The sequence below is a fragment of the Micropterus salmoides genome, unplaced genomic scaffold (assembly GCF_014851395.1).
Source record: "Micropterus salmoides isolate LMB-PRFRI ecotype aquatic unplaced genomic scaffold, ASM1485139v1 Ms_hic_scaffold_1, whole genome shotgun sequence".
NCBI lineage: Eukaryota > Metazoa > Chordata > Actinopteri > Centrarchiformes > Centrarchidae > Micropterus > Micropterus salmoides.
Window position 1 is genome coordinate 42,232,035 of NW_024040040.1, and position 144,179 is coordinate 42,376,213.

The 144,179-nt window shown below is 40.9% G+C and overlaps 6 protein-coding genes across 12 annotated transcripts; 2 read left to right on the forward strand and 4 right to left on the reverse strand.

Annotated features, from left to right (window-relative positions):
* Positions 1–13,786: 13,786 nt before the first annotated feature.
* On the forward strand, positions 13,787–18,889 carry slc35g2b (solute carrier family 35 member G2b). The gene is made up of 2 exons (XM_038728952.1): positions 13,787–14,014; positions 15,294–18,889. Exon 2 carries the CDS (start codon positions 15,321–15,323, stop codon positions 16,569–16,571), a length of 1,251 nt encoding a protein of 416 aa, XP_038584880.1. The 5' UTR covers positions 13,787–14,014; positions 15,294–15,320; the 3' UTR covers positions 16,572–18,889.
* A 245-nt stretch (positions 18,890–19,134) lies between these two features.
* Positions 19,135–49,676, forward strand: nck1b (NCK adaptor protein 1b). Of its 2 annotated transcripts, XM_038728962.1 has the most exons (5): positions 19,135–19,362; positions 32,205–32,257; positions 32,706–32,946; positions 44,511–45,262; positions 45,470–49,676. In XM_038728962.1, exons 3-5 carry the CDS (start codon positions 32,721–32,723, stop codon positions 45,668–45,670), a joined length of 1,179 nt encoding a protein of 392 aa, XP_038584890.1. In that variant the 5' UTR covers positions 19,135–19,362; positions 32,205–32,257; positions 32,706–32,720; the 3' UTR covers positions 45,671–49,676. The 2 variants fall into 2 exon arrangements, with proteins under 2 accessions (XP_038584890.1, XP_038584901.1); XM_038728973.1 differs by lacking the exons at positions 19,135–19,362; positions 32,205–32,257; positions 32,706–32,946 and adding an exon at positions 36,328–36,632.
* Positions 49,677–49,991: 315 nt separating this feature from the next.
* Positions 49,992–54,252, reverse strand: bdh1 (3-hydroxybutyrate dehydrogenase, type 1). The gene is made up of 6 exons (XM_038728986.1): positions 54,061–54,252; positions 53,638–53,947; positions 53,095–53,205; positions 52,597–52,738; positions 52,331–52,483; positions 49,992–51,295 (listed from the first exon to the last, which is right to left on the reverse strand). Exons 2-6 carry the CDS (start codon positions 53,848–53,850, stop codon positions 50,829–50,831), a joined length of 1,086 nt encoding a protein of 361 aa, XP_038584914.1. The 5' UTR covers positions 53,851–53,947; positions 54,061–54,252; the 3' UTR covers positions 49,992–50,828.
* A 752-nt stretch (positions 54,253–55,004) lies between these two features.
* gyg1b (glycogenin 1b) lies at positions 55,005–66,993 on the reverse strand. 3 transcript variants are annotated; one of them, XM_038728997.1, is made up of 9 exons: positions 66,851–66,993; positions 64,931–65,066; positions 64,629–64,803; positions 64,370–64,532; positions 58,452–58,578; positions 56,691–56,907; positions 56,289–56,360; positions 56,110–56,148; positions 55,005–55,840 (listed from the first exon to the last, which is right to left on the reverse strand). In XM_038728997.1, the coding sequence occupies exons 1-9, from the start codon at positions 66,855–66,857 to the stop codon at positions 55,691–55,693; spliced, it is 1,086 nt and encodes a 361-aa protein (XP_038584925.1). In that variant the 5' UTR covers positions 66,858–66,993; the 3' UTR covers positions 55,005–55,690. The 3 variants fall into 3 exon arrangements, with proteins under 3 accessions (XP_038584925.1, XP_038584934.1, XP_038584944.1); XM_038729006.1 differs by lacking the exon at positions 56,110–56,148 and having other exon boundaries at positions 66,851–66,992; XM_038729016.1 differs by lacking the exons at positions 56,110–56,148; positions 56,289–56,360 and having other exon boundaries at positions 66,851–66,992.
* Positions 66,994–68,386: 1,393 nt separating this feature from the next.
* cpb1 (carboxypeptidase B1 (tissue)) lies at positions 68,387–73,533 on the reverse strand. The gene is made up of 11 exons (XM_038729028.1): positions 73,387–73,533; positions 72,603–72,678; positions 72,153–72,277; positions 71,920–72,019; positions 71,731–71,832; positions 71,519–71,623; positions 71,318–71,428; positions 71,094–71,184; positions 70,387–70,589; positions 69,027–69,111; positions 68,387–68,755 (listed from the first exon to the last, which is right to left on the reverse strand). The coding sequence occupies exons 1-11, from the start codon at positions 73,458–73,460 to the stop codon at positions 68,568–68,570; spliced, it is 1,260 nt and encodes a 419-aa protein (XP_038584956.1). The 5' UTR covers positions 73,461–73,533; the 3' UTR covers positions 68,387–68,567.
* A 265-nt stretch (positions 73,534–73,798) lies between these two features.
* Positions 73,799–81,040, reverse strand: agtr1b (angiotensin II receptor, type 1b). 4 transcript variants are annotated; one of them, XM_038729048.1, is made up of 3 exons: positions 80,926–81,040; positions 79,650–79,788; positions 73,799–75,977 (listed from the first exon to the last, which is right to left on the reverse strand). In XM_038729048.1, the coding sequence occupies exon 3, from the start codon at positions 75,869–75,871 to the stop codon at positions 74,780–74,782; it is 1,092 nt and encodes a 363-aa protein (XP_038584976.1). In that variant the 5' UTR covers positions 75,872–75,977; positions 79,650–79,788; positions 80,926–81,040; the 3' UTR covers positions 73,799–74,779. The 4 variants fall into 4 exon arrangements, with proteins under 4 accessions (XP_038584976.1, XP_038584968.1, XP_038584992.1 ...); XM_038729040.1 differs by lacking the exon at positions 80,926–81,040 and adding an exon at positions 80,322–80,655; XM_038729064.1 differs by lacking the exon at positions 79,650–79,788 and having other exon boundaries at positions 80,926–81,027.
* Between the last annotated feature and the right edge of the window lie 63,139 nt (positions 81,041–144,179).

Genomic DNA, 144,179 nt, shown 5'->3' on the forward strand with positions numbered 1-144,179 from the left:
GTAATGATGGCTATCAATTGGATAGAGTCTGCAGCCGTGCCAGCAGCTCTGTAAGACTCTGTGTTAGGCAGAGTGCTGCTAAGTGCTAACTGCTAACATCAGCCTTCTACATGCCAATTAGTTGTAAACAAAGTACAGGCTGATGGAAATGTCTTTGTTTTAGAGGTATTTGGCCTGATGATGGCGCTAGATTATGAAAGTTGTTTTCTTTAGTATCTGTATCTTTGATTGACAAAAAGTTATTCTGTATGGCTGTGTTCATTGACCTTACAAAGGCATTTAATACAGGAGACCATTTTATGTCAAAATCCTGTTGAATATTGGTTTTGGGCACAGAGCTGCAAATTGTCTCACAGCAATCTCTCTGAACGGACGCAATTTGCAAGGTATGGGAATGTAACATCTGACCCTGTTGTTCTAAAAAAGGGTGTCTCACAAGGATCAGTTCTGGGTCCTTTGCTTTTTATCATCTATATAAACAAGGTCTGCAGTAAGATTAAACACTCACAGTATCATTTGTATGCTGATGATAAAATTATGTATTCTTTTGCCCCTACCCCTGAGATTGCCTGTGCAAATTTGCAGTCAGACTTTGCCTCATTACAATCTGCCCTGTTTGATTTGAAGCTACTTTTAAATGCACAAAAGACAAAGGCATGCATGTCCATCAACACTGTCAAAGCTTGATCCACTTTATCTCTGGTTCTCAGGATTATTAAGAATGCATCTTATACATGGTAAATTGGCCATCACTCAAACTGTCCAGGATGCTACACTGGTACATTTTTATTTATATAGCTATTTTAGGTCGTTTGCCTTCATATATCTGTTTAAAGTTTGCTCATATGCAAAGAACATATAATTTAAGATCTAGTGACGGACTTCTTTGTAAGGTACCAAGAATGAGGACAGAAGCAGGAAAGAGGAGTCTGTCTTACTATGGCCCATCGTGCTGGAATCAACTCCAGACTAAGATTAAGATTGGCGCGCCAATTTCCTTAGCTGCTTTAAAAAAAAGAATATCAGACATTCTGATGGACAAATGCACTTGTTTTTAATTAACGATAGATAGATCTCTACATATAGTCTTTCTAATTTCGTTTGTTTTACATATTTAAACTCATTGCATTTTTGTCTATGTAAATATCTTCTATCTGTATATTTACGTAATCTATTGTTATTCAACTCATGGTTGAAAAATTGTGAGGTTTTTGTGCTATACAGGACTCTCTTGTAAAAGAGACTGTGTCTCAATGGGACTTTTCCTGTTTAAATAAAGGTTTATTTATTTATCTGTCTTGTTTCTGTATTTTACCAATATTTATTATTATCATATTTCTTTAAATGTGGAGCTATAGTGTAGGGGAGTGTGGGATGGGTTGAGAGGGCTAGTGGGTGTTCAAAATGTACAATGTTCTAAGAAATGTTGATTTTTCTGTTTCCACAAACTCTTAAAAATAAGCAGAAAGTGGTTTCCACCACTAGAGTCAGGTTGATGTCAGTCCAGCAGGCAAGCGTTTCCTGTTATTTTGGTTGTGCCTATACAGTCTCTGGGTTGTGCGCCTTCTCAGGATGTGGCCTAATCTCATCAGTCTTCTTCTGAACACATCATTGCCCAATGTCCATCCTCTCCTTTTGTCATTTTGCTGCCCAGTTGCACACGGTCAGCGAGCCCTCCTCCGTTATCTGTGAATCCTCACTCCATGTGATATCGCCCATCTCCTCACGGTCCATCTGTTCACACAAAAGAGAAGTATGAGGCTGTTTCGTGTGTCAATGCTGACCGGCTCCATCTGGTAACAAGACATTAAAGATAATGGCCACCGGGAGAGATATTCAGTCAATAAGGGCTATGGCTTGTTCTGCGGGTCGATGAGGTTTGCTGGTGGCTCTGATGTAGGCGTGGGAACAATGATAAACTATAGTGTGCTATGGTGGCCCTTCACTGACTGGTTGTAAGCCCAAAGGGAAAAGAATGCACTACTGGAGGGCTCCAGATCACATTTACTCAGACTCATAATGTGCATACTGATAAAGTCTTTCCTGTGACACCTTTTTCTTCCAAAATGCAGCTTGAAATTATCTAGTTCTTAAATGGCCCGCTAACATTTACTGTATGATTTATGTCTTTCCTCTCATGACATTACTCACTGATTAAAATTTCTCAGTACACAGGGTTATTATAATCTGTTAATTAATCTGTTTCGGCTTGACATAGTGATGACATTTGTGGCTGTACTTTATTACAGTATGTTATGCTATCAGCACCCCTGAAAGAAAAAGATGTTACAAGTTCCTACCATGCCTGATTGAAACGTTGCTGTTTACACTGGTTCTGTCATCTCACATCCTTTACCTCCTCTCCTCCTTGTCATTATCTGATTCTTGTCAACCTTTTCAGCACAAATGCAAAATTAGCTTAGCAACGGGTTTTCATGTCATGGCAACTGTGTTTGTGGAGAAAAATGTAATGGGGTGACCTGACTGCTCAAAATCAATATTCTGTGGCATCTGGCGACAAGGAGTGTTTGTAGAAAATGTTCCCTTCAAACAAAATAAAAACAAACTGTCCCGCCTCGTGGCCTAATACACTGAGGGAACATGTTGATTGGCATTTCAAGAAGGCACTCTGAGGGCGTAATGGAAAATGCAAGCAGTTGTGCTGAGTTTAAGAGCTGAATCAAAAATATGTGTAGTCAGAAGTGATGAAGAAATGGCATGCTACAGCTCCTGAAAGACAAATTGTCTGGGAAATGGAAGCTAACAGAGAAAGATGTGGAATTGTTCTGAGTGATACATTTAAAGGATATGTTTGGTGCAATTCTTTTCTTTTCCTATTGTCTGCAAATCCCATGAGAAGATCAAAAGCAACAAGGAGTGAGTTTTCTTCACAGTACTTAATTCCCTCAGTCCCGAGCCCATTTATTTCACAAATCTTCAAAAACATGGCACAAATATATAATTTCATTTCCAATTGCCCTTGATTTTAAACTTCCTTGGATAATTTTGTTTCATTAAATTTTTTTAAATGCTCAGTAATTTCTTAAAACTGCTAAGCTCTGTAGTTTTAACAAACAGACTCAAGCTCAAACAGGGGTAAAGAGAGCATTTATTGGAAACTATTTTAAGCCATGGATTAATACACATTTTTTGCACTAAGGATTGTTTACAGCACAAGGCCTGTGTGTGTGGGAAATAAATTACAGTGCCCATGTTCATGGTAATGAAAGAACAGATCACTCTCTGCAACTGCGTGGCTCAACTATGTATTTTCAGCCATGCTCGAGGCGCGGCCCTAGGTATGGCAATGCTGTCCCCAGAGGATGAAACGTACTCAAGTTAATTATCTCCTGTCTTTTCCTCCTCCAGAACGCATTGGATGTTCACATTGGTGGTTTTAGGTGAAATGTGTCAAAAGCTGCTGGATGGATTGCCATGAAAATTTGCACAGACAGCTATGTTCTCCGCAGGATAACTTTGGTGATCCCCTGACTTTTCATCTAGTGTCATCATCATGTCAAAAGTTTAGTTCCTCCATAACTTTGTGTGCATGACTGAAAACTGACATTCCCATCAGCTTTGTGTTAAAGTGAGATGGTGAACAGCACGTTAGCATGGTTAGTGTGAGCTTGTTACAATGCTAATGTTAGCATTTTTCTCAAAGCTCCACTGTGCCTTCATGCAGTCTCAAAGAGCTGCTAGCATGGTTGTAGAATTTTAGTCTTGTTAATAGTTTCTGGACAGCCATGGAGCTCTCTGACAGAGATAATAATTAACAAGGCTATATAAGGCTAAGGTTACACAGGCAATACTTCAGTTCGTTGTTGGTTTTGGTCTTTTAATGGGATTTGTTGACAGTGAGAAAAACAGAATATAATTTCACAAGACCTACAGTCTCCTTTAAATCACACAATTACAAAAAATCAAACTTCTGTACTGACAACAAGCTTCATTGGCAGACCAAGTCTGGCTTTTCCCTCCCCGTGAAACAGCTTGTCTTTAAAGCCAGAGCTACATATATTCTCATTTCACGGAATGGCAATATCAGTGAGGGTACACAATGATGAATAGGAGGATTTTGATTTAAGTCTCTGTGAATCCATAATCCCCACTAATAAATCACATATCTCACTGACCTTCATCACTCCCACTACTCCATCTTTAGACAAAACTGCTATGATGCAGATGATGATTGATTCTCTATCAAATAATGGGCATTTGATAATCTAGCTGTAATTACTGGTGTGTATCACAATGGTGTCACAGCAGTGATAGGCCGGTGTGAGAAAGGAGTCATGCCACATGTCATAACAGCCTACATCTCTTCTTCCTTCTCTCTGAAGTTCAATTAAATCATCAAATCAGGTATTGAATGTGAAAAATATGTCCCATAATGGACAGCTTGTTTTGTAGCAGACTGGTGGTCCACAAAGGATTTTGAAGGATACTGTTGAGAATATTTCTTAAGGGGCTAACAGGGAAAGGTAAGACAGGTCTAGCTTAGAGTAATTTAGTTGACCCCATAAGTGTTTTTTGACATTCTAGCTTTAGGTATTTCTCACATGTACTTTTCCATGTCAGGCAGACAACAATAGACTGATTAGTTAGAGACAGTAGCTCAGGCGTCAGGCTAGCAGACATCAGTGTTCACTGGGAATCTTTCAAGGTTGAGTCCTACAAGAATGTTTACAAGAACTCACTGGCTCCACAGATTAGAGAACAACTAATGGATAGTAATAGATTCCAATATGATGAAGCACTGGTGTCTAAACATCAGATCAGATAGATTTGCTGTTATAGGTTAAGGCCAGCTAATGATTACCTAATAGAGAAACCTTCAGGCACTAGGGGGAAGACAGAAACAAAAGATGTTATCCTTCAGATTGGGTGTTGGCATTTGATGTGTTCACATGTTGCATGTATGCTGGCACTGTATTTCCCCGGCCGGGCTCAATAAACCATGCTATGTTAAGTCTTCATCAGTCTCCGAAACTTCTTCAGACCTGAAGCTGGCACATAATATAATTTCAACAGATACATTTATTCTTGGGTGCATTTTCTGTTTTTGAGATTGATTTTATTCTGTCACTTGGTGGGGGTGGCGGCGGTGTATGCCTCAGTGGACTTTCCGTGGAACAGCTGAGGTGTAAAACACAATATCCTATTGATCCATTTTCCTTTTTCATGGCTTTGTACAAGGACTATAGGATAGTGATACAGTTTCACTTTCGATACCAAATAAATTTGGTAGGTTGTAAGGATTCTCATAGCTTATCTGAGTTTCCCCTGAATTTAAATGAATTCAGACAAAACACAATGACACACATGACTTTATGCTAGGAAGTACACATTTGACTTCAACTCCTCCTCATCCAGAAAAGTGAGACATAATCAGCTTCTAGTGTTCCTCTATCATCCTCCTGTAATTCTCCCCACTAGGCATTTATAGCAGGAATAATATCCCTTAGGTGTCTGTGACCTTTGTAACTGTCTCTTGACATCTGAACAAAACATTTGTAATATCTACATAATCTAATGAAGTGCTAAATGTCAGGCCTGGGTCAGAATGGTTTACAAGATCGTCAAATTGAAAAAATCTAATGTTAAAGGATAGTGTCAGGCACGTTGCCTCATCATCCCTCACTTTAAGATAAAGCAGTCAGACTAAAGAACTGGACTAGAAATAAGTGTTCCTTTCAAATGTGTTTGCATATCATTCACATTGATTTTACATGCTGTTGTTTTGTCTAGAAATTTAATGAATGTGAGTGCATCTTTCTAACGGAAGAACATTTAGAGTTAGAGAGCAACGGCAAAATGGACTAACAGTTCATTGGTGAATGTGCTAATAATTGCTTGTCAGAAAATAGTGAAAAACATCCCAGAGCCCAATTTAAAGAGGTCATATTATTCTTTTATGGCCTTTTCCTTTTCCTTTTTTGTGTAATATATGTTTTTTATGCATGTACTTCTTTGTGCAAACAGCTCAATTGTAGTCCAACCTTTACTTCCGCGAGCATTATAACATGCGTCATAATCATCGCCTAGCGGCTAGTGTGGCATGCCCTCAAAAACACTGGTGGAGAAACACACTGAGCTGCAAGACGTCTGCCCAGTGCCTCCCCCACCCTCACCCTCCCTACTGAACATTAGATACACACTAAAATAGTTTTAGCAACAAATTAATAACTTACCACTCGGAAACATCTTGCTTCAGTCTAGGTTGTGAAGCTGGTTTGTGTTGTTCTGTCTGTGTGTCATGATCAGACTCGGGCTCAAACAAATACCACTGAACTGTACTCAGCTTCTGTTTGGTTAGTAGTCCTTAACTAGGTACTGCACATATGCAACTCCCAACAAAGATCTTGTAGAAGTGAGATGCTTCACTCGGTGGCTAAAACGGAGCGTTCAACACACAGGGTGAAAAGAGGTGCTGTAGCATTGTGCAGTATGACAAAAAATATGGTGTTTTTTGAAAATGACACCATGTAAACCTATTTTGATCAACCCCTAAATACAATTAGGAACCTGAAAATGTCAATAATATGACCCCTTTAATGTGTTGCTTTTTTCGTTGACCTCCTGAAAAACCCCAAAGAATTTTGATGGTGCAGCTTGAAAAGTTACTTAAGCAATTAATTGATCAATTGGATTCCTGGGTTAGTGTGTAAAAAGAAGAGTAACAATTTATGTATAAAGCTATAAATTAATTTAAATATTGCATTGTATAGTTGCAATTAATATTTGGCTTCATTTGCATGCAGTTCAGAGGATGAGCAAAAGATGGAAGGCGCACATGCACCAATGAGGCCCAGTGGAATTACATTTTAAGGCTCAGATCTCAAAATTGATTTTAGACAGTTTATATGTTTCTAATGGCATCAGATTTGTGTGTTGGATGCAGACACTTCTTGAGCCAAATTCTGACCTCATAATCAATACTACTACTGATGTAGATGCATGTAGTTTGAACCGCAGGTGTAAGCTGCTGACTTACACCATCACACTACAGCCTTAGCAGCACCTACTGTCATAAAACACTTTGCTCAGTGCTGTTGTTATGTGTTTCTACAGCAACTACAGCCTGCAGTGCTCTCTTACACAGTGAGAGTGTGATTTATTCAGTCACAGTTCATTTTGCACCTCATAATTTGAATGACGCATCCTTGGTGCTCCATAACAGCATGATAGATGCATCCAGACTTTAAAAAATGCTTTTGTGGCCGCTTCATTGTGATGACAAGAAACACAACACAGCTACCTCTTGAGCTTGCATGTGAACAGTCTTTATCTCTCTCTATCTCTTTAAACCACCCAGAAGAACAGACAGGACATTCAATAAAACAGCATCCATGGCAGCATAATGATCCATTAAAACATTTGCCTAATTGAAAATCTAATAAATTGAGCAGAACATTTATTTGCTAATCGGGATCAGAGGAGATGTAACATTTTAATGGGCAGACAGAAATAAAGAAAAGGGTATTCTCATGAAAGGAGGCATCTTGTCAAAAGCAACACATGCATTATGTATCAGCAAACACAAAGTCACACCCACAAAGGCTGCTGGATCGGGCCTTGTGGGCCGGTCTGTAGCAGTAGTCTAAAGGGTTAGAGGCATAGGCTAATGAAAACCAGAAATGGCCATGTCTTAATCACAGACTCTGACGTGAGGTTGACCCACCTGGGGAAAAACTGAATGTTTCTGTTCCAGATGGTCTTTCCGATGTTATTTTAAGATACAGTAGTAGGTTTTTCTTTTTCTAGTAGAGTATGTGTAAGTAAACATTTTCTTTCAGATGTGGTAGTTTAACCATGGCCTGGATGACCGAGCATGGAAGAAAAACATGCAGAATGTGACAGAAAGAGAGAGGAGAGGGACGAGAAAATACAAAACTATGGGAGAATGAAGAAGTTAAGTTAGTAACATGCATGAATGGGATAAGAATGCATACATATGGAGAGGGAGGAGAGGAGAGAGGAGCTCAGTGCATCATGGGAAGTCTCCCAGCAGTCTAGAACTATAGCAGCAGAGATGACTTAACTATAAGCTTTCAAACAGGAAAGTCCAGTCACAACAGCAAATAACACAGCTCGCTGTAATTCCAGGCCTCTCTACCTCAACTCAAAATGTCTCTGAGCCCGACATTTCGGCAGACCCCTTCAAATTCAAATCTCTCAAAGGTGTTGAAGGCCGTGTGCTGCACCTGCTCATACAAAGTGTCACCTGTCAGACTCATTTCCACACGGTGATGGGAGAGTAACACATTCATCTCCTGTCCGCATGTCGAAGCATGCCCTCTGATCTGCTTTCCTTGTTTTCAGCCTGCTTGTCAGAGGTTCCTGTGTTTAACTGTTTAACTGCAACTTTGGATCCTGAAGCTTCATTTCAAGGCTAACAGAAACAAAACAGTCCTTAACTTACTTGGATAACCTTTCTCAGTTACCAGTGATTAAATATCACTGTTTGTGCTACGCTAAGCTAACCGACTCCTGTGTTATAACACGAGAGGGGTATGAATCTTCTGGTCTAACTCTCAGCAAGCAAGCAAATAAGCATATTTCCCATGTTGAATTATTCCTTTAATTTAAAGTCGACTGACATATCTAAAAATACATAATGTAATATTTTCATGTTCATAAATTGCCTAATAAGAATGTCAGTTATTTTGTGCACTGGTTCTTCATGAAGCATAGCAGCATCATATTTATGTCATACATACAAAAATACATGCACTCACTTAATATGCACATCAGAAGTATTTGTGTTTATGCAATCAAACACACAAACATTAAATCCTGCACACATATAGAAACAAACATGCCCATTAATTGGCCACAGAAAATAAATGAGGCAAATTTTGAAGTAACCCATCTGCTGCTTAAACTCAATCATGCTAATCAAAGTCTCAAGGTACAGCCACAGGCTAGCTGTGAGACATCTGAAAGTAATGGCAGACCACAAAGCAATTCTTCCAAATGGTGCTCTGATTCAAAATTGCCTCAGAAAGAAATGATAAGCTTTACTGACTACTGAGTTATGAAGAGTTCTCACAGGCACAGCAAAGTCTAACAGAGAACCAGCTAAAAAAAATAAGAGAGAGAGAAAGACAATTAACAGCTGCCGGAGCTTCAGGATCCAATTATGTCTGGCCTCAGCTGCTCTGAGGAGTTGATAATATCACAGTAAGCGCAAAAAAAGTGTAACAGGCATCATCTGCTACAGTGAGTACAAGTTTGATCAGGAGTGTGGAGAGGATGTTGAAAAGGTCTGAACTGCTTTCTCCTTACAATCTTGTCACGTCTAATTTAACTGATATTTGAGGGTAGTGTTTGATAAATAATTGCTCAGATATTTGAGCATGATGATATTTAAAAGTACATATTTTGATCTTTCACTTGATTTTCCTGTGTTTTGACTGCACAAATGTTCATTGAATTGCCAGAATTCAGAGCAATGATACAGTTTGTGCTCAAATTCAACTCAACCAGAAAGGAATCTCCTCTTTACGAAAGTAGGAGTGCTCTTTTGCTCATACATAAATAAAAAGACTGATTTAGAATAAATTGCTGATTCATGGAAGTGCGAGGAGCTATTTGGTTCTTGGTTAATCAAACAGACACAAAACAAAAACTGACGATAGCTTGTGAACAGGGATGAGCTACTCTCAGAGCAATGTTTGCAGTGGTGTTCTCTCAGACAGAGTGAAAGTAAGCCTTTAGCTTATCTGAAGGATCTTTTATTAATACAATGGCAATCCTCAGGATTTACATTTGTATGCAAAGTGAAAAACATACATTTCAACAACAGAAACACAAGCTAAGATTATTGTTAATGTGTTTAAATTGTTAAATATTGTTCAAAATATGCATACACTGGTTTGTTGGTTAATGAAAAAATTGTCAGGCATGCTTGATCATATTCACTGTGGTACGTGGTTTCTTCTAAACTGAAGGTGAACAATACAAGAACCACATCTATTGTCTCACCCCCCAGCACACAAATTGCCTGTTCGAGCCACCATCTTCCATTTATTCCACTTTATTTGCTCAGTGACAGACCTGCTCTCACTTTCCCTATTCTCCAAATCCTTAAATTGCTGTATAAACCTGTCAGTCAGTGTAGTAATAGAAGGGACTGTAGTTTGTCATTTTCTGCTCTCCAGCCAATAAAACCTGAGCCCCCGACCGAAGATGTGATGTCCTTTGTGAAAGCCTTTTAGAGGGACCAACAAGCAGGTGGAAAAAAAACACAGGTGATCAATATAAAATCCAACTGAAGACTCTGATTTTTCTCCAATATGCTCACCAAAAAGCCAAAAGGCGTAATACAAAAGTTAATTTACAACTCATTAAAAGAAAATGAAGAAAGGAGTAAGAGAAATATGAGCTGATGGTTGCAGAGACAGGTGAGGATTTATGTAGCGTGTGCTCCTTTAAGTATCTAGACTGCAATGGTTTTGCCACCACTAAAATATGTGTAAGCAAGAAAACAGCTTGCAGATATGGAAACTGAAATGCTTGAAATGTCAACCCACAGTATTAGTGGGGTTTTTTGCAACATCAGATCTGTGTAAAAAACATAAAACCCTGTAAATCTTGGTGTAGCTTTGTACCGATCAGTGCACAATTTCTTTGAGTGTGATTCGCAAAAAAACTCCTACATTTTGCACATAACTTGAGATTTTTCCACTGATTAACCACATGTAGCACAAGTGGAGTGTTGTGCGTACCCATCTACAAATTCTCAAATGATCAGTTATGTATGCTTGAGTTTTTATTGTCTTGAAATTTGTTGTGATGCAAAGATGTTGCACTGGAACTTATTGCGTCACAGGGTGTAATAACAAACTTGATGTTATGTCGGGTGTGGTTTGGACTCAAGAGCAGACAGAGACAGCGAGTTGAGGTTCAAAAGAGGGTTTTAATGATAATATGGTGTTTATTATCTGGAGCAGGTCTGCTGGATCGAAGATAGCGTGGTTGAATTGAGGTCCAGTTGTAGTGGCCTTGGTGTGGCAAACAGAAATCCCAGGCACACTGGAGTGAGAACAACAATCTGGCGCTGACAGTCAGGTGTATTTAAGCCAAGGCTTGATTGGCAGATTGGCAGCGGCTGTGCCAGGAACCTGGGAGGACCACACACACACACCACACACACACAGAGACCACAACACACTCACAAGACTGGTCATGGATAGACCGTGACACTTGACCTGCCATCGCCAGTAATTAGTCTTCATTTTGTGTTCACATCTGTTTTAAACTGTCCTTGTCCACCCCTGATGCTGATGAGCTCAGGCAATATGAGTTATACAACTTAAGTATATGGACAAAAAGAATCCATATTAGCTGATACAATAAAATTCAATATACCTTTATGTTAAGGAAAGCATCTACCAGTGGAGCCTCTGCTAAAGCTGCCTGCCATAAAAATTGTGTAGTTAGGCTTAGGGAAGCTTAACATGTTGCTGTCTCCCTAGAATAGCAAATTCATCCCCCTGTTAATTAAGATAATAAAAATAAAATAATTTCTAATGGCGAGATAATGCACCCTGGATGGTAAAAAGAAAAGACACGGTGCTATTGCTTCTGAGTTACATTGTGGTTCAGTGAGCTTTGAGATGGTTTAGAGTTTATAGTTTTGTTTTCATCCCTCAACTTGTTCGTGTGGCACAGGCACTGGATGCTAAAGCAGTTTCATACATATCTCAGAAGACATTTTGAAAGTCATGTTCTGGAAAGTTGAGGTGTTCCTTTAACACCTTAGAAAGGACTACTGAAGCTCACAACCTATATACCAATGAAATGATTTTAAAGGAATAGTTTGACATTTTGAGAAATATGTGGTCTCTCTCTCACACCACTCTGTCTAGGTAATAGATATGAAGGTTAGCTTAGCTTAGCATAAAGGCCGGAAGCTCAGGGAAGCAACTAGCCTGGCTCTGCCCATAGGTTAAAAAAATGGTGACTTTTACTTTTGAACAGAGTCAGGCTAGCTGTTGCCCTCTGTTTCCAGTCTTTATGCTAAGCTATAGATATACTATTGCTTTTAATCAAGAAAATTCAAGCAATGTTCTTTGTTTTAATTATTTTGAATATCAAATAAATATGTCATGCCAAGCTAGTTATATGCCAATACTCCTGAAATATCCATGGTCCATCACAGTCAAATGTACTAAGCATTCACTTAACTATGTAATGTGACACTTCCTTATTCTGATGTGTGTCAGACAACCAGTGTGTCCTCAAAACCACATTATATTGCTTATCCTAAAGACCTATTGTCTCTTTGATTTGATTTGATTTTGGTTTTATTATTGGACAGTAACACAAATAAATGCATTAAAAAAATCCACAGTGACAATATACATTCATCAGAACTGTCGAGGATAACACAAGAAAGCTACAAACTAATTTCCATTGTGGTTCTCGTTGTAGTCTGAAAAAAATGACAAGGCAAGCTACGGATGGCCGAAGGTACTCTGTACAATCAACCCTTACAATATACAAATAAAAAAAGACCTAACACATCCTCATACAAATAACAAAATACATACCTAAACACAAATACATACACTTAGAATAAAAAATACTCCTTCATACTGAATAAAAAACTCCATCTAATTAGCATTTAACAGCCATTCACCACATGTTCGATTAAAACATCGATCGATCTTTATATTATATTTATATATAGTTGACTTGCTTACTATTCATTTGTCTATAAGATAATGTAATAGTCATGTACTACAATTACTGCACCCATATTAGGTCCGTTTTATCCATTAAAGTTCATATCCCCTGCCTGATTTATGGTGATTGTGACACAGAGTTAATTGCCACAGCATCACTAATCACCTTCTGTTCTGGATTAAAATCAGTCATGTTACAGAGGCAGTGGCAGGTAGCGGCAGTATGCTCTGTACCAGCTGAGATTACTGTTACATTTACTGGAGAGATGAACAAGTTTTAGTCGTTCTTTCAGCCTCCCCTATATTAAAGTGACTATAAATGTATGCTTGGCTTTTGTCAACCTGAAGTCAACATGTGCCACAACCTCTCTAATTTCATTAGTTTTACCTCAGTAATCAGTACATCATTGGATCATTTATCATATGAAAGTGATGGTTAACGTGATATTCCTGAGGACAGACAGACATGTATTGTTCTTGGGCTGTTTGGAACAAGTAGTGAAATGAGTACTGCACACAAGAGAGCACCCCCAGTCTCAGGAGAGTCTTCTTGGAGCTAATAAGAGGATCCCAGAGGGGGTCTATGGCAATCCCAATCACTTCAAGCTGCAACCCAGAATAAACGAAGTAGCCTATGTTCATCTAGATGTGGGCCAAACACAGATGTTTCAAATATGCACATTAGCCAGCAGTGTAGCAGGGGGTAAATCCCACCCCTACACCATAATAACACAATGTATGTCATATAAAGTGCAATTAAATCGATGCATGTTAAAGATGGGAAACAAAGAGCAGAGCATGGGTGCAGTCTTCTGTTGCCTTCATCACATTATAATTAATTCAGATAGGAAAATCAAATCCTCCGCTTAAAGTGGATGGATTTTAATCTTATGAACATGATGATGATGATTATGATGATGAGTGATCACTGCACATCCCTTTTCTCCGCCTGAGAGATGACGAATAATTTGAGCGGATCTAGGTGGGGAGTAGTCTTGCAGAAGAGGAGGAGGAGGAGAAACTAATTGTGACAGGGACAGTTGCTCCCCCCCCCCCCCCCCAGCTTCAGCTTCATCATCATCATCATCACCCTCAGCAACAACAGCTTCAGCAGCAGCAGAAGCAAAAGCAGCGTCCGTCGACAGCGTGGAGAGCAAATAAGCTGCACGTATCTTCAATAGGCGCTCTACTCGACGGCGAAGATGGGGAAATGGCAGATTCAGCTGACCGAATGTAAGGACCAGGAAATCGGAGGAGATCTTCATTTATGATACAACCCCGGGTTTATGCAGCAATAGGAACAATTCAAATAACCATAGGTAAGATGTTGGCCCATACTGTGTTTTTTCTTGCTGCACCCAGTTAGGCTAATATTAGCCCACAAGGCAAAAAAATAACATTAATCCATTGATAACATTTGTAGTATACTGACTGTAGATTGGAAAGACCACCGAAAATTCACGCTCTTTGTACCAGTTTTAACCTGCATTAAACTAGATTTTAGTATCTTGCATTCATCAACCTAAAAGCTTATCTAAAAGAAAAAATTACGATCATTGTTCGCCTATTTCTGACTCAAATATTAAGAAAATTAGGTTTTTGAGCGGCTAAATATAAGAAGCCTTCCTTAAATTGTCTTTAAGTGCTCACAGCATAGATTTGCGGTGTCTTTTCAGACTCAGAAAGATTAAATGTTCCTTTTATAATGTCGTCCCACAACCCAACATCGTTTTGCCATCTTTTATTTTTAAGGATCAATTATAGGCTAATAATGTATATTTCCAAAAAGGAGGAGCATCCGCATGTTAGAGGAGAGAAGGCAAATAAGAGTAGGATCTGCCCCCTTGTGGTTTTGATTCATGCTGTCTGAAGTAACTACAGAATGACTGTAGTAGTAATAGAAAGCATGAAAAAAAACTAGTATTAACAACAGTATTTGTTCCTGATGTGTTTTTTTTTTACGGAATTTGTTTATTTTATAACACCATTTGTTCATCTGCTTTTAACTAAATCCCATCCAATGGCATCAAAAATCTCTCCTTACTGACGGGACCATTCAAACTCTTCAGCACCATTTAACCCTTTCGTGCAGTCCCTTTTCCCAGGGTTTGTTAATTTATGGTGTGCAACTCCATTCATCTCATAAGTGGCCCACATTCATGTATTGTCCCCTGCGTGGTTTCCTGTTATGTAATTTCATCCCCATCAGCCTGCATCAGCCTCACAATGTTTGCTGCCTGGCTCATATGAGCTCGCATGGGATATATATAGAAGTAACACAATGCAGGCGTAAGGCTAGGCAGAGTAAAGAGCTAAAAGAGATGGGGGTGATAAGTGTGTACTTTATCTGTGTGCATGTATGTGGGTACTTTGTATGTGTGTGTGTGTGTGTGTGTGTGTGTGTGTGTTTGAGAGAGAGAGGGGTGGATACTGGGAAAACAAGTGATGAATTATGCAAACATTTCGCTCTGTTTAAGAAAAGCTCTGTTTCAGAAAAGCTCTGTTTTGACTAGGGAATGAAATCAGACCACAGGGCGACAATGTTTGAATATTATTTTAGCACAACAACACTGCGATGATCTTTATTTCATTTTTCAGATTGCCCCTTCCGACCTGTAAAGAAACATGGATGTATCTTCATCCTCGCTGCAGTACGGATCAAAAAAGCGGGTTAAGATTCACCCAGATACAGTGACAGTGAAATATGCCACTCACTTCCCCCAGCCTGGAGATGAAGGGTACGATGACGCGCCCTCTTTTGAAGACTTTGGCGCCTTCGCAGATCCTAATGTGGGAAAGAGGCTGGTGTCAGACAGCAAAGGTGGCAGGACTTTCTTTGGAACCATGGAGACCCAGCCTAAGCTGCCAAATGTGCAGAAAGACAAGGGGGTTGGGGGCCAGCTGGCCAGCTTCGGCGAGGCGAATGTGTTGGCCTCCAGGGTGACCTGGATGGCCTTGTTCGGGGCAGCTGTGGCTCATGGTTGCGTGGCACTTATTACTCGTTTAGCAGCCGACCGCTCTAAAGTGCCCTCCCTTGAGCTGCTCTTCATCCGCTCTGTGATCCAAGTGCTGTCCATCCTGGTGGTCTTCTACTACCACGAGGCCCCCTTTGGCCCTAAGGGCTTCCGGCTGCGTCTCTTCTTCTATGGCGTGTGCAACGTAATCTCAATCACCTGCGCCTACACCTCTTTTGCCATAGTACCACCCAGTAATGGCACCATCATGTGGCGCGCCTCTACCACGGTCTTCAGTGCAATACTGGCCTTCCTGTTGCTGGATGAGAAGATGGGCTACACAGATGTGGTCACAGTGGTGGGAAGCGTGTTCGGTCTGTGCCTGGTCATGGTGCCAAATGTGGCGGACGAGGAGAAGTCCAGGCTGGGGTTTTGGAAGGAGGCATTTGGCTACACAATGACAGTGATGGCCGGCTTGACAGCTGCCCTCTCCATGATCATCTACAGAGCCATTAAAGAGCGCGTCAGCATGTGGACGGCACTCTTTACCTTTGGCTGGACGGGCACAGTGTGGGGTGCCTCCACCATGTTTATCATGCAGGAGCCCATCATTCCTCTGGATGGGGAGACCTGGGGCTATTTAATTGGGATCTGCATCTGCTCCACCGTGGCATTCCTCGGAGTCTACTATGCTCTTAACAAGTTTCATCCAGCCTTAGTTAGCACCGTGCAGCACCTAGAGATCGTGGTTGCCATGTTCCTCCAGCTCATTGTTCTGAGAATGATCCCGTCTGTCTACGATGTCATTGGAGGCCTGGTCATCATGGTCAGTGTGTTCGCGCTGACAGGGCTTAAGCTGTACAGGGTGAGCAGGGCCATTCGGCAGGATTATCAAGAGATCTTAGACTCTCCTATCAAATGAGTTTGGATATATCAGTCTATTTGTTTACAGTGTTGCTTGGTTGTGCAAAAAAAAAGAATGTCTGGATCTTCGTCTGATGATTTTGTATTGTTGTGTTGTTGGAAGGGTGCCAGTTGTGTAAGTAATGTCTTAATATTTGTGTGTGAAATAAAAGACAAATGTAATATGGTGACCATTTCCCCCTGATAGTACTGCTTTAATGTCAAATTGTGTCATATACCAAAATGTCAGCAAAAAAAAGAGTCAGTTTAACTTTTGTGATTTATTTTGCTCCAACATTTGAAACCACATTGAATCTGGTCTTGTGAGTAGAAGTGTAAGATAATCGTTTTAATAATATGGACCTTAACATCGAGGAGGTGTGGGGTATCCCTCTGTTGTCACACTGCCACACTTGTCACACTGTGTATGTGTCAGCCCAGAAATCGTTCATACTACATACAAGGAATGAAAGAATAAAAATAAATACCACCCATGTTTCATAAAATAACTGGTATTGCTTTTGTTAGCCTTAATCTGTCGATCTAATTTCTTCAAATAAAACACCTTTATAGAGGAGCCAGTGTATGAACAGGGGTGGATAAAGTGACTTTATGCGCTGGGGTAGAAACCCTGTCATACACAAAATAAGTGCTTTTATTTTATACAAAGGAAAACAATCTGCAATCTGTATTATTCCATATAATATTTTCTCCCAGAAATATTTTGTGCACAAACTACACCTTTCAGTGCTTTCTTTCTGCCTGTCACGTATGTTCTGGCCCCAGCAGCTGCTTAATATTTAACACTAGTGATTATATCCCAGGTTTGGCTTCTGTTTACTTTCAGACGCATATCAAACTAATATCAAGAGGCAGGTGCACTGGATTGAATTAGACCATCCGCTGTTTCTGCAGTGGACAATTCAGTGGCTTACCTCTGAGTAGAAAACCATGCTGAGGCAGTCAGTCTCTGCGGTTTCCCCGGGGCAAACCAACAGCGATGGAATGAAATAAAGACCTAATGATGATTCAGAGGGGATGAAAGAGGACATATCGCATGCTGCGGTTCAAAATTGACACAACATGAATGTTTCACTAAGAGCCCAGCAGGTGGCATTCACAATCCACGTCATTATTCAAGACTCAGCTGAAGTACTTGAGTAAATTATGAAGGCAATTAGTGGTATATCCAGTGGTTAACAGTTATTAGCAAAGGACAATGATTGCATCAGAAATATCTTAGCACATGACATAAAACACTTCATCCAAGCCCTTTTCATTTAGAGTGCAGAAGAAGGGTTATTTGACAATTTTATGGCTGATTGTAGACACAGTATTTCACCTGATAATATTATACATTTATAACACTCTGTTGAATGTTTAACATATTTCTATTGAAACTGGAAAATTGTGGTTATAATCACACACCTAGCAGAAGTGTTTCTGAAATCAAGTCATGCTGTGTGATGACAATACTATGTCATGTCACAGTAAATAAAATCTTGAATAAACATACAACGTCCTTTCATTTATAGCTAGAAGATGAACAACCACCATCATAAATGCATTATAATTAAAAATTGCCTGTTACTGTGAAAACCCATTCTGTCTGTTATGCAATGTTTTCTTCTTAAACACTATGGTCAGCAGCAAGTTTATTTTAAACTTGAAAGGTGAATAAACAGGGAAAAATGGGTTTAGTCTGTGTAATATGTGAATATGAGTTGTATTATAATCTTGTTTTGAGATGGGGTTTTGGGTGCAGAACGCAGAATACATGTAGAGGAGGCCCATCTGTTTGAGCAGGAAACAGATTGCATCCTGCAGCGAGCTGCGCAACCTTCCAAATTACTCTGCAACCCTCTTCACCACCACAGACATGTTCATTAGAAGTACCATCATTTCCCAGGAGGTGCCTGAATGGCATTTGATGATGAGTTATTGCATGTAGCCTTTGTGTGCTGCACAGTACAGATGACAGCCTTCCATTTTTTTAATGGAAGGCTCAAAAACACCCGACTTTTACAACTAGTAAATATATCTTTCTCTTCATCATTCAAGGCCATACCTGTTGTACAGACAACTTGCTGCCAACATTTAGTAAAAATAATTTAGGGTTTAAGGTGCGATTCACTTTTTATGTGAGCGGATTGTCCACAATGTTATCCTTTGTCCTTCTTTTTATCTAATTGTGGATTAAAAATAAAGTTGCAAAAGTGCAAAGTATAATTTTCACTCAATTATACAGCATGGCGACCAAGCTCCACTGGGTGCTGCTGTACATGCCTGCAACTTTTCTTCTGGACAGATGATTCTGGGTAAACATAATAAAACAAATAAAACACAAGTATAAAATAAAAACATGTATCTGTCTATCTCTCTCTTCATACACACGTTTCTTTATAGTAGTTGACTCAAGGCGACAAACGTGATGGATGGTCTAGGGAACGCCAAACATCAGCAGCTGCAGTGTGATTGACTGACAAGTCGTTGTCCAATCGAGAGAGAGTCGATTCCTCTGCAGCCAATTGGATTCAAGTGGGCGGGGCCTGGAGTCAGAACAGCTTGTGAAGCTGCTGCTAGCTAGCCTAGCTGTGCTGCTGGGCAATGACATGCTTTGATATAGAAATGCTATTCCAACGGGGCACAGCGTCTCATCAGCGAGGCTAGCTTGTTGGAGTGGGAAAAAATAACTGCTAGCTAGGATTTTGGATATAATCTGTGTGTTTCCATTTGTGGTTTGTGTGACGCCTCTATACGCTGATCCCCCCCCCTAAAGGACATAAGAAGAGGTGGCCATCAGCAATCGGGTAAGACGTGGTATGACTGAGCAGGGCATGAATCTTAGCTGCCGCTGACGGTGAAGCTATCTGATCCAGGCTACCGCACTAACGTTTCTCATCAGAGCTACAGGCTAGCTCCTGCTATCCTTGAATAACTCAAGTCGGCTAACAGTTAACCCAGACAAAAACAGTCTGTCTGCTTGCCAACATGGCCAACACACTGTTAACGTTACCCGTCGGGCTAACTGTTAGTTTGGCTGTAACCCGAGATATTTTTATCCATTTGTGGCATTTTTTTCTGGAGAATTTTCTTTAGCTGGGTTAACGTTAGCCAAGTTCGATAGCGTGACACGCTGTCAAGCTTAAGTTATAAGATAAAAGCTGCTGCGCGAGCTATAAATTTAGCTACACAGTGCACTGCACCACGTTAACGCTTTTATTTTCTGAGACTGAAAAATGGAGAAGACGCCTTCACGGTAGCCACAGTAACGTTAAACGCTTTAAAATGAAGTCTTATACAGTCTTCTGATTTACTGCACTCACAGCTTCTTGTTATTTTCTGATGCTTGCGTTATTTATGACACGTTAACTAATGCTGAAGTTGCTGGGTATTGTGCACTGATGGACCCAGCTTTGTCATGGTCACGATGGAGGCATTCCCTGACATTAACTTTTGATTCCCCTGTACTTGTGTTAAACAAGCCATTTAGCTCTGATTGTACACATTCATGGTTATTGTAGTCAAGTCTGTCACCTGTTGTTTGCCTCCTAATATGGCCTTTTGTTGGTGGAATTGGGGAGCATTTTCATTGTTCATTTATCTCCAGGGAGTCCAAAGTGATTGCTTCAGATATCTTGTTTTGGCTGAACAGCAGTCCTAAACCCAAAGATAATCTGTTAATGATATACAACAAAAGAAAGCTTAACATTGGAGAAGTTGACACCAAAGAATCACTTGTGTGTTTTTACTAAATGAGTTACATCAATTATCATAATTGTTGCTGATTCATTTTCTATCAACTAATCATTTCAGCTCTAAAAGGGAAACTAACATCTGCATACTCGTTGGAAATTGTTTCTTTTCATCTGCCTAGGGAGACCATTAATAGTTAGGCAAATGTACTGTGTAAGTGAAACCATTTCTGTTTTGGAGCAAGATTTTAGATAATTGCTCCCCTTGTTTATCTCCTAACATGGTTTCTACCTTACACAGCCAAAGTCATGCTTCAGTAGCACAATGGCCGATAAGGCTGTGTAATTGTTGGCAAGCCCTTGTGGCGTATGTTTGTGTGCCCTTTTTACTAAAACCTGTTCAACGGTACTGTGAAACAGTCAGCAGATTAATGCGGCTCGAGTATGTTATCTCACAGATATTCATTTGGAGCTGTGCGGTTGGTTAGATGTCAGTGATTTAAGGGGATAGCATGTGTGTCTTTCCGAACGCTGGGGGGGTAGTGGTCTTTTGCAGCTGCTGAATAGTATAGTTTCTGTAATTATTGTCACACTGACAGACCTCTTCACAGTCTCTCATTAAGGTTGCAGGGAGGTGAGAGGAGGGGGGGGGAAACATTTGGTCTGCTGTAGCTCTGTTCTCAGTTGGATTCAGAGGGAGGATGGCCACAGTTTGCAGGGAGAGAAAGATGGTGGAGAGCTGCTTACCAGCATGATTTGCTTGAAGGCTGATATTATATTTCTCTTGGGCGTTGAGGCCAATTCATAAGACATGTGGAAACTGCTATTAGGAGAACTGTGGAGAACATTTGCGCCTATCAGCTGCCAGGTCATGAGCTCAGGATAGAGGACTCCCCCTGAACGAAAACTTTCCCTGTTCAGCTATGCATGTTGATATTGCAGTGATGTGCCTCTGTTTTGTCCTATTTATAGTACTGTTGACTCAGATACCCCTTAACAGTGAACTTGTTTGCGTGTGATGACAGTATAATCTTATGCTTGTGCAGTGATGAGCCCTTTCTTTGTATAAGATCCTGCTCTTGCCTCTTTTTCAGCGCCTGCTATGCGCTACCAGTGGCCTCAAGCAGCCAAATCTGTCCCTACAGCCTAGGGGGAAAATACCAACTGTGCATTTTCGTGATGGCCAAAAAATGAATGTGGCTGAATGTTTCCCAGGAATCTATTAAGTTCTGTTGAAGTTGAGAAACAGGAAGGGGTTTTTCCACAGTTATGTCTATCTTGTCTCTTTTTGTCTCCCTAATCTCAGTTATTGCATATGCTCTCTTCCATTTCCTCTTTTTTTTAATTGTTTTTTCTGTCTGACACTTTTTCTTTTGACTGCCCATGCGTGCAACAGTTGATAACAAAGTCACTTTCTATATGTTAACCAAGGTTACCTGCTGAAAGAGGAATTTAGCCCTTTGTCAGGGCACAAAGAGCAGGAGCAGTAACGGGAAGACTGACAAGTCCACTTTTTCTTTTATTTTACCGTTATCAGAATCGACCTGTGACTCGAACAGTTGATTGTGTTTTGGTGTGATGAAATTTCTTCCCACTTCTGTAAAGCTTTTCGTTCTAGGCTTTGTGTGGTCAAGATATATGCTCTCATTTCTCATTTGGAGTAAGTGATTTGACTTCCTCATGTAGGAGAAAAGACGTGCAGTTTCAGTGGTGTTTTTCTCTATTAGTTCATTATGGTTCGGGGTTTTCTTCAGTTGGTTTGGCAGTGTGAAAATGAGGATGTGTGAAATTGCATCTGCGACTGTGATGACAAGTTGTTGTAGCCATGACAAATGAAAGCAGTGTTGTCAAATGGGTTCTGAAGTTTTGAGGCACAGCTGCATTTTCACTGACACACTCCTTCCTAGGTATTTTGTGGGAATTTATGGAACCAACTGTAGGGGTAGCTTACAGGTCTACTGCCTCAATTTTGGAAACATCAGAGGACCTTTTGATAGGGATGCACCGAATGTTCGGCCACCAAAATTTATCGGCCGAAAATAGTAAAAATAGCACTTTCGGTGTTCGGCCTAATAAGTCTAAAGACCGATTCAATTTTACCAAACAATTATGCTGACATGTCAGCAGTGTGGAAGCATTTTAAAGTGTCAGAGAAAGACGCAAAAATCGCCGTTTGCAGAAACTGTTCTGCTGAATTGTCTCCTAGCACATCCACACCATCTGTGTCTGACTTCTTAGAAAAGGCAACAAACGATCTGAACTGCTTTGAGTGTTTTTGCCACTTGTTTCTGAGAAGACGATTAAGCTAGCAGCACCTAAATTTGGAGTGCACACGTATTCAAGCCTTTAAGGTAACTGAAACAGACCTGTGCGAGCTGACAGGCAGGTTAGCGACTTTATCCTGTCAGTTTCTCTCTTTACAAAGACAAGTATGAGAGTCCTACCTGAAGAGAGGCTATTAAGTCTTCATGTTACGCAATATGAGAACCACATACAACATTATTTATCAAATTGGGTCGTACTTGATGAATTTAGCGCGAGGATAGACATGTGACAATGTCCGGTTTTCAAAATAAGGTGTCTATACAGTATGGAAATAAGATCAATTGGATTATATTCACAGAAAGTATAAAACACATTACATGTGTACATTAAAAGTAAATAGATACATGTAATTTACTTTACCGGACTTTACCTCTTGGGCCTCGGACCCATCCACCATAGTCTCTCCAAATGCTGTGGGAAACACTGAGTAAAAAGCACATTTTGACTATTTAATTTATTCAGTGATTAAAAAAATGGCAAAAATGTGAATGTACTTGTTCTGTATTCTTCAAATTTTATCATTCTATTCCTTTCGGCCTCGGCCAAGAAGTTTCATTTTGGTGCATCCCTACCTTTCGAGGACTTTGAATTAATGGTCAACTTGCTGTTCCATGCGAAGAACCGTTTAAAGGGCTCCTCGTATAGCTATATTATAAGGCAATATTCTAATCAAAACTTCTTTTTGGTAAATAATTTGGAGAGTACACGCCACCGCCAAAGTATCTGCACGGCCAGAACCTGCAACTTTAATGCTTACGCCATACCGATCAATTGTTCGACCGCGCCGTGGCTGCTCAAACTTAACGTAAACATTAAAGCCGTGGCCTGTTTTGTTCAGTGACATTTCCAATAAAGCTGATACAACAGCACCCTCAACACCTATCCATCCATCGTCAACCGCTTATCCTGCGTACAGGGTCACGGGGGGCTGGAGCCAGTCCCAGCTGCCATCGGGCGAAAGGCAGGGTACACCCTGGACAGGTCGCCAATCGATCACAGGGCGCACCGCCAACATTGCTGACAAAAAGACAAAAGGCGGTTTGCCAACATTTACAACTAACAATTGTGCCTTACCTTTGCTAGTCTTTATCTCAACTAGCAATCATGATTTAAGTTAAACGCTAACGTTGGCGTTACCATGTTTCGGGTGTGCTCCCAGGACACGATGCGAAAAGCGGGAGCTTTCTGCTCAGATGCTAAACCATTGAAATAATTACAGTCACTACCCAGAGAAGTTGAAAGGAGAAGTACGATTTATTCTCTTTCCAAAACCTAAATCCATAAAAATGTCGGCTGTGGATTGTTCCTAATATAATGTTAGCAAACGCTAGCTAATTTCCTACTAAATGTAACGTAATAAAGCCCTACTGTTCTGCTTTTTAATGATTGTAATAATGAATAGAGGCCTACCCAGCTTTACAAGAACAGTGTTGATCGTTCATATCGTTGTCTTTTGTCTCAGTCGTCGGGGGATGTGGCGGTTCACTTACTGTGTGATCGGTAACGTTAGGCTTTAGCTTCTATCTTTTATTTTTTCCCCCGTCCATTTGAGTCAGTTTGACAGCCTGAATACAACCTTCATATGTATAATGCAACTGCAAAACTGAGATCGCTTTTTCCAACAAATTAGACAATATTTCTCCAGGGAGTGCAGTAATAGACAGCGGCAGTGCCAACAGTTTGTCGGACTTAGCAACAGTAACTAAGGGGGGCGGGGCTTAGCGAAGGGTCAGTTCAGGGCTAAAACTGTATTAATCACTGCACTGTCTGCCCAGCTTTTAAAACTACTATGTGTAAGATTTATTAAAATGTGATGACATCATGTTTCATCTATTTTTAGTGTTTGCTTGTCGAAAAAAGTGACCATCACAGTAAAATTAGGTTTAGTCATGTTGTTTCCCTTATCACTGGATCCTTTGAGGGGTTAATAACATGCATTGTCGTCTGCCTGTGTCTTGTTTGGCACCGACCACATTTTCTGACTGTACAAATGGTGGCTTTATGTAAAAATACATGAGACAATATTCCCAGTTTCATCAATCTCCCAGTGTTAAAAATGTGTGCAGGCTGTCCGGTAACACAGAGGGTTTTTTGTGGAAATGTTGTCTCGTCTCCTATCAAACATCTTGTTGATGTTGCTGATTTGTGCAGATCCTAGCTTTTTCGTGGCATCGCCATGCAATCTGGAATGCTTCCTCCTCCTCTCAAAACGCTCATACACAAGTTCCAACACGTGGCTATCGCCGACTTGTGTCCCAAGTGGCTTGTTTAGTCCTATTGTGACAGCACCCTGGGGCTCATATTTGCCAGGACGTAGGAAGACTTAAGAGGAAGCCAGTGTATCCATTTCATCTCTCTGACACATGCTGTCTGGGATTATTATCTTGTGGTTTACAAATGATCTGCTATTTTGACTGCAACAGTAGCTTTCCCCCAGAAGGCTGCAGTTGCAAAGAGGTACACAGCTATAGTACATTGCAGGGCCAGATTTAGACTTGATGTGGATCATCCTTTAATGCTACTAGTAGTTTCAAGTAGCCTGACACCACACAAAACCAAACCACTAACAGATTTATTGTACTGTACTACTTGATGTTAGGAATCCTTCTGCTTTGTAAACTTGGATTAGTCATTGGGGAAATCCCCTGGCTCTCTCAAGAGTTGGTGAGGTAACCTGGAGTTTTTATTTATTTATTTGTCGCTATTGCCTTGATCTCACATTGCTTGGATGTGGCCATTATTGGACCTGGAAGCTCTTAGCAAGTAGGACACCCAGAACAACAACTGGCAACTCCAGCAACCAGCAAGGCATGGATGCGGATGTGTAGGCTCTGCAGATGTAGGTGGGGTCCGAGGTGTTAATGGAGGTATTATGTTCCGGTGGGTATTTGCTTACAGAGAGGATGTAAGTGTATTCATGCTGTGAGACCAGCTGCAGACTTTGTTAAGCTAATTTAGTCCAAATACTAAAAGGTAATAATAAATAGTCTTTATATTCAATTTATTTCTTCAAATACTAATGCAGTGGTCTTATTTCTAAATTTAGTCTGTTCTACAACATTGTCGGGTACAAGCCCTTATTGTTGTGGTGTATGCTAAGGATGCTTTGATCAGGGCTTTGATCAGGCTTTTCAGGGCTGATACTGATCACTGATTTACTTTTATTCTGACAATCTTTTTGTCTCTCATGTAAGTCATTCTTTTTTTATGTTGAGCTGATCTCACCTTGCCAAAATAAGGAAGGACACAGAAAAGGACTTTTTGATGACCAGATTAAAAGTTTGTAAGTCTACAAACAAAGATGTTAACCGCCGCTTGGTGCTATGTGACATCTGTGTGTTTTCCAGCCACAAAAAACGGCAAGCCAGTTCACTGAGGCCTTATCTCTGTGGGCTAGACAGAAGCATCCAGCCTAAAGTTTGTGAAGTGGAGAATATGCGGCCTTAATGAAATGGGAAGTGAAAACAGGGAAGTGAAACAAATACTTTGTTTGCCTTATCTAAATTATAATCAGTTTTTCTGATTGTCAAATGTAGTAATGGATATTATCTGTTATGATGGCTGTTCAGTCTACCAGAATATGCATGCCTGATACAAGATTGATACCACAGATTTGAATGAGGAATAGTCTATGATTAAAGTTCAGTACTCCGTAGCTCTAGAGCAATAAAAGAGGTGTTTGGTTATATGTTATCATCCAGAGAAGATTCCCCGAAGCTTTATAAATCCTGCTCTTGTCTTTTTAAGTAACCTGTCTGTACAGTAGGTCAGTGTGGCCGGGACCAGTTTTTGCGTGAGACTCTTGGGGCTAAATTGCTGAACATATTTCAAACAGTGGCGTTTGTGTACGCTTCTCACAGATTTGTTTTGAGCACAGACTGAACCCTTTTGATGTGAAGTTGGCCCAAAAGAAAGCTTGAAACTTCTGGTGTCGGTCGTTGCTATGAGAGTAAATCTCTGGCAATTCTCAAAGGACGTGAACCCCGGTTTATTTTAGGCCATTCTCAACTGCAGAGGGTGATCCCGAGGGGTGGACAGCCAACTGCTTTCACACAGTCATGGGCCTATTAGCTCAAGACACTAGAGGCCCTCTGCCCTTAATTAAGTTTCAATATGATACTGGAAAAATACACTTTTCTATTGGGGAACATCATATTTTTTTCCCCATTGGTCCGGAATTTGAGCTCTCATCTCTTAATTGAGATACATTACATGCATCGGTGCAAAGCAAAGATAAGTTATCTGAACTCAGAGGTCAAGCCTGCACTCTGTCAGATTGCATCACTTTCCCATCATCCGGTCACCCTTGTGTCCACACTTCCTGTCTCACAGCTGGCCTGCCAAGTCTCCCATGACCCTTTGCTGCTGTGCTGCTGTTTTGTTTTGAGAGAATCTAGGACAGCTGGGACGAGATGCAGTCTCATGGGTCTTAGTTGCCGTAGTTCGATGTGAAAAAGAGCACAGGCATGTATTCATCGGCCGCTGCCGGCGGCCCTACACTGTCCAGTTGGGAAGCGGGCCGGCCCCCGTGGCCAAAATGAGAGGGTTTTTTTGTGTGTGTGTGTGTGTGTGTGTGTGTGTGTGTGTGTGTGTAAGTTGGAGGAAGTGCAGCAGTGCCAGAGGGGCCGAGCGAGCAGCGAGCACATAGAGCACATTCCAGAAGGCAGCGGAGGCTGTGATTTTAGCAGGCTGTCACAGGGATTAGGTTACCCTGTCTGCCTCTGTGAGCTCATGCTGTTGCTGTCTCAGTGCCTCAGCAATCCTGTCGAGCAGTGGGACACTATTTGCTCCCGCAGTGAAGAGACACAAGGATCCATAATTGTTCTCTTAGGCTTGTTTTACATTATACAGTTTTTGTGACTTTTTTTTTCACAACGGACGTCTGATGTCAGTCTGGTAAACAACATCAGAGCCATTCATTGGAGTCCTCGCTGAATTCTAATGCTAATCCAGTCCTTTCCTCCTTATGCATATCTCTAGTATTGTATCCCTATATCATGCATTACCACATAAGCCACTAGGTGTGCTCTCTGACTAGATCTCCACTTGTGGTGTTTCGCCCTACAGAGACTGAAGGGGTTGTGGCAGCAGCTGTAGACTGCAGGATGTGGTGAAACTCATGTCACTGTTGTTTGATAGTAACTCGCAAAGTTGCACCCTGCATCTCTATTACAAGAATGGAGTGCAGTTGTTTGTGGTTACGCTGCTGCTTATAAGCCTCTTTTAATTTTATTGACTAGCAAAGATGTATTTGCGTATGTAGAGGCTTTTGCTGATGGGAAAAGTTGTGACCAGTGTGTTGGCACTCTTGAGAACATGAGTGGATTACTGATAATAACACTGGTTGACCAGTCACTGGCCTACAACTGCTGAGATAAGATGGGCCCACTATATCAGCTTGGTATTTGATAGTTAACTGTACTGTATATTTGCTTACCTCAAGTAGGCTCACCTCTAATTTGTAAATTATGTCTTATATTGTTGCCAGTGATTTGAAGGTTTTGCAGTTAAAACATCAAATAAGACTCAAATGATGTCTATTTGATTAACAGAAAATGAACTGTTTATAAATTTTTGATTGTTTAAGTCATTTTTTTAAAAGCATGTTTTGGTTCCAGCTTCCCAAATGTGAGGATTTTTTTATAATTATAAATAAATATGCTTTTTGGTTTTGGGCTATAAATCGGACAAAGCGAGCAACCCGAAGAGGTCACTTTGGGATTTTTTGTGATGAGGTGTTTTCAGAATATTGGTGTCTAAACAATTGATTTATTTAACAAAAGTAGAATCCATAGTTTCATGGATAACGGAAATGATAATTAGTCGCAGCCCTAATCAAATATACTGCAATTAAGTCGCCCAATTTTGTGCTCCCCTACCATAATCATAATCAGTAGGTGGGCCACTCAATTGCTGTGTTATGGGAGCTGGAATGAAGTCAGATGCTGCTAAGTGTTAATGCAAATGGTTTACCGTTTGCTGCTTCAAACTGCTGGCGAACCACTGGAAAGCTCTTATTGTGAAGCAGCTACAGGAAGTGCTATCTTTTTAAGTTTTTGTATTGTTTTGTGCAGTTAAAAACCACAACATCACGACAGTTGTTGTGCTTCTGGTGCTCGTCTGTCAGCACGTCAGTGTGATTACTGCGAAGGAGGACTAGTACTACAAGAAGTAGCCACAGTTGGCTGGGAAAACCCTGCCACTGGCCACCAGATTTGACCACCTGTCTGCCGTTCCATGTGGTCTGGTCGCCCTTGTTGATGACCACAAAGCTCGTGCATACACATTCTGTTTTTTTCTTTATGTCTGCCAACCAAGTTATTTTCAGAGTTGGAGTCTTCAAAACATCTATACAAGTAGTTACTCATTACAAAGGTCATATGCTATTTGATGGGGATCAGTGAATCATTATGTATTTTCCTGATTTCCAAATCAGCAGCTTTGTGCTCCTTTTAGCTCCAAATCCTGGATATTTCTCCCTCTCCTGCATGGCTCTCTGCATAATCAGAGCACAGCTTTTGTTTTACATCTTTCAGTGTTAAAAGTGTCAAATAATAGACAACACAGCAGATGCTGTTGTTACTAATCAAACTGACATAATGACAGGAAGACAGTCCCACACTTGTTGCATCTTAGGGCCCACCATGGTCTGTTTTTGTGATCACAAAACTAGAGAAAAGATGCTGTGAACTCACAATCAGATTTTAGCATGTAAATATTAAACATATGAAACTCCGGTGCAATTTCTTAATAACATGTTTGATTTAAGAGAAGTACCGTAAAACTTTGAATAATAGCCCAGGCTTTTTTTTGCTAAAATCACTGAATTGACCCTGCCTTTATTTGGGACAGGTGTCCATATGGGACAGGCCTTTAATTCTTTTTGCACAAAACTGAAACTACTATCAAACAGTTTATTTATTTCAAACAGAATAATACTTATGTAATAATATCAAATACACATCATTCATTTGATCTAGCGTCGACAGATGGCTTATGCGCTTTTATTTTGAAGGCAGCAACCTATCGAAAACAACAACAGGGTGCAGGATGAGAAAAGTTAGCAGAAAGACAGGATTCACAACTTGGATTACTTTTTATGAAAAGCTGTTTTTGATTATTTTGATCAGAGGACCCTTACAGACTAAAGGAATATAAATAATCAAGGAACGGACACATTCGGGCTTAACAAGCGGACTTAACAAGCGCTTCAAAGTTGACGTGAGTCAGCACTTTTTTCCCCCCTTTTCCTCTCTTGTAGCCATGCAGGTTACACCGGTAAATGTAGAAGTATTAGATTTTGGGTCTTGTTTCCGTTAAATGAACTTAACAGTGGTATTGTGGAGAAAACGGATCTAAGGATGTTCAGCATGTCCATACTGACATATTGATCATAGGTTTAAACATTAATATTTGTATTAACAATCTAAGCAGAGATGTTTTATACATCCAAAGATTGAGGCAGGCGTTTATTCATCAAAATGTGTTCCCACACCGTGGGATTATTTGGGACTCTGCTATTAATTGAAGTTTTACGGTATATTTACTATGTATGGGAAAGAAATTTAAACAACTTTGTGTTGTAACCTGTTAACTCTGCCCGGCAGCAGGGTAAACGGAGAGCCACTGTGGATATGACACCATTTGAGCAGTTTGACCCTGCTGACCTCACATTTAGTGCTTCACAGTGGCGTGTGGCCATGGCTCAGTCTGGAGCTGCACGATTAGCTCAGAGCATCTGTCGCCCCAACTTTTTGATCCTCCCTCACATCTGCACTATCGTAAGTCACTGCGGTGTTAATGTGCACTTAGTGCTCAGCCACCCAAGGCGTGGGGGGGCAGTTTAAAAAGAGTGAGGCCAGGATGCAGTATGGTTTCTGAAAATGGGAGATAGCTGGGAAAGGGAAAGTCCTTCATTGATGATTATTTCATGCACCGGTAAGGAGAGTTTAAGAGGAAATAAAAAAATCCCAACATAGTAAAGGAGAGATGTTGTAAAAGGAGAAGGAGCACATACACACACACATGTCAGCCTCTTTGGCAGACAGTTATCCAGCCCAGCCCAGGGAGTGGAGAGATTATTGCCTTTTGCCTTTTTGAAAGAGGCAACACTCGAGGAGAGTAAATCAGCTCTTTTGTTTTTATGTGCCGCTCCCTAACAGTGTTCATTAATTTAATCAGGCATGGAAAAGGAACAGGCAATAACATGCAACGAGATAAAACCACAGTATACACCCTAATCTTTTTAGGTAAACTAAGTCAACACCCCCCACATGGGGAAAGATAGCTCAGACCACGTGTCCCCCTTTTAAAACTTGTTAAATTAAAAAAAAAAGGCAGAGCCATTACATGTAAGCTTTATGCACATTTCATGTTCTCCACCCTTCTTCCTATGAACAGGGGGACAAGAGATGTGGCACCTTCTCCACTGTTTTGTTTTCTGAAATGATGAACCATCTCATCAACATCTTGACTTTGTCTCCAGAAAAGCACGAGTACAGGTCTTCTCAACTCTTTTATTTAGTATTTACTTAACTCCTCTTGGCTAATCATGCCAAGCGTTAGCTTGGCTCCTTATGTTAGCCTAAGATCAGGTTCTGGGCCTATCTCAAGGCCAGCTGCAGCTGAAACCTAGACACTACTGCTTCAAATAAAAGCCGAGAGCTCTCGATCAATGAGGTCAGTGTCTGGTCCCTGAAGTCATTCGGGGGGGAAAGGTGAAACTCCATCCACTCCCATGATATCAGAGCAGCTAAGCAGCCGCTTCAATAGTGCCTCCCTCCTTCAGTGCTGCAGTAATAACCTAAGCATAGCTGTACTGATGGCTACATGGGTCATAAGACCGGTGTTGTGAATGTGCTCATTGTTGAGCACAAACGAGTTTTGATTGTGGATCACAGTACTCCCAAATCATACTTTTAAAATGCCTGGGGACCTCGAAAGTTCTTGTGATAAGCAACATTGCAAACAATGGAGCCTTGCTTGTAATGCAGATCACATAATCACAGCATTTGCATAGGCTGCACACTTAGGAATATTTATAAGCCTGTGCTAAATTTAAAGCAATATCCTACAACATTAGTGCTCAGCAAGAGCTTCACTCCCTGACATAGCCCCAGTGCTGACGCACAGCATCCCTCTTCTTTAGTTCCCTGTTGCTCGAATCTTTGCCATCTTCCTGCCTCAGGTTCATGTTTGTTGCCCAAGACAATAGACAATCGTTGGACTGCTTCTGAGAGGAAATCATCCCTTCTGTAAATTTATGAAGAATGTGAATACTGAGAGATCTGTACTCTCTGGCTGCCATTTGTGTTGAAGACTGAAAAGAATAGTCATTTATATCTGTTATTTCAAGAGTACAATTGATGGGTGGGAAGTGATGTCTGAGGAGACTAAACTGTGGAAATGTTAGCTGGCATTTCTTCAGGATTCTGTCTAGCTGAACTGTATCTGGATAACACTTCACATACATTTGCATGAATATACAATAGTGCAGTTCCACATGGACAGTGGCTTTGATGTTACAAAAACAAAAATGCAGATACAAGTTTGAGTATTATTCAGAAATATTTGGGCAATTCTGATAAGAGTCGATTTACAATTCTCTTGTGTTGTCTCTGTTCTTCTCCCAGGTCAACAGAGAAGTATCAGAGCCCTTGAAGTTCTCAGCTTTGATGCAGTACAGGTACAGCTATTTATTTCCAAGCACAGTTTCTAATTTTACTTCTTGTGTGTCTCTTACCTAATCAGTGTGTCTTGAGCAAGTGGCACAGTTAGAGAACAAAATGTGTATTAAGGCTGAGCAGATAGAGAACAAACAATTCTCTTGGTCCATAGATAGCTGAGATATGTCAGTTCAAAGGGAGGTACTGTGAAAATTGTGTTCCAGATGAAGTGTCTTATAATTATTATTAGTGATGATTATGTAATTAAATGCATATTGTCATTATTGCAAATTTCTTGGGGGATTGTATTGTAATACTCAGAATCTGCACCATCATGTTGTCCTCATCGTTCTAGTTGGTAGAAGTTAAGGCTAAGGCTAATCAATTAGCTGCCGTTTTTTCTAATGTAGAATATTCATTGTAACCACTCTGATGTCGGCTCTTCATCCTCTCCCCTCTCTCTTCCAGTGCACCTGGTGCAAGATGACGGAAGAGGTGATTGTCATCGCCAAGTTCGACTACATGGCCCAGCAGGACCAGGAGTTGGACATCAAGAAAAATGAGCGTCTCTGGCTCCTCGACGACTCAAAGTCCTGGTGGAGGGTTCGGAATGCCACCAACAAAACAGGCTTTGTGCCGTCTAACTACGTGGAGAGGAAAAACAGCGCCAGAAAAGCGTCTATTGTCAAGAATCTCAAAGACACACTGGGTAAAAAAGTTATGGTTTCTTCAGACTGCAAGTGTTGAACTCAACTTGATAGTTTCATCAAGTTTGGCCAGAAATCGTGTTTTAAGTTTACACTTTCCAAAGTCTGTTTATTTCTATTTTAGGAGCTAACAAGAGTTAACCTACGTGGCTAGTTGCACATTAAACATTTATATATCATCAGTCACATCTATTAGATTGAGACTGACTGACTGACAGTTTTTGTTATTTAACCTAATACAGAACATCCTTTATCTAGGTCAGCTACTACTTTACCTCAGTTTGGTTTTGACCACATTGCTGTGGTATGTAATGTACTACACAGCCTCCACAGGAAGATGGTCGGTCTATGTCTGATTGGTTGAAATGCTGAGAGCTACTTTCTTCTCACATCACACTTGACTGAAGCATTAGTATCTGCTTGGAGTGTTTGTAGTGTAATGTCTCTTTCACCTTGAAGCATTTGCACAGGTAAGACAGATGTGTTTCTTTGAATTCAGGTGTTTTTTGGAGGTTAAATACAGATACTAGTTTAGATAACTAGGCAGTCTGTTTATAGACTAGTTTTTAGTCTGCCTGTATTTCTGGGCACTGCCATTCATCAAGTGCCTTGTACAGCTGGAGCAGGCCAAACGTAACTGCGTATGTAAGCCAAGGTTACCATTTGTCTTAGCTTAATTCTTCTTGGTGACAGACATTTATGATAATTGGAGCTCTACACTCTTGACCACAGGCATCCAGTCTGGAACGCAGCCAAAATCATTGTTTTTTGACACTTATTTCACTTTTTGTTCATTTCTCTTATGTGTTTTTCTAAAATGTGAAGAAATCTGCAACTCGTTCTGCCCTGCATGGCATCATTGTCTCAATTAAGAGCATGATGGGATAACCGTATATGCTGGTATACTTGTTTGGATCTCATTAGATTATGTTGAAGGTTGTACTCTAGCATTTGTTACAGAGCCTTAAAGGCACACTAAAACTGACCTGCTTGATATTGACATTGAACCGTGTTGACCGTTTTTCATAAATGCTACAGGTTGTGATATTAATGCACTACTTCTTAGTCGTGGTCAGTGTTTTGTTTTTGTGAAACTGATCGACCAGCACCTGCCATTTATGGGCCCATTTGACAAAAAACATAAAATCTCACCACACGTGTGAGACTGACAAAAGAGGTAGCCCTTATCATCTTTGCTCATCTTTGATGTGGTGACGATGACTTACTGCTGTAGAAGGCAACCTCTGTGAGGAAGCCCTCTGCCCCAAAGTGGCGTTTCCTTGTACAAATGATCGAAAGGGTGAGGGCGTTTTCAGGAGTGCTAACCAGAAGTGTGTGCAATCAAGTTGTAGCTGTATTACACACTGCAGTATTTGCAAAACACTTATCTTCAAGACACGCAAACTGTGTCTTCCTGTTAGCGGGTGTGTGTGTGTGTGTGTGTGTGTGTGTGTTTGTATGTGTCTTCTGTTGAGAAGTGACTTTCGGACAGCACTGTGTGCTGAAATGCTCTGATGAAAAATTATATTAAAACAGGAAAAGGCCTCCTTTTTTATACAGCTCATTCATTTTTTCCACTTTTAGGCATGTTCCTAACACTGACTTTAATTTACAAGTCATTCTAATTTATTATTGCTTCACAAGGTTTTAAATTGTCACAATTGGATTACAATTCAGAGGGCTGTGATGCGATTATAAAATAATTGGTGATGCGTCCTGATGCAACCTTTTTTTTTTTTTTTCTATACAGGAATTTCTGCATTTCATTTGCACATTAAAATCCAAAAGAAAAATCTCCTCATTCACTTAAAAGGACTAGTTTGCATCCCTAGTTTACTTTAACATCAGCTCCTCCTTGGTCACAAGTTTTCAGACTCCTCTGAAAACTGAAAATGTAATTTAACTATCAGGATGTACACTATGTGTACAGGACAGAGCTGTACACCAGTTTAGCTTTTACCTGATGTTCTCAGCCCTGGACAAGTGGGTAGTAATGACATGCCGCTAATTAACATTACGTAGTTACTAATTTAGCTAACGTTTCATAGCAGCCAAAAAACATGCTGTACAGGGGAGATGTTTGCCAGCGCTAACCGCAGTTAGGGAAATGACAGACTTTTATTAACGGACACACTGTGACCTACACTACACATTTACTGCCAGACTACTGCTAATATTTTCCGCTGCAAATTTTCATCGTCACTTTCTGCCGTTCGCTCTCTTTGCTTACTACGCGCACACACAGAGAATACACAGGGAGCTAGCCAAGTATTGACTGTTACCGTGCTTGCACAGTGTGCGAGTGAAAATAGTTAATTTTTTAGTAGGGTGGTAATTCCTACAGCAGCGGCAGTGCACCGAATACTGGGGTAATGGTCTCGGTTATGTGCACGCCACAGACTGACCGGGTGCTGCACTTCCGTACTTCCAAGAGCTCTGCCTTTTGCGTTCCGTCAACATTACATTAACAGAAAATCGATTCAGAATCGTCCACATCTGCATCGCGATGCATCAAAGAATCGATCCCCCACCCCTAAAGTCCACTCTGTTTTGTCCTAGGGTCTGTAGGCTTATTTGTCTATAATGTGTAGTGTGTATGCGTGCGCGTATGTGTGTGGGGCGTTTGGCCATGAGCCTCCCAACAACTTCCCACCTGTCACTACATCGATTGATCAAATAACCTCAGGTGAACAGCTGCATGCATCAGACAGACACACACACACATACACGTACAGGCCTCATACATAAACCCAATAAAACGCAGACTAATGTAAAACATGGGGTAAAGCAAAACTGAGCCTCGTTAAACACTAATACAATCACAGAAAGCTTGTAAATACTTCACCTTAGTTTGTCCTGTTTTATGATCTATAAGTAGATGGAAGACATTTTAACTGGCTGATTGTGGGTGGGTGTGTTTTTCTTGTAAGCGTGTGTGTGTGTGGGGGGGGGGATAACAATAAGATAAGCAGCCTGATGACCACTCTTCTTTTTTCTTTTTTAATTTTATGTGGGAGGAGAAGATTTCTTCATGTAATTTTTTTTTTTTTTAAAACAAGCCTGTTGCTGGGTGCGGAGTGGTGTCATCATTTGGAAGAATGTGCGCGGGTGTGATCTGCCTGCAGATGGCCGTGTTTTGGTGTGTGGTTCTGTGCTTGAGGACTTGTGTTTCCTGGGTTTGTTGTGAAGTTATGAGTGCGTCTCTACAAACAGCTGCAGTCATGTGACACTCTGCACTCACTGAGTCACTCAGCAGTTACAGCGTCCCCACAGATCCCTACTTGAGTGTATATTTTCTTTCTTCTTTTAGATCCCTATCCTCTCACAAATACCACTCCACTGCTAAATGTTGATGGAATCGCCTCACTTTCCCTATATCTCTCTTCTTTCATCTTTTTCTTTCTCTGAGTCTGAGCTTTAGCCCCCTCCCCCTCCCCTTTCCATGAGGCCTCTATACTCTGCCATCCAGAGCTGAACCGGAGGCCTTGCTATCCCGCGCTCCCATTGGTTAAGCCTGACCACATGGTCACGGAGTGGCCCGCCCTGCTCTGCTATCCGCCCAGCTCTCTGGGTGTTCACATGGAATAACTCTACAGCTGCAGTGGGAAGAGAGCAGGGGCCGGGAAAGAGAGAGGGAGAGACGGCGATCCCAAAATGGACATGGCTAACCTATTCAAACATTTCTTTCGTGAGTTTTCAACTTTCCTCATCCTCTGTAGCTCCTTTTTTTTAATATTTTTTTTTTTAAGTTGTTGCAGACTTGTTTGTGGTTTTGCTAGTGGTGTAGAGAGCTTTTGTCTGAAGTTTGAGCGATTCTTTCTTTTCTCTCACTGACTGTGCAGGAGCGGCTGTCAGGGGATTTTTTTTTTTCTCCGTCTTCCCTTTTCTGATTTTTCACTTTGGTTGTAAGTCAGTCTCAGCTTTAGGTTAACCGAATAAATGTGTCATAATTAGAGCGGACGGAAGCTGAGTTTTGTGCTAACATGTTGTGCTGGTGGGGGGAGAGAGAGAAGGTGTCTTAACAGCTTTTTTTGAGACTGTGTCTGTGTGAGTGGCTGCAAAGACTGGGTGGATATGCTTTTGAAAAGCCTTCTTCTGAGCTGAAGCCTGTAATTGCCCCGGCAATCCTTCTCTGTCTCTTCCTTTTCAACACACAGTAATCCTGCTTCATTTTTTCCCCCTACCGTTTGTCTTAGTGAGTGGGTTGCAACTCGATGGATTACATTATCATGCTTGAAGACCCCATCTCCACCCTGTGTAGGAATATCTCAAGACCTAGCCAAAATCTGTTTTCTTTTATGTTGCCCTCAGGGCGAGCTCGCTCATTCTGGGAGGGACCCCGTTGCCCCCCTCCGTCCCACCACCAGTCATGCGCTACAGTTGAAGGGACGCGGGGTGCTCATGTAGAACACTGTAGTCATTGTGCGGAGAGGAGGAAGGGGTCTCTGCTGATTGATGGGACCCGGGATCCCATCTACTGCACCTCGCTCGGTTATCAGAGGAATGTCATTACCTCTGTGAGGCTGTGGATACTTTACAGCCGCACTTACACACTTTTTCAAAAGGGCCTGACGCAGACCCATGCTGTAATCTCACCTTGTAACTGTTGAGTGGTATCTCCTGTCTCTGCCTGGCTTCCCTGCACGTGTGTGTGTGTGTGTGTGTGTGTGCTAACTCCATTGCTTGTCATCTAAAGAAACCAGAGTTTGTGAAGCGGCTGAGGAGATCATAGGGATGAGCTAACAAACCTTTTTGCTATGTAAACTCAGAGCTGTGAGTCTCTCTCTCCTTCCCCTCCCTCTGTTTTCCTGTTTCTCAGCCTCCCCAGTGAGCGGAAACTCTAATTTGAGCCACATTTCTCCCCAAGTTTTGGAGGAGTGCAGGCCAAAGAGGAAGTCAGAAGTTACAAGGAAGTTGAATCATTGTGCTGAGTCTGTCTGTTGGATTTTCTGGCAGTCTCTGTCCCTTCGCAGCTTCTCTTTCTCCAAACCACTGTTTGCTATTGCCCAACCAGAAAATCAAAAGACGCAATGATAATCAAGAGATTGGCGGGAGAGTCGTCAGCGTCACTTTAGGCCTGAGATGTTTTTCTCTTGCAAGGTTGTCCACTCATTTTTGTTTCCCTGTGTCTTCTGTCATTACGAATGACTTAACAGGAAGTGAGCAGTGGTCTGGGCTTGTTGAAGGCTACTCAGCGTTGTAAACAAGTTGGAAGAGATCAGCTCACTGTGTCTATTGAACCTAATGGACTATTGGACCGCTGATGTACAGATTATTTTCTCAATTAATTGTTTGGTTAGTTCGACAGCTACAACAACTACTACAACTTTCTGAAGAAACCAGACCGTTAATTGTGGTTTTAAACTATTCTTTATGATCGGAACAATGATCAAAAACATACCAAACAGTGGATCACTTAACAAATCTGAGAAAGAACATTCGAATAAAAATTAAGATTTTTATATATGTGTGTGTGTGTGTGTGTAAAATCTTTTTTCAATCCCTTTTCCTCAACAAAATGAATATCTTAATAGTAAACAAATAGCTAATTTGTTCATGATTCAAATTAATTGAATCAAACTTTTTAGTGACGATATATTGAACATTTGATTCATTCTATTGTTATTGAGAAAAATTATTTTGCGATAATTATTATTGATTTATTGCCTATCCCTATTTCAGATGTGACAATTTAATTAATGTCTTGAGTTTTGGTTGGCCTTAACAAGACGAGCACCACCTTGGGCTGTGGGAAATCCTAACAGGCATTTTATAGACAAAATGATTAATCAAGAAAATAATGGATAGGTTAATATCCAGGTCAATAATGAAAATGATGGTTAGATGCAACTCTTAACAACAGAATGTTAGCAGCAAATTAGCAAAACAAAATGTCCTCAGATGTTCCCATAGCCCATGGACATGTCTTTTCATGTCTGTCCAAGGAACAGCCCAAATACTTACTACAATATTCTGTTTACTATTACACATTTTACAAGAAAACCATTAATGGATATTCCCATATCAAGATGGAACCAGAGAATGTCTGGTTTAAAAACAATTATCAAATGGTTGCAGATAAATTTTCACCCAAGTAAATGAATGCTCAGTTTGAATGGTTTGGGTGCTTCTCTGAGTAACATATTTGTGTTATAACTGAATTAGTTTGTGTGTCTAGCAATATGTATCCTATAACGTCTTTTTGTCATGTCGTGAGTAGAGCTGCTGGCTTCTGAACCTAAATACATTATTGTTACTGACTGAAATGTAGCACTGAGTATCAATATTGGTCAGGTGATGAAAGCTGGCATGTCTGCTCAGTATTGTAATCTTGTTGACTTAGTTGTTCATCGGCCAGTTTCTGATTTTAGTCAGTTTTGCACTGTGGCTTGTCTTTAGACAACATTTAAAGCTTCAATAGTTAAAAGGGGAGGAAGAATTTGTTTTGCAGAAAAGCATATTTATGTGCCTTTAAAGTATCCTCAAAACCCAATCCTACTCATGTGACAGGTTTCTGAAGGGGCCACAAAAGCTAATTATTGTCTTTGTTTAGCTTCCTTATAGTTGCCCCTGCTGCAAGCAAATAAATGTTAACTTTTAAAGTCACATTTCATTATTCAAAACCATAGAACAATCAGTGTCATGATGTTTGTTGCTATACTGGTGTAGCAAAGTAATACCATCATATAAAAGGTGATGAAGTGTAAATGTACTTTCAGTTTGGGTCAGTAGAAAGTTTTGAAAATGACTGTCCGTACAGACAGAAGTGCTTGAGAATGTGATAATATTCCTGTGTTGCTCCAGTGGTGCATAGGTACACAGATCAATATAAAATATCTAATTTGAATCACAACAAGTCAATAATTGCTGGAATTAATACAACCAGCTGTTTGTTTTAGTGTCAGGAGGGATTGTTCTGGCGTAGCCCCTGACAGTAATGCTGTAAAGACCAAACGGAGCACCGTGCCGCTACCCCTCCGTCTGCTCCATCACAGAGACTGCCGGCTTTTGATCTCTCAGACGGCTGAAGTTGAAAGAGCTCTGCACGTTTCCTGTGCAGCCATCAGTCAGCCATGTTAGCAGCTTGATTGAAGCTGTCGTCTTTAAAGGGCAGCCCAAACCATCCCCACTGAAGAATACACCAACTTCCTCTTACATACGTTCCCTTTAGTTTGTTTGACTCACTTTTTCTGACTGCATGTGGTGTCATTATATTTAATGTGTCTCATACTAAAACATATGGGTGAGGGTGGCTGCGTTGCGTCACATGTCTGGTGAATGCGGGTGACACGTTGTTGTTGAATTGGCATGGACACACACAGAGCGTTTTCTGAGAGTCTACGGTCTCGCCACTGAAGGCATGACTGTATATAACAATAATAATAATAATTAGGATATGCTAGGGCTTGTGTTGAACTTGAAAAAACACACGTGGCTATGAAATTTTTGAGATTTCCTTTTGTGAGCAAACAAGCCATTACACTTTGCTTCAGTTCAAGTACGGGGATGTTCAGCCACTGTCAGACAGCCTGACGCGGGGTGTTGTCGTCCACAGAGGAAGAGCCCTGGAATGGAGGGAAGCCGAGGGGTCGAAAGGGCCCTGGCAGACAATGGACAGCCAGCCAGCGTAGGGAGGCCAGAGTCAAAAACTAAACTAGTTCCTGTTTTCACTGGTAGCCAAACAAACTCCCTCTTGGACTTTCTTGTCCTCTTCTGGTGTGCTTCATCTGTAAACAAAAAGTGAAGTTTTCCGAGGGGTTTAACACATGCGCTTTAAGGTCTTTTGTCATTGTTTGCGGTGATTTACTGCCATCTGACGCTACACGATTTCCTTCCTCTGTATCCTTCGCTCAGAAATACACAGGAAAAAGCATCTGACGTCGAAACTGAAAAGTTTCCAGGGCTTGGTGCATTTTCATTTCTTTTCTGTCTTATAGACCTTTCCCAGGTAGTAGCAGTAGTAGTAGCAGCGGCATGGTTTGTGGGTTTCAGGGGAAGCGCGCAGCTACCACATCTGTGCATATATCCACAAGCAAAAGTTGATCTGGTGGCAAGATCAAGTATGGGCAGTGAGAGGAGGACTGTGCTTCCCTCAGCTAATTCTTTCTATAAATGATAAGCTGATCTGAAATAGCTTCTGGTAAGAACTAGGGCTGGGCAATAAAACAATAATGGTTTATTATATATGGTCTTCCAGCAATTATTAACTTTGAAGTTGAAAGAAATAATAATTCATTAATTATTATTATTAATTAATTGTGATGATTATAGATATGGAATGATATGACATTTTTTATTGTGATAACATTTTTGGCTGCATCGCCAAGTCCTGGTAAGAACATTTATTTCTCTACTTTTTTAGACATATGGTTTGGCATTTTACACTTTTACTCTTACCCCCCCCCCCCCCCAGTACGCCAGGTAACTCTTCCTGTCTTCTTGTTTGCAGTCAAATGTGTTTCCTACAAACTTTATGCCTTTTGTCAATACCAGAATGCCACTGGACCTACTTTGTAGAGGCATAGTTAAAGGTGCAATAATTGTCCCTTGTGTTCAGTTTCATTAAACTCCCAAACCTGGCAGAATATCAAGTAAGTGCCCGCCAAAATAAGCCACCGTCAGTTGAGCAGCATGCAGCTGTGTCCACCGTTGAGGACAGTGGCCTTGCTCAAAGCTGCGCCATGCTGTGTGTTTGGTGTGAACGCCTGGTAAGATAAGAGCCTCTATGAAATTGTAAAAGGAAGCACAAACTCACAGGTGTTGTTCGCTGGAAATGACGCGAACCTACACACAAAACAGCTGTTGTTAAAGATCCCAATTATAAAGACAAAAAATCTGGGTGAAAGAACGGATTAGCACACTCGGGTACCAGGGATTGTCTGAGCTACAGAGAGTTGGAGGTGAGTAAAGTGTTTTGAGGTGAAAAAGTAGCTGCCAGCTGCCTTCTCTCATTGGCTGGATGTGGATGTCGAGTCGGCCGACTCTTCCAGATATTTGGCATGCTAGATATCTAGCAGACGTCGGCAATGTGTCAGAAATGTCGGGGAGCCGTTCTGATGCGTCGTCGTGTAGTTCATACATAACGACTGGCGAGCTCGCCGAGCAGCAAATCGAGCTAAAAATCGTGTAGTGTGAACTAGGCTTTAGAGAAAAAGATGCCCTCAAATAGCAACCCCTTATCTTCTCCTATTATCATCTACCGATAGGTCTGCAGGCAAATCCCCGCTTAGATTGCATCTAGACCACTGCATCTAGTCAAATGCAGTGATCCTGGGCTCTGTGCTTTTTTTAAAATGCAAAGTGTTTAGTGTGACTGTAGCAGGAAGTGGCCCCCAGGACGGGGACACTAATAAGGGCTGTGTTACCTGGCCAGAGAGATAAAAAATTTAAGCTCTCAGTCATCTCCGCTCTCAGCTGGAGCTAAAAGATGCTTTATTTATGCAGGGTTGACCCCTAACCTTTTGTTTGGCGCTAACTAGGTCATTTCCAACTGTGCACAAAATACATCCTGGGGCTTGCACCTGCATGAACATGTAGTATTCCTTAACATTTGATAATTTAGCTGTACATTCTGTCAGTGTCATTTTAAACATTTAAGGAGTGAGCTGTTAGTGTGTGTGCTTTCTAATATCTATATTTCATCTGTATGTAAAACATTTATATGTATGTGTATAGATATAGATGCTTTGATCTGGTCTTTTTTGCAGCTGTCCTCTTGAGTTATTAGACTGCACAGACGCATAACTAGACCTAACCTCCACGTTCAGACATCATCTCTTAACACCCTGTCTGGAGTCTGTAGTTTTGTACAGTGGTGTGACTAATAACAGGGCCTACCTGGAAGCAATTTGATGTTGGACTCCCAGCACTACCATGAAATTTGTCTGCGCTCCTTGAGTCACGGGCTCTTCTCAATTCATCTGTGGTGACACAGATTCAGTATGGCGTTGTGACAAATAAGCTCAGAAAACACACACACACACACACACACACACACACACACACACACACACACACACACCCCCCAGCACAGTCCCTGAGACTACACCCTGCCTTCCTGTATAATTTAACCTCGCTGACTTTGGATTATGCAAGCAATAGCCTTGCAAACGTAATCAGAAATAGTCCCTACTTTGGTCTGCTCCCTGTGTCTGGCATCAACGTCTGTCTCAGCTTTAGTCTGGTTTACTTGCATCATCAGTTAGGCAATAGATCTGTCATAATTATAGTAATGTTGAGTTAGCTTAGCAAGAACGAGCAAAAAAAAAAGACAAGAGGACTGTTGCTGCATTTGTTTCTACTAGTAATGTACAGAGAGATCAAGCTGTGAGTATTAGAGCTGCTTTCTGTTCTCTTGGAAAGTTGGAAGAAGGTGCGATCTCACCACTGCGTCCACTGATCGCCACCCATGTGTTTCATACAACTGTTAGCATGCCAGGCTGCCAAGTGGAAATTCTTGTCCAGTAAGACGATGACCTCAGGCCTGCCAAAGCTCAACCTCCGGGCTCCATAACCCAGGAACGAGCTACAGGGCCTGGTAATCCCCCTTCTGTTAGCTTTGGGCTGTAGGTCTTATGCCAAGAGGTTGACTGCATGTATGATAAAATTCTCCCTGCGGTCATTCGACGTTTGACTGGCTGACATTTAGCATGCAAAGCGGCAGGAAAAGCTAGTCCTCTGCTAGACCACAGTCGATAAAGTCTTGATAAATATGCCCTTTTAATCATCCCCCGCCCTACGCTGAAGTCAAATGGTCATCTCAGTGGCGTGCTAGGAGTGTTTGGGGGGGTTGTGTGGACAGAGGGGGGAGGAAGGAGAGCCAGAAATGGGATGGGGTTTGGTATCCAGCTGCTGTGCAAGCAAGGCCGCAGGTGTCGGGGCAGCCGAGGTGATTAGCGCAATGTGATTAGCAACAATGAAATGTGACTGAGCCCCTTTGCCTACAGAGTTTAAGGCAAGTGTACTTTGTAATTAATCTCTGTGTAAGGTAGTACTACTTTGATAAACTGGTGTACATTCTTTTGTTTCCAAAGGATTTATAGGCCCGTGCCAAAACAAGTTTTCATCCCACTCAGATTTTTTTTTTTCTGACCACACCATTGCTTTTTTGTTTCCTCAGCACCTAGGCCTAATTCCCAAGAATGGATTTGGAGTGGAGGGGGTTTAAGGCACTGTAATGTGGAAAAGGAATGATTTTTAGCCCTACTTACCCACCCTCCCTGTATTTCAGCACACCCCCCTAATGCTTATTATCGCTGCCTGGTATTTGTCTGGGACTTTTTCTCCTCCCTTAAATTTTCAGAGGTGCTTTTTAAATGGCACGTGTGTGGTTTTTGTTTTTCTGTTGAAACTTGTTCCGCATCAGTGGAAGGGTGTGAAAATTGTAGTTCCAGGGACTTTTTTTATTGTGACTTTTAACTTTTAATTCATGCAAAAAGATGTAAAGGCCTCCCTGTCTAAGTCAGGATGCCTTGTAATTTAAGTTTGACCTAATCCACTGCATTTTATTGTAGATGATGTTGATGTTTTCTTTGTAAACTCTTACACCTTTCCTTATTTTCTCTAGGGATAGGGAAGGTGAAGGGTAGAAAGGGGCCGAGAGACACCGCCTCCAACGCAGACACAGACATGTATGCAGATAATGGCGAGCGGCTGTACGACCTCAACCTGCCCGCCCTGGTCAAGTTCAGCTACGCAGCAGAGCGCGAGGACGAGCTGTCTCTGGTGAAAGGCACGCGGGTGGTGGTGATGGAGAAGTGCAGCGACGGCTGGTGGCGCGGCAGCTACAACGGACGCTCTGGCTGGTTTCCGTCCAACTACGTGACGGAGGACATGGACGGGACGGCGGGGGGAGGGGGCATGGGCGGGCTCGGAGACCCAGCCGGCTCGCTAACGGAGAAGCTGGCGGCCGTGGTGAACAGCACTGCGAATGGGAACCGAGTGCTGCACACGGTTCAGGCGCTCTACCCTTTCAGCTCGGGCAACGACGAGGAACTAAACTTTGAGAAGGGTGACGTGATGGAGGTCGTGGAGAAGCCCGAGAACGACCCGGAGTGGTGGAAGTGTCGCAAAGCCGACGGACAGCTGGGCTTGGTGCCTAAAAACTACGTCACTGTGCTGGACTCCATCTCCCATAAACCCGGGGTGGGGCCTGCTGGGCCGCCCACGCCGGACTGTGACTACATCTCGCCCTCAGGCAGCGGTCGCTTCGCAGGGAAGGAGTGGTACTACGGCAAGGTGACGCGCCACCAGGCGGAGGTGGCCCTCAACCAGAGAGGCATAGAGGGAGACTTCCTCATCCGGGACAGCGAGTCATCGGTCAGTAGCCCACACCTGCTTACCCAACCACCACTGATTTGTTGTTCACAGTGTACACCATTAAGGCCTGTTTACACTGTGCGTTGTGGTAAAATGACCGTCAGGAAATGTAGGACCAAATTCTCACAATATGACAAAAAAAAGCCTCTTTCTAGGCACTTTCTAAACACTGATAGTAAAAGCTTGTGTTTCCTCTTTTTTTCACAGCCAAACGACTTCTCCATCTCCCTCAAGGCGCAGAGCAAGAACAAGCATTTCAAAGTGCAGCTGAAGGAGAACCTTTACTGCATTGGACAGCGCAAGTTCAACTCTATGGAAGAGCTTGTTGAACACTACAAAAAGGCCCCCATCTTCACCAGTGAGCAGGGAGACAAACTGTACCTGATCAAGGCCCTGGCTGCCTCCTGATCCATCTGTTACACACACACACGCACTTACATGCACTTACACACACACACACACACACACACACACACACACACACACACACACACACACACACACACACACACACACACACACACACACACACACACACACACACACGTTGCTAACTGCATCCATTTATATATAAATATGTATACATACAGATACTTATGCCAGAACACACACTAACATTTAAACTTCCAGCCTGAGGACTTAACACATCATCAGGACTTAAATGCCTAATTTGTGAGCATTCCAAGAGGAGCTAATGAAAAAGCATGGGAGAGACACGGAGGAACGGAAAAGGGGAGACAAAAAAGACTATGGACTCCTGAGAGATGACTACAGACCTCTTGGTCGCCTATTTTAAATTATCCAGATGTGTTAGGTCATAGGCAATGCCATGTATTTCCACCCTGATATCTATTAGAGTTGCATTTAGTTTCATTTTTTTGTTTGTTTTTGTTGATAATATATAATCTTTTTAACAGTTTCTTTTAAAAATGTGATGGTTTTTAAACTATATCCAGTACACAACAGCAACCACCCGTATAAGGCAGTTTTCCAGATGTCAGCAAATTCAGAGTCTAGAGCCTATAGAGGTCTACACTGCAACTCATGTTTGTGTTTGTCTGTCTCATTAATTCCTTCTTTACGGTTGTGGACTCTAATCCACTATCTCTGCTAACTGCTAATCATGAATAAAAATTAAGTGACCAAAATATATTTATTGATAGAATTCTGTTAGGATCATGGTTGTAGAGACTGGAATATCATATCACACTCGCACACATCTGTTTTTTTTGGTTTTGTTTGTTTTTTAGAGAATTGTGGAGGATTTCTGTTCTTGTGCAAGGTCAAACTAGTTGTTTCTTTTTGTACAACGGAACTGCTTGTCTCATATTGCTGTATCCGTATCATGTGAATGTTATCAAAGCCCAGGCATCACAGACAGTTAGGGGATGGGGGGCTCAAAAAATACCATGACTTTGCATGCATGCGTGCAGACAGAAAAAGTGTCCTCACACCTTTTTACTGTATCTCCCAAACAAGAGCTGGATAGTCCGCATGAGTCATGGCGGAGTTTATCCCTGTGTCTAGAGGTGAACCGAAGGATATGTTTCTTTAGAGAGGGCGGTGAACGTTGACAGCGGTGCGGATTCCAAACAGCCGCCGGTTCTGTTGAGCTGTGAGGGAAAATGGAGGACCAGTCCAGGCAGACCAGAGGATGACGTCACTGCTCCTGAATTAGTGATCACTGGAGGGAATGGAGGCGTTCAGGGTCACCCAGGGTTCATGTTGTGCGGATGCATCAAGCTAGGAGACACCCTCTTCCTCAAGGATTTTTAGAAAACAGTTCCTTATGGCTACGTGTGAAAATCAAACTGATTTAAATGCTTGGTATTTTCTTTGATATCTGGGCATTTATTTCCATATGTCTAAGAAGTTTGGGGGAATCCCGCTTTTTTTTTTCAAATGTGCAGTCAGTGTCAAGTTAGAATGCAAATGTTTTCAGCAGAGCACATGGTTTATATTTACAGTATCGGTCTGTCGTGAATGGGTGTTTTTTGTTGAGTGAAAATGGACCAAGTAGTGTTTTTGAATGTAGAAAGGGCAGTTAGTGCCAGCGCCTGCAATCAAAGCTGCAGCAGCGCAGACGGGGAGCCGCTCTAGCAGTGGGCTCAGGGAGATGATGATGATCACGATGCTTGTAATAATGAGTTCTCCAGCTGTGGCCAGTTGGACCCGAGCACAGAGAGAGGGAGGGGGGGGGGGATTTCACAGAGGAGGAATGGAAAAATGGACCCGTAAAAAGTAGGATCTAGGGAGGAGACTTGGAGAATCTGTTCCACTGGATAGAGTATCTGGATTACCACTCCCAGTCAGACACGGGTGGGGAAATGGAACGGAGGCCAACGCTGATGTATCATAGCAGGGAAGACAGGATTTTGGATGGCAGTATTTCGGGAGGGCTTTCAAGATCTAGTCAATTCGAGCATGAAAAAGAGTCGGAGTCAGCAAAGAGAACAAAACATGGGTGTGAACCTCCTTTTCTTTCTTTTTTTTTTCTTTCTCCCCCCTTCCCTCCATCTCGCAGGTGATTGACAGCTAGAGCTGTGTGACGACTCCTCTATTTTGGAGCTTTAAAAGATGAATTATAAAAAGTGAAATGATTACAACCATTTGATTTTATGAAGGGTTAAAATGGAGCATTGTAATTATACACCTACAGGCGCGGGCGGGATCTTACTTTTAACTGAGATTGCATTTTCTTAAACAGTACAACATTCCAGGATTGAAAAGCTTCTGTCAGGGCTCGAAAGGTCTTGTGTATGACTACATGGTTCAAAATGTAAATCACAGGACTGCTCATCAGTGTGAGTGATTTTTTTATTTTTTTTTGGGTCCTAAGATTTATTTGAATTTAACCTGTAGCCATTTTTTCAAGTCGTGTAAGACGTGTGCCTGTATTCCCTTTATTTTTAGTAATCTCCTCTTTTTGGTTTCTGCGTTATCATTCACCAGATGAGCATCTGAGTTACAGGAATCCTGTTACATGTCATTTATTACACCTTAATCCCTGGCTGATATATCTGTGCCATTTTCTTCACACTTATGTGAGTCAGTGTTCGCCTAACAGTGGTGATCAACCGCTATCAGCAAACCCAATTTTAGTTGAGAAATTTCCTCCCCGACTTCCAATTCCACAGCATCTGCTACATTTCGCAGCATTAAAGTGACAAACGCCAATGCAACGTGCCCCAGTTTGAAGGATTTAGGAGGAGATTTTAATGTGCCTTCACAGCTTTCTGTCAACCAAAGGTTTATCCCCCCCCCACCCCCCCTTCCTTAATTCTTGTATCTTGTTCTTCCTACTTGTCTTGTCACCGCCACGTGCTATTTGGTTAAAGCTTTGCATGTGCGTCAGTTGAGTGTTATGAGTGAGTGGTGGGTGTCTGAAAACATCCTCATAGAGAAGGGTATTTCCTCATTTAGCGCTCGCTTTGTGGACACGGGCTGAAAATGTCATTGTCTAATGTTTTGATTTGTTGGAGGCATTTTTTTTGTCATGCATAACATGCCCGTTAGGTGATACTTGTGTGTAGTTTTCAAGTGACCTTAACTTTGCTGATATCATCAACTTCTTAATTGAACAGTGAATGCTTACATGTACAGAATAAAATGTGCGCTGATGTTTATTCAGAAACTTAGCCCCAGGTGTGATGTAATCATGACCTGAATCTCATGTATGAGCACCTCAAGTAACGGTATCGCATATTGTTGGTTGTGAAGAAAGTGTCATGGTTTCTGAGGAAATAGTTTTTTTTTCATGTCTGTATGTATTTCATATAAGACTAGTGTAAGACATTCACTTTTGCAGTTTAGCCACTTAAATATGTAAAAACGGAAAAAAAAAATCCTCAACACTTAAATGTTTTACTTGATATTCAAATACAGAACTACAGTATCTCTCTGCTTAGATATTGGTATGAACTGGGATATGTTTCATTTTTCACCAACGGAGGCCGCATGAGCAGAGCCTTGTAGCTGTACAGAAATTATTTTAAATCGGCTTAAAAAGACACGGAGGTCAGTTGTGACGGATATTTCCAAGAGATTTGTTTGTTACGAGCAAGAACTACAGTGCAGATGGAAGTCTTTGCTTCTTCACTGCTAAACAAGCCTGAGATAATCTTGAATCTTACATTTTCTTGATCATATTCGGAACAAATGACCCTGTTAAACTTTGGTGCTTTTGTGCTGCTTACATTTTTATGGTGTTCTTTGTCTCACAAAGCTTTTTTTCTTGTCTATATGAGAGTGTGAAGAAAACAGATCCATGCTGTGGAATGATAAAGGCAGTGCTGTGAATCTTAATGTCATGCTCTTAATACTGTTTTTATGGAGGGGAGATTGTCTTCAGGTGTAATAATTTAGAAGAGTTTATTAGAGTGTTCAAAAGACGTAATAAACAACATAAAAATGATAATGTCTTTGTTTTTCTGTCACAAAATTTATTGTTAAATGTTTGTACATCCACATTACAAAATACAGCAATTGACAAGATGTTTTGTTTTGCCCACAACTCTTAAACATATGAAATATGGGTAGATCGTCTCTATACTGTGATTATAATGCAGCTTAAATTAGGACATTGAAGTGATCTGATGCACAGCAGATGATTCATGCATGAGGAAAGCAGTTTGGTATGGTCCATGGTTGCCACCTGGTGGCCATTTGCATCATTACATTTACTGGTACCACCCAGGTCCATCTTACACAAGATGCTCAACAACACATGTTCACATTTTGGTCACTTTATTTCAATTTATCCTTGAAAAATGATACTGTGATTGTAATACTTTCAAAATAAAATGCTCTATTTATTGATATAATTCCATATATAACATACACTTTCACCAAGAGGGTGAAGGTCTGAGGGTGAGGGAGGGGAACCTTTTTGTTCAAGCATGCCCATCAATCACACAACCTCACTGTTTAAAGTGAGGCTGAATGATGTCCACGTGAGACAAAGTGGTCTTGTGTTGTTGTTACGTAACTTTGTGGGGGGGGAGTCAAGCCAAAATCTCACCATGGTCCTTACAATTGCTGACCTTGGTTTGTTCCGGTGTCAGCCATAACAGAGCAGCAGGAGCCATCTCTTGAGCTCTACCAAGCTTTGGTCCTCGTGCCAGTGGGGCTCCAGAGGATTCCCATGAGGCAAAACATTGCAAGCATTGAGGGGGAAAAATAGATACAAGGAGATAAACAATCTTTTTTTGTCTTTTTTCTTTTAAATAATACCACAGCAAGCAATAAGGACGCAGTATTTATAGTAACGATTAAGTCATAGCCCTGCTGAAATCCAACACAAAGTAGTTGCTACTTATCACGGAATATATCTGTATAGATAAATGTATGTTTCTTGTCAGACATAGAAAAAGCGCAAAGTGCAATAATTAACTTAGTTTAAAAAAAACATGAAATTTTAAGGCTTGATCAGTGAATGAATTCAAGTGCTGAGGATACATAGCGGAGAGCCCTCTTCAGGGTAAGTCTGTATATCTACGGAGCGCTATTTTGAAAAGTATGCTGTCTGAGGGCTGAAACAGAGGGAGCTAGGACAGGAACAGCTCTTTCAGAAGTAAAGGAGGTCAGCTATGGCAGCGGGCAGATGCGTCATCAGCTGCACTCTGATCCACCAGTGTGGCTCCATGGGGTTGTATCGCGTGTAAGGACGCTTCGACGTGATGGCATCAGTGATGTCATCCAGAACGGGGGCCACATCCTTCTGCCCGCTGTTGCAGTAAGAGCGCATCAGAGCCATCTGCTGCTCGAAGTGAGCTTTCTTGTAATCCTCCTTCACATTCGAGGGCGCCTCATTCCACAGCTTATTGGCCGTGGTGGCCACAATGTCGCGGGTCAGGATGCCCGTGGCCACGATGAAGTTCCCCGGTTCGATTATGGACACTTTTACTCCCCAGGCCTTCATCTCATAGCGGAGGCAATCGGAAAAAGCTTCCACGCCGTATTTAGATACACAGTAAGGTGACCGCATGACGTTAGCCATCCTTCCGTACATGCTGGCCAGGTTGACAACACGGCCTGCATACAGAGATACAGGCAACAGAAATGCAGTCAGGCTCCTGCAACCGAACATCTGAGAACATTTCTCTGAATGAGCAGTATGATGCCATGACAATTTAATGCAGCACGGCCAGTAATAACATAATGTGAAATTAAATTAAAGCTTCAAACTCAAAGCCTGTTAGGCCTCCAGGTCCAAAGTTCAACTGCCTTTAAAGACTTTCTTAACAAGAAAGCCTGGAGCTGCGCTTAGATTAGCAAATAATTTAACTACATCACACTCTTGGTGAGGGGTCACTCATTGCAAAAGTATTAAAAAGCAGTGCTCCACACTGCTGTTCTGCTCATAGTCTTTGTCAAAGACAACTGGCTTTGACATTTGCATATTCCGAATAGTGAGCAATTAAGTTTTCTATTTGCTTTTTTTCTCCACTTTAAAACATTATTACGAAGTTGTTACTGCACCAGCTGTGGAAGGAACAAACAGTCAAAGTCCACACTGCTACTCTGCTTTTAAATGTCAGCTAAAAACACACATTTCTAAAGTGACTTTTAGATGACTTGCATGAATTTATAACTGGAATGTATTATAGAATTTCTTTTTATTTATTTGTTTGCCATTTTATCCTGTTTTACTTTTCATTGTATATTTTATCACCATGTTTCTTGATTAGGCAATTTGTAACTATGTTAAGAAAAGTGCTATAGAAAATAAAGTCATTTTTAATGTTAAAAGCTTAATCTTACATTATGGAGAAAGGCTTTAAAAGCGTCCTTAAATGTCAGGCTTGTTTGCATTGTTAGCTTTCCTCACAGAAATCATGGGGCTCAACTTCTAATGGCTGCACCATATTCTTTCGAATAGTAACTCTAACAATGCTTATAATCCTCCATAAAAAATGTCTGGTAACAAAATGAACCAAGTGAAATCTAAGGTGCTTGTCTCTTTAAGATTTCTGCAGTTTGGCACATTTAACTTAGTCGTGTTTATATGTCACCAAATGATAATGTAAGTAAGTAAGTAAGTGTAAGTGTTATTTTCCAGCTGCTGACCTTTGGCTCTGCGGATTAACGGCAAAACAGCTTTGGTGACCCTGATGGTGCCCCAGAGGTTGACCTCTGACACCTGCTTATAGGTGTCCATCGAAGTAAACTCCACCTCTCCGAACGTTGACACACCAGCGTTGTTCACCACAGCCCACAGACCTGGTTCATGACCAGTGACAGATGTCATAGAGGGGGGAAAACAGTCTGTGAATGATCACACACACACTGACCTTCTATCCAAGTTAGTGAATACAGGTGAGATATTGCAGTACCTCTCTCTGAGTCTTCCAGGTTGTCTCTGATATACTCCACAGCCTGGTTCACCTGCTCTTCGCTGCAGACATCCAGCTGGACTACCTTCATACGATCTGAATGAAATTCCTCCAGTTCCTTTGCACCATCTCCACCTTTATCCTGCAAGGACAACGTGTCTCCTCACTTACAACAACTCCTGACATTAACATGAAATTCATCCGATTTAATTGTGCAAAGGAATGAAAGTAATTTAATAGGTTTTTTCAAGCCCAGAGACTTCTCTTTCCAAATCAGAAGTCAAGGTGAGCTACAGAAATAAGAAAGCTGGTGTAGTCTAGGTCATCCCTGTTGAAATGTTCTGCATCTAACGGGACATGTCACAGTCACACATTTCAACTCAAAATGAGAGGTCCGTTTGAAAATGAGTCGAGCCAGCACCTTTTGCAAAAATGTCAAGGTGGGGTTTATAGTTCTGTTGTGTTAAATGAGTACTCACTGCATATTTGATCTCCTACCTTCAGGAGACATCCAGCGAAAACGGTGAAGCCAAGCGTGTGCAAATGTTTGGCAAGAGCGTGACCAAATCCACTGTCACAACCTGTAATAAACACAGCCTTCCCCTTCACCTGCAGTGAGGGACAGAATATAGTAAAGGCGTTTGTAGTTTTTTTCCCAAGAGAAATATAAACCTATAAAGATAACATAAAAAAAGCTAACATACTTTAACAATATCTAATGTAATACAATTTAAATATGCCAAAATAATTTAAAAGGGTTGCCTATATATGTCACGTGTATAAAATTAACAGGACGTCTGTTAGGTTGTAATGTACAAAACAAACCATTTGACTATTTACAAGCATTTCTATTATCCCGTGTTACTGTATTTCCTCTAAGTTACGAGGGGTTCATTAATCTGTGGGAGCTACATGCCATATTCAACTGATGCTGTGATGTTTGCATCCTCCTAAAGTGTGTTTTATGATAATATACTGTAGCCTATAAAGAACATTTGTTCACTTTCGAGTTGGAAACAACAGTCCATATTGCGAAATTACCTCCACCAATCCTCTAGGAATTCGTGGCGTCGCAACATACAGCACAAAAAGTAAATACACGGCAATTATGCACTCGGAAACGCTCGTCTCGGGTAATCCCAACATCCTCATCGCTGCGTTCAGCAGAGCAGGCAGTCCAAAACCCAACGCAACGGTCAGAAACACTGAAAACGACACAAGAAGTGTCACTCGGAACACGGAGAGAGAGGCCATCTTGACGGAATGGTGTGTTTACTTTCCTGGCGGGGAAGTCCACATCGCCCACCGCTGGGTCACGGCACGCCCCCTGAATCACACAAGATCCCCTGGGCTGCATTCAGGTTAACGGAGAGTTCGGGAAATATAGTATTATAAAACAATAGTTAGGAAAAACGTGTACGCTTTCGGTTGCTATCATGTTAAGCCTTTCGTCAGTCAACTTACCCCGTTATTAATGTTTTTGTTTAGTAAAACTAAAGTTTGTAACAGTTAAGATGTAACGTTATTGTAACGTTAACTTCCCACAAAATAATGTACATACATTGAGCTAGCGTTTGCAGTGTCCATACATTACGTCTAAGGAGTTAGTCTAGTGCAAAATAAGAGGTGTGGATTGCTGAATTTCTCAGAAGTTGATAGACTTTATTAAAGTCCGGTCCGGCCGTCAACGGGATTTAAGGCGAAAACGGAAGTGACCAATAGCGAAACCTCTTGCATCAAACCCCCCAAAAATTCCACAATTACATTGAGCTGCTCTCAGTTAACTGTCTGTGTACCACGGATTATTAGGGCCACATTAATGGGGGGAAAATGAGGATTAAGATTTTTTTTTAATTTGCATTGCATTTCGAGAATAAAGTGGAAATGATACATTTCGAAATTAAATTACTGCTGGGTAACTTCGAAATTTCAATAGCCTTATCTTATAATAAATCAAAGTTTATTTGTTGATTATATTTTGTATTATTAATCGGAATCCAGAAAGTAACTTGTAACAAAATTTATATAGGCTACATGTTGTGAAGTAAACCTAAACTGTACTTGAGTAAATGTACTTCGTTACTTTTATGTGTCTGTTTGTACATAATGAGTTAGCTCATGTACAATTCCGTGTTCGCAATCTCACCTACAGTATGCACAATTATTCTCCTGTAGCTCCGAGTAGTTCAAGAGTCCAAACTAGTTTTTAAAAAAAAAAAAAAAAAAAACACAAAAACCAACTGTAGCCAGAAGGAGTTGGCTGCGTTGAGTGTGCACACCCAGTGGGTTGAATGTCTCTAAATAATTATAACCTCATTTTACACACAAATCTAAATGAACATACTCCAGTGGTATAAGTTATTAACTTATGTTGAAAAAAAAAAAAGAACACACACCTGAGCAATGTCAAAACTTTGAAAGATGATTTTTAATATCTCCAGATGAAAGATTTTGTAGTACAGCCCACATCCTGGTCAAGTAAAATGCTAGTGACAGAGATAGGATGACAGCAACAGAGAGAGCAAGACACTAAGGCACGAAGGATCAATATGCATAGCTAAATGACCATACCATGGCCTTTATAAGTGCTGTAAACATGTTTTCATATCTATGTTAAATGTTGTGATCACTCAATTCAAAAGCATGAGAAATAGATTTGAGAAAAGAAAAATGGTAAGACTGCAAAAAAAAAAAAAAAAAATGAATAAAATGGAAAAATGAAGAATGTACATGTGTAGTTTTTCTTGTTGCCTTCTTTTCAAAAACAAGCAATGTGGAGGGAAAAAAAGGAATATTGCAATTTTTTTTATGCTTCAATAAAAAGTGAATTTATGTTTTGATAAATCTTTCCTGATTTTCTTCACAGTGTAGCAGAAGAGATACCTGTGGTGGGGTAAAGTGAATAATGACAGGCTTGCATAATCTTGCCCTGTCTTTGGAGTATAGATTGGGTGGTGCTAGTAGAGGGAGAGACTGAACTCATTTCTACTTGAGAAACAGGCAAAATGGAAAACTGACCTGTTTTACAGTATTTTCTTGAGACCTGTGGTGATAGTTTTTTAAACTGCAAGTGCTCTTTTGATATCCCGCTTCTTTATTTGAGGAAAGTATCAAGCTTCCTCTTGATATTGTCAAATGAGTCCATTCCAAGGTAGTCTGCCTGACCTTGCTCCCACTTCTGCTTCCGTTCTTCGGAGGACAGCTGGGGTTCGAGTGCTTCTGCATATGAAGAAGGGCTCTCACCCTGAGCAGAAATATAAAATCATTAGTGAAACAAAGAGCTAGAAAACAGAAAAACAAATCAATGACGAGACAGACAGCACAGAACACTTCCTTTGTTGCTTATTGCTTTTTAAAAAGCACTGAAGTTGCCATACGTAGCCTTTTTAAATTAATGGCCACAGGCAAACACACACAAAAGCTCTGATTTTAGAGAAAGAGTAGTAATAGCATTAAACCAGGTGCCAACAAACTGTTATTGACTGCTAAGCTATAACAAAACCAAACCCATACCTGTCCACTCTCAAAAGTGACCATGTCACTGTACTGGAACTTTATGAGATGAAACGGAAGACAGAAAAGGAGGTGTATCATCCACAATCAGATCAATATAACATGGATGAAAAATAAATTAAAGGGTGATTCAAACATACAGTATTTTCATGCATTGCAAGTACCACAAATCAACACACCCTTTTATTTTTCATAGAGCTGGACAACCAGGAGACCTTGTTCAGTGTGTCCACGGTGAACAAAGTTGTCAGCTGTGAAATATTGGAAACGTCAAAGTTGGAAAGCGGTTTGATTGGCAGCAAGTTTCATTGGCTTGCAGACTTGACAATGAATGTGAGAACATGTCAAGCTACAGCTCTGAAATAATTTCTTGCAAGCTAGCCATATCATTGCAATGCCATACAGTGACATTGTAAAAAATAAATAAATAACAAATAAGGACAAACCAAACGGCATTTGACAGTTTAAAAAGGGTTTAAGTCTCCAACTCTGCCCATTATCTGATGAAATAGACTAATATACCAAGTTGCTTGCACTGTAAATGCAGAGCTGCAGGTCTCAAAACAAATGTGTTGATTCACCTCCACACATCCAGAGTGGAAAGGCTGGTCTCCATATTGCTCCTGCAGCATTGGCACCACAGTGCTGGAGTACAGGGTCCACCAGTCCAGTAAGAAGGTGGGATGTGTGGTGGCCTCATGCACACTCCCTGTGATCCGTTTGGCTTTGGTGTCAAATGTGTAACTCCATGGCTTGGTCTTCCCCAGGAAATGGACCACCTTGGCGTTGCCTCCATATCTGAGATGAGTGGTATAGTAAATGAGAATTAGCTTTTTGGTTAGATTTAATGAATTACATTTCTTTTTTGTTTTTTTAATCATTTGTCTCCTTCAGCCCTTATGGAGCTACATAATGGACTTGTTCAAACAATATTTCTTAGGAAACATAGCATAATTGGAGTTTATCATCATAAAATGGTCCCACATTAAACACAACATTACATAACAAGACTGGGTCTACAACTATGAACTGACGCTAAAGGGTAATCTGCTATTTAGCTAAAATGCTAAACTACTGTAACAGTAACAAGTGAAAAAAAAAAAAAGTCAAATTCAGTAAACGAACTTAGTTATACAAACATTTAACTAAAGTTAGCTAACATTAGCCACCTAAGGCTAAGCTACTAAGCTTGTGGCCATACCAGATAAACCTACGCTATAAGAGCAAAACCACTAAGAGCACTGAATTGAGAAATGGTGCGTTTCAGTGCCTATAAATTAAACTTTTCTGTTTGTAAGAGGAACAATGTTTTATCAATCTAAATGGTCTGGCTTTAAAAAATAAATAAATATTTTTTATATATAATATTTGTGTATTCAAATTTCTTTCAGTTTTTCAGATTAATGTAGGAAAAGAAAATGAAGAGTCAAAAATGCTACCTGCTAACTTAAAAACAGCATATGTCTGACACAGCCAGTGTGGTCTGTAAAATGATCAATTTCAGTCTGCAGTAAGTTTCATTTTACAGGTTGCCAAGCAAGCAGATGAACACATTTTTATAATGTGAATAGAACAACGTTTATATGGAGTTTTGGAAAAGCTCTGTTGTCCGCCATTTATTATTCTAGTGGTAATGGCCTACATTATATTAAATTGTGACTAGTGTTTTGGCATATACGAATAAATATGAATCTGGCCATGTGGGCTTTGTTTTGTTGCGTTTGCCAGACCTCTTAAGCGCTACCATTGCTGACAAATACCAACAAGTAAATACACATTTATCCCCCCTTGTCATCCCGTTTTGGATGCCAGGAAATGCCAAACAAGAGCTTGTTGATGAGGGTTGTTTCTATGGGAGGAGAGAGGTTTAGACGCAGAGAGGGAGTGAGAATGGGAAGGGGAGCTTAAGATTGAGTGCACAATGATCAGTCCTGGAGGCGAAACATAAAAAAGGTCTTTAAATAACCCCCTCTATTTTAGGATTTAGTTTCAGCTGTTGGGAGCTCAGTGGTGGATATTCAACCCAGAGTTGAGGCCTGGTGGGGGATGCTCCGGCAGAGCCGCTGGAATCTCACTCGTAACCTGGTGTCATATCACGATGTGACTACACACTCATGTGATCGAGTATCTGCTTACACCTTGGCTTTGTATCTAGATTTAAGTCACATTGACAGACTCTCTGTAGTAGTATAATAAAACTTCTTGTGGAAGCATACTGTAGTAGAACAAACCTAAATGAAATGTTCAATTCTTGAATTGAACATTGATTTCTTGAGTAGTTTGAAAAACTACCTTGTGAATGCTATTCCAAAACATGACCTCCTTAGTAGACGGGCACTTACTGCTTGAAGGCTGGAAGGTAAGTGTAGATGGCTATGCTGCTGAGGTTGTAAATGAAGGGGAGGTGTTTTGATATGTCAGCTGTAGCCCAGTTGCTGAAGAAGTCATTCAAAACACCTTGGTCTCCTCCTGCAACAAGGGGGAGAATCAATACAAGTATATTAACAGCATACTGTACTTAATCTGTATGTATCTGCAGTTTCAGGCATGGTTAATACTGAAACCAATGAGAGGGGGATGAACTGTAACACTTCTGGAGGTTTAGAATTTAACGAAGACTACAACTTTTAACTTGCACTTCTGCATAAGTAAGCAGTAACAAGATGTTTTAAATTCACTTTGAAGGGCATTTTCAAAAAATGTTTTTCATTGCTGGAAAACTTTAGGTAACTTCAGGTGTCAATGTGAGGTCTAAAGAGACAGGAGTACTTTTTTGATTAATGTATTTGCATTAGTACATTGGACACGATGTGAGAAACTCTGTTATGGGGGCGTTAACAGCCAACTTGGTTTACAAAATGTGAGTGAGTTTCATGATTTTATATTTCAGTGGAGACTTTAACACGAGTACACAACGATGGGGACTTGTGTATCTGTGGGGACAATTATTGAGGTCTCCATGGGTAGAGACTGCTTTTTTGGTGGGTGTGTGTGTGTCTTATATGAAGGGTTATTTTAGCTTATCCACCACAGCAGTGAGGATTTACTCACTCAAATTTGACAAAGATTGATTTCCTGCTGTTTCCTCGCCGACCTCCAATACTCAGTTCAAAGTCAAAATCTGCTCGGCAAAAAACAAGAAGCCTTTCAGTAGGCTGCATCATCATGCTTGCTAACAGATGGCAATGCTGGTGTGATTGCTCCATTTTGCACTTACATCCCTCATTGTTGTCAGTCAGTGGAGCTAAATGATTCAATTCCTCACTTGAACATTGAGTGGTCTGGGTGTGAGAGACACTGGATTTGTACATTAAATGCAAGACTGTACACCATGTCTTGTAACGTCTACACCAGTCAATATTAAAACCTCTAAACAAATAAGTTGCTGCATAAGCTGCACCACCTACTTTAATGTAAAGGGGTAGAAGAGCGTGAAAGTTAGCAACCATATTTGTATTCCATATGAATATTTAAAATTTTGAGAGAACTTGCAGTTGTCACAGTCATCACAGTCCTTGTGACGCCAACTGAGAAGGTATTCAACATTTGGGTGTGGTGATCACCTGCCATGAGGTTTGTTTATTCATCCAGTAAAATGGAGCAACATTAGTATTCACCTGGAGTCTTATTTTCAGTTTATTTATACAATTTTCTTTGATGCACTGTGTTCACCTGCAAACTGTCTGTCATGTGGTGCTGGGCAGGTAGCATACAACAGGTTTATTGGAGCTGAAGTCATCCCTTTTCACATGGTGCAGTGGATAAGACATGATGTGCCTTTGGTGTGGAAGACCTGGGTTTGATTCCCATCGCGACACATCCACGAACTTAACCCCTAGCTGCTCCAGTGGCGTGCGATCTCTGATCAGCAGTTGTATGTCGCTTTGGATATAAGAGTCAGCTAAATGAGTTAATGTAATGTGACATTTGTTGTTAAACAAAGTAATTTGATTCAATGCTGAAATAGACAGTGATTTGGGAAGCAAATATTTTATTTTAACTTTACATATCAAGCATTTAATATCAACCGATATGCTCCAGCCCTACGGTGCAACAGAAGAGAGTTAATCACTTTAAGGTGTGGTTGCACCCTGGACATGTAGAAGCTCCTTTTATTGTTTATACTGTACATTTGGCATACTTTAAATTGTCTTGAGCAATTGAATCACGGCGTAACCAGTTTGAGAAAATAAGACATCGTGGGCTAAAATCTAAGAGTGAATAAGAATATATTTGAACGTACTGCCCATTTACATGATTTAGAGTTGGTTAATTAGTCTAACAACGCCTTAAATTAGCTCTGTGTCAAAGGGGTGCATCATATTGCACAAGTATACAGTATGTCATGCAATATATTTGCACTTGTGGTGCATCGTTGCTTAGACTCCAATGCGCAGTTTGATATGTTCACGATAAAGCCTGGGCCTAAATACCATTTTGGTACCATTCAAAATGTGTCCAGTTACTAAAAACTGTACCCAGAGCTGGCATGGAATCTCTGGTCAGATTCGTACTTGTCATTTCTTATTCTTTGAATCACAATTTCAGACTCCTATTTTACATAGTTCTTGTACAATGTCTTGTCTTTAGACAATATTAACCATTTTAGAAGTTTGGTTTATTTTATTACATGAATAAAGGGTTTTGTAGAAAATGTGTATGCAAGACTAAAAAAACCAAAAAGTATAAATTTTTGCATTGGCATTGAAACCCAGTTATTGTATCTGCACTTTTTCTAAAGATCCCCAGCCCTATTCATGACTACTCAACTTTAAATAATACAACTAGACACAAGTATTTAAAATGTTTTGTCTCCCTTTCTGTGCTGGTGACTTGAATTAACATTGCCCTCTGGGTCAACACTCATTTTAAAAGTTTGCACTTGAGTTGCCTCAGGTTCTAGGGGCCCCGCTGGAGGGCTAGACAGCCACTCGCTCAATTTGGCTAATTTAGAACTGGGGCATTGTCATGGCTTTGCCTTACGTAAACACAACTCAGAGGACAATTTCGGGCGCAGGGATACATTGGACGTTAAGTAGGTCAGTTAAACTTCAAGGATAAAACCAAAATCGGAATTGAGTCTTATTCCGTTTTCTGTTACATCAAATCTGCAACTGAGCAGCCTAAACACTGAATTTTGAAGCCAAGCAAAAAAAAAAAAAAAAAAAAAAAAAAAAAAAAAAAAAAAAAAAAAAAATGACACAAGCTCATTGACTATTCATGCCGAAATGCTTCACCCAGTAGCCATATAGTAAGTCATTTGACCAATTCTGGCACAAGATGAGATGTTGGCCTTTAATAGAACTTTCACATGCAGCTCCTAAAAAGAACAGGACTGTACAGTCTATGAAACCGCAGACTGCTGCAGTTTAAAATAACACACATAGCTGCCGTTTGTCCGGACCCATAACCTCCACCGGGGATTTCAAAACTTAATATGGGGCCGAGGATCTTCATTTTGAGGGGATGAGCAGAGCTCAGCAAGAATGTGCATCCAACTCTGCCAGTTTGTCTTGGCAGCAGACAACACTGGCGCTACAGATTGAGAGATAGAGCCTCGGGGTTCAACCACAGAAATCATTTTCTTGTTCTCTTTCCTCAGCTATTTTTCAATATCATCCATGAGGTGCAGCGCGACAGAGCTGCACGTGTACATCAGGTCTTCCTTACAGTAGAGTGGAAGTGAAATGCTAAAAATGTCAAAGAGATTTCAACTCATGCCCCAGTGCACATGAAAAGACCATCCATGGCTATAAATAAGAGCTTTAAAAATCAGGCATACAGACTCTGGAATCACACTGAAATAATGGATATAAAAATAAATAAAATGATGCAGGCTTTCATGGAAAAACTAAGACAATAGAGTCTTTTGTCCAGTTGTGATTGTGATGGAAGAATTCTTGCCAACAAACACTTGTGGCAGCCAGAATGAGTCGGCACTTGAAAGTGTTGGCCACTATTAAGCAAACTAATTGGTTTTTCCAATGAACTCTCCCTGATGGAATCTCTTTCGCAGTATCACAAGGAAAACAGCTTGTTGTTTAAGGTTAAAAAAAAAGAAAAAAAAAAAAAAGAAAAAAAAAGGGTCTCACTGCTGCTAACAAGGACAAGCACTACTATGGTTTGCATCCCGTTTTGTTTATTCCACAACCGTTTCCTTTGTTCAGTAGCATTTTTGAGGTCACAGCATCGTGAGGACACAATTAGTTCAATGAGAGCCCAACTGGTATATAGGCAGGGGTGATTTTAGCTAAATCACAGACATCATGAGCATGACAGGTCTTATCGTATTTTTAGTTTCATTTTAATACTGATGCTTCTATGACCTACAAAAGCAAACGAGATGCGAGTTGGGTCCGATTCCCCTCAAAATCGGACATCTCAAGGCAGTCAACATTGAATGGTATCGAGGACCACAAGGAAAATAAGTTTGTAGCTTTCTTGTGTTATCCTCAACAGTCCTGATAAATTTGTATTGTCACTGTGTTGGCATCTTTTTATGTATTTATTTGCGTCACTGTACAATAAAAAAAAAAAAACAATGGTGTTTTCTCAGGTGCTATCGTCACCCAACAAGAGAATGAAACTTTGGTCACGTGATTAATAAGACCTTGATATGTAGTTGAAAGCTCTGGGGGGAAAAAAGCAAGTATGTGAACCTTGAGTTAAGGAGAGTTTGTCAAAAAACTGTATGGTATTTTGTATTGGCTCATCATTGTCTGATAAACAAGATGTAACAGTAAAGATGTGTTTGAGGTCAATTTGAAGCAACATTGCCATTACATAATTTGTCCAGCAGAGAGCACTGATTGAGCGTTTATATAATCAACTGTACAATGTCTTTGTTAGTCACAATTTGTTACAAATTTAGGCTATTTATTGATATCTGTCTCAGTCATCTAACATGACAAGTTCATAGTGTCAAGATAGAAAAGTATAGTAGTCTATTAATCCATGTACGATATGAAATTTATTATGAGTTATCAAGTCCCAGGTTCTGCATTTATATTTGTCAAGTTGAATTCTAAGCTAGTATATTTAAAAAAAAATGAAAAAGTATGCAAAGCTCGACTGACCTGCTAAAGTATACAATTACGTTACCCCAAAGTGTTTAAAAAGGATATTTATAAACATTACCATGAATTAATGTTCTGGCATGCTAAGTCTTTACTGGATACTTAGGAGTGTTTTGTTTAAATTGGAAAGCAAAAGGTGGTAAAGGTGAAGTACAGAGATCCACAGCACCCTACAAATTGGCCAATGAGCTTTCCAGCCGCTGATTCGCGCCGTTCAGTAAAGGTGATAAGTTACAGTACACCTCAAGGAGAAGAGTTGTTGAATGTCAACCGGTGCTCTGTGCAAAACAGGGCCTCTCAAATTTAGCCTCCACCCCACCCCGACAAGCCCCTGAGAATAACTCAGCAGAACTAGACGGTCTGTGACAGGAGGAGGCCTTGTGTCCAGGCACCGGGCTCGATAAAGGCCTTACTTAGAGCAAAAGATAAACAAGCTCAGTTTAACATCATGTTACCAAGAACGCAGTGTTACACAAAGCTGGTCAAAGCCTAGATGTTTGAGTAGGACTCAAAAAAGATCGCCAACATCAAAACCAGAAATACTTGCAATTCTAGAAATATTGAATCTTTGCATTTGGCAATGAAATGTGAAGTGTCTATTAAGGGAAACCTATAAATGACACATATTTTATCTGATACCAACATGTAGAAAAATCTTCAAAGGATAACTGACAACAACATTTATTGAGTTCAAGGAATAGTAACATTTATTCACTTTACTTTCGTTTGATTTCACTCTTATTTAGTATATGTCCGTTAAATATGAAGCTACAGCTAGGAGATGTTAGCTTAGCTTAGGATAAAGACTGGCTTACCCCAAAGGTTAAAAAATAATGAAATCTACCAGCCAGCAGCCATAAAGCTAACCAATTAACATGGTTATACATTGTACATGGTTAAAACGTACAAAAAAGCAACGTTTAAGAAAGTTTTGGTTTTATAGTGGTTATATTTTGTGCTAGTATCAATCTTCTCATCTACCCCCTCAAAAAACTATTACCTAACCTAACCATAACCTTTAAATAAAGAAGGGCTGCTAATGATGGATTAAACTATTTTAATGAATGGTTTGGTCTGTAAGATGTCGTTCTGTCCAACCAACAGTTCAAAACCCATTCATTTCCAATATTAGAAAAACATCTCATTTCAAAACTAAGAATCAAAATGTGTTCTTATTGACCTACCATCAAAGCTGCCGTGTTCTGTACAATGCTGAAGCAGTTTGCCGTAAGTCTCCATAGAAGGACGAAAAACAAACACGCCAGAGTTGAAGCAGTCAGGCCAGCCAGGGTCGGGAGCAGCTGACAACTCTTCTCTGTCAAACAGCTCATCTATATTTGAAAGCACCTGGGACGCAGAATCAAACAAATACAGACAAACCTGTTCATACACGTACAGTTACAGAACAACATCTTAAACTTTTCTTGCTCAATCAAGACTCACCAGTGTGTCTGCGTCCATGAAAACACATTTGGAGTAATGTGTGAGAGTCCAGCAGTGGAGTTTGGTGAAGGTGATGCCCAGGTCAGGCCTTTTCATCATAGCCAGGTGTGCCGTGTCGCCACTGTCCAGCACGTCCACCACCTTCACCTCGTCAAAGATTCTCTTCAGCACGGACCTAATGAGTCACAACACTATGGAATGAACCATCATCAACAATCCAGGTGGAAAATAGGACTTGACAAGAATGCAAACCGGTGTGAATCAGACATTTTGTACCACTGGTTGGAGCTAAGGTTTCTTACTGGCAAGGCTCTGCCACTTGTGGACCAATGAGTGCCACTAGCTTCTTGGATGTGTTGTGGTTGCGGAGGGACTTTCCCAAAACCATGGCTCCCCGAGCATAGTTGTCATTGGTAGCCAACGTCACAAAAGCCTGGTCTGTAGAGGAAAGAAACGATAAAAGATGCGTTTGATGGTAGACTTCTCATCTTAGACCAGCGTGTCCTGTTTGACGATTATCTAACCGAGTTTCTTGGATTTGACTCAACAAAATCAAGCAAACATATTTCATTACAATATGCAAGACAGTGAGCTCCAGTAGTGATGAAGCACAATCGATAAATGTTGAGTCCAACAAGTAGCCTTTATCATTTGTCTGTCAGATGCTGAGACATTAATTTGTGTTTTGACAAGTTCTTCTGCTGTTTAAATACATTTTGACTGTGCTGCAAAATTTTTTTAACGTAAGGTCACATCTTTCCTGTTTTGCCAGTCCTCTGCAAGAACATGAAGCATACACTGAACAACAAATCTAGCCCCAAACTTAAAGAGTAAAAGCAATAGTTTCCCCCTCTCGAGGAAAGAAGTAGAAGTATTTCTGGGTGCATCCTTTGATATCTGAAACAAGTAAAAACACCTGGAAACTTAATGTGCCAATAAGTTTAATACCGTACACTGAACAATAATCTCTACAAGCACACAATAAGCACTGTGGTCTGGCATCAAGGGAAGATTTCTCACTTGTGTTTAGATAAATAAGACTTTTGTAGCCAGTCCCAGATAAAATCTCATTAAGCTGCATTTTATTTGCAATGTGGTGCCTACTCTGTACCACCATCTGACAGCACAGAGGAAAAAAAAAAAATCAGCAGTCAGCTACCTGCCAAGTCATGTGTCAGAACCATAGACTGTATGGTCAGAACAATGACTAGCCTGTGAGAGAACATATAAAACTCAGATGGTGAAGTCAGCATGGCCTCTGGGGAGGTTATGGGACTGTAGCATGTGGGCCAACATGAGTCCCGCTTGGACTGTATATTAACACATTGGTTCTGTACTACCATGAACGGGCAAAGAAAGTAAAACCGCAGGTATAGTGGTGCTGCATGTGTAAAATGTTAGTGTGCTTGTAGTTTCTTTAACTTTGAGCCAGTCAGTCAGAGTTGCCAGGAAAAGTTGCTCAAGTCTCACTGGCTGCACACAGCAACCACACCCCCCTTTTCAATTACAACCAGTGCTGTAGTATTAATGTTGCCTATCATAGCAAATAAAGTTAAGAAAAAAAGTGAATTTAGTTTAAATTAGTTTAACTACAGCCTAGGCTCAGAGAATGTTTGATGACACACAATAGCACATAGTGCTTTCAAAACTAAGGACAAAGGATGTCAAAGGGATCCCGTGCTAAATGATTGGATTTTGCTTTAATTTCATTCATTAGAAGTTGTCACCAGGAGAAAATACAAGCCTACAGTTCACTCATTGATATGATTTAGACATGGTTCATATGACTAATGCAATGTTAACTGATTTTCCTCAACAAGACAAATGGAGTGGACCCACAGTTGTAGAAGCTAACTGGTGGTCATTTGGCTGTCATATATGGTAATCATGTTTCAGGTATGGCTGACAGCTTGAATGTCTTAAGGTAAGTTAGCTGGTCACTCTACAGCAAAACACAGATGGAGACAGAGTGTACTTTTACTCTGCCCACTTCGGGAGGCTGCTGCTGTACAAACATTACAACCAAACGAGAGACAGAGATTCAAAGCAATCCACTTTAACGACAGACTGCCATTGTCACAACAGTAGCACGCTGATATTTAGGATAACACCGCAAAAGTCCGCGAAACTTTAAAATTCACAAAACTTTACGTTTTAGCATGACCCACTAATTAAGAACAAGTAATATTCTCGCAGCATTTAAATGTTAAAACGTTACATACCCGCCATGACTGAAGAAGAAGTCGAAGCTACTTTGTAGCCTGGACCTTCCGTGGAGAAAAGGGCAGCTTGATACACAGAGGTGGATTTATAGCAGAGTGACAGTAGCCAGTCGCGGCGTCACGTGACGGCCTCCACACACCCACCTGCTCCCAACGTGAGCCTCCCTCCACACGCCCAGCAGTTCAGGGAGCTCAGGGAACTATTCACAGATTTACAAGTATTCATTGTAAATGTAGAGGCACAATTGGCATTTGATAAACCCGAACAGACTTATATTCTTTGTGTACTCGTTTTGTTAAGTCAGATTTAGTCTACAACTCTCAGTTGGAGAGGTGGGTGGATCCAATACTCTTGAGTCAGACACCGCTTTGCAATCCCAAAACATCCTTCTGCAGTCTTGACCTTTAAAGCAACTGTCATGTAGTGCCCTTGGCTGCTGTCATCTTCCCTCCTGATGACAATGTAGAGATGGTGATGATATTGTAATGAGGTGCTGAGATCAGGAACAAGATGTTCCACTACATACATTTGGTGTTTTGTCACCATCTTGTGGAATAAACTCAGTATCGCAAGACGGTGACAGGACAAACACAGGCGGTGGTGGAGATCCCTGGTGCTCTTGTACTGTATTACACAACAGTGAATTATTTTTAGTGGTCTCAGTAGAGCTCTTCAGTTCATTCTCAGAAGAAGTGGTGTGGTGGTACTTTTGTGGATGGGTCTAATACAAGGGGAGAGGGGTCAACTGTACCTATTTAAGTTTTATTTATATTAAATAAATATTAGGTACTTTAAATGCGCATATAATGGGATATTCCCTTGACTGCATTATTGATTTTGGAAAATTATGAACACATTAAGAGGCCCAGCCTAGCCTTGAGAAAAAAAATAGCCTAATAATATGAAACCTTTCATTTATAAAATGTTTACAAATGTGCACTGGTCATAATGTTACAAGAGCAAACACTGATATTTCAGTTCCTACCTTCTGCCTCAGAAATGTGTGCCAGTGCAGTCAGATTCCCTGCTGATCTTTGGCTCCTTTATTTTCTCCACTCAGGCAGATGCTTGGCAGAGTGGAGACGCTGCCAAGGAGCACTCTGTGGTTGTCACGTACTGTGCTGCTAGACTAAAATCCTTAAAGACTGAGACCCCCACTCGCCCAGCCTCTGCCGCTGGAACAGTGCCAGCACAACAAGGAGGATCACCAGGGTTCAAAGGGGCTGATACAGTAAATTAGCCGATGCTTTTGTGTCTTTTTAGATAGAGAAGTATTTTCTAGTTTAAGTACGCAGACACTGATGGTTCCAGGCAACACACTGGATAGTTTACACTGTTAAATATCAGTGTCTTGCTATGTTGGACCATAGCAGCACACAAGTTTTCTGGCTTGTTAGTGATGAGCTGTAAAGTGTAAGCACTATTTTATTCGCCATACATCGCTGTTTATGTTGTGTATGTTCATAGAAATGACAAAAGCTCAGTCCATCAGACACTATATTATCATGTACACATAAAAAAAAAGATTCAGCATGTGAGGATGGATCATTGATTTTATTGTTTGCACTCATCTTGACATTCTGTCAAGCACAGCGAGGAAACATGGCGGGTGGTGCCCGTATCCATGGATACTGGCTGGAGATGGCTGAGAGGTTGGAGGGGCTGGGGGCTGGTACAGAGGAGCTGAGTTGGCAGGGGTCCTGGCAGTTCCGCTCTTTAATAGAGGTTCTTCTGCACGTAGGCGGCAATGTACTTGACGGCCAGCATGGTCTCCTCGCATGTGGGCTTGATCTGAGACTCGGGCAGCAGGAAGCCATAACGACCAGTGTCACGCAACTCGAAAGTGTAGGAATACTTCACTCCCAGGTCGTAAGCCCAGTCGTCGGAGCCTCCAGCAGCAGGGTCTGAGGGCAGATAAGGAGAGGGGGATTATTCAGTGTGGGATATGCTGATGACCTGGGACAGTCATACAAAAACTGCTTTCAGGGGCCAAAACAAATGAATTTGATTGCTAGAAATAGCTATCGAAGCCATATCTGTCAAAAGAAAGTTCATGTGCATCATGAACACATCATTGTGCATATTATTAGAGGCGGAAAATAGATCATCAAGCTTCCTCTCAATGCACTATTTCCCCATGGAGACAAATGCAGCTGCAGTATTTGCTGTACTTACAGATGGTTGCAGCACCAGGTCCAGAGGTGTATCTAGTACCATACAGACTACGCAGAGCAGCAGAGGCCCCCTCAGCAACCTTCAGCTACAATACAGAGAGAGAAAAAACAAAAGTCAGATGTGTTTAAAGGGTCAAACAGGTTTTTGAGCATATAAAGTATAGGTTTATAGGTATATTCATACATATCACTGAAGACATTGATAAATCTGAGCCTGTTTTACTCCTGAAACCAGAGAACATGTACCATTTACACAGCAATATCTTTCTAAAGTTAGCTAGCATAAGATACTGGTCATACCAAACCAACTAAGGTTGTATCAGCGAAACACCTCAGTTTAATGAATAAAGCAACAATTCATTTTATTTCATCTAAATTCAACTTTTGTAACTTCAGATTTGTAAGTGTAAGACTGTGTTAGTCTGGTTTTAAAGGGAAAATACTGCCTGGCAAATACTATAAATAATCATAATCATAAGTATTACAGATGGTAGTAAGAATAGTAAATATGTGGTATTTTTGCCCTGCAGCATCCACCATTCGTTGCACTGTAGCTCAAACAAAACATTTTACTGATATTACAAAAAATAGCCAGTGACAGGAAATTAAACCCCCAGAGAAATGCACAAGCAGGAAATGATATTTCTGGGAGGACAGATGAGTTATGACAGATCCCCGGAGTTCTTTTTGTTCAGTAAAGTGTCAGAAGAGAGCTTAAATTACAAGTGAGTAATAGAGAGGCAGAGACGTGTGATCTGCCTCGGTGAGTGTGAGAGCTGGAGCAGGGGTGTGAGTGTTAACTGTGCAGTCCTCAGACGCCCCAGTGAGAAGTAAAAGAGCCATGAGAATGAGGCATATGAGCAGGGAGTAAATGATTTGCAGCAGCAGTGTGGTCTTTAGATATGAGTCAAATTGGCACTGGGTTGACTTCTTGCTTAACACCTTTAGAGATGTTATAATCAGGTTCTATTATATTCATATTATATAAGACCCTTTGCTCTGAAAGCTTTCATTTGCCACTATTCTTTGAATTGAGGTTCGCATCTCACTGTGACTGATTTTTTCTTTTAAACAGCAAATTAGTGATTTCAGATCTGCTCTCAGTAGAATCCATATAGTGACACTACTTTAACCTTTGATTCTTATCTGACGATCATTATATGAACTTTTTCATACCTATGTGTGATGCTGTTAATCTATTGCGATTATGTTACCAGCAAGACTGTAAACACAAGTCTGCCGCCCATAGCGATACAGGTGACACTGCCATGATGAATAATTATACAATCATTGTGATTGACCACGCATGTTAATTAATATTGTCACTGACCTGTCTGCCCTTTATGATAATGACAACTTACCAGTTCACCGTGGTGTGCAGACAGATCATAGGTGTAGGAGTAGGGGAATAGCAGCAGCTGTGAGTAAGAGTGGATGGTGAGGTAAGCCTTGAGGATGGACTTGTTCTTGCGGATGAAGTCAGCAACATTCTTGACCTCGATCTCAGACTCAGGAGTATAGCCACAGAAGGTGTCACTGCAGGGGTTGCTGGAGGCCCCAATGACTGCAATGAAAATTATGTTGTGGAAAATTATTAAATGAATATACAAATGTTTTTTACATCTTCAAATGCATTGTGACTGCGCTTAAAGGTGCTCTTTTAATGGTTGTACAAATTAAGTCATAGCAGCCTGTGAAAATTGTTTTATAATGTCTTCTGGAAGGAGTTTTCTACAGTCTGAGAAAATGACCGTGTCATAGTGACATCATCAGGGTCTGTTTCAGCTTGACACCCCAAATATCAAATTTGAACAGAAAGCCTGCGTTACAAAATGAGTCTGTGCAGTTTGAAAGATGTAAGTAACTATTGAAGGATGCCACCAAGTTGTATTATGGGAAATGTATGTTTTTGGGTGCGACTCATACTAGGCACTAAAAGTCAAGATATCTTGGCCTCTGCTGCACAAATTCTGGCCATTCTTTTAGAAAAAAAATCTGTTTCACATAAGCCCCCCCATCTTTACGGAAGTGCAATATAAAATTGTAATCGTGTATATGTCACACTTACTGCACCAGCCAGCGTTGAAGTTCCTGTTGGGATCGGCTCCAATGCAGCTGGATCCAGATTTCTTGGAGCGAGTTTTCCTCCACATCCTGTCCTAAAGTCCCCAAGTCGACAAAATAAACATGTCAGACATGCATTTAACAAATTAACGGATTCTTTAAGATAAACAGGACAGCGTGGTCTCTGTTAGTTTAGACTATCAATTTAGTTTTGAAGTTGGTACACACTTTCTTGTGGGTGTAGTCGTAGCCATCAATGTTAAAGACGGGCAGAACAAAGACATCCATCTGGTCGAGCAGGCTGGTCATCTGAGAATCACTGCCATAGGTGGACAGGGCCTGAGGAACATTGGAAAAAAAAGTCTGTGCTGTAATCGGTGGTAGCCTGTGTATAAATGTTTGCCATGACCATCCAGGTGCCTCCCTTACCTCATTGACAAACCACTGGCAGAAAGCAGGAGAGATCCACTCTCTAGCGTGGATACCACAATCTATGAAAATAGCGGGCTTGGTGGAGCTGGACTTCTTACCGAGCTGTGGTTGTTAAAAGTAATCACATAACATTAGATGTACTTGGTGGTATATAGATCCGAAATATGCTCAAGACGAGGGATTGATATGGCAGATAACTATCAAAATACCTTGAGAACGGTCATGGGGCGTCCCTCGTAGGTGTTTCCAATCACCTGCTTGCTGATCAGATTAGGGTTGGAGGAGGAAATGGAGGCAATCCAGGACTGGACCTGAAATGAAAAGGAGAGCAAATAAAAAAAACGAAATAGCAGTCCAGTCAGTGTAGAGATTATGACTTGGTCTTTTTTGCTTCTTACTACGTCCCAGCTGTTGTACTTGGTGTAGCTGTGGGTTCTGGGAGAGATGTTGTTGTCAGCCTGGGCATCAACAACAGCCTGCAAATCCTCAATAAGGACCCTGAGGAGGGATTCATTAACACAGTTTTACATCAAATGCAAAACCTAAAAAACTAATGTTTTAATTTTGTGATTACTGATTAAGTGGAAACCAGGTAAATGCTTTTATTAAGCCTCTTTCTCCAGTAACCTACTCGTGCTCTATGTCATTCTGCTGCAGGATGGTGTATACCATATCCAGGTAGATGGCAGGCACATGGATGTCCACATCAACACCGATGGTCACCAGCTCAGAGCTCTCGGGGCTCCAGAAGTCGAGCTGCAGATGGCGCCAAAGCCAAACACTTGAGCATGTTGGGACATTCAGATATCAAATCCAAATAGAGCATTTCAGGCTCTCATTTCACAAACTGTGATGAGCTGAAAGAGATTCTTGTGAAGTGAATATGTGATGCAAAAAGATCCAGCAAAAATAGACAGTATTTGATCCAAGCAGTCAAGAAGAAAAAGGTGCAATCAGTGAATTAGCAGAAAGACCCAAAACAATAGGTCCAATTTAGTCTCTTTCACCATTAGCAAATCAATTAAACTCCTGTTGTGAGCGAGGATAGCATTATACGGTGTAAGAGAAGGCAGCAAGGTACCTCAATACTCTGAGCCAGTTCCTTAATAAGGGTCACATGCTCATCAAGCACAGGCTTCAGACGGAAGACGTTATCTCTAGTGACAAAAAAAGAGAGTAAAATATTACAAATACCATGTAGCATTAGCTGCTTAGTATCTTTAAACAACATCCTTAAATGTTAATAATACCCTACTGCATAATATTCCATCCACAGTCTGCATATACACATTAACATTTTTCTGTGTTTCTGTTTTATGCATGTTAAATGTTACCGCTTAACTAATTTCACTAAACAGTTTGTATAATTTGCAGCTGCATAGCTCAAGCTCAAGTGGGCGAATGGTTTTTGGGAGGCCTTAGGTAGCTGAAGGGTTACTGGTTTGAGACCTAACGATGTGAAATACTGCTGAAGCACCTTTAAGCAAAGGAGTCTGTCATTTGGTCTGATGATAAATGTTGAAAAAGACCTGTTTTATAAACATGGAAACCTCTCTCTTTAACAAATGGTTTACCAAATTCCACCAACATTGAAAATGACATAATTTCAATTGATGGCATGTGAATTACATTGAACCAGAATACAGCCCTATTCACTGACTTGGATCACGAGTTAACACTGGCTAAATACTGTCCTGTAACAGGTCATAAGTCATAGTACAGGATGTCATCACGCTGGCGTCCGTCCATGACTTCATGCAAAGTCATATTTAGCACTGCAATTTAGACATTTTATAGCAATAGTGCAGAATTGTTAGAAATACAAGTATTAAGTATTTTTGGTTTAAATAAGACTAGAGATTTACCCCTCGAAGCGAGTGATTTCAGCCAGGGCAGCAGCCACCAATCCCAAAAGCAAGAGCACCCTCATGTTGGACATTAAGCTGATCTTGCCCCTTGACAGCTCTTATAACCCCAACCTGCTACCCATCCACCAATCCCCATCTGTGATACAGCGACATGTCATACGTGCACCTGTTATTTTTAGGTGTAGGAAGAGGGGCCTGCGTGATGCAAAGTCAATGATTACTAGATGCTAGTGGTGCTTGGGGAAACTTTGAGCCAAGGTCACTTGAGTTGGATTCTTAATTCTGACAATATCAGATCAAATGTCATTTCTGGATGTCTTGGTAACTAATAGTTCGGTTTCGTGACTAATCGGGATGACTCTCTGCACATGTCTCTTTTTATCATGAGGTAATAAAACAAAAAGTCAACTTAAGACTGGATTGTTTTCATTTTATTCATATTTTTATATATTCACAAACTGTACACTTACAGAGTAGGGGAAAAAAAACATCTATCAACATGTTTAAATACCACAAAGACAAGCATCTCATATACTGACACCGATCACCCTACCTGGAGTGTTTGTGTAGCACTCTTATTCATACAGCATGTTACTCCCAGGCTAGGCAACATTTCATCATTTAAATCTTATTATACAAACACTTCTTATACATTTTCACGTAATTCATAATTTGACATTACCACACGTAGCATACAGGCACTAGGTATAGTAGTCAAATATGTTATTAGATGACATAATATTACATCACATTTTTGCTACACTTTTCCACTTGTTCCATGTATATAGCTGCTGGCAGAGCAAGCATGGGTAGCTTATGATTTTCTTTTTTTTTAGCTTTGGCATCATTGTTGAGCACTTGATCACTGTTCCAACTGGTGAACGACCTGCTGAGCACACAGAACGGTTATCACTGGACGATATATTACTGTAACCTTAAGGCACAATGCCGACCAAATCCTGCAGTACATGCATTATATAAATAATGGGATAAGCGATTTGTAATTAGGGCAATACACTATTAGTTTATTCCTGGACTTTTTTTTTTTTACTTCACCATATTGTTTATTACTTATGCCACACTGATATTCATTTCACAGGCTTACAGGGAAAGATTTCCAGCATCTGAATGTGACAAGCATTAGTGTTGTGTAACATGTGATGGTTTATGAATAATTATTCTGCAGATATGCATTGTAAAAGGTAGTGAATGTCACTTAGACTCACTCTCAGAGGAACATGAAGACAACATTTAAACAATTCTGCATGGTTCAGTGCTTGGTAATACAGTTGGGGTTTTAAAGGCATGGAATGTCTCCGTCCCTGGCCTCTTAACCACAGACCAAAAGAGCAGGGAGAGCGAAATTGTACCCTCTTTGTTTTATTTTTTTTCACTTAACATCAGAGGAGGCCTTACTTTTGACTGTGAGGCTCAGGGCCTCAGAGGCCCGAAAAGAGTGAGCGCTTATCTTGGAGCTGATGCTCGGGTGAGGCCCTGTGGCTCCTCCTGGCGAGCAGCGCAGCAGACGCAGTAATTTTTTGCGAAAGTTGCGCCCAACAAAACCGTACACAATAGGGTTAACGCAGCTGTTGAAGTAGGCAATGCAAATGGTGAAGGGCATAGCAGTGTCAATGATTTCCAGCATGGCACAGTTCTCCACCAGTATCAGCTGGGTGAGCACCTGCATTAAGTGGAACACCTGATGGGGCACCCAGCACAGGAAAAAGGCCAGGACAGCTGCTGCAAGCATACGCAGTACCTCGTCATCCCGGGAACGGGTACTTTTCTGGATGTGTCTCGCCCCCAGCAGTGCCTGTCCTATGAGGCAGTAACAGGTGATGATGATGAAGAAAGGCACCAGGAAGCCCAATAGGCTTTTCATCAGGCTGATGGCCAGCAGGACCTCCTTCAACCTTATGGCATTTTCAATGTTTGGGTGCAGAATGCCACACACTGTGTTGTTAGAGTTTGTGATGTTGTGGATATCCCTGGTCAGTGCTGTGGGCACACTAAGCACGAAGGCAAAAAGCCAAATCATCATACAGGTGATACGTGCGTAAACCACAGTACGGAACCTGCGTGATCGCACTGGATGGACGATGGCAAGGTAACGGTCAATGCTGAGTGCTGTGAGGAAAAAGATGCTGGTGTACAGGTTAAAAATCACCAGTCCTGCACTGGCCTTGCACAGGAATCCTCCAAAGGGCCAGTGATAGCCCGTGGCGGTGAAGGTGGCCCACATGGGCAGAGTGATGAGGAAGGTGAGGTCTGAAACAGCAAGATTGAGCACAAAAATGTTGGCCACTGTCTTGAGCTTCATGTAGCAGTAGATGACAGCCACTACCATACTGTTTCCGACAATTCCAATGACGAAGTTACAGCCGTACACGATGGGCACCAGGGTGAAGATGATTTCATGGCTTCCAGACATGCCGCATGTCAGAGCTATCCCTTCTGTCGCTCCTGCCGTTATATTCTGCATTTTCCCTTTTTAGTGCCAAATCCCGGGACTTTTAAACAGGGGGCCCTGTCGGCAGGGTGCGTCTGTGGTGACTGAAACAGGCCCTGGGCGAGGGCCTCAGCGAGTCCTATAAAAGAAACACAACAAAAATGTCACAGGCAGTCTAGGGTAAGAACCATCATTACCGCTGGCATGGTCCATAAACGCTAATCCACACGAGCACCCATGAAAGTGCTCACCATACACCAGCTCATTTAAGACCTGCACATTAAAGCCATGCTGACGCTTTATGTTATTTCTGTAAAATAAGAAGCCATGAAAAACAGATGTTGTATGTTATTCAATATTCCAGATATGCCCTTTGAAACATCATTATTCAGACAGTCTGCATTCTCCCTTCTCCTTTAAATCGTCTCTTGGCTAATGAATGGCAACAGTAAAACTGTACAGTGTTTATCAAATGGTCCGTCCATCTGGGTGGACTGTCAGCACCCGGAAGGAAAATATTTATGTCTTGTGTTATGACCTGTGTTAATGAAGACTGCATGGCAAAGTGCGAGCTTGGATAACAACACCATTAAACACTGAGGGAGCAGGGAGGAGAGAGAAAGAGAGGGTTGAGGCTCCAGTCACTGTAAAAGACATGTCACGTTTCAAACCCTTGGTGTGCGGAGATACATTGTACCCAGCATGAGAACTTCTAATCAGCACACACCTAAACAAACAGGACAGCAGGGATTCGGCTCTGTGGAAACTTTGCTCTGTGAGAAAATCAAACCTGCATGCTGCGGAAAATTTGCCTCAGGGTAGTTTTTGCTCCATTTGTAAAACCAGAATGTGAAATGGGAATTAAAAAAAACTAATTCTCCCCTTTGTTGAGAGTCTTTATGTTTAATAGAATAGCTTAGTGAGCGTCATTAGTGAGGCTGATGTAATAATATTAGCATAAGCCTGATGTATACTATTACTATAGCTGTTTCTGTTAGTAATTACATGAAAATGACAACATGTTTGTGGTTACATTAAAGCCAAACAGATGCCAGGGGAAAACATGCTCTAAAGTAAGCTCAAAAGTGGGCAAACAGCATGTACAGAACAACACTTTTATGTTTATGTTCTGTTTTGTATAATACAGATGAACTGTAGACTACTATAAAAGCTACCACAATAGAAATGAAAATCCTATTGTGATTGACAAAAATAAACAGGTGTCTACCACAAGATGGCATTCTAGCTTCAAGATTGTACCCTCTTCCATCTCATGGCTGACACACACAATGTCATGATGCAAAACTTCTTGACAAATTTAGATTTACCTCAGCTAGTCCATATTTATTGAAAAAAAATATTGAAAAAAAATGCCTTTTGCTTTTGCAGAAATCTTGTTGCTGCTGCTCTTGTTTTTGCAGCTACTGTGGACTACAACTGAACGCACTTCCTCCCTCTCTGCATTCCTGTTGCCCTCTGGTTGGCATTAAGACAGTATGTGCCCTTCCAGTAGAACTATTTTATCTCCAAGTCAAAGATCTCATCCTTTTCCACCAGGTTTCAGTCGATGAATTGAAATAACCCTTCAGCGCACTAAAGCAACAACCATATCGGTTGCAGATGTGGGGTTGGTTTGAGTGTGGAAGATGTGTGGGTGCCAAGGGCAACAGAATAATGAAATATCTCTGTGAGTTTCCTGCACAGACCCCGGTGTAGTAGGCAGGGTAAAGCACCAGCACAGATGTCATTGCTTGGATTTACTGTACATGTGTTTTCTTTCTTTAATGATTATAACAGTGGGACGGCTGTAAATTTAAACTATACAGAGGAGAGTGACAAAACAAGCATCAGTTTCACAGTTCATGGATTTAAAACTGTTTTAGACAATCTCTTGACACTTGGAAGATTTCTGGTGATCAGAAATGGAAATATGGGAGAAAATCAACACTATGTGCCATTGACAGTTATTGGGATGGTTGGCATTTCAGCCGCCAGTATTTTTCCATTAGGGAGATGCTCAAGGCTCAAGGGGGCGTGTGTGGGGAGTGACTGTAAACAAGGCTGAAAGTTATTGCTGCCTGAATATGAGCCCCATAATAAAGGTAAGGTGGCACGGACAGAAGGTGATTCGGAAGCAGGTGATTTAGTGGGGCTGCGTCCAGTGAGCTAGAGATGGCACATTACTGAATGACAGCTATAAACCCTGGGTGACCACAGGCAGGAAGGTAAACACCTATTTCACATGGCCCAAGCTGCATCCTCTTGGACAAGACAATAGACTGCGAGGCCCTGCACTGTTTGCAAACACATAGCTGCTTACAATGAGTGATAAAATCAGGGCTAGGAGGATGTTTGGGGACATTTTGCTCCACAGTGCAGAGGCACACTCCTGAATGGCACTGTAGTAGCAACCTTCAATTTCATGTCCCATTTTTGGGGGTAAAAATGCAGCCTCCCTGGGATCATGGGAATTTCTTTAACATATAAAGCAATAAAAGTTGGAATCTCAGCCGAGTTGGACTGAGCTTGTAAAGAATCGTGGTTCCCACCGATAGAGCTATCTCAGGCTGCCCTCGGCCTGAGCGCCCGGCTGCTCTGACATGAGCACCACCATCTGGTTGCCCTCACAGAGAGCCACTAAAATGCCTGGTTGATGGAGTTAATGGTTTATATCCACCCATTATAAAGTGTGGTTCATCTTACTAGGAATACACCACCTCAGCCACCCATCTCATGATCATCCTCTCATTTAGGCCTTGTTGTTGTTGCAAACTCAACTTTTTTTGCATAATGTATCTTCAAACATGTCAAATCCACTGCCAACAAATGGGAGTCTTAAAACGGCATTAGAGTTTCATTTGTCACTATTACTCCTTACAGAATAATAATATGGGCGTCTAAAAGTGTGGCACACCTCAACCGTAGCATCCGCCAACTCGCTTCCTCCTCAGTCTCAACTTACAGGGTCTCACTTCAGCTGAAGAGTTTTTGAAGTGGGAAACTTGACCAAGAGTAAACACACTGACTGCTCAAGAAACTCTTAAAAAGAGGGATGGAGCCATGCAATGAAGGTTGACTGTGATTTTAAAACTGCACCAAAGCAACGCACTTCTCTGTTTAAAAATATGTGCGTTTCACACATGAAACGCACACATCCCTAAGAGAAAGAACAGAAGATTTTCATTAAACATGTGCAAATGTGTGTGTGTGTGTGTGTGTGTGCGTGCGTGCGTGCGTGCGTGCGTGAACGAGAGAGTAAGACAGTGTCCATGAACTAAAAGAGGACTTGAGCTAATGGAAATATTGGCTTCAGATGTCTTACTTTTTCTGTTTATAAAACTGCACTTTCATGTGACTTGCACAACTAAACAGCACAAAGTTCAGCCTCTAAAGCCTCCCTTCATTTTCTTTACTGTATATTATGAAATATGCCACAGGCACTTTTCAGTTACAATAACATAACAAATACTAAATTATTTTCTCTCCTACTATTTTCACTCATCAGGATACTTTGTTATTATTGTTCCCCTGTGGAACCTGAGGTTGTATTAAATCACTCATTTACTGGCTCTCAGAGTACATTTTGCATCCAACATTGAAACATTAGGGAGTAAGTGAGCGCCTATAAAAGTGACACCCTCACAGAGCTCTGATGCAGCCTTCACTCTGAACAACCAATGTCCTCTCTCCCTCACCATGTTCACTCTCCAATCCATCACTTTATTTCTCTTTCCTTCAACAGGGACAGCAAACCTGTCTCTTTCACTGGCAACGCTGAAAAATTACATTCCACCCATTTTTCTTTAGTTACCTTTCCACGCTGCTCCACAGCCACCATGTTCTCTTCACCATCTCTCCTTTCTCCCTGCCTCTCTCTGGATTAAATTCTTCATAAACGAGGATTTTTAGGGAGCGCAGGGATGTGTTTATCAGGAAGCAGATCCAGTCGTCTATGGGAATATGAGACAATGTAAACTTTACGACAGACTCCATCTTTCTCTTCGTAAAGCTTGCATAATCCAGTTCTGGATTCTTATCCATCCCTACCGCACAACTATAGTTGCTTTAAAGGCTCTGCGCACACACACACATATACACACACACACACACAGACACACACACACACACACACACACACACACACAGGACTCTCAAACTGTAACAACAACAGGTAGCATGATCAAGTCAGTGAATATCTTCCATGTGTCGTTTTGTCCTTTGCATTCACTACATCTGATGATTCCCAAGGTAATTTTCAACAAAAGGCTTATGAGATACATATTTATATAAACTGAAATCTTTTTGTGCTGGCGTTGCAAACACCTTCAAGCAGCTGTAATGAGTAAAGATTTGCTTAACCAATGAGAGTGGCTGTAACAGTTAACAAAGTTACATTTAAAGAGTTTGCAGACTTCAAAAGCCAATTGTTTGTTTTAAAGTTGGTAAAACATCTTCCTGAGAATGAGGTAACACCAGCTCTTACCTGTGGTGCTGAACCAGGAGGCTGTTGATGCTTTCAGTGCAGGGCAGACAGAGAGACCACCGCAGTGTGCCAGTGACTGCCTCTGATTTAACTTAACTGGTGGAGCGAGACGAGCAGGAATACCGTCTGATACACAAACACACTAACACACACACACACACACACACACCCTCCCCACTACTCTCTCTCTCTCACACATACACACTCACACACTACAATGATGAATGAATTATATTGGAGCCACTCAGCTACGTATTGTCCTAGCCCATGTCTCTGTGGCCAACAGCCTGCGCGCGCGCGCGCGCGCACGCACGCACACACACACACACACGATCTTACACAATAGCACCTCTCCTCCGCCTCCTCCTCTCCTCTTTCCACCCTACTCCCTGAGCACCATCTCGCTTCCCCCTCTCTTAATGTCTGCTTTTAATCACTCACTTTCTCTTTCATGTGTAATTTATGGCTCGCTTTTGACAGGTGGAGCTGAGTAAAGCGCCAAATACCGACTTGTTGCACAATCTTTTGAGGGTGCTCAATCCAGCATCAACAGTTTAATTATCTAGGAATACACGCGCATACACAGCACTGTGGTTAATCTTACTTTAATATCTCGCGCACCTCTCTTCCTCCTCTAGCGATCATCTCTTATCCTATGACAGTCCCCTGTCTCCTGTCTTCTGCACAGCATGAAAGGAATGGCCAGGCTCTGACTGTGATTGGACCTGTCGACACACTGTATTAATAGCTGCCACAAGCTCGCCCTTGGCTTGGATTAGGGTGTACCAGGGGCTAGGAGAGGGGGGAAATTGGTGGGGTGGAGCCAGAGAGTTGGATTACCGCTTTCCTTTCCCTCCTTGCTGGGCATCCTTAGAACACTCATTTGTATAACTTTTTTTTTTTTAAATTGGGGGGCTGTATTGTTGGAGTGTGTGAACTCATATACTTACTTATACTTATACTGCGTCAGGGTGAACGAGGGGACAACCCCCACGGCGTCAAGCCGGCTTTGTCGAAGCTATTTAATTGTGATTCAGGCACTTATTGCTGAAAGAGACTTGTAAAACCGTTGCATTCACGTGCAATTCTTATTTTTATCAACTGCAAACATCCATCAGACACACCTAGGCACTAAAGATAGTTGGCTCTCACTATAATTCTCTTCCTCAACATCCTGATATGTTTTGAGAAGTGGGTCACATCCTCATCGCTCTGCCTCAGTCAAAAGCACCAATCGCAGCTGTCAAGGCCATGGATAGTGATGGATGAGGCAGCGTCACTGTCATCCAGATCTACAATTCATCAAACAATTCATCTATTTATCAAGTCGTTTTTCAAATTAATTGCCAACTATTTTGATATAGTGATTAATCGGTTTGAGTGATTTCTAAATTGTGTCTAAATTCTCTGATTCCAGCTTCTTACATGTGAATATATCCTTTCCTCTATGACAATAAACTGAATATCTCTGGCATTGTGGACAAAAAAAAGATATTAGAGGAAGTCATCTTGGGATTTGGGAAACACTGATTGACATTTATCATCATTTTACAGATCAGACAACAAATCTATTTATTGAGAGAATAATTGACAGATTAATTGACAATTAAAAGGATTGCTGGTTGCAGCCCTATACTGCTATCCAGTCAATACTCTCAGTGTCCGCTGGGTTGACTGTGAAGAAAGCCATCACCTGGGTTAAAGACAAACAAGGGACAAAAGGAAAAGCAAACAGTTTGAGCTAAGTGGAGTTCCTGTTTGGTGGCTTTTGCTCACTTGTTTGTGAGCAAGTCATTCGAGAATGATCACATTTCCTGAGCTTTCTGTGGCTCACTGAGAATCATAAGGCAAGAGCACAAAGGTCTTTTTTGAAAATACATGACATGCAACCGAGTGCTCTTCAGCTCTTAATACCTGTCATTTTTTCAGGAAGGGCAGATTGCAGAAGGGAGGACAGTATCGCACTTTGTCTGATATGCAGCAACTTGATCATAATACCCCTCCAATTACTGCAAATGATAACAATCATCCATTAGGCGAATGTTATCTTATTGCGTAGCCTGTCACAGCAATGAGCTGCCGTACAGTATCAAATCGTCTGCAAGGTCTTGGTCTCGCGCATGATCAGAAATCTAAATCTGACCCATGAGACCTCTCAGGAAGTGAGGAGAGAGTTCTGTATCAAGCAGGCACTGTATTTTCCACAAAACAAAAATAATTCTCAGTAGGGACAGGATGTTGTTGCAACACCCCACACCACAACATTGATTTACACTCCTCGCGTAAGAGCAGTAACAGATGTTGATGATTTAAAAGTTTGGGATGGGAGAAGATTAGTTGGGAAAAGTTCCTTTTAGAATGGATGGGTGGTGTTTGTTTCAGGCTGCGGTTGGTGCGTTAAATAAAGTAAAACTCCGGGTCCTGAAAGTCCATAAAAAAACAACATATGAATGGTTGTTCCAAGATTATTTCTAAACTCATGTTGTGCAACCATTAGGAATCTGATGCAACTGTAGCAAAATCCAAGGAATATGGTCATTTATCATGTATTGGGTAATGCATCATTTCTGAGTAAGTAAGGCCAGAAAGAGGATTCATCTCCAGCGCTCATATCCTGGAGGTGTGATAGTGGGCGATGTGCTTGCTAATCAAATCACTCTAACAAGATTAGCTGTGTTAGCACTTAAGCTGTAGTAGAATGAATAGATGACTGAGATAATTACTGGTAGCACAGAGCACTGCGGGGAACGGTGGACTTTTTACACCAGAACAACACAGGCACTAAAATGCCAAACCATCACACAGAGCCACCTGCTGAAGAAAGACAATACTCTGTGAGGTCTGAATATAGAGCTCGAGTCATCTCCCACACCTGTATATAAATATAGCATTTGCGTTTACATGGTTTCCATCCAAAACCCATGTGTGAATTGACTGCGTTTTTTAAACCAGCAACAAAGTGCCAAGTTGAATTTCATTCAAATAGAATGATCTAGAACACGAACTGCATGTTTCTTCACATGTTCCTCGTTTGTTTCTGCTGAAAAATGCAAGTTGTCTTTGCCAAAATGCTAGCATTTGCAGAGCAAGACAGGCCTTTTCTCCATTTAGATTTGACTGACATGTTGTCTTAACAAGTTTTTCTGTTTGTTTGTTTGCTAAGTCAGGCCATCTTGTACTTGAACATGTTTTAACTCTCACTGTAGAAGTCCTTTCCTCATGGCTCCCAGATGACTTGTATTCATAGATCTGAATTCATGTTTCACAACAGCAGACATGTTGACTTGTCATAGCAGGGAACAACACAGATGGAACCGATAACATTAAGGATGTCTATGTTCCAGCATTCATTGCAATGAAATGCAGCAGTTACTAATGTTATTAGACGCACCTGTGTTTGACAGGTCAAAATGTATGCAGCAGAAAAAAAATGCTCGACTTGACTTTTCCTTTTAAGGTACTGTCAAGGTTTTTGACATGAATATTCAGATTCATACAGGCGAAGCACAAACTGGGGGCTAGATGTAGTTGATACAAGGTTGGAAAATGATGCTGTTATACAAGTTTAAACTGACAGCTGGAATTACTGCATCACTCGCAGGTGACACACGATTTTCTGCAACACATAGATATTGAACGCACCCTTGGACATTAAGGTGATCTTTTTAAACTGTCTTCTGAAGCCATTTATTGTTGTGCCACTCATGAAGATGAAGAAATTATGCTAACTCTGCCCCCCTCCCCAACTTGGTGCTACCTGTTACTCTTGCTTTAGTAGCATTTCAGAGCCACCGGCATAATTCATATCACCGTTGCTTTAGGATGTCCTTACAAGGAAAATAACAATGTTTAGCGTCCCCTCCTGCTGCTCCATGGCCTTCATCGACCTCAAACCTGAACTGCAAACCGGAAGCGACGTTTTCTGTGCCTCCTGTGGACGTGTGGTTCTTGTCAAACTCTGAGATGCTTCTTTAAGGTAAGAACTCGCCTCTTTTGCTTATATATATTGAGACTAGTTGTCTCGACTCTGTTAACTTGGTGTCTATGTGCGTGGATGTAGCTGCTTGCTGTAATTGCTCTCTGACAGATTTGTTTGTCTTGTTTGATGATGTGTAGGTTGTTTCTTCTGCATGCAGTGTTTGTTTAGATACCAATTGTGATTTCATCTGTTGTTTTTTGCTGAGCTTGGCTTTTATGTTATGAATCATGATTCTTTTAAGATGGTGTTTTGCATAGAGGTGAAATATGAATTTGCTGTTAGCTAAAATGGTATTGATTCAAGTTTTTGCTCTTTTGAAATAGTTTCTCATTGTATGTCTCACTGCAAGCTTGAGTATATACAGTATGTTTGTTTATTTAAAGGATCCCCATTAGTGGATGCCATAGCAATCAGCTAATCTTCCTGGGGTCCACAGCTGACATACTTTATATAACACATTACAATAAGTTGCATTATTAAAACCACCTCAATATATTGTACAATTTTATATATCAGAAAAAGGGAAAAGTACATGTGTACAATTTAAAACATTCTTATACAATTCAAACTATTCACCGTTGAACATACAAATTAGGTGGAGTACCGATTGAAAGGGTTGATATGTAAAAGAATGAATACTGGCACAGAGAAATGCCTCCTACTGTTCAGTCTGTCATCTACATACACAAAAGATGTCTCTTCATATTCTTTAAAAAGGATAATTTATTTTGTATTTCTACAGATACTCAGGTACATTTTTCCAGTTTGTTATGGTCCTTAAACTTGGCACCATAATATGACCATCACCAGCAAATCTGCTGTTATGGGTCTCTAGGAGATGCTAATTTATATTATTCTTGGGATGTAACTGTTGTCTTGAAAACAGCCCTTTTAATGTTACCATCGTTGGGAACTAAACATGGGCCATGCACTCCATATTCATCTAAGCACAAGAGAAATATTTCAACTCTACTCTGTGACAGCTTGCTTTTATTTTTATCTTTCATATTCTTCTTCTCAGAATTTTTACCGCTGAAGACATGTTTTGTGGTTTAATCACAGAGAGATAAAGAGCTGCTACTTAGCTCTTTATCGTTGTCATAAGCTGACAAGGGCGGCTGTGGCTCAGGAGGTAGAGCGGGTTGGTCGTTAATCGGAAGGTCGGCGGTTCAATCCCTGGCTCCCCCTGGTTGCGTGTCGAAGTGTCCTTGGGCAAGATACTGAACCCTGATTTGCCCCTGGCGGCTATTCCGCCAGTGTATGAGTGAGTGTGAATGTTAGTTTCTGTTTGAGCACTTAGGCTCAGTGTATGAATGTGTGTGACTGGTGAATGCAGATGTAGTGTAAAAGCGCTTTGAGTGGTATATACAAGTACGGAGCATTTACATCCATGTCCTAATGGTCATGCGCTGCTTATCAGTGCTGCATTTCCTAAGAAGAGATTGTGTGAACTCTAGTCTCTGTTTTGCTCTGCTTTCAAACTGCTGCGCAAAGTGTTGCTTCCATTGATTTGCGTGCGTATATATGTTGGATTTCACAAGCTCCACCTCCACCACAGCATCTACATATAGAGTCTAAGTTCCTCTGTGAGGAGGAAAGTTTATTATGATTGCTCCTCAGTTCCTGCTGTGCTGAACTTGGTGAATTCTTGCTTGAGTGGTGAGGTCAGAGTCTACATGCAAAACATCAACTCAGTATTCACATGATACAGTGGGGGAAATAAGTATTTGACCCCTTGCTGATTTTGCAGGTTTGCCCACTTACAAAGAATGCAACGATCTACAATTTTAATCATATGTACATTCTAACATATCCCAAAGAAAATTCCAGAAAATCACATCATATGAATTTATTAAAATTGATAACCATCTGATGAGGAAAAACAAGTATTTGACCCCCTGGACAAACAGCATGTTAATATTTTGTAGAAAAGCCATTATTGGCCAGCACAGATGTCAAACGGTTTTTATAGTTGTTGACAAGGTTTGTGCACATTTCGGCAGGGATGTTGGCCCACTCCTCCCTGCAGACAGCCTCCAAATCATTCAGGTTCCGAGGTTGTCGCCTGGCAACTCGAATTTTAAGCTCCCTCCAAAGATTTTCAATTGGATTCAGGTCTGGAGACTGGCTAGGCCACTCCAGAACCTTGATGTGCTTCTTCTTCAGCCACTCTTTTGTTGCTTTGGCGGTGTGCTTAGGGTCGTTGTCGTGCTGAAACACTCATCCTCGACCCATCTTCAGCTCTCTCACTGAGGGAAGGAGATGTTGGTCCAGAATTCCACGATACATGGCCCCGTCCATCCTCCCCTCAATACGATGGAGTTGTCCCGTCCCCTTGGCTGAAAAGCACCCCCAAAGCATGATGTTGCCACCACCATGCTTGACGGTGGGGATGGTGTTCTTTGGGTTGTACTCGGTGTTCTTTGCCCTCCAAACACGACGAGTTGAGGGCAAAAAGTTCTATTTTGGTCTCATCTGACCACATCACCTTTCTCCAGGCCTCTTCTGAGTCGTCCAGGTGGTGAATGGCGAACTTCATGTGGGCCTGTACATGTTTCTTCTTGAGCAGGGGGACCTTGCGTGCGCTGCAGGATTTCAATCCATGATGGCGTAGTGTGTTACCAACCGTTTCTTTTGTAACTGTGGTCCCAGCTGCCTTCAGTTGATTCATCAGTTCCCCCCTTGTGGTTTTGGGATGATTCCTCACCGTTCGCATGATCAGGGACACCCCACGAGGCGAGATCTTGTGTGGAGGCCCAGACCGAGGGAGGTTGGCGGTGGTGTGGTGCTTCTTCCATTTCCTGATAACTGCACCGACAGTTGATCTTTTCTCTCCAAGTTGCTTTCCGATTCTCTTGTAGCCCATCCCAGCCTTGTGCAGATCAACAATCTTGTCCCTGATGTCTGTAGAAAGCTCTTTGGTCTTGCCCATGGTGGTGATGTTGGATGCTGGTTGTTTGGGTGTTGACAGGTGTCTTTTATACAGGTAACGAGGTGAGACAGGTGTATTTGATGTAGATAATTGGTTGGGATTGGGGCTGTGTCTTAAAGAAAGACTAACTGGCTTGTAGGAGCCAGAATACTTGCTGTTTGGTAGGGGGTCAAATACTTGTTTTTCCTCATCAGATGGTTATCAATTTTTATAAATTCATATGATGTGATTTTCTGGAATTTTCTTTGGGATTCTGTCTTTCACTGTTAGAATGTACATATGATTAAAATTGTAGATTGTTGCATTCTTTGTAAGTGGGCAAACCTGCAAAATCAGCAAGGGGTCAAATACTTATTTCCCCCACTGTAAATCCCTGTTACGTCAGTTGGCTAACTGAACTACCCATCTCTGCCATTTTATGCTCTAACACCATGACATGTACAGTAGTATGCAGGACATAATGTTGTGCTGTTTGTCCAAAGATTACAATTTGTAGCATTTTCCCATTTAAATTGATGATAATGAGGAAAAGCAGATTTTTAAACTATACCACTATACATATTTTTTAAAAGCATCAGTAACCAGGCTGACATAGAAATGGATGTTAATTAACATAAATTGTTAAAACATTGTGGTTTTACAATAAACAGAACAGAGCCTGGTGGTTCAGTTGACAGTGGCAAATACTATGTCAGACGTACATCTGGTCTGGGATGTTAAAGGATATCAGATATTCTCTTTAAAAGATATTTTGTGGTGTTTTTGCTTGTTGTGTAGATAATGTGACAGGAAGGCTGGACTTCAGTAAACCACCAGAACATCTTATAACATGTATTTAATCTGGACACTCGATGCTCTCATGCTTTATATGTGTACAGAACTAATTTCTGGGCTTCTGACAGTCCTAAACATAAACCACTACACCCTCGGTTGGCCCACAAGGGTCCTGTCTAATGTGACTTTAACAAGGCTTTTATTTTTTCAGTGTTCTGTGTATGTGTCAAGGACAGCTCCAGCATCATCCCTCTGGTGCAGTCAAGGCTCAGAAAATATTTACTGCATCTCTCACACTGAATAGGCCGGCCTTGTTAGCGTTGCTGCCCGCATGAGCTTGACTCAAAAGCTGTGTTTGCGTGGGGGGACGAGAGGGGTGTGGAGATCGCGTAAAAGCATGGAAAGTATGTTTTGTCACAAACGGTGTTGGTTTAGTTGGTTGTAAGGAGTCTGGAATATGTATACAACCTGTGAGCACACTAATTTTGGCTTGACCTTTGCCCCCGAGAACGTCACGGAAATCGCTGACCCAGAGGTTGACCCTGGAGATGTAAAATTAGGTGGCTGCAACACTCAGATCAGAGCAAAGGAACAGATATGTCAAAGACAACAAATCTTTTAAACAAACAGGAAGCGTCCAACAGATTGGGAGGAAGTGGGGGGAAGGCCTGTAGCGGGCCTCTAAGAGCCACATTGTTTAGGTCTGGGCTCCCCAAGGTTGCCTTTTTACATCGACACACAGGGAGGGACAGAAAAACACTGAGGGGGGCTGATGAGGGAGGCTTGCTACTTCCCCTTAGTGTAACCTCTCCCATGAATATTTTGAACTCTTTATTAGATCTTTGGCAGATAAAAAAAAAATACATTTGTACTTTCTTCCAGTCCTGTGATGTTTATCCGTAGGATGAGGTTTGAATTCAATAAAACAGTGAGCTGTCATGCAGACGCTTCCGTAAGGTACATCTCTGTTCAGCCGAAGGAGCAATATAGACTAAGATAATGAAGGGAGAGGTAATGCTGCCCTCGAGCAAGGAAGTGAGTTTGTTGCTCAGGAGGCTTGGTTCTGTTTTTATGAAAGACATTTGTCAATACATTCAGACTTCTCAGACACAGATTGTATAAGTGTAAACAAATAAATTAGCCTGCGTGTGCTCTCATTCTAATAGTTTCTTGTTTTCCAATCTTTTTACTTGGTAGTAGTGGGCTGTTAGTATGGACGTGTTCATTCAGATGCTCATTATTGCTCTTACACAGTAAATATGGGTTGTGTGTGTGACTTCATGTGAACTTATGTGCGTAAGACAGAAAAGTTTCATGCACACATTGGCATACCACGGGTCTGGAACCTGTTCTTATCCCAAGCCAGGGTTTCCTTACGTAAACAGCATGTGAACAGCACTTGAGCTTTGTTTCTCACCCATGACTCTCTCTCTTGTAAAAGAGCCAAAACCATACCATGGAGTTTTGAAGTAAAGTCAATCTGGACACACATTTACGCTTTTAAGATGCATCTGTGAGAGAGTATGTCCAAGGGGGTATGTACAGTATCTCAGCGTGTACCCACTTCCCTTTTTAAATCTCCTGCGGCCATTCTCATACACTCTGGAGTTGCTGGGGAGCTTTCTGGGCTCAGCTGAGTCAATAGCCCTGAAGCCCTCCAGACCGTATAAACACCCCCGTCCTCCGGGAAGAGGGTGACTCGCGCCACGCTGGCGATGTTTTGTCATGTCCTCCTCTCTGTAGTAACAAACAGATTAGTCTTTGAAAGATGTGTTTTGGAGGAAATGGTTCCATCTTTGAAGATCCTGTTTTATCACAAATAAACAGGCTTTCTTTTGTTATGACATGATTTTTAATTGCTGCAGAATTCAATGCATTTAAAACAAATATTGGTAAACTATCACTTACTCTGATTAGAGCAGATTATGGCCCTGAAACGATATGTAATGCTCTGTATTTGTATAGCGCCTTTCTAGTCTTTGCGACCACAAAGCGCTTTTACACTACATCGAATTCACCCGTACCCACTCACATACACTCACCTAAAGGATTATTAGGAACACCTGTTCAATTTCTCATTAATGCAATTATCTAATCAACCAATCACATGGCAGTTGCTTCAATGCATTTAGGGGTGTGGTCCTGGTCAAGACAATCTCCTGAACTCCAAACTGAATGTCAGAATGGGAAAGAAAGGTGATTTAAGCAATTTTGAGCGTGGCACGGTTGTTGGTGCCAGACGGGCCGGTCTGAGTATTTCACAATCTGCTCAGTTACTGGGATTTTCACGCACAACCGTTTCTAGGGTTTACAAAGAATGGTGTGAAAAGGGAAATACATCCAGTATGCGGCAGTCCTGTGGGCGAAAATGCCTTGTTGATGCAGAGGAGAATGGGCCGACTGATTCAAGCTGATAGAAGAGAAACTTTGACTGAAATAACCACTTGTCACAACCGAGGTATGCAGCAAAGCATTTGTGAAGCCACAACATGCACAACCTTGAGGCGGATGGGCTACAACAGCAGAAGACCCCACCGGGTACCACTCATCTCCACTACAAATAGGAAAAAGAGGCTACAATTTGCAAGAGCTCACCAAAATTGGACAGTTGAAGACTGGAAAAATGTTGCCTGGTCTGATAAGTCTCGATTTCTGTTGAGACATTCAGATGGTAGAGTCAGAATTTGGCGTAAACAGAATGAGAACATGGATCCATCATGCCTTGTTACCACTGTGCAGGCTGGTGGTGGTGGTGTAATGGTGTGGGGGATGTTTTCTTGGCACACTTTAGGCCCCTTAGTGCCAATTGGGCATGGTTTAAATGCCACGGCCTACCTGAGCATTGTTTCTGACCATGTCCATCCCTTTATGGTCACCATGTACCCATCCTCTGATGGCTACTTCCAGCAGGATAATGCACCATGTCACAAAGCTTGAATCATTTGAAATTGGTTTCTTGAACATGACAGTGAGTTCACTGTACTAAAATGGCCCCCACAGTCACCAGATCTTAACCCAATAGAGCATCTTTGGGATGTGGTGGAACGGGAGCTTCGTGGCCTGGATGTGCATCCCACAAATCTCCATCAACTGCAAGATGCTATCCTATCAATATGGGCCAACATTTCTAAAGAATGCTTTCAGCACCTTGTTGAATCAATGCCACGTAGAATTAAGGCAGTTCTGAAGGCGAAAGGGGGTCAAACACAGTATTAGTATGGTGTTCCTAAGTATGGTTTACTGAGCCACACACATTGAATCACATTCATACACATTCATCCACCGGTGGAATAGCCACTGGGGGCAATTCGGGGTTCAGCATCTTGCCCAAGGACACTTTGACATGCAGCCCTGCAGGCATGCAGCCTGGAGGAGCCGGGGATTGAACCACCGCTCTTCCGATTAACAGGCAACCCGTTCTACCCATATGCTCAAAATGTTCCAAACATCATATTTTATACTTTAAATAAATACCCAGTCTAGTTTGGGAGACCATTCAGGAAGGATTCTTATTCTTTCAAACTCTGAATCCACCACTATAATAGATATAATAAAAAATAATCTAATTACCCTATTTTGTTTAAAAAAAAAAAAAAAAACTCTAAACTGAACTTCCCTAGGACTAACAATGAAATGAGACATTTCAGGACTGTGAATGTTGCTGACAAAATTGGCAACCTCTGCCGGCACCTACCTTGGGAAATTGTTCATGGTAATTATGGCAACCAGTGATTTTGTGACAATGTGTTTGTGTTTACTCCTCAAATAATTTAAGAAAGTTGTGGCATTTGGCTTTCATGTTTTTGAATACATGACTCTTTTTACAAAATGTCAACAAACACGTGAAAGGCTCTATACCCAGTTAACCTTCCAATGAAATGCAGAAACATTTTGCAAATCTCACCAAGCAGATCCTTTCTGTGATGGTGCAAGTGATGTCATTATGCTTCTTACAACAAGTCGGTAGTGATTCTCTTTTATTTGCAGCTTTTACTGTCAACTGAGGGATCGAGATAATGCTAACTGTGCAAAGTTGGGTTATTGAGGAGGAAGCGGCAACAAGAGTGGAAGCAGCCTCATGGGGCCTGAGCGATATGTCTGTTATTAACATCCATAGATCAACTTTCTTTTTGTCAATAGTTAGAGAAACCTGGGAGAAGAAAGGAAATGATGGAAGACTATGAAAATCTTTATTGCCTATGTGTTTCAAGGGCCATGACTCAGTAAATGGGGGCATTAACATTTTAGAAGAACATACTGTATTGCTGTAACAATTCTGAGCCGATCTCGACTGCTGACATTAAGTGCAAGCAAAAATTGAGAATATGAAAACCAGACTCGAAATGGCCTTTACTTGAATCTTTCAGTCATCTCTCTCTTCGTCATCGGGTTCCTGTGTGTTTGCTGCGTTGCTCTGGGACGCTGAGATCACTCGACCTAAAGTAAGCAACAGGTCAAGGAGTTTGTTCCAGCTAACATGAACAGTCTTCTGGCTGTCCCTCCAGTCCTGTTTTATGCACTGAGATGCCTTTCATTCGGAGTTTGTCTTGGCCCTATTTTTGAGGAGCGCCAGTTGGCGGTTTGCATCATGGTCTTGTAAACAGCACATAATCTCTGCGAAGGAGGAGCTCATACTGGTTTCTAATTTAGTTTTCTGTCTTGTTGTTTGTATTTGGATACTTGACAGTCAGAGCATCTTTTGCTTCAGTGATGTGACGCATTTCCAAGTGAAGTGCAATATGTTAGCATGGGATAATTTCAGGAGGGATTTAAGCACATGATTCAGATGTTTTATTCGGTTGCTTGACGTGAACATGAGTCCCTGGAGAACCACAGCGATTCAGAGATGGAGACTAACCCTCCTCCCACGTCTACTTCATCTGCATTGTTGGAAGCGAATATGAATAAAAACCGCAACCACAGCACTTTTGGCATTGCGGTGTAAACAAGGCTTTTTCCCCATACATTGTGACCGAAAGTTACTAATTAACTAAAGGTGTCATATGCTTCCGAAGCTTGGCGGATCAAACAACCTCGGAAACCCTCATCTGAGAACTTTTGTCATTTTTCCTAATCAACTCAAGCCATTGGAAAGGTGGAGGGGATGAAATAAGAAAGGTTCTCTCTCCAGCTGTCTTTCAATTTTCACACCTAATTCTGTCACTCTGCATGTATGCAACACCAACATCAGATGGCACTGATCCATCCATCCATCGTCAACCGCTTATCCTGCTTACAGGGTCGCGGGGGGCTGGAGCCAATCCCAGCTGACATCGGGTGAAAGGCGGGGTACATCCTGGACAGGTCGTCAGTCCATCGCAGGGCCAGATGGCATTGATGACCATGACAATTTCTCATACACACAGGCACACATTGTTCGGTGAGGGCATGTAAATTCGTTTAGTTGCTGAGCATATTGGACTAAGTGAAGGAATTCATAGCTTGGGAACCAGACGAATCTGCAAGCTCATTTTATTTGCTCTGGCAGACAATCACAACTGTTTATTTAAAATGGGTCAGGTTTGATACGATGTACAGAGGAACGCAACCTTATTGACTGAGACATTTCAAACAACCAAGATGGCTGCTGCTGATGTGGAACTGCTTCTGTTGAATCTGTCTATCATGACCATATTAAATGAACTGGACGCCATATTTTCACTTAAAGCTTTTGTTTATAATAAAGATGTGTTTGCAGTGCTTCCACTTTGTTGCTCTGATTTCTCTTATAGTAATTTTAATCAATTCACGACATATCACTTTATTCTACAAAACCCATTCTGTGTACATTTTCACAACATTATAATGATATATATTATTTTATGTTCTGGCATCTAAAACTCCCAAAATGTCAGGTGGCGCAACTGAATTGTCAGGTGGTACGAACAGCTAAAATATTGATTTTAAACTGATAAATAATAGGTTAAAGTGAACATATGGTTTAAAACAATGATGATCATGGATACAGTAAAATGAAAATGTTAATTTGTATTTTTGTATACTTATTTTTCCAACAATAAATGTCAAATTGGATGCTGAAGATACTAAATAACTTGGATAATTGTAAATACAAAAGCACAAGCACAAAATAATAATTTGTTAAGCCTATAGACACTCTAGGGAATAATATATATATATATATATATATATATATATACACACACACTCAAAAATGGAGGTACGAGACAAGAACATTTCTGTACTTACAGATATGCACAGGTACACTTTTCAAGAATGTTCCCTCAAAGGTACAATATTGATCTTAAAGAGACCAGAAGTGCACCTTTTGACTACAGAAAGGGTACAAAGTGATTTAAAACAAAAATAAGAACAAATCTGTACCCTTTCTGTCTGTCAAAGGACATATGCAATGCAGCCATGAAAAATGTTTGTAGCTCATTTGCTACTTCCAAAGTTGGCACCGACACATGAGAAAAACACAAACCCTTCATTTCCAGGAACCTTTATGCATTATTGTTGGCAAACCTTTTTAGGCAGTTATGGTACATTTTTGTCTCCTTAAAGTCCAGAATAGCTTGTTGCAGGGGTGGTACCCTTAATAGGACATTTTAGTACCCTTTTAATGGGTACATTATTGTACTATAGTTTAAAAGGTACATTTATGTCTTGCAGGGTACACAATTGTACCAATTTCATAAGGTGCACAAAAGGGTACCTCCCCTGCGACAAGCATTTGTACCCTTTTAAGTGTGTGTGTGTATGTGTGTGTGTATGTATGTATGTATGAAATATTTGGGCAAGTTAAAAAAACGTTAAATGTATTTAAACACTTTGAAATGTTATTTAACAGATAAAACTTGTTTATACACATTATTCTAATCAAAAATATGAATTATATCCTTTTTGAAAAGATTTTTAAAACATACATTTTTAGAAGCTTTATATATCATTGACCCTTTAAATACCAACCCTTCTGGAAATGGAAAATGGCCTGAGATGCCAGGCCATGAAATTCCCCAACTGGAGCCAAGTGGCTAATAAATCATGCCAACGAGCTCACAGAGCTCATATAAACTCAGAGAAACATTTTTAATAGATGTCTATATTGAGTATATGAGTATTTTATAGAGATTTGGTAGCAAATTGATGAATCATAAGTGTCCTTGTACATTCCTGCATTTCAGTGTTTCACATTCAGTTTGTCAAACCTTGAATGCATTGATAGCGCATCAAACTGTTGTCTTATCAGCACAAATCATTTGACTCAGAGGTAACTAATACTATAGGTGCTAGCACTATAGATGAAAAAGAAAAATATTTACTTTCATATTTTCATGCCATTATTATTATGGATTGGAGTCCAAGGATCCTAAATTGGTCATAAGATGCAAGTACTTTGTTATTCTCCCCTGATAATCACAAACTCATTCAGCTGCCCCATGAGTGCTTCTGGGGTCAGTTAACCCCTGCTGAGAGAGCTGGAGTGGATGGGAGAAGGAGTACAGCTACAGGAAATAACACAGCAGCAGGGTATCTCATGCCAATCAACATACAGCAAAGTGAGAAACATTAGCCAAAAGACTGATTCTTACCGATTTCCTAAGACTGTGTGGGTTGATGTTTTTACCCTTGAGAGGACAGAGTGGTTAATGTGCCTACTTTAGCTTGAGTTGTCTCAGTGGGGTTATGCTGTGGTTCCTTGGATATTTCATGCCATAAATTTAGCTTTTCCTGTTCTGAGGCGGTTTAATTCCCATTAACGTATGTGCTTTGTTTGACTCTTGTATTTGTCAGGAGTAAACCTATAAGTAAATGAGCATCTTATTTTCTGCCTTACGTCTCTATTGTCGTTGTCATTATGGCATTTAACTACATGGCTTGATATTAAGGGTCAAGTTTCTGAGCACTCTCACTCCGTGTTGGCAGGAAGAGAGAGGAGGCGACTCACCATGAGTCAACTCCTAATGAAATCCCTTCCTGGGAGCTCTGTAAATATTTTCATCCTCTCCCTCAGCAGGCTGATAGATTAATTCCACTTTCCTAATTAATCATTGAGGAGTGAAGAGAGGCTGAGACGGGACGGGAGGAACTGGATAGCTGGTCATACAGCTGTTGTTGAAAACTGTCCACATCAACACCCTGTCTGCAACCCCATCATGTCCTCACATTCACATCACATCTAAACAAACACACATGTGCACAGGCAGGTTAAAATAGCCCTTTATATGTATTCAACAGTACTGGTGGCAAGGCATTTGTTTTATAAATATAATGCAGAACAACAGAAAATCAATTGGCAATGATTGTGACAATCAATGAAAATGTTCATGTTATCATTTTTCAAGCAAAAATGTAAGGCATTACCTGGATCCAGCTTCAAGTTGGTAGGATTTGCTGCTTTTCTTAGTCTTTAGTGATCATAAGCCGAATATACGTTAAACAAAATCATAAATGTAAAACTTTTGGTTTTGCCCCCATTCATCGTGAGCTGAACTCTAAAATCTAAGGCTACGTTCAGACTGCAGGCCGTAATGAACAATTATGATTTTTTTTTTCCCAGATCCGTGTGTGAACTGTCCACGGCCTGAAAGTGACCGCCTGCTAAGAAGAATAACACGACGTCATACGCAGCCCGCTGTTGCAGGCTACAGAAGTAAACAAGGAGCAACAGAGGTTCACTCACGGGAGAGTCCTGTTTTTATTGTTCTCACGGGTCATAATCTGGGAAAAATGTGTTCACAACTTTCTGTTCTTTTCTTAACGGTTTCTGGCGCTGTACAACGCAACTGCCCCTCAACTCTCTCTCTCTCTGGATTTCAGGTGTAAGAAAGGGAATTTAGGAGCAGATCAGAGCACAGTAGAGGAAGAAGAGAGCCACATGTTTAATAATGGCTTTTTGTGGCACTTTTTCATTCACCGCAGCTCCCTCTACAGCAGGACTGTGACAACAGCTGCTCTAGAGTGACGTCAAAGTCTCATCCATTCCGACCTGAGCGTCCAGACTCAGGTCGCATTTAAAAAGATCAGATCTGTATCAGATTTGGACCACATATGGAAGTGACCCAATTCCGATCTGGAAAAGATCAGATTTCATGTGACTTGGCCTGTTCACGCTGTCATAAAAAGATCAGATCTGAGTCATATATGGGCAAAAAAAACAGATTTGGGTCACATTGGCCTGCAGTCTTAACGTAGCCTTAGACTTTCTCTATGTACACAAAAGGCCTATTTCTCTCAAATATTGTTCACAAGTCTGTCAAAATCTGTGTTAGTGAGCACTACTCCTTTGCCGAGATAATCCATCCACCTCACAGGTGTGGCATATCATGATGCTGATCAGACAGCATGGCAATTGCACATGTGTGCCTTAGGCTGGCCACAATAAAAGGCCACTCGAAAATGTGCCGTTTCACTGTAGTGGGAGGGGTCTGGGGGGGTTCCAGAAATCAGTCAGTATCTGGTGTGACCACCATTTACCTCACACAGTGCAACATATCTCCTTTGTATGGAGTTGATCAGGTTGTTGATTGTGGCCTGTGGAATGTTGGTCCACTCCTCATCAATGGCTGTGCAAAGTTGCAGTCAGAACAACGAGCATGCAGATGACCTTCCCTGTGACGGTTCCTGACAATTTGTGTAGAAATTCTTTGGTTATGCAAACAGATTGTTGCAGCAGCTGTCCGGGTGGCTGGTCTCAGATGATCTTGGATATGAAGATGCTGGATATGGAGGTCCTGGGCTGGTGTGGTTACACGTGGTCTGCGGTTGTGAGGCTGGTTGGATGTAGGGTTATTGCGGTGAAGTAATTTCTACTGCAGCATTATGTTGGGGCTCAACAGCGCGGTATGCGGTATTATCGCATTTTTCATCAATGAAGTAATTTGGTGCCATATAGCAGAGTAAGAGTGTCTGTATCTGTCACCTCACTGCACAGCGAGCCGTTAACAGCAGCTTTATAGTCTGAGCAAGCTAGCTACTGCATGCTAGTCAACAACATTGCCAAGCAATCTCCTTTTTGTAGTTTGTAGTGTCTTTTTCAGACGTAGCTATATCATTACCTTCAGGGCATGTCAAACTGTTTTCAGATACCATAAGCAGATAGGAATGTTTTTGTTTTTATTTAATCCAGTGAATTTAATACCTGAAAATTCATCATCACATTAGACCCAAACAAATTCTGTAAATCAAGTATTTCCATAAAGCAGTTCGGTTCATTGATGTACAACACTGACAGTGAGTTAATCATAGATTTTAGAAGTATAGCTGCCTCAGTAGAGAACTTTTATATATCCTGTAAAGACTCTTCTCTCTCAAACCTTTATCTGTATCACACCCAATCACATTATATGCCTTGCAATGACTTATTTATTACGGACATGCTGCTTTGAGATTAAAAAGTCCTGATTTCTCTCCCAAACAGGCATTTATAATATTTAATTATCTCAATAGCCACAATTATCACAGCAATAAGCTGCTGATAGCTTCTCATAGGGGAAATACTACTCTCTATTATAAAATGGTGCTGTTTTCTTTAATAAAGATTAATCTGTGGGATAATGGGGGGTTTTGCCAGAACTAAGAAGAATATTTAAAAAATGCACACTGAAACTGAATTTTTTATATTGCAAAAGATGAATCATTGCACTCCTAACTGAAATAATACACTGACTTTGTTATGGATATCTACTTGGACTAGTCTCTGCACGGCGTATAAATACACACTCGCACACATAATCCTTCTTTGATAGGTGAGATGCACCACTCGTGCTGAGGAAACTGCTGCATCTGTCTTTCTTGCAAACTTTTGCAGAACCTTAACTCCTTCAGTCATCCTGGTTATTTGAAACACATTACTTACGGATGGCAGTAATTCTGATTGATGAAGTTGAGTTTCCACATGACATGAGCCTCTTGTCAGTTACTGTGAGTAGGCCAAACCGCAGATGGATACCATGTGGGTCTTCATCATACCTGATGGAAACGCTCATCTTATTTTCATAGTTTGCAGTCTCTTCTATATTGTATATAGTATCAAATGTGCAGGGTATTTCTCTTAATCTGAAATTATGTGGCTCATAAGTGGTATCTGTATCATATTTTAAGACTAAGAAGTAACCCATGGAAAGGTGCAAGTGAGGGTCACACCTTTTTTGGAGTGTAAAACTGCAAATTTGATGGTAATAGGACACACTTGTATATACAAGCACATGTTAAACAGACGTCATAGTTAATTGGTTCTCAGAAAACTGTCCATCATGTTTATTTAATCCCTCCTGATGGGCTTTGGGTGATGCCGCCAGATATTGGTCTCAGAGCAAGCGCGCTGCAAATCAGGTTATCTCTTACACTGAATGTGGAGGAGGCCTGCAAACCTGGCCCCTGTTCCATTTTCCCTGGCTGCATTAGCCACTTCTAACAAAGTTACAGCACACTTCTCATTTTTCATTGGATTAAAAGGGCCATATAGATTAGGACATGAGACACCGTGGTACATCAGTCCCCAAGTGCATCTGCCCTGCTCGACACACAGACACACACACACATACACACCTTTCTCTTTCACACGTGCTTTCTCATTTTTTCCACGTATCAGGGTTTAGTGTGTCGCTGACCTCCCTCACAACAGACTCCACTCATTAGCCTGTTGTCCCTGTCGCTGGTTTAATTACATCAGAGAAAGGACAACAACGCTAACGGTGATCGTTTACAATGACTCAGACCCATTAAAAGCCAACAAGGCAGACAATTGGAAACTAAAGCCACTGATAGCTGCATAAATTATTGTTTGTATTGGTTTTGTCTGGAGTTTGGCTGGACATTGTGGATTGTCCTTCTACTAACAAAAACATGTTCAATTTAGTAATTTCTATAGTCCCACCTCTAGGCCCTTTAAATACTGATTTGTAGAAAGCTGTTTTTTTGTCTGGCATGGATTTACACATGTTTCTTTATGTCAACCAGTTCCAACCAGTTCTTTTTTTTTTCACTTCTCAAAGGGCTGGTTTCATAACAACATCTTCATCCAATGATTTTCAGACAGGTTTTCTAGAAATACATTTAGCGTTCCGCCATTTTTACACCATTATATAATTCCTTATTTGACGACTAGTCACTTATTGTCGTTATTCATGATCTGCTTTGTTGAGAGGCGGTGTGTTGGACTGATACAATAGTTCAATAAATATGGGTGTAAACCATAGTTAGAGTTCAAAAAGGGTTATGTATCCAACTCCATTAACGTCACATTGACATTTTCCAGAACAGCTAAACTCAAGAGATTCTCTACATTCAAGCAAAGATGAAACAATTTATTATTCTTCCTCTCATGGGTCATTTCGTTTACTATACATCTGTTTCATATTATGTATAGCCTAAGTTACACTCCCCAGGGCAAATTACTTTGAGGAAACCATCTAACTGTGTTCATGTGTCATTTGAGGGACATCTTCCCATATTCTACTCCGCAACTAACCTATAGGTTTGGTTATCATGACCTCTGCGTTTAGTCAAGGACATATGTTAAACATTCAGCAGAAGCAGTTTCCCTCCACGGTAAAATTGGGCTTCCTGGCCATTGGTTTGCAGAGTTCAGCCTGCTTGAAGGAGGCAGTTTCCCATGCATGTTTTCCATGTAGGTTGTGCAACACAATTTGTTACAAAGGAAATGTTGGAGATATACTTTTTCATGCTTCCAACAGGACCAACAAGAGCGTAGCTAGTCTGTACTGGTCTGTTTATATTTTTAAAAAAAACAAAAAACCCCAGAAAAAGTCACAATAATAGCAATAGTTACATTTTTAGGACAATCAGAGTGTGTAACAACAGTCTGTTACTTAAATTTACTTTAAACATGTGTGATCCTCACTCTTTAGAGCTGATGTGTAGTCAAAAAAGAGTTGCACATGGTGATTAATGGGCTCTTTTAAGTACACTGAATTAGTTTAGATTATTATTGTGCTATTTTGGAGTTACTTTGCCATAGCTTGGCTAAATATCGAAAAGACATGTCAAACACTGTACCATACCTAAGCCATGGTATATATCATTATAAGATAGCACCAGGGAGGCCATCTGCTCAGACCATGCAACAAAGAGGACTCCACTGATGTCATCTTAAGGCCTTCAAAGTGAGGCACATGAAAGGGCCTTACTGTACCATTTTTCTTAAGGGCACTCCTCAGGAGCCACTGAAACACAGAGAATTAAAGGCGTTACCAGGGGGGGGGTTGTTAACTGTGCATAGCCAGGCTGCACTGATGTCACTGCAGAGGATGTATACTACCGCTCAAGATACAAAAACACTGTTCCTAGAGAAAGGATGTTCTGTACTGTTTGTTCGGTGACCAGTAGCCACTCGATCACTTTCAGTCACAGCTGTCGTTCTGCTTCCACTGATAAGATTTGTAATTTTCCTCTTCACAATGTGCCCACATTTTTTGGTTATGTTTATATATTTTCTGCTACTATGAGGAATTGTGTAACTTTGATGGTCTGTAGGCTATATTTCCTTTTCATGTGTGGAGTATTTGAATCATACAGCTTACATAGCTTTAGAAAATGTATTTTCATTTTTTGGTGTATTAAATGATCGTGCTTGATTGTTCAGCACAGGAATATTTAACGGTGAAGTAAACTGAAGCAGTTCCTTTGCACTTGATCGCCTCTTCCCATGTCTCAACTCTGCCCCATGGTGGACACATGAATTAACAGCTAAATGAGAGCCTCTTGTTGCTTACTTTATTTCTTTCTCCTCAGTAACTCTTTGTAACTCAAGTTTAAAGTAGTAATCCTCCATTTCTAACAGTCTTTTGTAGTCCTTATGTCCCATGTAAATGACTAAAATGGGTCTCTGGCATGTTTGAAAACTGTTGTTTTTTTAGAGGTACATTTTGTGTAATCATAGAACGAATATATTTTTTTAAAATTTAGAATAAACAATGCAGTACGATAATAACTTCAGATTACTTTAAAAGGCATGGTGGGATTTAACACCAGTAATTGCAGCCATGAACATTTGGTACATATAAACCTTTTTAGAGCTTTTTGTTGTGGCTCAGTTGAGAGCTACCAGTCTGGAAAAAAAAATCCCCTCCAAAATGTAATATCTTTATCCAAAATTAAGACATCAGAGCACATTGTTATTCAATGTCCAGCAAAGCAGACACTGAATTTAAGATGTGAATTGGATGGCTGCCATCTTGTGGTTTCTCATCTCAATTACACACAAAAAAATCCATTCATCCTGTCATTGTATGAAGGGACGAAATAAGTTAAGTTCAGCAGCGTAGTAGTTACAGATGTATTTCGTCCTAAGCAGACGCAGTCCCTGCTTAATGTTTGCTTAAATGTTGCTTTTATTTGATGTACAGACATCTTGAAATACTATAGGACTGGTGGGAGACATAAGGTCCCACACCAGAGCATCTGAACCACCAGTACATCTTCTTTCCCGAAGGCTGTGTCATATTGAGGTAATTGCCATAAGTAGTTTAGACTGTTTCTGACCTTTTTGTTATATTAATTATATATAGCCTTACACCTGCTATCACTAAGAATTATCATACAGTTTCACAGCAGCAAAACACAGGCTCACAATAGCTCTTTTATTGAGATTTTTTCTCTCTCATATGTTCTGTACATTGTGCTAAGTTTTCCCCTTCACATTATACTCCTATCTACTTTTCTGCTTCATGAAATTTCTCTGCAACTAGCATTCTTGAAATTACAATGACACTTAAATGACCTCCTCCTCATTCGTTCAGTTTAAGGTTTCTCAGCAATAAAATAGCAGCTAAATCACTGGAAGTGTACGCAGTGATAACTATTTAGTTTGACCGCACCACTGGAGTTCAATTGATGCGTTGTAGCATGCAGTTAGCGGCTGAATGTTTGCGAGTCCCATGGTGAGACGTTGGGGATGCTAACTCCTTGCCTGCACACCAAGCACATCAACTAGCTAGCCTTGGGCAAAGGAAGCAAACATGCTGGAGTATTTGAGTCAGTTTGCATCCCTAATGTCACAACAAAACGGTAGCCCCGGCGGTAACACTCAACGCTTTACTTGTTTATTTATTTCTGTATTTTTGCCCCCTTCTAATCTCCTGTTCCTGAATTAATTACTCAATTAGCATAGTAAATTAGCAAAACAATTATGATGCATGGAAAACTTCCAGCACACACCATCACAGCCAGTCTGGATACATTTAGTAAAGTGAGGAGAGGGGAAAAAAACAAAAGGGGAACGAAAGCAGGCGGGGTGGCTCGGAAACTAAAGCCAGAGAATTAAGAGAGTTTATAGTGAAATAAAACATTTCAACAAACAGTGCTGCCAAATAAAAAGTGATGCCCTCTCCTCAGTGTGAGATGTAATAAACATAGCAGTGCAAATTTATTTGCAATGTATAAAAGTAGCAATGAATTAATTCTTCATGCTTCTTAGAAGGTTGCATGGAGTGCATAAAGAATTAAATGCTTTCCGTCTTCTACCTCATTGCTCAAACACACACACACACACACACACACACACACACAGAAATGGTGGTCAGAAGGATGAAGCTAATGAAAAAGGTTGAGAAAAGAGAGGGGGCTTCTTGTGATTTAAGTTTTCTTAATCAGGATTTCTCGTACAGGGTACAGTTTAAATGTACGGTAAATGCATTGTGTGTGTGTGAAATCATTAGTACACAATGCAGCAGTCCTTGTTTAAAGTTCCTCATGTTAGCCTTCTTGGAATTTGCTAGAGCAGTGGGAAAATTGGCCCTTTAGCATCCATGTACCCACAACTGGATGTCAGTGAAGCCACCCACTTTGTCTCTGCTTCTTCCAGCTGAGAGCAGGAAGCCTCTCCTGCCTAGCACATGCACACAGACGTGGCTGAAAATAAAAACATACTTTTCCTCCTCAGACTGTGACACCTAGTGACATGTCCCTGTTTAATATGTACACCGTGACACAAATATGAACGCCGCTTTACCTAAAGGGATTCAGCTTACGGATATCTGGATAGATTAATCATTTTGCTTGAAGAGGGTCAAGGATTTGGCCGCTGAATGCATCTTAGTTCTTGGACGAACCCCAGTGGTTCTCACACCCGCAATAAGGGAGAGTCCATCTGAAATGGCACCTCCCCTGGAATACACTGCTTCCTGACCCACATCGGCACAACCTGTATACTAAAAGCAAGTGTTTGTGGGATTAAGCACCTTAACCCTCACCCTGCCTGTACCACCTACGTCTGAGACAACACTGGACCAGAACCAGCTTGCTGTGAAGATGGTGGGAGCAGCTGACCTTCTGTCAATTCTTGGAATCCTCCTGAATGCAGGAAGTTAAAATCCCAAACTGTCTAGTGTAGCAGGCTGGCAGTGGTGATAAGTGAAAGAGGCAAGAAGCTTGTCTACTGCAAAAGAGTTTACTTCTAGGTTCAGCATTGCTGCATGCTCACAAAGTGTGAGTCACACTGGGCTTATCGCTCCAGTTAGCACTGTATACACAGATACCAGTTGTGCTGATGTAAAAGTCTGTCTTACTCCAGTCCATGTAATTTTGGAAATTCTGCTTGAGAGAATTGCCTTTTCATTATTGTGGCGTTTAGGAAGGGGGTCTGCACTTTTGCCTCATCCTGGATTTATGCCCACTGTACACTAAATTGATTATGTGCTGCCCCATTTGCTGTCTTTGAAGAAGGTACTGTGCCCTTTTTGTCCCGGTGACAGGTTTAGCACTGTCGACTGTCTGGAGTTACCCCTTTTTGATGTTTTCTCATTTTGTTGTGTTGTTTGCTTTAGTCTGATGCAAACCCATCCTACGATTAGACTTTACCTTTGTGCACTTTTCTATGGCAGCCTGCCGAGGTGTGATTGTGTATCTTCAGTTTGAATATGCAAGAGCCTGCTGTTATTCTGTATTTCACTGCCTGCTATATTGATCAGAAAACATGCACTGACTAGGTTGTTCCTACGGGGACATAAATGTGGTAATATTTAGTTGTGGTTATGTAGTGTACAGTTGGATCCATCATTGGTATTCTATGTTTTAGGCATTTTGAAATTACTTACTAAATATACATGCAATAGTGCCTAGTATGTTCAACTCAGACTGTGTTCAAGAGACCTCTAACCAGGACACAAATGCTGCACTACGTTCTGCTCGTCAAAAGTAAGTGCTTAAGGCAGTAACCCAAACTATTTCCCAAAAGTTGAACTTTTCCTTTTTTTCCCCTTTAAAATCAAAATAGTTGGAGGTAAAGTTTGAATTACTTCTAAATATGTACACAGAAAATCATAAAGTTTTGTATGAGGAGTGATTCAGCCTTATTCGCCCTCCAGCCCAAATTAAACAAATGACCAATTACTCATAGTTCTGAAAAAGCACATTATGTCTTCACTTTGTGTGGATTCCGGCAGGTGTGGAATGGTGGCATCACAAATTTCCATTGGCATGCTCCCAATGGCATAAGTTCCTTCTGAATATCACATACCTCATTACGCTCCACTCAGTTTAGGTTCAATGTGTAATTAGTTTAATGAGTGCCGTCCACTGAGAGTACCGTGGAGGGACCCATCTCCTAAGCTAATGTATTTGCATGACAGTATGAGAGGCGAGCAGATTGCACATCATAGTCTAACAGTAGGCTACTCTCCTACGTGTAATAAAAGATCAAAAAGTCACTGATGGTTGAAGTGAGTGGACCGACATTGCGCACTCGACAGCTCTCTCCATTTTAATTGCATTACATTGTTTGGCAAATATCTGTTGTAATTTGTCCAAGTTTTTTTTTTTTTTTTTCGTCTTTCATTTATCTTTTCCAAGGCCGACACAATCTGTTCCGTCTTGTCATGTAAATAAAAGCTGCGTCTTGAATAGAGGAAATTAAATTCAAAGCTTCCCACTGGCTGCCTGGCAGCTACATCAAATGGCTGAAACAAGAGCCTCTGTTATACTTTCATTGTTTGTTGTGTTTTGCTTAAGAGCTTAAAGCCACTCCAGGGAAAAAAGACAGTAGAAGTCAACGGCGGAAGGAAGTGAAGGAAGATGAAGCAAATTATGTTGATGAAGCAATTTGATTAACATACAAAGCGAGCTACATTCTGCACATTTTGACTAATCAAATGTTTTTAAAGGCTGTAATGCACTAATATGTGATGTGACTGAGAGCAGGCAAGAGTAGGACATATTATATAGGACTTATTACAGTGTCTGCTCGTACCCACCTGATCTACTCAGGGGCTTTTACATTCCAACACAGACACCAGAAGTCCAAAAACATTATGTTGTGTATATTTAAGAACTAAGAAAACTCAATTAAAAATGACTACAAACAGTCTTCTTGCTGGAAAGAGACAGGCTGTTACACTTTAATTCAAAACCCATCTATCTCACTAAACTGCTTGAGATTGCAAATTCAGTAGTCTTTTCTCTCTCTCTCTCTTTTTTTTTTTTGCTTGGGAGGAACGTCAGCAGTCGGAACGTCACCAGTCTTCGCCTGTCAAGGCTGTCACAGCTGGACTCCGCTTGTGAGTTGATTAAAATAGGAGAGTCCATAGCTAATTAAAAAGCTCTTCCCTTTTAATGCAGAGTGTTAAATAAAGGAGCGGGAGAGGGGATATAAACAGCCTCCTGACAGATCGTTCATTTGCAGAAACTCCAGGCTCCCTGTTGGCTTGAGCAGTGTGCGTGAGGAGTGTGTTGAGTGGAGATGCAGTGTCAAAGGTCACCTTTATGGAGACACCATGCCCTCCTTTAATTGAGTGTCTGTCCTGGGTAATCCCCAGTGCTTAAAAGTATTTTATTCTTTTATTTCATTTCAGTTTTTTATGTTATTAGTTCCCCTGCCCACAGTGAAGATGGGAAAAGAGGTAAAAAGCAGCCTTCCTGTCTGCATTTCCTTTCCCGGCTCAAAAGGCAGGTAAAGTCTTCAGCCGTAATTTTGTGTTTATTTTACGAGTGACCCCCGCAGGTGCTGCTGCTGGTTAGAGCCAACCCTGGAGGTGGAGATGATGTGGTGGTTGGGGGTTGTGTTTTCCAGTTTAGAGTTGGATTATTTTAGGACTATAATCTTAGTTTTCTACTGTAAAATCTTCCCTCTGAACTGTGAGTTATTGTGAAGTGATACCCTTATGACAACCAGATTATAAGAATAAAAAAGTGCTTCACTAAAATAAAATGTGTTCATTAATAGCATTTCTTCAACCTACATTCTTCAAAGTAGTGACATTTAATACACAGGATTGCATGCGCAAACACAAATAGGAATATAACATAGTCTAGCTTATTTGAATTTCCAAGCGCCTCTTTCCCTAGAAAAAGTGAATATGCTATATGGTTTAGTTGGTCATGAACTTTGTCATTTTCAACACCTAAGTACCATACGTCACCCAAGATGCTGAGCGGTAACTGGTGGAAAGATCATTTTGCACTGCAGTGGTCATTTATTCCGTTGCTCACTTACAGTAGAGGTGGACTTACTGTTCTACATTGACCAATATTATTTTTTTGTTGTTACACTTGTAAAAACACTATCCTTATTTTTGTTTAAACACAAATAAAGAGCTTTACATGAGTTTAAAAGGGGAACAGGCACATTTTCAGGTATGTTTTTCAGCTTATTGTGTCCTCTAGGCATGATGGCCTGCAGGAGATATGGCACGTTGCGCTTACTGTGTGGTGTTGTGCGGATGGATTCCTACCAGTGGTCCAAAAAAAAAAACAATACACTATAGGAAAAATAAGTCAAACAAAACACCATCATTACTCAGTGATGATGGTACCAGTAAAGAAATATTTTGAAGTCATAAATCTTACTCAGTCATTACAGCTACAAAGGTGGGCAAGAAAGGAAATATTGTTTTGAACATAAGAAAAAGCAGACAACTCGACTTCAGCCTGCAGTTGCATAAATAAAGCCGGCCTTACAAAACAGCGGTCTTTAAGAGCTTTTGTGTGGCCGTAGAGTTTTATGATCCTAATTCTTTCGCATATATTGCCAACATAAATATGGCACTTCACTGTGGGATGCTCCACAGAGGGTCGTTAAGACCATAGGCTTAGCAGCAACAGGTTCGAATACACAACTTTTACTGCAGGCCCTATGAATTTTTCCCATCAATGCCTTCTGTGCATGTTTGGGTATAAGCGGAGGCCGCATACTGTGTTTCCTTTTTTTAAGAAGTCTCTGTTTCTGATCCTGATGGGAGATGATTTAGATCTTAAACACAGTGGAGAGTATTGACTCTTGCTGTGTCTTAATTTCTGTCTTTCAACTTTTAACAGTGTAATTCACACCATTAGAACAGATGTGCACAGCACATTGCAGGTATTTCAACCCAGAGAACCTAAACATTAATCCTGTGTGTACACAGTACACATCAAGAAGAGTTTTTATCTAAGTTTTGCCACAGAATAGGGACATAAAGCGAGTGCATCATGATAATAAATAAAGCTTTTTAAAAGTCCTGTGACCAGGAATGGTTGTATTTGAAAGGAGACATGAAAGCAGAGACATTTCTGTTCTGTACAATATTCTGTATGAAGACTGTCGCTTGGTGCGTGCTAGAAATATTGTGTTAAAGTAGGAAAAAGCTACACTTTTGCAAAAACATTCCGCTCTATCCGAAATACTTAAGAAAGTAGGCTTCAAGAAAACAGAATGTGAGAACCTCAAAGGCTATGATGCACAACAGGAAAAAAACAGTTGACTATATCATCATAACCCTTTGGCAACGACTCTGTGGTGGGTGATTCAGAAACATGTGCTGCCATTTTATCATGCCGAGGGCCAAGTTTTGGAGCCTTAAACACCCCGCCAAGGCTTGATAAATCTGGCTTGAAAAATCTCATTTGCAGAGAGTTAGGCATCTGCAACAATATTTATCTTCTTCCCTGTCCAAGGGTAATGGGTTAGGCAGGATGGATGAGGGCACAGTCCTCTTGCCTTCAGGTGCAGCGATCTCACAGAGGACCCGTAGACAGGCTGCTTATGACGAAGCAAAAGGAAACACATCAACTCCCTCGGTAAACATATCACCATGGTTGAACAATTGGCTATTAGCATAATTAGCCAGCCTGATCTTAGACTTTTTATATATGTGTGTGTGTTTGGAGGGGTGTTTTGTTGTTGTTCCACAGCAATTAAACCCATCTAATTTCAAGAAGAACAAACATTCTTTGGTGGCTGGGGGAAAGCTTCAGGGCGTAGAAACTTCAGGAAAAATAAAGTCCTTGGTGGCACCAAGTCTTGTCTGATGATGTTTGCTAATTACGCAGCCAGGCACTTCCTGGGAAAACACAAAAAGTAATAGGCAAGGGTCTGCGCCTGAAGCTTATCAAGAAACAAGCAGGCAACTCTATCTGGATATGGCCTTTTGTATCTTGTGTAGAAAAGAGGAAGAAGAACTGAAAAAGAAAGAGAGTAAGAAAACAGGAAATCTAAAGGTCAATTTCCAGTGAAGGACTCTGTCTCAGATGTAATTAACCTTTTGATTTAGGGTACTTGGTCTCGTAAATAAGATGGCAATTAGTTTATTTGGCTATCATGTGATAGTAATGACTCTCATTAGCATGATGTGACCTCCTCTAATCTGTTGCCTCCCAGTCTCTTTACTGGATTTCTTGTCTTGCCTGGTGAACTGGCGTCTGATGGCTGCTGATGTGTTGCCACTGATAGAACACAAAAATCTAATGTAAAAGGAAGAGTTGCTGTGAAGTCAGCACTTCTGTCGTTTCTTTATTTGTGCCACATTCAGTCTCATTTTCTCTCCATCACCCTCATCGCTCTTCCTGGGGTTTTCTCTTATCTGCAGAAAGGGGGAGGTCAGAATTTGGCATGTTCTTTTATAGTAAATACTTGACAGCCAACACATGCATGAGTGATCAAAAGCTTTACAATTGCTTTGCAAATCAAGCTCGGAGATACCAGCCATTTCGTTTTGTTCTCACCAAAGCATGTAAGTTCTGATATCAGCTGGTAAAGGCAACTTGGGTTCTGTAGCTTCTTTTTCTCTCTCTGAGAAAGTAAATTGGGAAACAAAGTTGGACACATAACAATCAAGAACAACAGAGCAAAACATCTTTTCACACTATCAGGTCTGAGTAAGAGTTAACGAGGCAGAGCATTCAGAAAAATGTGAAGAACATGGACTGTAAGCCAGGAAACCACGGGGTAGTAAGATGTGTGAAATGGTCTTCCCTGTGCAGCCTTGCTCAGCAAGGGCCACAGATGTAAAAATATGGCCTGTTTTTACAGCACACTGACTTTATTGGCGAATTTTTGATGCAAATGGTGGCAGCGATTGCCTGACTTGGAACTTGCTCACTTTTCTCAAAGAAGAAAAGCTTTTATGCCGTCGTCCGCTTTGATTTTCTGCAAAACTATAACCCTGGGCATGATTTGGTGTCTGTGATGCTAAGTTATGTAAGCCTACCTATTAAACTTCCATTGATTTAAGTTTGTATAATCATATCAATGATTGAACAGACAATAGTGACACTGTGTATACATTTGAAAACACTGCGCGAAGTATGAATGTGATAAAAGCCATACACTGAAAACTAAAACTCTTTGCTGTTTTTGCACAGTATATCACTGAATGCTTTAGGGTGACAAGCTGCAATTAACCGTGGGGTGAGAAGACATTTACAAGCATTTCATATCTCATTAAATACGTTTATTTATTTCAAAAGAAAGGGCGTTTTTGTTTTCAAACTTTTATTATTTTGAAACTGACTGATTGGTAACTTTAAATGTCGCACTTGCTTTTCGGTGTCATGTTCAAAGTTGTGGAAGACTACTCAGTGGAGAATAAAAAAGAGAGAAGAAACATGAACAATACGGGGCTGTTCATGCTTGAAAGGGTAGATGAGGATGGAGGATTTACCTCAGAGATAGCTTTTTTTTTTTATTCCCTTAAAGTGAAAGATCAGTATAAAATACTACTTTCAGGAATTGAAAAAAATTCTATCAGGACTCTCTATTATAGCTCTTTCTCTTCCACTATGTCTTCCCATATCACTGTAAGATCCGGTGTTATTACTGAAACAGTCGTTTATATGGAATAAAAAAAACAGCTGTGGCTGGACGAGGAGCAGAAGGCAGAGCATAAAACAGTTGCTCCAGTAAATGTCACCGCTACTAAATGGCCAGGATTACGACCCTAACCCCCCCCCCCCCTCCCAGCAACACTGAAATAACAATGATCATAAAACCTGAAGAGGTTACCAATCTCTGCTGAAAGACTTAGATGATCAAATCATAACCTCCCTCAGTAGACAATATTGACTGACACACCCTCTTGGTGCAGATAAATAAACAGCTAATAAATATCTGCATATATTTTACTAATTGTATTCCACTTGATTGCTGTTTTGATTCAGAGAAGGCTAGCAGAGGGAAAGATTATATTTTTGTATCCCTGAGACACCCTCAGGCTGACTCACGCTGTCAACGAGGCCCAATCACCGACGCTGTAAGGAGATGATTTTGCACAAACAAAGTCTGTCTCTAAGAAACCGTGAAACGTAAACACTCACCAAGAAAGATCAGAATGCTCCAAAATTTATACCACTTTTAGCAAAAACAGAGTTCAGGTTCTGTAATAAAATGACCAATAAAGATCTGATTGGAAACAGTTTATCCAAATGGGGGAAAAAAAAGGTGTCTCTGTGCGTTACTTCAAAATATCCTGCTTGGCATGTTTGCATTGGCTCCGGCTCAGTGTCCAGATCGTCGTCTTCGAACATCAAAGACGTCTAGCTCCAGCTGAGATGTTTATCTGCTTCCAAGTCTTGAAGCCACCCAGCCAAAAAGAACAATAGTGTTTTCTCACCATCTTGGTGTCCCGTGCTCGCTCACTGCACTGCTCAAATGGTCAATATCCCAGAGTTCATAGCGCTCTCAAAGCAGAGATGTTTAATGGCTGCACTAGCTATGTCTACTGTGTTGCAGAAAAACTTAAAAGCTCCTCTTCCATAATGGCTTTGAGCAAAGAGAAAAGAAAACTTCCTCGTGTTTGAGTCCAACTATGTTTCCAGATGTGCTAGAGGTCAGGGGTTGAAGATAAAAGTACCGGGATGTGGCGTACCCCAACTAGAAACCGGTTTGCAGTGTGTGCATTCCTCGCTGGAGGAGGGCGATGAGCAGAGTGCCTTGTGTTTCTTCTTTCCACCGCTCCCAGTGAGCGGCCTCATTTTGCGGTTGTGAGTTATGACACCGCAACTTTCAGGCTTGCTACTTTGGCAGTGTTCACCAGTGGCACCAAGGCAAAATGTCAGCCGTGTTAAACATAGCGGGTGAAAAACAAGTGGGGAAGTTGTTTTCGGTCTTGGCTAGAGTGGAGGTCTCAGTCTTGCCTCTGACCTGCTCTGCGGGGAGTTGCTAGACGTGTTAAAATATTCCATCTCCTTCCAGAGCAAATTAAATCATTTAGCACCACATCCTTTAGAAATTTCAAGTTCAGAAATTTGAAAAAGGAACTTAAAGCGTTGTATGTAGCAGGCCAAGCAGAGGGCAGGGTTTGACTGATAGCTCTGAGTAAGGGCCGGCCTTTCCACCCCCTGCCTGGTGCTGAGCAGCAATAGAGACATCACAAGTTATGCATAAGAGTCTATTACGTCGATTCAAGAATGTCTCCCAGAAATTGGGCTAATTTCACAAAAAAAACTCTAATACGATTATTTCAAGTGTGTCAGAGGCTTAATAAGTGTGGAAATTGGCCTGTCATATAAGACCTGAGAGTGGTGGTAAATTGCGTGATTACAGTCGCAAAGCCTCGGCCTCCCTTATTGTTTCTTTACATATCGTAATCTGCTAAATGAAAATGGACTCGACAACTTCATTAGAATTCTAAAAAAAAGTGTGTAACATTAATATGACAGAGACAACTTTATTGTGGTATTATGGTAATAATGAGCTTTAGCGGATGTACAAAGATTACACGTCCCTTGAGATGGCTTCTTTTATTATTAGGCCGTGAGTGTTGGCTCCGAAAAATTGTTTTATTACCCCCAGCCTCTGGTAGACTGGTCCTGCAGAAGCACGACCACAGTGGCCTCAGCTATTGAAAGAAAGAAAAGACATTTTATAAAGATATAAAGAACAATTGATTGTCTAATTGTATAAACATGTCCTGTAAGGTTAAATATATATTTGAAATAGTTCAGAAGGTCTGGGAGGGGAAGTAGTACACAGCTGTAGGTTGAGTCTGGTTTGGGGTGTTGTGCGTGCTGAAGAGTGCCAGCAAGGCCACTAGATGGAGTTAGATCCTACAGAAGAGCTTTGGGACCTTGGCAGAAACAAGACAATAACAGCAGAGTGAAGCAGAGGACAGCCCCTTCATGCACTCAGACCTTAGGAAGCAAGAATGCATAGTTTCCTGCACAGAGACCAAAGCACAATCTTCCAGTGGCCTGGTCTTTAGTATCCTAGGAGCATGCATGATTCATAAATAGACTGTACACATACATACCATGGGAGCAGCTACTTTTTATTAAAATGAAAATGATAATCACCTTGAGTGCCTCCCCCAGCTTTCAACTTCTCTCGTACAGTGAGCTATTTACCTATGCTAGTGTTTGGATTATCCATATAGCTATATGAGGATGTGACTAGAATGGGATTTTGTGTTTTCTGTAATGTTGAGAAAATGAACAATGACGACATGCATTTTTACACCTGCATGCTGCCATTCAAGTGTCAGACAGCTGGAAAACACAGTAGAATCTTAACCCCTTCCAGGTTTGAAGGCTGCACATGTCTGTCAATTTAACAAAAGGTGTAAAATCCACACCTTCATAGAGCTTGTCATTTTTAACATTTTTATAATTTTACAGGGTTTTCTGTGAGATGAATCTCAAGGTCCATCATTATCATGATTTTTTTTTCTTGGGAGGGACAGAGCAAAAGAGAGGGGGGATAAAGAATCAAATGCATCATAAAATGGGCTGACGGCATGCCTTACAGTGTGATATGATAATGCTGATACAGAAGCATGTCCCAGTCTCTAATGGAGAGAAAATTATATAGTTAGATACATCGATAGGAGGAAAGTGACATGCTTTTTTTTTTTTTTTTTTTAATCCTCTCTGCTTTGAATCCAAGAGTAGCATTTTAGTGTTAATGGTGGATAAAAGCAAAAAAATATACTGTAATTGGAGAGCATTACCAGTCCACTTTTTACACAGATATACAGTAAATAGTACAGTCTGTTCCAAAAGAATGAAAGAAATAGAAAAGACAGAAAATAGAAAATTGATTGGTTTAAGTACAGAGAAGACACCTTTTTAGCATCACTACATTTATTTGAATATTATGTACATTATGTCTGGCGCTCCATATGTCACTGTTGTGCTGCATACACCATTTCAGTGTCTTGACACAATGTAATGTAAGGTTGAAGGAAAACAAATTTAAGTGCTGGTCCCGCAGGAGTAAATGTGAACTCTGTCAACAGATGTTAAATGCTGTGAAAAGGAAAAAAAATCACATTTCTCTTGATCTCTCACGTGAATTGCACCATTTAGCATGTAGCAGTTGTGACAGAGTAATTGACTTCAGAATCCAATGAGGAGTATTTGTGTCATGGTAAATAATGCATTGTTTCAGAGCCTTCATGAATATTCATAGTTTAGGGTGATTGAGAGACATTAAACAAATGGTTTTCTATATGTTTAAGTTTGCTTTTCTACCGGTTATAACAAAAATCCTTTGAAAAAGGGGTTTAGAACACAAAAACAAAATCTCAACAACTATATTTTCTGTTCAGCTGTTGTTTCTGTTCAACAGAAAGTCGACTTCAGCAGCTGATACGTTTAAAATGCTGCAATGAATTAACCATTGTTGTTGGATGATCTCATTTACGTCCTACTTTGAGCTCAAACTTCTAATTCTCTATATATACTGAAATATTAAAAGCCTAATATGTCATCTGTCATGACTGTCATTAATCATCTTAGCTGCAGCATGTCCTTTTGGCGTGTAAAGATTTCCTTCAAATTACTTTTTATTAAATTGCCAGCTTTTGTTCGCGTTCATATGCCTGTCCTTGGATTTCATTTTGAACTTGGCTCCATTAGCAGCTGCCTATCTGCATCTTGAGGTTTGCCCTTCCATGCCTTCATTTACCAAATGACCCAACATCCCCGTTTCTGTCAGGCGTCGACAGCTGAGCTGATTAAGAAGTTGCCTTTTGAACACTAATTTATTCTACCCCACCATTTTTTTTATACGGCCATTGTTTCATTTAAAGTTTACCCTGCTTCTCCTTAGATGGAAGTCACGCTAATTCTGATTTCCTTTTGGAAAAGCTATTTAGTTTTTACAATGTATGATGGATCTGATTAGTCATTCAGGCCGGCCTCTGCTTTTATGCTTACATTAACTAACACAAAGAGCCCCCCTACAGGTTAAAGTTTAAATGTGGATTAGCAGATAAAGCAACTCCTGATTAGGTTACTGCAAGGCTTAGAGGGGGAAAAATGGATTTTCTCTGCACATTATTTCACAAACATCTTCACTCTGCCTTCTCTTTCTCTCCCTCTCTTTTCTTCTCTGGCTTCATCCTCTCACACTCACTCCCAGCATGGATATCTATTTTGGCGCAAAATCTTTGAACAATTATGCAAATGCATGTAAGGCAATGCACAATACAGTATGGAAATGGCTTGGAGAGAAAATGGACTCATTAAGGACAGATGGCATGAGTGCTAAAAGCCATTTGTTATGGATGCAGGAAGACATTTCAGACAATGTCAGAACCTGAGAGACACCAGATATGTTTTTCACACCAAGCACTATTTGTTGTGGTGGTGTAGTTGTTGATTATTTCAGCATGTTGATGATTATAAATGAGCTACTTCTAAAAGAAGATAAGGCTTCTCTTAATGTGTTATGACTGTGGCGTATAGATATGCATTTGTTGGAATATGTGTTTTCTTTTTTTGTTTAAGTGATGACAGACTAGTAACATTTCATCATCTCGCCACAGTTTTCTTTTTACCGTTAAATGTCATTGATCACTTCAAGATCCTTTTAACAAAATGATGTATGTTTGATCAAAGCCCGCTTCCACACTTTAAATATGGAAGCATGCGTTATGATAAGATCAGAGACCAAAATGAATTGGAATGTAGGAGCAGTCGTGTGAAATGACATGGATTTCATTGTCGCTTCATACAACATGAATTGAGTTGCATATTTAACAGAACCTAAATGCTTGTAAGATTAAAGTTTCCATATATTGAAACAGTCACACATAGACACAGACACAAATAGTGAACAGTGGGGTTTTTTAACAATTAAAAAAATTAAAGTCTTTCTATTGTCTGGTAAGGATAAGACGGTGCATTATCACTGAGGCCAGTGTTGTCTGCGGGTGGGAGAAAATTATTTGCAGCAAAGATTAAGCTTCACAGTCCATTGCAGATGGCAGTAGAAGCACAACAGCACAGACGCATGATTCACTCTGAAGACCTGCAACTGTAACGCGTCTGAAGGGGGAGTTCTAGGTGGAGATATGTGGGCTTTCACATAGCCACTGTTTATTTTGTCTTGGGCCCTCTGTGGGCTTCCCCAGTACCACTGTCTGGGCCTTTGATGTCACTGAGGTTATTGTTGACTATTCTCTGCTGTCTGCCTCAATATTCATCTGAGCTTCACATGGGACACAGAAGAGAGAGGCAAAGACTGCCATTTATTTCCACACTAATTTTCCTTTGTGATGGATGGCTTTCTTATTGTGTCATTTGCGCCTTTTGAAAAATGCTCCTTGGAGCAGAAGAAATTACCAGCTTCCAAATCATACAATCAAGCACAGTTCTCTGGAAAGAAAGAAGAGAAAAAAATAGCTTATGTATAGGACATGTACAACTATGCAATGTGGTCAAAAATATAGAAGAGATTTTACCATGTTTTCATTTAAAAATGATTTTATTTCTCTAAATTAAACAAATGAATAAATGAAGCAAATCTGTAAAAGTAAAACATAACTTCAGAGCACCTGTAGGTTCAATATATCCTGAAAAAAAGATTTAAATTGTCATTTGAATACACAAATGTTGGATTTATCTTCTATTGAGAGACTCCATTATAGCGCACATCAATAACACAGTAAGATTATTGTGGCTTTGATACAGTTGAACTGCTCGGTGAAAGTAATACAAGAAATTGTCACTCACAAATCTATACAATGCCATATACTGTAAGTACAGTTTAATTTCTGATCTTTTTTTCACTCTAAACTAAAATTTAAAATGAGGAAATCATATCTTTCTACTTATTTTCCCTTGACACTGGCAAGTGTTATGCTGGAAATCCAAATATTTTACCATCAAAGTCTATCATAAAACAAATCCTACAGAAAGTCACAAAACAAATAAATGAAAAGTATCAAAGGCTTTCATGTTCAGAACTTTCTCTTTGTTGTATTCAGGTTGTCTTTTGTCCATCCTCCGACTATTGTGACACAACACAGAGACTTCTAAAGGCCAGAGTTTCTTATTAAATTATTTCTGGGTGAGATGAACTGAGGCTGAATAGAATCATTAAACTTCACCAGTTATAGGAATGCGTGCGCCACGCTGCCGTCTGCTACGAGATGAAAAGCTGTGCATTTTCATGCTCCTTCAAAACCTTTAACTTGCCATGAAAAGATATGACATCAATCCTGGCAAAAACACAAGGGAGAAATGAATGATACCATTGTGGTCTCTAAACATCAATCATGCTCAATACTTTGGAAAAACAATGCATTTTTGTTTGCATTTCAGAGGTGACAAACAACACTTGTGACTGGCTTAACATTGTCAATTCCCATTACTCAAAACCTGAAGCAAATCAGAATTAAACTGTGGCCCTGTTGCTAGGCAGCTGAGTTCTCTTGACATGGTGGTTAGTTTTTCTTTCATTGCTTGACAAGAGCGAAGTGAAAGGAGTTTAGAAAAACTTGCTTAAGGCGCTCAGAGGAAGGGGATAATTGGAGTCTGTGGATTGTGTAGTGGCCCTTGTGTGGAAACTTCCAGATCTGGAGACAGAGAGAGTCGGACGCAACAAAATTTAAAACTCTTGTATACAAACTTGACCCCAGGACTACTGCAGGGTTTTCCACACTTCGTTTACAGAGTGTTTGCCCTAGTGTGGCCCGGGGCCCAGTGTCAACACCGCAGTGTATAGAGAAACAGGTGAGGGATTTGTGCTGGAGAGCATGTCATGACAACAATGACAGTGCTTCAGTTGTATCTATATTTGGAAGTGCAAGGAAAGTGTTAAAATAGAAACGCACATTATCATACACACACTTTCCCTTTCAGACAGAACACAATCAAGTGAGGTCATCTGGCTACTGTAGCCATGGTCAATTTTATTAGTCTGTCTCTTGAAATATAGAAGAAGCTAGTTAAGTAAACAATGAGAAGGGGTCTATGCCTTTAATGACCCGCGGAGGAGCCCAGCCTGTGAAAGTGCACACCCAGTTTAAGAGGGAACCAATTAATGCTGGATTAACATTCATGGTTATTTACAGTTGCTTTTGTGCTTGTTTCTGCACTCCGACTTCCACACAGAGGAGGGAGAGAGAGGGAGAGAGAGAGAGAGAGGGAGAGAGGGAGAGCTCTGAGGGGCTCGGAGGTTGTTTGGACGCAAGAGGTGCAGCGAGGTGGCTGGGTCCATTGTGAGGACACCACCTCTCTCATTATGCCCTCTCAATCAACACTCCTGCTCACAGGAAGCCCCTGTAAAGCCCATCTGCCATAGCTAATCTACAGGCAGCCCTGCGCTTGCGTCTGGGCCTGCTACCCTCAGCCGCATTATTCTCAGATCCAAGGCTTCGCCAGGGATCAGCCAAAGCCCATTAAAGTAAATAATAGCCAGAAATGACAGGCTTAGCGAGGATTGGGGAGGAAGTTGAAGACCAGTTTGAGCTGTGAGCTCTGATTAATAGAGAAAAGCATTTTGGGGGAGTGAGGGGGTTAGATGGAGAGAGAAAGTGAGGGAGAGATGAGGGCGAGAATGGAGGTGGGGGGAAAAATGACCTTAGCCTGCTGCAAAGAATTCCTCAACCTCGGGGTTGTTAGGACTGGTGCTACCATCTGAAGCATTAGCAATCCTTGAGCTACTTTTGCTTTGATGAAGCTCAAACAGGATGGGGTGAAGGAGGGGAGGGCAAGGGGAGGATGGATGATGAGGCAGGGGGTGGGATGCATGCCGCGGTCTTCAGAGGGCCCCAAGACCAAGAAGCATCAGGAGTCAGTCTCAGCAGTGAAAAAACAAAGTTTGTGGGTACACATTGTGTTAATAACACAAACATCTATGTTGAGAAGTTTGAAATGTTTTTTTTACAGTTGCCCTTTTTAGGGGTTCGGATTAATTCTAGTTGGGGCATCTCTTGCTTATTAGGGACTTTCTCAGTTATACTTTATGTTCCTGTTCTTATAGTAAAAGAAGCAGCCTTAAAGATTTGAGCTGAAATGATTAGTCAACAGATTATTAATTCACTACATGTTTAATAATAATAAAAAATAAATAATCATAACTGATTAAATAATTTAAGTCAGTTATCACGCAAAATAGTAAATATTGTCTGAGTCCAGCTTGTCAATGGTTGTATCATTGTAGATTGAAGATCTTTGGGGTGGAGACTGTTAGTTGGACAAAACAAGCAATCTGAAGACATCGCCTGGGAAAAAATGGTGATGATGCAGCTATTTTCTGATGAATATGCGATCAAAAGGTGATGTGGGTGGTGATGGTGCAGTGGATAAGACACATGCCTTTGGTGTGAGAGACACAGGTTCGAATCCACTGAGACACCAATGTTTCCCTGAACAAGACACTTAACCCTGAGTTGCTCCAAAGGCGTGCGACCTCTGACCTATACAGCAAAAGTGTCAGCTAAAAATTAATAAATATAAAAAGGAAAAAACTATGGATAGATTAGTCAATTATGACGAAATAAGATTTAACTAAATTGTAATTGCTGGTACAATAAAATATAATACAACAGTTTTAAATCCAACCAAAAAGTGCAAATAGATGAATATATAGATGTATGAATCATAATGAGATGTACAAAATAAACAATAAACCATAAATTCTATACAAATTAAACAAGATGAATGTGATCAGTGTTGTCAGTGTCCTGTCACTGTCGTTTTATATTTGTGTTATGTTATAGTATTGTCATTGTGTGCGTTTTCTGTGCTTGAATGCTATTATCGCCACAACATTGTTATTTGTAGTGGAAGTAAGCCTGTTGGCTAGTTTGAAAGGGCTACTTTGTCATGGTCAGCTTAAGGTTAATCAATTGAAGCAGCTCCCTAGAGTCAAGTTAGTGTCAAGTTAGGCATGGAAACCAGTGGTTAGAAGTTAGAGGAAAGGAAAAAAGGGGAAATAACCCGTCTTGGTAAATAGTTAACTGACCTGCTGACACCCTCAGGCATCACACCACACGTGACCCCTAATAGTTTGAGACCACAACCTCATATCACTGATCAAATCCAGCAGAACAATACTGTAAATGCTGTCAAAACATGCTGTTTTAGCTCTGAATTATAGTTCAGTTACATTTGAGAAAGGCACAATAAGTCCAGGGAAAACAGGCTCAAATTAAACATCCATTACCACAAGCTGTGACTTGCTGGGTAGAGGATGTTTTGGTGTACTGAAAGGATGGATAACACTGATCGCAGGAGTGTTTTCGCTGTCTGTACTCGGATGTTTATTGCCAGAAAAAAGCTTATTCCACTTTGTGCTTCAGCTCAGCCTGGGATTTAACATGATTTGTCACTGGGCCGACAGTGGAGACGGTCTAAGCGAGATTATGTGAAGCAGTTCCACCTCTGCTTAACTACTGTAAAAATTGCTTATACGCCTGTGAAGGAATTGGAATGCATTCTGGAGGCGAATGATCAGGCTTGTGGTCGGCCGGGCCGCTTTGTATGGGATCCTCTGATTGGACGGATGCCCCAGACACCTGGGGCGCAGGAAGAAACAAGTTAGCGCTGCATGAAAGGTACGTTCACTCCTCTAAGAATATTGTCTATTGATCTATCAGTTACCTGAATCTTCAAAACGTTGGCGAGGGGGAGGAAACAGACATGTGGAGACCTCTGCCTCAGAGATGTAATGAAGAATTTAAGATCCTCCGAATGTTGTATTGACAAGAGACTGTAAAAAGATATGATACATAGAAACCGACAAGGCCTCTGGGGAAACACTTAAGGTTTCTTAAAGAAGTGTTTAATGGTATCGATTTTTATTGTTCACTGAACAGTGTGAAGACTTTGACTGTTTTATTGAACGGATTTAGACACATGCTCTTAAACACAGAGAGGAAGAAGACTTCAGTTCTTAGATTTAATCCATCAAACAACGTGTGCATTGAATTTTAATAAGCTTCACAACTATGAGCCACACTACACAGCAGCGCTTGGATTTCAGCCATTGCTGTGTTCTGCTTATTTTACAGTAGCTGCTTCATCCTATTGCCTCTCAAGTCACAGTCCCCTGTGTAGGATATGGTTTGTTTGTTTCCCACTCGACAGACCCATGCGACAGATGTTAGGACCTCAGCAGCCAGTAGAGGCCTCTCATGTCTTATACAACCCCTGATAGACGTTAGAGAATTGCATGAGTGAGAGCTAAATAGACATTTATGAATCTTATGTTTTAAGTTACACTGCAAATATCACAAGCACGGCAAAACATTTTGAAAAAGGAAGTAAAATATACAACCCAGACAAGCCCAAGCTCTTCACCGGCTTGTTGGCTATTTTAGGAATAAATGAATCACCTTTCTCCTTCCGGCTGGTGAATTCAGTAGTTGGAGCCGCATCACAGCTCTTTGACCAAGCCCCCCCCCCGCCCGCCCCATCCAGCCTGATCTTTCCTCTTCAGAGGGCTGAATGCTCATCCTTGACCGGCTCGCCTAAATGAACCCTGCTCTCCTCATGTACCACAAAAGTGCCACTGTGTGGTGTCACCCAGGCTTTCTTCCCAGGAGACAGTGTGATTTCTATATCCGTTGTCATGGCGATGTGGCGAGGAGGGAGGAAAATGGAGCTCTAACCTCTGGCTTTAGCGGGCTCCCAGGCCAGACGGTTCATTTGGGGAGAGCAGGAAACAGCACTCTGCCTGTTTGTTTGTATGCTGACAATGGCGGCACTTGAAAAGGTGAAACGGGGACATTGTGGCGCTATCTGTCAAACACTATGTAGCGTTCATTAGGGCACACGGGGGGAGTCTGTGAGACAGTAGATGGCAAGAAGGACAATGTAGAATTATTAGGTAGATCTTATTATAAATCAAGCATAACACTAAAACACTGAAGCGCCTTTATCATAACAAAGAAATAAGACATCATCACGAGGCAGAGGGAGGTTTGCTCAATTTCAACACCCCTCTGTGAAAGCAAACTCTTATTTCATGGAAGCTAACACAATTCCTCAATTTCAGAGGATTGCCCTCAAACACTCCTGCCAGACACACCTGATACTCCTCGAGCACCGAATCAAAAGAACTTAGAGGTGTTTTTATCTTAGTTCCTAAATGGACGGGGGCTGTATTGCATTTACACAAAACCACAATTTAAAGAGGCTGGGAGGCAAAATGAAGACATTGGCATTATTAAAATCAAATCTGGAATGGCTCACATGCACTCCCCGCCTAATGACGAGGGAGTGCCATGACCAGTCGAGAGGAAGAGAACACCATTTTCTATTCATTTGGCAGCATGCCCAGATCTCATTCAACCAAAAAGTCTTCTCAATCCAAACTTAATCCCAGCCAATTAAAAGATGGTGTTGCTTTTCCTCCTCCGTCGTTATGCTGATGAGACTGCAGTTCATCACCAGGAAGGTGGAGGTTTGTTTTTTGTTTTTGTTTTTTTGGAGTGGGTGGGGGGCAGAACATACGGGATGATTTTAGAAGGCTTATATATTAAATATTTGTGTCAAAACAGTCATCACTCTGCCTTAATAAACCATAATGTGTTGCAATGTAAAGACAAACTTGAAAAGGGATTGATCTGAGCGAAAAATGAATATTTATTGATGTAGGAAAGTATGCTTTGTGTTTTTCCCCGGCTCCTAGGGGGAAGGTGTGAAATCTAATAAAGCCATTCTCAGGAGGGGTGGCTTTGATCAGAGATTCTCTAAACAAGCAGCAAGTCCCACGAGAACACAAGATCTATATGCTCCAACATGTGCTATCTTTACATCTCCACTTCTGTTTTTGCTAAAAGAGAGCTGTTGTATTGGAAACAGCTGAACCATTTCAATTTCAGCCCAAGGCAACATTCTCCTCTCAAAGAAGTGTCTAGATGCACCATACAATGTGTCAGAAATATTTTCCATAAAGTCCATTGGAACTGCTTCTTCAGTATAGCTTCCCAAAGAGCGAAGGTGCTGTTTTTAAAAAGGGAAAAAAAAAAGATAAAAGTTTTTATGTTAATGAGCTCAGATATGCATTTGAATTGTATTCTGTAGAATAAAAGATAAAAGTTTATCTTTCATTAATGGTGTCAAGCAAGGTATCTCGACAAAAAAAGGATAATTATGTATACAGTATATTTTTCACACTCAGTAGCATGCGGTTCATGTACTAATTACTGAAAGGAAAAATGATAAGGTGAAAGTGATACAGTGATCCTCTGGGTTTTATCACTATGCTGAGCTCTCATTTAAAATAAGATGGCACAACTATCAGTGAGGGAAAAGGAGCGGCGGTAGGACATGTCGGGGTTAAAATGGCATGTAGAAATGGCCGAATAATGTGGTGAAAGATGATGTGTGATGCAGCAGAAGTGAGGTGATGTGCTGACCTGATGATGCAGAGTGGGCAGTGTTGGCTGCTGCTCCATGCAGAGTCGGTGTGTGTCTCACTGTGCATCCTCTCACACTCCAGAAGGTCACACAGGAAGTGGCTTGCGCACACACACGCATGCACATTTTGGTCCAACCTCTTAAAATAGCGACAGAGGTCTTAGGCTCAGGCCACTGATATGGCAAATACATGTATGCTACACAGTAAACTAGCCCTGGTTGTGATTATGTTAAAATAATGATGCATCATGGATTAAGCCCTTTGGTTTCACCCTTAGTAGCTTTAAGGTTGTTAAGTCCCTCTTATTCCACACAGTCTGACAGCTTACAATGCATTTTGTGTTGGCTTGTTCCAACTGTTGAAGGTATGTCATATTTGCGCTTAGCGATATATTCAAACCCAAGACTCATTTGTTTTTTGTGGTTCCCTTCAAATGGAAATATTATAATATATCTCTTGTGCATCAATTTCTACAAATTTCCTCAAAATGCAGCCACACATGTTTGCTATCATTGGAAACTTTGCTAGAATATATAAAATATATTTGTGGGTTTGAACAGTAGTTTGCTACAAAACATGGTTTTGTTATGAGTATCCCACTGGCAGGTGAGTGTTGGTTGTGCAAATTATTTTTTAGAAATTGATTATTGAGGCTGATATTTAGATGGATGGATGGATGGATAGATCAAAACATGTTCAATTTCTGATATAAAAGAGAAAAGTTCTCACATTGAAACCAGCAAATGTTTCACACTTAGGCTTGATAAATAACTAATTGACCCAAATTGTTGTCTATTAACTGATATTCTTTCAGTAACTATTGAGCTTTAAAAAATCAATAATTACAATTGTTGTTGTGATTTCTTGTTAAATATCACACTATATAAAATTTCCCTGAAATACTGCTAGAATAAGAAAAGAAGAAAAAAAACCTAGTGACTGAACATGTTCCAGTGTTCTAGCCATGAAGCCGTGTGACAGGGCAAACACACTTAACTAACAACTTCCTTCACATTGGATGCACTTTGACAAACAGCCCTGCTCCTCAGCGCTTACGCCATGTGCCTCAGCATTAATGGTAACGCCCTGTGGTATGGTCGGCTGGACAAGCACTTGACTGATGGCTCTATTAGAGCCCCCCACCACGGCACCTAGTCCTATCCTGGGCCTTTCTCTGGACTGGACGTGCTGCTGACAACGCACTGATGGACTAAGGGGAAGACTAAATGGAGGGTCTAAACATACCAACAGCCACATTCAGAAATGCGCCAATAGACCAACACATAAAAACAGACCCAAGCACATGCATGTTAAGGAAGATACATGGACGCGGCTGTGCGCACACACACACACACAAGAAGCACACAAGGTAGTAGAAAGGATTTAGCCATGCTTCACCTTTTTGTATTTGGTTGGAACAATGGCTTACACAAATACAACACACAGCTGATCTGCACCCCTCGGATTCCGCCTCTTTGGAGGCTTGTTCCTGAGACCACCATGAAACATGGAGGCCACTGAAAGGCTGGCTCTCGATAATCAGCTCTGAAGGGGGTGGAAAATACAATTCATATCTCCACTCTTCTTGGGAAAGCAACCACTGGAGCAGGAAATGACAGTGGATGTTTTAATCTTCAAACGGTGAGCACCACGCTCCCTCAGGCTAGATGGAAGAATCTGCTCAAATGTGACAGAGCTGCCTACCCATTTGAGCAGGCTGCTCACTACAACAGCTCAGACCTCCTTTTTTTTAATGTTCAGAAAATTAGATGTCGTCCAAAATAAATGTATATTCAACTGCACACCTTATCTAATCTTATAAGAATTTAACAGAGCTCTTGGTTCGTTTTTCCCCAAGCCTACATGACATTCACAAACTCTGTAGCTGAGATTGTAAAGCTACATTGTAGAGTTCCTCAAGTAAGACAGGCAGACAGCGCCGTCTCTCGAGGCCCAGTCCGGCACTACTCTCCTGGGCGACACTATAAACACCTAGCCCCCCTGGCACCTGTCATCCACGGCTGCCTGCTCCCTTCCAACAGGACTCGCAAGGTATTTGCACTGTGGAGAAATGACATGACAAACAATTATATCCCAACAATCCTCGGTGAGTATGCTGCTCCTTTCAAGACTTCCCTAATCCCTAAAATGAATCTGATGTATAAGATTTCGGTTCTAGCCTGAAGACAGAGGCAAAACAAAGAAAGATGCGAGTGGAGAGTGTCTAGTCCAAATTTGGATTGAAATGAGCTCAATTTATCAATGTCCATAACAGCAGCAATCCCAGGATAGAGAGACATGCATATTAATTGAAAATAATCAGATTAAGCCACTACAATCTGACATTTTGAGATGGGCACTTTATCTTCAGGGCTGGAGAGATGCAAGATTGCCTATGCACAAATCAGAGAACACTGCTTAATTGCATGTTATCACCCTATGATTGCCTTGGCATTATATAAAACAGTATGGTAATTACTCCACAGATAGTGATGTAAATAGCCTCAGGCTGCTGCTCCCATAAGAGGAAGCGAAGAGAGGGTACCGGGCTGAACATCTGGGCAAGGAGGTAGCACAATTAAAAGTGTATAGTCAGGTGATTAGCTACATCACACAGGCGTTCGCAGAAACATATATTTGAAAGCAACATTTACACTTCACTTTAAACACTTGACTCTGAGCCTTGAACAGTTTTGGTTTCAAGAGATCCTTACGTGTACATAAACATGAGTTAAAAACTGGAATCTATAGGAGGACGTGTGAGAGCTTGATGGAGAAGAATGTAAGTGGCCCTCATGGTGTCACTGCCGCCCAGCCCAGTGAACAGATGCACTATGGCCAGCTGGAGGTCCCCTTCCTCAGCAGAGGCCTCCCAGCCCCGGAGGAAACACAGCTCTGAGGGCTGCCGTCATATGTTTTCAACGTTTGTACAACGCCTGATAAATGTAATGTAAAAGGGGCTTTGTGTGCGGGGGGCAGTGGGGGTTGACTGTGATTGCTGGTAATAACTGACTAATAGAATAAAGCAATAACGCACAGCCTCAGGGCGAGAGCTCTGTACCGACAATTTCATACTGCAGATTTATCATCGTGTGGAAATTAGCATTTCAGTCTGTTCACTTTCCCATCTGAAGGAGCCCTGTCATGAGACTGTGTGCCCTGAAAAGATGTCTGTCGACTTCAGGTCTCCTTCGTCACGACACTCCATAACTCTCCTAACACCCCACGGAGAAAGACATCTCTAAGTTGACAGGGAACAATAATGACGGAGATTTGCAGCATGGCTTTTGTAGGCACTTCATAAACAACTGACTATTAAAATACAATTCCAATATCATCTTTGTATTGATGATATTGGAATTGTATTTTAATAATCTACATAAATCATTGGCTCGGTTTTTTTAAGCTTAAGACTTTCTTATTTCTTAAAAGGATGAGAATACATGAAATTATTTACTTCCAGCTTAAAAGTGGCTGTTTGAGACACTTTTTTAAAGTATGCAAAAGTCTTTAATGTTATAACTGCGTGTAGCTCTTTATCAAGACCAATTTTAATTGAATATGCACATAAAATTACAATTTTCTAGTAACAGAAGTTTCATTGTTCCTTTGAACTTGATTATGTGGGACTACCTAATCAAGTTTTAATAAAGACAGTGGTAGCTAACTACCAGCGTCAGCTGAAAATCGGTGTTTATTTGTTTACCCATTTAAGATTTGTGTTATGCTATATTAGTTAAACCAACTAATACTGTTCTTTTGGCCTATGTCAAGCTAAAAATCCTCCATATTTGTTCCCTTTAACTGAGTGTTAAATATTTACTTCCTTACTTTTGATGCACTTTCCACTCGTGTCAAATACACAGCAGAGATGAAAAGAGAAATTTCCACTATGAAAAGAGATTGTTCTTCTCTTAAGTTAGCATTTACTTGGTGTTAATTTTCTCCAGAGTGGTTGTTTCTCACTAACGGAGTCAACGAGCGACTGAATAAGCAAATGGTACTCGGTGGTTAATTTTGTTTACAATGTTCCAGAGGCCTATGATTAGAATATTAATTAGGCCCATCTATGACGGTCAGATAATAACAATGTCAGTGGGCTGAATGGATTCTGTGACCTGTAAAAGGCCTATTCACAATCTCCAGTCTGCCATAGTTCATTCTTTTGGCCACAGGCAGCAGACTTTTTCTCTTTCACACCCTTTCTAAATGTTCTGATTGTCCCTCGCTGAAACACTGTGGAGGAAGTATGTTAAGAAATACAAATATGTTAGAGTGCATATTTTGTCAAACAAAGTTTCATTTGGAACTTTTTCTGACTTGACATAGATTTTCTGAAAAGATGTCAATTAATGTGTATCCTCCCTGCAAAATAGTTGACTTGGTGTGTTTGGGCTTTAATTACATGACACGGATCACAAACGCCAAAGCAGAAGAAACATCCTACCGCACCCATAGACAATGTTCATTTGTCCTGCTAATGAATTAGTGATGCCTTTCCTGAAACTGATATCCCATCACTAGGGCTTGAATGTTTTTTAGAAAAGACATGAAACAGACATGAAAATCATCTTGTTTTATTTGTTGCAACTTTATAAACAACTCTTATATTTTAACCATGTAGTGAAAATGACATCACATGAGATCCATCATAATGTGCAGCCAGAACCTTGCAGGACCTTGAATTAATAGTCCTGATGTAAAGAGTATCCCTTGTTTGCCCTGTTAATGTGAGAACATTACTCAAGTTGTGTCTCCTGGGACGTCAGTGGGATGCCTCTGTTCAGATGACGGGATGCCTCAGTTAGGGAGGCCAAAGACATTTGCTGTACAGGCTACTTACAGCAATCGGAGCACTTAAGAAACACAGCCAATAAAAACACGACATCCTCACGCTGACTAAAAAGAAGGGTTTCGAGGGTCAGTAGGTTCATTATATATATTATTGTTAAGTCTATTGGGAAAAGGCAGGATAAGCGTTTTTTTTTTTTTTTTTTTTTGAGCTCAACATCCCGTGAAACGAGATAGGTTAGCCATCTTAATCCACATGCAACAGCAAAGTCATTCAATTTATGTCAATAAAATAATGAATTTTTGAATGTTTTACAGTAAGTAAAATCCAGATATAGAAATGTATATATGGATTTTATTTCTATATATTTAAATTCAAATAAACAGTCTGATTACTTACTTTTTCTAACATTTAGTTGACAAAGTATAAATTTAATCCTGCCATGGCACTTTTGACAAATGCAACGTGGGACTGAAGTTACACAAGTTGCCCAAGCCAACTGATGACAGTCAGCCTTAAACAATATCTGGCAGTACAGTGTATGTTGTAATAAATAACCTTATATTCATTCATGTAATCACAGCAGTGTGCTTGCTTTGATTAAGTCAATACGGATGCATGTTTGTCATAATTGCAAAGCTGTATTATGGATAGCATTTGTGCCACAAGGGATAATGTAAACAAAACTCTGTGTCATATACGTGCATATCATTGCACCAGAAACAAAAGTACTAAATCGAGGAAGGTTGCCCAGACTACTGATGTAGGGTGCTCCTGTAGTTTCTCCGATCCTCCGTCAAGGCCGAGGTGGCAACACTAGATTAACAAAACTGAGAAAAGCACATTAGCAGTAACTACATGGAGCTTTGCGAGTGAAAACATGACTTTGTACCCAGAAATACATAATAATAAGAAAATTGATGTAAGTAAGTAGTCTTACATTAAAAAAAGCACTATAGGACAGCAACTAACCATTATTTCATTGGTGAGTCATATGCAGACTTTCCTGATTAATTAGTCATTAGACCTATAAAATGACTTAAAAAATATTAGAAAATATTGGAATATGCTCACAACTTTTCAATATTAAGGCAAATTTGCTTGTTTTTGTGCCAACAACAGTCCAAAATCCAAATTCATTGAGTTTACTATCACACAAGACAAAAATAAGTAGCAAATTCTCACAGTTCAGAAGCTGAAACTAGGTAACATTTGTCACTTTTGTTTGAAAAATGACTTTAACCATAAATAAATGATCAAAATACAGTAATTGCAGTTGCATTTCTGTGTCATAGCCACTTCAAATGTATTCCCCTAAAGACAGCCAAACCTCATTTGAAGGAAAGCAAATAAGACAGAAAGTGTAAGATACACATTTACAGTAGCTACAAACACGACCTTAAAGTGCTCCGAGCTAAATTTCTGAAGAATGAACTCCCTGGAGAGCATAAATCAAACCATCATCCGCCTCGAAAAACTTCAATCTTTGTGAATCAAGTGAAAGAGGCATTTTGTCTCCTCGTTTCAGGAACACTTAGTGTTGTGTTAGAATTACTGGGCTGGCAGGCATGTGGCTAGTGGCAGTGGACTGCGGTGAACGAGTTAAATCAGCCCCTTGTGAACTCGACCCTGTGTCGTCACGAGAGGAAAGAGGCCAAAGACTCACGCAATGAGGGTAATCCAACAGTGAGCCGGTGTGGCAGCGCTGCTTCCTGCTGCTCCCAGAAAGGCTCAAATAACTCCCATGTGCACCCAAGGAGAGCAAAGGACAGGCATACATCAGAGGGGGGAGCTGGAGGTTGAATGAGTGTGGATTTATCCTGGAGTTTCAGAGAGATGTTCCAATTGCAGACTGCACCTAGTTACTTTAGTGTCATCTATTCTGCCAATAGTGGAGTCATTGACTGTTGAGGTGATGGCTCTGTGTACTGTCTGCTGTCACAAAGATTGGTTGTCATAAAACTAGGTCTACTTGGGGCGGCTGTGGCTCAGGAGGTAGACGAGCGGGTTGCCCGTTAATCGGAAGGTCGGCGGTTCAATCCCCGCCTCCTCCAGGCTGCATGTCGAAGTATCCTTGGGCAAGATACTGAACCCCAATTTGCCTCTGGTGGCTGTTCTTCCAGTGTATGAATGTGAATGTTAGAGCACTAAGTGAATGAATGTGTGTGAATGCAGATGTAGTGTAAAAGTGGTCGAAAAGAATAGAAAGGTGCTATACAAGTACAGAGCATTTACATTCACTTTGTTGTACAATTTCAAACTAAATACAGATTTTTTTAAAACTCCCATGTATGTTGCACACCTAGAAACATGACACTATACTGAAAACCTTAAAATATGGTCCAAATTAATCTTTTCTAGCAAATGATTAAAAAGAAACAAAAAATAAGAGTTTGTATAATGCATAACAGTGGAACACAATTTATTGGTTTGGCCATCAATTTCATTATTTTTATGTGACAAGAAAAGACAAGAAAAATAACAGTTGATGTAGAGAAGAACAAAGCATTTAGTCCTTGGTAAAACACAAACATTATGTAAAGTTTTTAAATTGGGAGTATTGTCAAAGTTGACAGCACAGCACCAGTTAAAGCATTATCATTTCTAGAGCCAACACCAATATTGATTTTTGAGCGATTAGAAAGTTTGCTAACCATGTATCTATGGATACTCACTTTTTTTTAATAAACACCAAATGTATGTAAACATTTCTGTTAAGGATCCATTACATTTTTACCCAAGTCTATGAATCTCTGGCAAATCGGCCGACAGATACACTGATAGTGGTGTCTGCAGTAAGATATATGAGCTGATATGTTGGCCCAACTGATATATAGGTCAGGATCTTTTAATTTCTTGTATACTAACTCCACACAATAAATGAGTGTCTTTTTTTATAATTTATAGTATTAGTACGGTGACACAAATCATGTTGTCAAAAGTATCTATCTACTAATTGCTCCAAATATTATTTTCCAATCATTTATCCTCTGCAGCCAAGTGTCTACAGTGTGTTGGCTTAGCAGACTAATTAATTTGAACTGAAGATTTCCCCAAGCTGCTTTTCCTTCCTCTAATGAGAGACAAGTGCCAGTCAAAGTGGGAGCCGTACTGCTGTCCAACATTAAAATAGAAGCCTTCAGCAGTCTGTCTAGGGCGTGACGGGGGTTGGAGGGGTGATTGCTCCGACCAGCAGCCACCACCTGCTTTGCTTGTTCACGCTGTCATTGGTGCCCTTTTTTGGTGCGTGCAGAGTCTTTAAGAGTTTAGCTATGCCTTTGATGCCTTCTTTGATTTTTAGAATATGCACAGGATCAATAAGGAGCACAGACTTCAAAGCCCAGGCACCCCTCACCTGCTGCTGGTCACCATTTCTGAAGTGTTTCCAACCCAGTACAGAGACTAAACAAACAGTCAGGAGGGGCAAGGTGGAAGCTGACTTTGTGATCAATAACAACTAAAACCATGCGTGGAGAAATTTGGCAAAGTGATCAGACTAAACAATGTTTTAGCCACTCGAGGTTGCTTTTTTATTTGAACACGATGTTTCTTTGCATATAAATAAGAGTCAGAGAAATTTACAGCAACGGCTGTATTTTACAAGCCAATATGTGCGCTTATAATTCCACTTAAAAACACACACACAGACACACACTCTCTTCAAAGTGCTTAGATTAATGCATAATAATCTCCAAGAGCCATAACGCTTTAATAACTCACTCAGATGTCTCTAATATGTCACCCAAGTCTCAAACACTAAACATTTGATAATAATGCTTTTTTTTCTTTTTCCTCCTACAAATCTAGTAACCTAAGTGGCAGCAAAGTTCAAAGAAGCAGACTGTAATGCATGTTATGGAAATAAACCCAGGGCTGATTATCCTTTAAATCTCTGGCTGCCCCAACCCCCTCTAAAAATGGCTGTCATGATGAAATGACTATCCTTTATTACATTCTTCTCCCTTAATCCTCCTCAATTTATTAGAGGGGGAGTGCCTCGACACAACAATGCCAAAACTCATTTCCATGGGAGCCCACACGGCATGATGTCCATGAAGGGAGAGACAACTGATTTCCTATGCAAAGGGACCTTTTGAAAGGGGGGAAAAGGAGACAACTGATTCTTTTATTGCAAATGACTTCAGTGTTTTGTTTAGGGGGGCTGAGGGTAGTGAAGCCAGCATGACTTCTACTCGCACACTTTAATTCAGCTGATGCAGGTGCATGGCTAATTGCAGGTGTGGCACTGGCCTGCCTCCACCTCTCCGTATATCCTCATCCATCCACACACACAGACACGCACTCAGACACTTGGCTTTCTGTATAGACATTAGCCAGGTACTGAGAGAATAGATCAGCAAGCACCTCATTTGCATATCGCCATTCAAACTCTGCTGTAAGTCTGGGAGAAACTGAAGGGCCCTATTCAGAAATCTTAATAGTCTAGTGGGTATCACAGTGTGGGAAAGCTAAGCACAAACTTTCTGTGTGAAGAAAATGTACAAAAGACTTACTGTGAACTGTTAGCTTATTGTCCCTGCTATAAATAATAGGAGGAAATTCAGTTTACAGAGGCTGAAATATGGCAAACGCAACGTCCAATGTGGAAAAGCAAATCTTATAATAGAGCATTTTAAGTCAGTTAAACAAGATTTTAGAGTGTTAACATAAAATGTTTGTACTATGCTGTCAGTTTTTTTCCCTCCCTCAAACCCTCTCCTCTTGTAAATGTGAGATGTGAGAAATACCGTAAAAATGAAAGCGTGAAGGGCGGGGGGGGGGGGGGGGAGGATGAAACTTCTTAATGAAACCTCTCTCTCCAAATCCCAAATGAGAGGAAATTACTCATCAAGTGATTATGAAACTGTTGGCATTATAGAAATCAGAGTGAAAGAATAGAGTCAGGAGGAAAGGAGGGAGGGGGTTAGCAATTTGTTCTCAATGGACAGCGGATGAAGAGGTGGCAAGTTAAAGTCTCCAATCTGAAGGGTCTCCTTGTAAAGCTAATTCCAGTTAATGGCCAGGGAGCAAGGCTCCACTAACCCGCTGTATCGGACATCCTGGCTCCAGGTAATCAGACTGACATTAATGCAGGCTCCAAAAGAGACACCTCGTCATCAGGAATTTTCCTCATTGGCACCGAAAATGCCAGGCTGCACACCTCTGACTGCGTGGCCCCCACATCTATTAACCTTATTGATTTGGAGCCCTGCTGAGCCCCTCCAGAGCTCCCGCCCCCCTGCTGCTGGACTGAAGTGGATCAATCCTACGCCAGGGGCCACAACTCGATAACAACCCAGTGTTGGAGACTACTGTTTACAACCTGAAATGAATGCACATAGATGCTGCTCTGTATATTCACTGCTCATCTAAGGATGCTTTTACTTCTGAAGACAGTTTTAAAGTTTTAACAGGTGTTAATTACATATAAATAATTACTGGTTTGATAACTTTACGGGAAACTGGCTGCTAGTATTCACCAGTTGTCATTTTAAATAAAAAGACAAAAATATGAAGTTTAAATATAGATATTTGCCAAAGCACATTCTGTTTAGTATATTAACCTCTGCTGCTGCGACCAGGGTAGTCAAAACTATTCTGTTCATTGATTTTTCTTTTTTCAGTGCAGTTAATTTACACTAACAAAGTGCCCTTCAGAGTAAATATTCTGCATCAAACACTTCAGGCAATCAGCATTCTCTGCCCCATAATCGTACGCTTAAAGTTTAATCAATGCAAATTACATGTAGCAAACTACTTAATATTTTGCACTGCAGCATTGGGACAATAGCTGTCGAGGCATATCACTCTTTCTGTTTTGTGCAGTGGAAGGCCATGTGACCACACAACTGTTTACTCAGTGCTTTTCAAGAAAAACCGCCAGCAAAATATTGTACTGGTGTGTCTGTGAAAGTATTTTGTATGATCACTAGTCATCTCACGCTCTAGAGAAAATCTGTATGTCTGGATATTTGGTTGTGAAGTGATTCACATACATAAAACCAAATTTTGCTCTGTGATGAGCCAAGTTCCATTTCTTTTTGAAGTCGGGTCTCAAGAAAAAAAAAAGGCATCTGTGAAAACAACCCACTGTGTCTTTAAACTTTAAGCACATTCTTACTGACCAGCTGTAACAACTCCAGCCGTGCAACAACACTGGGAAGTCACTGATATCTATTGTAACACTATGGGACCTTTGGTTGGAGTCCTACTATCAACATCTTGACAGATGATGTTTAATTTTCTCAACAGCATTTCATCTTCGTACACCAAGCAGCTCTGGCATGCAGCAAATACAGCATGACAGAAGTGGCAGGGGCAGAGCTCACATTTTCTGCAAATGTAAATAGCTGGTAATACCGTACCATTTACTGTGCCAGAGTGGGAAGCACCGTGTGGCAGTATAGTGCTGGATGCCTGGTAAGCCCCACTACAGGCTCTGTGTGATGGAAGCATAAGCATCAGTGTCGAGAACGGTTGGTCTCATCTGCGACTCATCATCAGCCAGTGGAGCCCAGCAGGGGGAAAAATGTACACCCAGGGCAAATCTGTAAACACCAATTTAATCTGCATGGAGAAAGTTACTGTCATCAGCTGTGACAGCAAAAGCCTCTGGGCCACGCCAATGCGCAAAAAGTCACTCTTCTTCCCCCAATATCTCTGTCAAATGCAGACATTAAGCCATTATGAACGTCAAAAATCTGCCATTGAGAAGTTCTTTTCTCTCTGCCAGTCAACGCTGCAGAATGGATTGTACAGGGTAAATGATGTGGATACCCTGCAGTTCCTCCTTTACATTGATTGCTGACAAATTGCTATTGACCTTTGGAATTAGAATTAGAAAATTTTGCATGTATCGCCACATAATTATTCATGTTTCACAAGTGCTGATTTTTTTTGACAATTATAAGGCATGTAGTTGTGAGGGAAATGTGCGACCCTTAATGGTCAGATCTTGTTGTAATTAATTTAGGGTCACACTCTGACTTAAGAAGATTTTCCCCATATCTGTAGCTTTTAAAACTGACTGCGGGTGTAGTAGTCATGTTGTTTCTTGGCAGCGGAGCCAGACTAAGGCAAAGTCAACACCACAGACGACGAACATTTAACAATAATGAGAATTACTAGCGGTCCCTCCCCCGTTTTTCATACCCTAACATCCTGATTTCATGGGTGACACTTAGGGACCCCCCAGGCTCTCTAATGTGCGCTTGGGGACCCATGTGGTAGTCATAGCCAAGGCTTTCTACCAACACAAGGATAAGTGTAGCAGTACTGGGGAAACACAGCATGTTCTTTTAAATTTGAGTCAATGCAAATCTCATGCAAACTGAATTAAAAAGCGTCTTCTTTAGCTAAACAGTTGTTTACACATAAGTAAAGCCATCATGTGTCTGGATTTTCTTCATGTCCTTCCAGCGTTGGCATTCTGTAGCTGCTTATCAACACAACCCCAAATTGTCACTATGACCACTTCATGCTAGCTGTTTTCTTACCACCAGTAGAAACTGATGTCATTGGACTGGTGGCCTAGCATCCACGGTCTGCGATCTGTCAATCCTGTTTGGGGTCACCATGTTTGCAATGGCAGGGACTTACACGGTTCAGCTGGCTTGGGCCCAGAGAAGGGAAGGGGGCAGGCCGAGCGGGCTATCGCACTGCCCCCTGGGGCGGCTCCTGACAGACTTGGAACATCAGGACAGATTTGGGAAGGCAATGTCGACGGGGGAGCATGGGAGGGTCCGGCAGCGAGGGAGCAACCCTGCAGCAGGGCTGCTTCCCAGAATTCATTACTCACAGCTAATTTACAAACAAGGGAAAACCTGGCTGCTGGACAGGCTTCAGCTCGTGGCCTCCTGCTATAGCTCTGCAACATTCACATGACTTCTCAATCCTAGTTTTCCTTGGCCAGCTTGGGGTAAAGTAAAGCGTTTGAAACTTCCATATGGGTTGATGGAGTTGAGATAGGGATCACTTATTTCTTTACCACAGCCCTGTGTACTTTGGCCTGCTCTCAAGAGCAGTGGATGTGAGAGCACACTGAGTGAATGTACAGTAACTGACCTTACAAGATACAGTCTACTCATAAACGTGCATATAAAGTAGGTGATTTGATTTACCTTACACTGTGTATATTTTCTATCTAATCAAATTGCAGTCCTGCCAGACCTTGATTCATTTTAAAGATGCTGGAGGTTGGGGAATATCTCCAGGAGAGCCACATATTGGATCACCCCTGCTGCTTTAACACATTTACTTCATATCGCCAAGCCAAGGCCAGGGATTCCAGCACAGGAGTGGATTTGCGTAGCGCTGGGCTGAAATAATTAGATGACGCCTTCAATTGTCTCGTCACCCCCTTTTAACTAAGACATTCACAGCCGCTAATTGAATGAGTTGAAAGGAAGGAAAGCCCAGATAATTCTGGTAACTCGTAAATCTTCCATAAACGTTATTTGTTGGGGGGGAAAATGGTCAATCCCATGCTGTTAAATTCCTTAGGCCTGCTGTTGTCGATTAAAAGGACAGTCAGCTGGACACTCCTGTCCTACTGTGTAATGGTCAGTGGCCGGGCCAATGACCCCTGCTGCTTTGAGTAAATTAACACTGGACGGGACATTCTCTGTTGTTTTAAATCACTATACAAATACATGGGCAACAACCTCAGGAGGCCAAATGTCAACACAGACAAAAAAATACTGTTTGGAAACCCATCATGTATGTAAACACTAGCCATGAAGCTTTATTTATTCGACACATTTTTGTGAGTAGCTGTTGACTGGATGCTAACTGCGACTATTTTGTCAGGGATGGTGGAGGAATAAAGTGGCGGCTAATTGAATATTTGCTGTTGCTGTAATGCGCAGTTGCTTTACAAAGCTATAAAAAGCTATGTATTTACAGGGATGGCACTCAATACAACCCCAAAATTGGAGAACATGACCTTTAAAATGTAAATAGATGGTCCCAGTACCCACGCTGTAACCTACAAAGAATTTGAATTACACAGGGATAAAGCATAATTAGATACCAGTTAAAAAAAGGAGATAGTCTAATTATTGGTGAAGCAGCTTAAGTTGCTTTGCTCCTTAATTGAAGTACATCATGAATGCAGTGTGAATCTGTCCTGGCATGTTCAAACCAAATCTAAATCTTAATTAAATTTTGTGCAAAAGAAAGTGTTAGAGAGGAGCCTTAATCCATTTAAGGGAGGATGGTGAAGGGCTATTAGGGGGTGTTAATTCGTTAATCAGAACTTTGTGTGGCTATCCTTTACTATATTGAAGTCTGCAGTATATTTGAACCGCACAGCGGGAGGTGTATACAAACAGCCTCTAGCCATTGTGGATGTAGGTGCTGGGCCAGGAAATTAGAAAAAGGCATTGAATGAAGTCAGGAAAAAAAGCTCTCATGATGGAGTAATATTCTTTTTTTCATGTGTTTCCCCCCATTATCTGTCATGTTGTCCTATTATGCCACTCTGTTGATATTTCTTATTGAAATGGGATCATCCTCAAACAAGTACCTAAGACAGGTAAGCTGCGAGTGGCCGTGGTGACAAAGTCTCCACAGGGGTCAAGTTCCTGTGTAAAGCCTTGCTAATGACATCATAATGGATGGAGGACTATGGTCCAACTACTGCATACGACTTCAAAGTAGGTGAGAGATGGCGAGAGAAAAGAAGCTTAGGAGATGAGGAGACCTTTCTATGACCACGTCCTCCAAAAGAAACGCCATCCATCTTCATGACGCAGCATGGCCTCTTGGTTTCAAAGCCTCGAACTGCAACACAAATATATGCACAGAAATGCACAACAAAGCCAATTGCTTTTAAGCCTGCAATTGAGTTTTCTAGTCCTAATACAGCTGCTGACGAAGCAATGTGCTATTCATGATGCTTTACTGCCAAAAAAGAAAAGTTGAGGACACATCCTTGACAAAATCCTCTTTTCAGACATAATCCACCTAGCACCATTTTACTTGAGGACTGGAGTGTGTAACATCTGATCTTATCCCGAAAGCCATTCAGCACGATGTAGTGCTGGGTTGATTATGTTCCTGGTACACACAGGACCCTTTCACTCCTTAGTGCCTTCCCATCACACCTGGGATAATAAAGAGGATTTAAACAGGTCTGAATAGGTTAACCAGGTGTTGAAACAAATAATGGTTTAAGATTGTAATTAACATGGCTTGAATAGAGCATTGCTCTTGGTAGAGGTCTCTTCTGTTGAATGACTTTGGTATGCAAGGGAACATAAGACTGAAAGGGCCCCGTCTTTGTCATTGGAGAGAATAAGGAACTAATGGGGAATTAAGATCTTTAGAGCCTGTGTGCGTCTGTTATATGGCTTTTCCCCTTTTCTTCATGGATGTAATGCCACAGTTCTTAGTCCTGCCCAGCGAATTAGTTGCACTTCCCCTAAATGTTTAACTGCTGCCAGTGTGCTATGGTAAAATGCAACCCAATTAAAAGAGCATGTGCTCGCTTAAGATCACAGTTATTCCGGAAAACCACAAAAGACAAGAAAACAAAGATTAAGCAATGTATCCAACACAAACATATGTCCATGTTATGTTATTTTTTTGTTTTGATTAAAAGCAGCTTCTAATAATCTTAATTAAAGATTCTGTCATTATCTATAAGTACAGGCATGGTATACAGTAGGACATTTTCAACCCTTGCCTAACACTCATACATGGAAAGCATTAGCATATAAATGGCCTTCTATTCTTAACGTGGGCATTTCATTATAAGCCTCTGTGGTCAGAAACACATGCTGTCTCTGTAGCTGACGTAGATGAAGCGCACACGCACTGTAGAGGTTTAGAACAAGAGGTTAGGTTACTGTTTGTGTGCGTGTCCTATTAGTGAATAATTGGAGCAAGGTACCTCCGCGTCACTAGAAAGTCAAGTTTTCAGATCTTCTCAGCTGCACATAAGTCAAAGCCAAAGGGTCACATTCTGCAAAGTTTCCAAACATAAGCTGTAGAACTTCTGCGCAGTTCTTCATTTCCTCTGAGTGTTTTGAAGCCCCCCACGGAGAAGGTCCTAATCTTGACGCATCAAGCAATGAACAGAGAAAAAAGGCTGATTGCAAGTGATTGACAGGCCATGCGGTTACCACAGTAACTCCTTTTCGGCTTTCTGTGGAAGTCCAATTCATCATCAGAATTAGATGACTCTAAAAGGACCTATTATCATAAGGGGTGCACATGTGAGTGGCGCAATCGACTACCTGTGAATCGATCGAGCTGTCTGAGTCGAGCTCTCAACATGTGTGTTTAAAAATAAGACGAAAGTGTGATGAGAATATGCCGGTTTTTCAGATATTCTGCAGTATTTTACTTTTGCTTTGTTTCTTTGTGTAATATTGCTCTTTTTTCAAGCACTGCTTAATGTGGTTTCATACTTTTTTAGGTCCATACTGTCATTTAATAGGATTTTGGATTACTTTATAGAATATAGTTTATAGAATAGTCTGTCAGCTGTAGTCCAGTGATGAATGGGCAGTTTAACCTGCAGATGCAGATCGTGTCACTGAACTACTGGGGCAAGAAAGAAAGGATGAAACATACTAAAAAGAACATACTAACACATGTGCTATTTTTATATGCAATGGAACTTCTACAAGAAAATCTGGAAGTGGAAGTTTTGATGACATAACAGGAAAAAACAGCCATTTCACCCCTGCAGAGGAATGAGTAATGAGCAAACATACCCAAGCTCTGTCTCTCTTCATCTCTCTCTCCAGACAGACACACACACACACACACACACACACACAAATACCAAATGGTGTTATTGGCACAGTGCAGATCCTCTGTATAAAAAGGTCATCTACACTATGATGAAGGAATCTTGTCTTCATCTGTTTCAGGATGGCTAAAGTACAACTTTATTAAACAATTGTTGTTATTGTCTAGAAGTGCCATTCTACAGGATTTACCATTACATGTGTGTGTATATACACACACAAGTACACACACACATTAAAGTGAGTGCCATCCCATCATGTAGATATATACATTTTATGAATTTATTGATCTGCAAATAAACACAGAAGCAGGAAATCTCTACATGTTGTTTGAATTCAGCTCCTATGGACACTAACAGATTTTCAGTGGTGTGTGTTTCTGTGCCTGTGTTTGCATGGTCAGGAAGCAGGCCAAAGCAAGCGTCAGCATCAGCGTCAGTGCTGTGTAGCGTCAGTGTGTTAGAGGCAGCGGGGGCCGTGGCACCCATGCAGGCTTCCCATCAGCACAGGGATGGAGCTGAGTCGGCCAGACAGCACCGCGGCACACTCCAAACTTACTTAGTGTAATTAAAGTTGAGAAAGGTTAAAGTTTGACACTGAGATGAGACGAAGGGTTATTTCTCCCAGGCAAGAGACAATATAGGGTACCTCGTCAAACCGGCTAACCGGTGAAGCCCCTGACCCTCCTGGAAAGCAAGGGAGACACAGTGGAAATGCAGACGCACATCTAGTATCATGATTAGGTGCTAGGCCTTGAGAGGAGGGGACAATTGTGTGTACATGTAATTAAATTGGCCAACCTTTTGTGGCACTCCTCCTATTCAGGCAGATACAGGAACATCCATCCGGAAGAAGGAGTGTGTAATAGTGTGTGATCCATGTCTGGAAGGAGTGTGTGGATATGCTGAGGATTTAATCCTTAGGACAAACACAACAAGATGTAGTGTCAACTCTAGAGATACTGGGAATTTAACGGTTCGAGAATGCCACAGATTGGCTTGTCAGCAGTTCACAAGAGTCGAGATCTGAGACTAAAGACAAAATTGTGTGAGCCTGCCTTTTGTGTTGTGTTATATGTTAGTGAAATGGCCTTTATTTGATGAAGTTCTGCATTAAAAACATTTATTGTTTCATGTGGCAGCCAAAGGAAGTTATGAGATATATATATATATAATTAGTTAAAACAATGGCTCTCTATGGTGTTTCATCATTTCATTTTGTGTCACAAAAGAACAAGGAAATGTCTTTAAAGGCCTTAACTTATCAGTTCTCAATCTACTTTCTGTATTGTACCACTACAAATCATTTAAGGACAAGAAAGGATGGGCAGAAATGATTTATATTATTATAAGATAAATATTTATTGCTACCTTTGATTTATCTGTACATTTATTATTTTATAAATTTATCTTCCAGTCTTGCTCCTTCTGCTACATTGCTGACATGTAAAAGCAAGCCTGCACTCTAAGTGGCAGATAGATTAAATCCAAGCAATTTGATTGAAAGGTAAGTGAACTACAGTAACTGGAAATTGCTTTTAATTTAAGCATTTCTTTAAAGGACGTTTGCATTCAATTATGAAATTTGTGAGATATGCAGTTTCCATCATTGGGATTCAGAAAACAATAAGTAACAACAACAGTTTAAAACATTTAAGAAATCTTAAGTTATTGTTCAGTAGCTATAGTTTAGCATTTTACCATATTGAGTATAAACATGTTCTAACTTATGAAAATACATAGCTGTCACAAATATCAAAATCTAAAATGATGTTATTTAGTATGATAAACATGCATCTACCTCTGTTGTATGTATACATGAGTGTGCACTAGTAAACATGTACATAAACATTTGCATTCTAAGATGCATTGAGATGCGGTCGCGAAAGCTTCCGCATCTCAATGCAGTGACAGAAAATAATCAGGAGAATTATACCCGACTAACACTGTTTTCTCTGGCCACGGCTAGATAATAAATTAGTAAAGTTACGTTGCGATGTCACACTCTTGCATTGCATGTGCGAACGTGGGGCTTAGGGCTGTTGCGGTGAAGTAATTTCCACCACGGCAATATGTTGGGACTCAACGGTATGCGGTATTATTGCATTTTTCATCAGTGAAGTAATTTGGTGCCATATAGCAAAGTAAGAGTGTCTGTATCTGTCACCTCACTGCACAGCAAACCGCTAACAGCAGCTTTATGGTCTGAGCAAGCTGGCTGATGCGTGCTAGTCAACAACATTGCCAAGCCAACTCCTTTTTGTAGTTTGACCATGTGTTTTTCAGACGTCACTATATCATTACCTTCAGGGCATGTCTATCAAGTCAATTTACAAACCGCAGCAACGCACGCACACAGACACGTGTGCCGGTGTGGAGCAGAATGTCTGTCCACAACTGCGCTGTAGTAACGTTATAACTAAATTTCCACAGAAAGCAACATGAAAAAGAGCTGCAGGCTTCAGACACACTACAGTCCATAGTTAGTGAGATTCAAATGAGGCTTACTGTCCACAGTTTCTCTGGACTTTCCCTCAGGATCACAATGTTAGTCCAACATTGCCGAGTGTGCTAGCCACATTAGCCATTAATATGCTAACGCCACGTTAGCTAACCTTTAAAATAAACAGTAAAACAACACAAAACACGGCAACACTTACAGCTTGATGTATGAACTGGACAAGACGCATACTGTGTGCAAAATCTACAGCACAAAAATATAATACTTACTTATATATACAAATTTGAGGAACCACATTAGCTATTGGCTATTAGCTATTGGCTATTTTCACCCTGAGCTAACATCTGCAACCATAAAGAATGGAGCAAGCCCGGTTAATTAGCCAAGACTAAAGGAAGCACTGTTAGTTTTGCCATCCTACTCTTAAGAGTTTTATGTACTGAGGTGGGTCGCACAGATACTGGTATTGAAAAGATGCAGCTTTTTATAGTTGTAGGTTGATTTTTGAAAGCACTTTCTAAAAAAAACTGACTGTATTGAGGAAAATGTAACCAGCAATAAACTGAGATGCATCGAGGTGAATTGTAATCAAATCAAGCTGGTGAAGATTTACACTAGGGCTGCAAAAAATGATTATTTTTCAGAAAATTGTGAAAAATGTTGATCAGTGTTTCTTGTTTTGTCCACAACCCAAAGATATTCAGTTCACTGTTGTAGAGGAGTAAAGAAACCAGCAAAAATTCACATGTAAGAAGCTAGAATCAGAGAATAACTCAAACCAATAATCGATTATCAAAATAGTTGGCGATGAATTTAATAGTTGACAACTAATCAATGAATCGTTGCAGCTCTAATTTACACCAACAAAACACTCTTATGCACATAATGCTGTGTGTGTGTGTGTGTGTGTGTGTGTGTGTGTGTGTAGGCATGAGAATACATAGATGCTAACTCACACATATTTACATGCACATTCAAAAACACATGGGCCATATTTATATATAGTCATACACACTCAGATGCAGTTGCTAGAAGAACAATTGCCACTTTGCAGGCAGGTTCTCTGCCCTTTCAGCTTGAAGAGATAGAACACATTTTCCAGGCTTTGTGGATGTCAGGAGCCCATACAGGAAGCCCACCGTGTTTTGTTGATGTGTCACTTGCACCCTCTCCCCTCTTGGTGTGGTGAAACCCACTTTCTGTAAATGATAGGCCCTTTTGTCTGCCATCAAAAGGACTCCTCTACTCTCCGCCATTCTCGAATGGGTCTTGGCAGCTGTCATGCAAAACCAGTGAATATCATTAGAAATTAATTCATCCAATCTATAAGTAATTGCATTTTTTTCTTAAATTCCCTTTCTGCTGACCCCCCTAAACCTCACGCCACACCCCATC

Excerpts from the sequence above, each read along its gene's own strand:
- cpb1 (XM_038729028.1), bottom strand. The coding sequence starts at position 73,460 with ATGTCCAACATGAGGGTGCTCTTGCTTTTGGGATTGGTGGCTGCTGCC. Across the intron at positions 72,278-72,602 it reads AACTGGCTCAGAGTATTGAG|CTCGACTTCTGGAGCCCCGA; the intron begins GTACCTTGCTGC and ends CGCCATCTGCAG. Across the intron at positions 71,624-71,730 it reads GCCCCATGACCGTTCTCAAG|CTCGGTAAGAAGTCCAGCTC; the intron begins GTATTTTGATAG and ends TAACAACCACAG.
- bdh1 (XM_038728986.1), bottom strand. The coding sequence starts at position 53,850 with ATGGCCTCTCTCTCCGTGTTCCGAGTGACACTTCTTGTGTCGTTTTCA. Across the intron at positions 53,206-53,637 it reads TTCCTAGAGGATTGGTGGAG|GTGAAGGGGAAGGCTGTGTT; the intron begins GTAATTTCGCAA and ends CCCTCACTGCAG. Across the intron at positions 52,739-53,094 it reads TCGCTGGATGTCTCCTGAAG|GATAAAGGTGGAGATGGTGC; the intron begins GTAGGAGATCAA and ends TTGTCCTTGCAG.
- agtr1b (XM_038729048.1), bottom strand. The coding sequence starts at position 75,871 with ATGCAGAATATAACGGCAGGAGCGACAGAAGGGATAGCTCTGACATGC.
- slc35g2b (XM_038728952.1), top strand. The coding sequence starts at position 15,321 with ATGGATGTATCTTCATCCTCGCTGCAGTACGGATCAAAAAAGCGGGTT.
- nck1b (XM_038728962.1), top strand. The coding sequence starts at position 32,721 with ATGACGGAAGAGGTGATTGTCATCGCCAAGTTCGACTACATGGCCCAG. Across the intron at positions 32,947-44,510 it reads GAATCTCAAAGACACACTGG|GGATAGGGAAGGTGAAGGGT; the intron begins GTAAAAAAGTTA and ends TATTTTCTCTAG. Across the intron at positions 45,263-45,469 it reads TCCGGGACAGCGAGTCATCG|CCAAACGACTTCTCCATCTC; the intron begins GTCAGTAGCCCA and ends TTTTTTTCACAG.
- gyg1b (XM_038728997.1), bottom strand. Across the intron at positions 64,804-64,930 it reads CAAGTGGCAGAGCCTTGCCA|GTCCGTGCTGAAGAGAATCT; the intron begins GTAAGAAACCTT and ends GTGACTCATTAG. Across the intron at positions 56,149-56,288 it reads GCTCTATGAAAAATAAAAGG|TTCCAGTACAGTGACATGGT; the intron begins GTGTGTTGATTT and ends CATCTCATAAAG.